The sequence below is a fragment of the Chiroxiphia lanceolata genome, chromosome 6, assembly GCF_009829145.1.
Source record: "Chiroxiphia lanceolata isolate bChiLan1 chromosome 6, bChiLan1.pri, whole genome shotgun sequence".
Lineage (NCBI taxonomy): Eukaryota > Metazoa > Chordata > Aves > Passeriformes > Pipridae > Chiroxiphia > Chiroxiphia lanceolata.
In genome coordinates, this window is record NC_045642.1 from 45,952,997 (window position 1) to 46,097,175 (window position 144,179).

Here is a 144,179-nt window from a genome sequence, read left to right on the forward strand (position 1 = left end):
GACCAGGGAAGTGATTCTTCCCTTGTACTCAGCACTGGTGAGGCCACACCTGGAGTACTGTGTCCAGTTCTGGGCCCCTCAGTTCAGGAAGGATATTGAGGTGCTGGAGCAGGTACAGAGAAGAGCAACAAGGCTGGTGAAGGGACTGGAGCACAAGTCCTATGAGGAGAGGCTGAGGGAGCTGGGTTGTTCGGCCTGGAGAAGAGGAGGCTCAGGGAAGCCTTATCACTCTCTACAACTACCTGAAAGGAGCTCATAGCCAGGTGGGCATCAGTCTCTTCTCCCAGGCAACCAGCAGGAGGACAAGAGGGCATGGTCTTAAGCTCTGCCAGGAGAGAATATTAGTAAAAAATTTTTTACAGAGGGAGTAATCAGACATTGTAATGGTCTACCCAGGGAGGTGGTGGATTCTCCATCCCTGGAGGTTTTTAAGATGAGATTGGATGTGGTACTTAGTGCCATGGTCTAGTAACCACTGCAGTATTGGATCAAGGGTTGGACTTGATGGTCTCAGAGGTCTTTTCCAACCCGGTTGACTTTATAATTCTATAATTCTATGACAATAAAAATTCACTTTCTTTGTTTTATTAAAATATACATCTTGTAAATTGTTCTTTTAGATGACTAGGTGGTGCAAGTTAAGTAAACTGACTGAGGCAAGGAGAGTATAACAAAATATCACAAAAACAATAGGAAAGGATTCTTTCATCTTTTCAATGGAGCTGGTCCAAAAATAATAATAAAATTTTAAACATAATCCAATATAGAATAAGCCTTGCTGTTGTATTATCTGATTCTGCCTGTTTTACTACTTTGTCTACTATATTTTTAGTGTAATTATGTTTAAGTATCCTTACCAGCAGTTATGTTCTTACCTGCAATGACTGCAAGTAGATATGAACAGGTGTGTAAAGAAAATGAGATTTTCTGTCTTGTAAATAGGTAGTTTGCCCTTTTATTGTTTCTTTTTAACCTTAATTCACAGCAACACGGTCAAATTTTTTCTGACAACCAAAATATTTAGTTTTGCTAAATTTTGGATGTTTGTTTAGATATTTTGAATTCCAGAAAAAGAGTAACTTTGTTTGGTAGAACAAAAGATACATGTAATCCTGTTTCTTGCTTTCAGTACTGATCAAGAAAGATCCAAGAAGAGTAGAGTCATCTACAGAGCACTATAGAAACACAGGAAAATCTATTAAAGACCTGCTTTCTTAGTACAATCTAACAGCTTCCTCTGATCCTAAGTTCAAGGCCTTCCTGAGTGGCAGGTTGTATCTTATGTTTATTAAACTTTTATAGATTATTCTTCTCTGAGTCTGCTTAATGAGTTTTTAAATTTATGTAAATTTTTGGCATCAGCAACACACTTTAACAGCAAGCTGCACAGATTAATACTTTTTATGTAGGAAAAAACCAAACCAAAACATGTTGTTTGGTTTGAACCTAGTATATGAAAACTTAATTTGATTTCCATTGCTTCCTGTATTTAGAGAAATAGTCATTGCATATAAACATGCCTTCCCCAGGCAAATAATTCTGCTTTAGATCTCTGTAATTCCCCCTTTATTTATGTCTTTTCTGCCTTGTATAATCTTAATCTATTTGTATGTTCTTAATATAGAAGTCATTTGTTTCCTTAATCAGCTTTCTGTCCTTTCAATGTACCTTGTCTTTTTCACTGTATCCCATTTTAGGATAAGAGGATCAGAAATTAAAGGATGTTTCCCTTTTCATACTTAGTCCTTTTCTTAATACTTCCTAAGCGTCAATTGATTTAAGTATTTCTTTTTTTTTAATATCAGAACTTGACATGGTTAAATATGTAAACACTTGTAAAAGACCTCCTTTGATTTCTAGAGAGGAGACAAGGAGGAATAAAGTTTGACATGAAATATTTAAAATTTAAATCTATAAGATCTTGAAGTAAAAAAAAATATTTTTCAAATTAGAATCTTGCTATAAACAGTGATTTAAACAAATACAAACAATAAATTATATAAGTACTATATTTAATTAATTTATTGAAAACAGTTGAAAACCAACTGCATAAAATGTCCTATGCAGAATTCTTTAATCATACTGGCATTTTCAGACTAACTTTTCCTACCAATGTTGTATTTGGATATATTTTTCAGCAACTGTGATGTCTTTCATTTTTTTGCCTACCATAGGAAAGCCTTCAGCTCTCATAGGAAGTTACTGTAAACAATAAAATAATGCCTTTTGTGCATTCCAAACTCCCATTTTGGAGACTGGAGTTAGATGAATTAGCTCATGCCAGCATTCTCACGTCTTTGCTGGGGAAAATTTATCTGTCTCACTATCTTGCTCTCTGGAGTGCTTGCTTTGCTCCTGGTCTGCCCTTCCCCACCACGGAATTTGCACCACAAGCCTGTGCATGGGGGAGCATCACCCAGGCTGTCAAAGCTGCACACATCACCCCCTGACACACACATCCACCCCCTCTTCCTGGTCATCTGCCTCTCCACACCTGAAAACAAGAATGAAGCATTAGCCCCCTTGACTAACCACAATTTTTGAAATAATTGGTTCTTTTAAAGGGATTTTTTTCCTTCTAAATCTCATTCTGAACACTCTGACTTTGAAACTCCTATTTACACAGATGATATTTGAAAAGAACCACAAATGGCCTTTCCAACTTTATTTGAATCACACATTTAGCTGAAAAGGATAAAAAGATTTTGTGATTAAAAAGAAAGGGAAATTGGTTAGGTGACACTCAAGAGTTTTATCAGGTCTTCAATGATCTGTAGAAAGTTAAATATTTGTTTTGCAAAGCAAATTCCACAGCACATTCATCACCACTGCTCAGCTCTATGAGATAAAATTTAGCTGTGGGAGCATAGGAGAGAAGTCAGAGCTCTGGCACTCGACTGAAAATACAGATGCTGATTCTCTTTCTGACCTAGAAAATGTCACTTAACTTTGAGTCTTTCACCGACCAGATTTAAATAGGTAGAGATTACTTTTACCTATATCAAAAGGAGTTTGTGGAAATCATGTTTTACCTGGCTATTATGAGGGTGTGCAAAGGGAAGGGAGATATACTACTGCTTTTTTTCAGCTTCAGGATGTTTAGTCAAATTTAGTGGTGTGAATGATAGGGACAGCAACTATAGTAAATAGTCACCACACTTTATCTTGCTCATCTGCCAATAATTATTATGATTATTACCTCTGCAACAAGCAAAGAGTACATTTTAATGTAAATTGAAATGGGACCAATTGATTTTTGTTTTAACATAATAGCATAAACTGAAATTGCTGGTAGATTCCAGCAGCTGAGGTGCTGACCTTGAGGTGGACAGTGCTTGCCTGTGCCTTCCACCATATCACAGCCAGCACCCAACCACCTTTTTCTACTGAATGGGCCAGATATACCTGCTTTACTGTCCTCTCATTGGAGAGGGTCTCTGTAGTTGCTGGTCACCTAAAGATATGGGAAGCCAGTAGGTGTCCACACACGTGTGTATACACACACACACACACACACACAGCTGCTGAACTGAAGGCGTGCTTGAGTAACTGGGGAGACTGAGATAAATATTTCTCTTGCACAGTCAGAGTTATCCAGCAAAGTTGTTTTACCTTCATGATCTTTCTGAGATGGGAATCTCTAAAACAGGACAATGAAGGTCTTAATGGAACAAGCTGGCTTTTAGTTTGTGTTTGCCCTAAAGCCTCAGCACACTGTTCCAGCATCATAAAAGACTATAAAAGTCAAATAAATTATAGTTACAGCCACTGTAAGGCCCCTTTATAGTATGAAAGTGACAGAAACAAGAAGTAGGTATGTTTGCAAAGTTCCTTGAAGGGAGACTTGTTTGATAAATTGGAAAGTATTGTAATCTTTCAACTACTAGCTCAAGAAGATTTCTTCAGTCTTTCCTCCTTTTGTTGTGAGGAAAGGTTGGCTTCCAATCACTTTACACTTTTGGCTGACAAGAATGTATGGATGGCACTGCCATCCATATGACAGTATCCCTACTAACCTTATGAGCATGCTGGGGAGGCTTGCTCTCAGCAGACCTTTCACCACCCCAAAGACTGTCAAACCTGTTCTCACTCACATATTTTGGAGTGTGGCATATCCAGCATGGGGGTTGTATATGTGGGAAACTGAAAAGTTACAAGAAATGGGAATAAATTAGGAAAAGAAGGGAAAAAAAGTATAAGAAGGTCTTTCTTAACAGTACCATGCAATAAAATACAAATCATGATCCACAGAGTGCCGAAACTCCCTGATAAAGGAATTGGAAATGCTGTTGTAATGAACACCTATACTTCTATCATATCTTTAACTTCCTTCCTTAGATTTAAAATTCTTTATTCAGTCATTAGTGCAGGTCTTGAAACTGATAGGATTTTTTTTTCTTTACTCCAGATAAAGAATTGTAAATTTGGCCTTTTGTGTCTGTATGATTCATTCCTGCAGTGTCAAACTGAAGTCTTTAATGTTTGGGTTTGATAACCTGCTGCATACAAGCAATTTATCAAATGTGTTATTAAGTTAAAGGCTAGCTGATTACAAAAGATTTTTCTATTTGATTTACCAAAAGTGACACTGTAACCAAACACACATACTCCCTTGTCTGCAATTGATCTATATGACACTTTTATCTCAAAAAAGGAACAAAAAAGGGATAAATAGATCGTACACTATGAGCTCTACTTTCCCAACAAAAGTTAAACCAAAGTGTTGCATATGGAATGAAGAAATGCTCATGCAAATCTCCAGCACAACAGACCTGCATCTCTGCTTGCCAAAATCACTACAAATTAGAGGGCAGCCAGGGAAGCCAGTATGCCAGTATCAAAGGCACAGAAGAAAGCACATCCAGAGTCCTAGTAATGTTAAAAGCAAGGTGCTATGTAGAAACCTCACCCTTAAAGGAAATCTGATATGTAAAATTGCATTTTCTTAAGAAAAGAGAACCTTGATAACTCTGTCAAGGAAAGCTGTAGATCTGGATGTTGGAAATAGGAAGCAAGGGTGGCTAAAACACCACAGTGTAGTGTTTCCTGTTTAACCTGACTTGTTTTACATGCTTACACAAGGACATGCAGTACCCAGAAGATCACATGCCCAAATCATTAGAAAGGCTATGCAACAAACAAACAAACAAAACAGCCAAACAAAACCCAATCTATTAAGAGGAAGCTGAGGTACCTTAATCTATTGAGTCACTAAGGTTCTAAGACTGTATTTATGGTTGTGATATTCAAGCTAAAAAATCAGTAATGAATTCTCATTAATCACCACTGGAACATCTTGTTGATATTTCGTGGGCCCAGACCACTGAAGAATTAAACACTCTCTGCCAGTGGCACACCTATTTAGCACTTAGCAGGAGTTCTGCTCCCCCAGTCTTGATTTTAAAACTCCTGATACATATTTTACTCAAATTTGCAACAAAGTTCAAGGAAAAGAGAGCAAAATAAAAATGAGTGAGATAAGTGAACATACATTTCCTAAAAGTTGTGTGAAGATTATATATACTAAGATAATTTTTACTTCAGAATGTATGAAAGCACTAATCTTGCCCTTGCTGTCATCAAAGTCAACAATCCACCAGACTATGCCATAAAGTGTCCATAACCTTATCTTTCTGTCTCACAAGTTTTGTGCTGCAGTTCATTTCAGGCAAGTTAATCCTTATTTCTGATCATATTTACTTAAGAATTAGGGCCACTGATGGTGAAACCTAATAGATTTTGTATACTAGTCCATTAATGAATTATTACAAGAGAGAGAATTTGAAGGTAAATTAAAGAGAACAGTGACTTGAGACAAGTGCACACAAACAGCTGTCCAGTGAAGCAACTGCCCTGAATATAAACTTACCTGAATTGTAAGCTTGTCAAAATTCCTTGGCTTAGAGGAAAAATGATATTTGCAGCAGGAGATCACATGATCCTCTCTCCGAGTAACAGGTATTTTCCTAGGAAATCTATGACTATATAAAGATAGAACGACAGTGAAAAAGCAGGAAACTTTCAGAAGTCATACCTTTAAAGTAACTGTAAAAAGTTTCTCTGCTGTACTTTTTGTGAGCCATAACTTACCCCATTTTTTAATCCCAATTATGAAATTACAATATCATTAGTTACTAAATAGCTGAGCTAATGTCGAATGAATGCATGGTAGCATAGTCCATGAGGGGGATCCCTAGAAGACCCTTTCCGGGAGATAAGAGTAACTAGAGCTATTTAATAGGAAGGCAGAAGCAAGGAAGTGTAATTATTTATATGAATGCGTTGTATATAAGTAACTCACTCTGCTGAGGTCCTTGACAAGTTGATATTTGCTGTTTATCTCTCTTTATCCATGCCATGTGCCAAAAGGAGCAACATTAGTGTCTAATAGCAATATCCTCAAAGGTGCTTAAGCAATTTTCTTCTCTTTTGCACTTCAGGATACAGCCAGAGATATGTAGATAAGCAGAGTGACTGACTCCTAAGCTTTGTTAAAAGTAATATTCAGATCCTATCTGTTTACTCACGGGCATAAAATAGAAAGTTTTCTCTTGAGAAGAAGACAGTGCAGAGGTGACTCTTTGGATTTTTACTTATAGTTTAGGAGTTCAGCAATGCTAGGAAGAGGATTATCTCTATGGGATCAGATGTTCAGAGCAAAGTTTGACATACAGCTTTTGCTACAAAAATACAGAGCTTATTTCATTTTTGCAGTACTTACTCACTGTCACAAGAATGAGACATGAGAGTACAGCCATTGCCTGTGAAGGGAATAATGACTAGAATCACTATTTCCATCTATCTGTGGTTTATGTCCCTTACAACTGATCCCCTATTTAATTGTCCACAGAAAACAATGTTGCTCTGTTTGTAATTAACACGTATAGTGATGCTAAGCATTACTCAAAGACAAAAGAGCAAAATAAAAATTTGCATTCATAGCCACAGTTTGTCTAAGCAGATTATAAAAATAGTGTACTAAGAAGGCAGAAATAACAACATCAGAAATACACTGAGCAGAGAGATTAACCTTTCAGGAGTTTTATAAATGTGTCAAGCCTTAAAAATTCAGTTACAAGTTCTTCGTGGAATAATTCTAATGAATAAATTTGTAAATATATTTTCTAACTTCTTCCTAGAACTCATGTATTATTTCTCCATTTTTCACAGATGCAAACACTAGTGAAATTATTAATGTAGTTAAGTCTATAAAACATAACTGGAAAAATCCCTGCTGCAACAGTTTAGTATTTCTTTAGTTTCTCTTTCTTCCCTCTCCAAGTTAATCCTCATTAGCTCCACCCCAAAGAGAGAGAGCTTTCAGGGCTCCTGAAGCAGCTGTGGCTGTTCCTGCCACAGCATATGCTTTGTGCTAGCTGTCATCTGGTTTTGTCCTTGATAGGAGAGTTTTGTGCTTATCCTGTCATCTTTCTGAGGCAGCTTGTAACATACCAATAGGCAATAATCAGAGTTCAAATTCAAGCCAAGCTAAAATCTGAACTAATGATTTTCCAAAGTAGGCAAACAATGAAAGATGCTACCGCTGACATTCACTTTACCCTATTTAAGTTTACCTGAATAGTCAAGGAGGGAAAGAGGGAAAGCACTTGTTACCTCTTCACCTGGATGTCCAGGATACACCCTGAAAACAGTGAGAGCATGCTGAACGGATGGTTTCCATGCAATGCTATCAGGGTGAGATACCAGGCTACATCAACAGGTAGGCTGTACTCTCTGATTTCTAAGGTTCTCAATCATGGCTTAAGATCTGATTTACTTGGCTAGTCCACTAATTGTCTTTACAGGGAATTCGAAGGATAAGGAGATGAGTTTTAACAGCAAAATATAAGGCACTTTCTTTATCTTTTGTAGATTGGTATCACCTATTCTTTTTACTGACTGACTCAGTGATTCCTGAGGATGCAAGTTACTAGATTCATTTAAGGAAGTTATTGTTAAGACTACAATTTGACTTTTCTACTGTAGAAACAGCGAGTTCCAAACTTCAGTCTTAAGCCCCATAGCCTGGACCAAAGAAAACCAAAATACAATCTCAGAATCATGCAGTGATTTGGGATAGAAAGGACATCCAGAGGCCACTAGTCTGTGCTGCTGTGAAACCTGTGCCCCAATAGGGAGTCAGTGACTGACATATGGAGAGATTTGCTTGCAGTTCCATACATGCCTAGATCGTGTGTTGAAAGTGCTTTGATCAATCTTGATTGTTTCTTTTCATTCTGTTTAATAAAACAATAAAGATGGAGCTCTCCAAACAAGGAAAAATTGTTTTCCTACGTGCCTAAGTGAAAAATACTCCATGGAGTTTTCAATGGGATTTGCTAATACATATAGAAAATGCGTCCTTCCTAAGAACCATGTCATATCTTTCAAGCAGATATTACAGGCATAAGGGAAAGGGAGCTGGAGAGAATCATGCTCTTCTTAGTAGTGCACGGTCTTCCTTTGTTGCTTGAGAGATCAGATAAAAAAAGGAAGTTTCAGCAAGATCATAAGAGACATGGGCCCAAATCCAAAATACAGCCATCACAATCTTAGACAGGGAAAAAGATGGAGAGGAGGAAACTCAGGATATGACAGACTCATTGACTACTTCCCTTCCTTTGAAATGCAGACACTTCCTGCTTTCCATTAAGGATCTCAATTTCTACTCAGTGTTCACGAGCTTTCTCTTTGTGTGGGAGAGTTGATAACTTCCAACCAATTAGACTAGACCTTAGAAAGACTTCTCTCTTCCTGGCTTGCTGTGACTCTGGTCTAGGCATTTCCTAAGTCATTATTTCAATATACTTCTCTTTTAATAATACAAATAGTGACCTTTACAGCTGAAGCCAAAGTACAGGTGGTGAGGTGTAACATTAATACTGCTGCCATGGATTAACTTTTCGCATTCTATAGTATCAAATGTGAATTTATTTGATGAAAAAAGAAGCAAAATACTTGACCCAACCAAGACCTGTCAGTAACCAGGGAATGTGCTGTTTTAAATGCAGGTAGCAACATAAAATCAGGAATAACTGTGCTTAATATAAAGATCGAGAGGACATAAACTATTCATGAATCAATCAAAGAGGTCATAGAGTGAGTTTTTCACTGATTCATATGCCATTTTTATTTGATTTTGCTCTGCATTAGATATCTTTATCTGCTATTTTTAATTCTTCTTGGTTGAGAAAACTGCTCACTCAAATTTCATATGCTTCCAAAGCCAAATATAGATATGAATTTCTTTGGATTTTAGACATATGTATGGTGTTAAAATTCACAGTGATTCATGTTGGGGAAGGATTCTGTTCTCATTTCACACTCTGACAATCTGGAACACCTCCTTCTACTTCAGTCAAGACACAGTAGTTCAATCATAAGAGAATGTGGGTCCTTGACTTTAGTGTGGCTTTGTACCTATTGAAGTTGCATTTTTCTTCACTCCAGAAATATGCATCCCATAAACAAAAACTTTGCACAACAGTCTGCCCTTTAAAACAGAAGAACAAGAACAAATGCTTGGGATTATGTCAACGTATAAACCTCAGGCATCAGATTTTATAGAATATTTCAAAACCTAAAGGTGTAGAAGTCTCTTAGAAAGGTGAGGTACCTTTGAAAATATCCTGGAAATGTATCTGCTTTTTAAAAACTGTTCCCAAGTAATTCAGGATCATAGTCAATTATCAGCTACACAATAAACAGCTACAAATAGCCATGCATTCCCATTATAAAAAAGAACCGTAGCTTAAACATGCAGATGGAATTGGCTAATGTTGCATGTTTTACACATATATAGGAACTGCTTAAATATAAGGGTAATGTTTTAAGAAAAAGCCTAATTTACCCATGCAAAGGCTATTGAGGCTTCTACAAAGCAGAAAATTAGTTAATGCATTCAAAACCTTGTTGTCTTTAAATTACACAGTAATGCTAACAGCTTAAAGGCAGTTATGCACATTTACATTTCTTCCCATGCCTGATACCACTGGCGATGAATTCAATGAAAAAATGTTGAAGATGTTTACTTAAAGTGTGGAGAGATGAAGGTGGTCACAAATAGCTTTACATTTTATTTGGTAAATTCTGGTATCTTCAAATTTAACTGCTTAAAGTCTGTCAAACAGAAATGAAAAAACCCCCTCATCCTACAATTCAGATATAATTTTAGTCAAAATTTCCCAAGAAAATTGATTAGATGAAACAGGAAAAAGAATTACTAAATCTAGGCAATAAATTCTTTATGAAGTATTTTTAGGGCTTCCTCTTACAAGAGTTTATAGTCTCAATCTACTTCCTGAGCTCCTCTCTTAGTCTGTGCCAAGGTGGATCTATATCTTCAGTGACTGTAGCCAAAAAAATCCATCAATTTGATTTATTGTCTGTCTTTTTTCATGTTAATCGGGAATCTTAGGGGCACAAAGTGGTATCCCCAAATATCCTATAAAAAGCAAAAGTGCAGAAAAACAAAGAAGAATAAAAGCTTCTTGTATACTCAGCAGAACCATGACAAGAGAAGTATCTCCTTGGGCTACTGCCATTATCCTAGCTCTACAGCTGACACCAAAATAGTACAGTAACTAGAGACACATAAATATCACGGATAATTATATTCCCTTTAGTTAATTCCAAAAGCATAGCCACGCTTTTGAAATGTCACAGTGGCCCTGGTAAATCAACACTTCCATGTATTTGACTGTGCTATGACGAGTTCCAGGTCAGCCAGGGCTACCCTGTGGCTGCCCCAGTCTCACCCTGTCCCAAGAGGTCCTGCTGATCACAGCCAGTGAAAGAGCCCCTGCAGAGATAGAGTACTGGTTCCTTTAGCTGCATCTACACATATGAACTCTTTCTAATGCCTTGCTGGTTCATAGAAAATTGTTTCGCTGACATTTGCTATAATTTGGGGAGGGTTTTTTGCTGAGTCAGTTTCCCTTAAAATAAAGATTTGTTCACATGAATATCAGCAGTTAGTCCAAGTGACCTCATATTCGTTATCCTCTTTGGGGATATTCTATGTAAGCTAGCTTGCATATTTTCTCTTTCTTCTAGAATTAGTTCCTTGTACTTCATATTTCTTTTTTAAGAAAGAGTAACATAATAAACCCCTATTTTCTCTTAAGTTACAGGATCTCCCAAACTCCTCTTTTTATTTTTAATCTCAGACTTAGTGCTGTATTTAGTCTCAATTTTATTTTTTTCTTTTAAAACATTTTTGTTTTAAAATATAACGCTTACTATTTTGAAATAGAAATGGGTAGGATGAAATATTTTTTATTTTCAAGGTCAATATTTGTTTATCTGTGGGGCACAGTTTAACAATGAGATGAAAATGGACCATAACTGTGAACATCAATTAGGTAAATTTTTTGATGGCTTCATGTCTTTATTATTGAAGGAAGGACTTCATAGATGAGGTGCTGACACTAACTTACACAATTTTAAAACAAATATTACTATCAGGGAAATGTGTATGCACAAATTCAAGGGTGATTATAAGATTTCATTTAGAAACAAATGAAAAAAAGATGAAAGTTAGCACCTTCAAAATTCTAATCAAGATGAAGCTAGTTGTATAGAAAGTAGGTTAATGTTGGAATATATGATCATCCTAATACGTAACGAAAAGCCACTTGCTTTATCTTGACTACAGCTTCAGAAAGCATTAGTTGTATTCAGTCCTGCACCAAAAAAGCTTTTGGCTGCACTGCAAAGAGAGATTTGAATGCAAACTGACACAGCAATTTAATTCCAGAGTATGTTTTTTTATTGTGGTTAGCTACCTATTTACAGTTTAGCTGTGGGAAAAATAAAAATTAATTAAAAAAACCCACATTGTACATAAAATTATAGTTCACATAACTCTTCCTGCATATAAAATTTAACTGTACCTGGATATCATACCAGTATACTTAGCAAAATCTCATATATAGACCATTCTGATAAGAATACCTTTATCATCTTGTCTAATAAAATATATAAGTACATCACTACAATGAATTGATAAAGGGTTTTTATCAAAATGTGGAATAAAAAAAATGGGAAAAGAAAAAACAAAAAAGTATAAAGAAAAAATGAAAGAAGGAAAAAGAGAAAAGCCAATGTTAGTTCTTTTAGCAACATAAATGATTCTTGCTGGAATATTTCTTGGCCAGAACAATTGCATCTGGTTTTGCCAGCACAGCAAAAGCTGAATAGATTTTTGTTTGTTTTGTTTTTTTCACGCTTTATCTGACATATGTCACAAAACTTACCAGAGGAGCCCACTCTAAAGGCTTCCCACGGTCTTAACTAGGATAGCTTATATCTCCATTATTCCTCTTCCTTTACTCCCTGTATATGTCCCTTATGCTTCAGATTTGTTTTAAACTTGAGTTTTGCTTATGTTATAACCATGATCTTAGGGTATGTATTTTGGTCAGTATTTTTCTTTAATTATTAATTTTTTGTATTAACAAGAGAGTTTTATAAGGTAATAGAAACTGAGATTAGTAGATTTATGGTTCTTTATCCTGCAGGAATTGCCTCTGTACTGGTAGTGTTTCAACAGACATGTTTCAAGTGGTACAATTCTGGGAGCTGACAAGGTTTTACATAGCTCACTTGGCAAAAGAGCAACTTACTGCAGGGTAAGAGTGTGAAATTACAGCAACCTGGTAGCTGCCAGGTGCATGTTCTTATCCCACAGAAAGTATGGTGGAGCTTTCCTCTTACCTGCCAGCTTGTCAAACAAGGCACTGGGGTGCAACATACAGCATGCACTGGATGTAAAAATTTTACCAATAGAAAGAAGAGCAAACACAAAATTGCTGGGTTTGTAGCTAACTACAAAGAGGAATGTGAACCAGAGTCTTTAGTTACTTATTTATAAACCCTATACTCACCTCTCAGCACACAACTTTTATCACACTTCTTATGTTTCATCAGTGCCTTTGGCCCAGAAAGTCTCCTGAATGCACAGCAGCTTAAGCAGTCAAATGCAAACGTTTTTACTCGGGGGTACAGAGGAGTAGCAAGAAAACCAGCTGAAAATTAGAAAATGCTCATACAAAGTCTATTCCCTTCTATAGGTAATACCTTCTCACTCTGCCAGCTCCTCCACGTGTAAATCACATCAATTTACACTCCATTTCACTGACTTATACTCTAGTAAGCGAATGTAAGTAGGCCTTAAGGTGTCTAACTGAGCATAAAGGACTCTAAATTACACATTTTAAGTGTCACCTCTGAACTTAGCTCATAGGTTTTAAACAAAAGCAGAGTAATAAATCGATAGTTTGGAGGAGGGAGGACACAAAATGTATGTCCATTTTGGTTTCTTGAGGTTATCACTGTATTTAATCAAAACTAATAAAAAGGTCCTGAATTTTTACTTGAAACCTTATTGAACTCACTCAAATTGAGACATGCACTAAACTCTTTAAGCAATTATCTAAGCAAGTAACAAAAATAGAAAAACATGAAGACACTAAATAAATCAGATTTTGAGTTGTTTTTTCTGGTTTTTTTTTTTTCCTTTCTCAATTCTGATCTATCCCTGAAAGAAAAAGTTTCAGAGAAATGTATATTATTTTCTGTTTTGGCCCAGGTTCTGAAATCTCTATTGTTAAACTTCATTCTGATTTACTGTCAGTTCTACAATGCAATATGCATTTAAGCAAATTGGTAATGAAATTTGTGGCAAAGCTACAAGTCTATGAATAGCATCTCAGAGTCACTGAAATAGTATTTAGAAAGAGTGGAATCTATTTATTACCAAATTACTTACTCCTGAGGTCAATTATTGCTACAAACATTTAATTACATGGTGATGTAAATTTGATGAGCCTACTCAGTAAAAGCCAGGCCTGTTCTGCACTTTGAAAAGGTGAATAACAGAACTGTTCCTCCATCATTCCAGTTAAAATTAATTGGTCTCTTGGAAGTCTAGTTACAGAAAATATGCAAACGCCTTGGTTCATCTTCCCCAGAATATTATCTCCATTAACTTAAAAATGTACTGCGAATGAGGTTTCTCAAAGCAGAATAAAAAAATAATGTGACTTACTTTACTAATGGGAAAAAAATCCTGAGGGTTATATCTTGTTAAGGAGGGTTTTTGGAGTGTGGTTTTTGTTGCCTTTTTTTTCCCTGAGCTAGGGGGAGAGTTTCTTTAAGGTATGGTGTGGAGCTGAAAGGGAAATAGTATTTAAGCCAAGAAAGCTGTTATTATTAGTTGTCTGCCTCCACAGTTTTAAAAACAGATTCTGGTACTTATAAGAATGGGGAAATGCATTCCTCTGTGACTTCCTCCCTGATAACAAGTTAATTAGATGCCAAGTGCTAAATTCAGGATTCAATGCATTCAAAGGGACACTTACAAAAGCAAAAGAATTTGGCATCTGAATAGCCTGTGTTTACTTCTGGAAACATTTATTTATTTTAGGGCTTCAAAATAATGACAATCTGTAGAATATAGCACTAATATTTTAGAGCACATATAGGTCACAAAGACCTTTTATTTCAGTTTTAATATAATTCATATATTAATTATAATTATATGCCAAGTTCACCCTGCCAGTGCCACCCTGCTAGCTATGAAATCGAAAGACTCACTTTTGTGCATTTGCTGAACCAAGATTTTCTTGAAATCCCTTTGTTGAAAGACTGCCCAGTATTATGAATGACAAAATCTTTTGGTCTTCATATAGGCAACATTTTCAGTAAAATAAAAGACAGCCCATCAATTTACCTTTAGTTCAAATCACTTCAGCCTGTCAGTTAAGAACAATTAGGGGAGAGACTTTGTGAGTGTCAGAACCAGAAAGACCCAATGAATCAACTGCATTCTTGAAACACAAATGTTGCATATGTATCTGTCTTGCTTAGTGCCTGTAACAATAACCTGAAGGTGGTGATGAAGTGCCCTTTCTTCAAGTTTGCAGGTGACACCAAGAAGGGGGGCGAACAGTTGATACGGTTGAGGGTGAAGGGACCCAGACTTGCTGAAAGAATGGGGCCAACAGGAGCCTTATCAAATTCAACAAAGAAAATGTAAAGTCCTGTACATGGGAAATAGAGCCTCTTGCAGTATTATAGGCTGGGAATGTATTGGTTTCAGGCAATTCTGCTGAAAAGTTCATGGAGGTTGTAGTGGCCAACAAGCTGAGCAGGAGTCATCACTCTATACCTGCAACAGCAAGAGCTAACTGCATCCTGACCTGTAGGAACAAGAGGAGAACACATTCAAGAAATCAAGAGAATTGTTTATTCCTATTTACATGCCACTCTTTACAACACTATAAAACTACTTTGTCCAGTTTTAGCCTACTCCACACAGTAAAAACATTGAAGAATGATAGAATCATCAAATCATAGAATCACATGATGACTCACAGAATGGTGACTCACAGAATCACAGACTGGTTGGAAGAGACCCTGGATATCATCTAGTTCCAAGCCCTGCTGCTGTAAGCAGGGATGTCACACACTAAATCAGATTATTCAAGGCCACATTCAGTGATGAACACTGCCAAGGATGTGGCATCTACCCTCACAGTAAAGAATTTATTCCAAACATCTAACCTAAATCTCTCTTCTTTTGTTTAAAACCATTTGCCCTTGTCCTATCACTATCCTCTCTATGTCATAAGCACCCTCTAAGTATCTAAAGCTTGCATTGAGGTCTCCCCAGGAGACTTCTCCAGGGAGAACAACTCCAGCTATCTCAGCCTCTCTTCATAGGAGAGGTGCTCCAGCCCTCTGATCATCTTTGTGGTCCTCCTCTGGACCTGCTTCACCGGGTCCAAGTCTTTTTAACACTGAGGACCCCAGAGCTGGATGCAGTACTCCAGGTGGGGTCTTGAGAGCAGAGGAGGACAATCACCTCCCTCAACCTGTTGGCCACACCTCTTCTGATGCAGCCCAGGATATTGTTGGTTTTCTGAGCTGCAAACATACATTGTTGGCTCATGTCCACCAGAAATTCCAAGTCCTTCTCCACAGGGCTACTCTCCATGACTTCTTCTCCCAGTCTGTACTCAGGTCTGGGATTGCCTTGGCCCAGGTGCAGCACCTTGCATTTGTTCTTGTTTGCCCACATCTCAAGTTTTGTCCAGGTGCCCCTGACTGGCATCGCATCCTTTTGTGTCAATCACACCACTCAGCTTCTTGTTATCTGCAAAATTGCTGAGAGTGCACTCAATCTCACTGTCTATGTTATTGATAAATATATTAAAAAGTATCAATCCCAAGATGAGCCCTGAGGGACACAACTCATTACTCACCTCTCAGGCACAGAGATGAGGCTCCCCAGTTTGTAGTTCCCTGGGTCTTCTTTTCTACACTTTTTAAAATAAGAGTGATAGTTCTCTTTTTCCAGTCACCACAGGCTTCACATTACCACCCTGACTTTTCAAATATCATGCAGAGTGGCTTGGTAACTATATCAACCAATTCCCACAAGACACCAGGATGGATCTCATCAGGCCCCATAGACTTGTGGTTATTCAGCTTCATCAGGTGGGCTCAAACCTGCTTTTCACTTACAGTGGGAGGCACTTCCCTCCCCAGCCTTAACCTAGAAGTTCAGGGACTTGAGAGACATGGGAGGGCTGACTGCCAGTGAAGACTGAGCAGAAGAACTCATTGAGTACCTCAGCCTTCTCTGTATCTGTTGTCTCCAGTTCTCCTTCTCATTTATCGGGGTTGGGGGGGGGGTACGCTCTTCTTGGGCTTTCTTGTCTTACCTATGTATTTATAGAATCTCTTCTTGTTATTCCTCACATTCCTTGTCAAATTCCATTCAATCCATGCCTTAACCTTCCTGATTCCACTCCTATACACCCTAGGGATGGAGATGACTGAGTCTGCAGAGGGGCCCAATGTGATTGGGGACTGGATCCCTTGTCCTGGAAAGAGAGGTTGAGGGACCAGGTCTTGTTCAGTCTGGAGAAAAAGGTGGTCTCAGGGTGATCTAACACCTGCATGGAGGATGTTGAGAAGACAGAACCAACCTCTTCACAGTAGAGCATAAACTGAAAGAGGAGTGATTCTCATAATATAGGGAAAAACTTTCTTCCAACAAACGCAGTCAAGATTAAATAGGTTGCTAAGAGTACAGTCTGCATCCTTGGAAGTTTTCACGTTCTGACAGCATAAAGTCCTGAACAACTTCATCTGACAATTAATTGACCCTATATTCATCAATGTGTTGAACTAGAGGGAAGCAGCACTGTAGTAACAGAGAAAAGAAAATCTCTGGAAGAGAAGAATTATCCTGAGTGTCAAGTTGTCAAGGATTTTGTTCTGAATGTCTCTATCACTTGTTCAAGGTACTACTAGAGTTAATACACATCATTCTGAATAAAATCTACTCTTCCTCTTTCATGCTAATTTCCACCAAGGAAAACAAGCTATTCTCGTCACAGCACATTTTGGAATGGCCATGTCAAAAGCTTTTGTGCCAGCCAAGCTGTACCTAGTGGCCAAGAACTTCATAATATCTTTGTCCATCAGAAACACATTTCACAAATATTTGTGATTTCTGATCTCAGAGATCTGGTTTACTGAATTTATATTAAATGTACCTATTTCCCTTTGGTTTTGTCACATTTGGGTTTTTTAAGTGTGAGTTATCTTAATAAGCAAGCAAATGAAATTAAGGTAAAGCCTTGCTTATGACTTTTCAGCTTATTTCTTTTCCATTAGAATGAAGGAGGAGATTATTTAAGAGGTTAGGTAGTAATTGCTGAAAATTCGTATCAAGCAGCATGAGTCTCCCAGGTAAACATACGCAAGAAACTCATTTAAACGTCCTTAATAGTAATTAGCCTATTTCCCCCTTAATACTATGAAAGTATTATTGGAATGCTTTAAGAAATGCATTTTATTCATCCAATAGGCCAGAAAACTTTCTTTGAAACCATTATTCTACATTGTGTAAATACATATCCAGTCATGTAACGATGTTCTTCTATTTGCTCATATTGTATATTTTACCATTTTTTGAACTCTGTTTACTTTTCAGCTACAAGTCCAGTATACCTATGAAAAGCAATGGTAAACCTGGAGATTGCTGCAAACCTCCAGAAGTGTGCACAAACTTCCAGTAGGTACACAATTAATCACTGGATCTGCTGATATCACTGCAGCAACTTGATCATAGTTCAACTTTTTGCTTACCAGTGCCAAAAATACTGGCATACTGCACCCATATGCATGTTTTTATGAGATCTAAAACTAATGCAGTTGCTACCAATGTAAACCCTTTTCTGAGATGTGGAGGATGCAGAACATCTGCTATCTGCTTTGCAGCAGGTATAACTGAAACTAAGGATTACATCAGTGAGAACAACAGCCTCGTTAAAAGAAATTCAGAATGAAAGGGTGAAGGACCATCCCTGAGAAAATATCAAACCTTTGCAACATCATTTATGTGAGTCTTCTCCAACTTTTAAGAGATGATATCACCAATCACTCTGAAAATAGCTACTGCTCTTAAGTCAGAAAAAAAACACAGGAAAAGCAAGCAGGCAATCAGACTGATGTCATTTTTATGACTTGAGAGTTCAGGACCTTCAAGAAAACTTGAAGTTTTTGGGGTTTCAGCACAGCAAGACATCTACTGCCAGCCATGATGACTTGTGATTTGCATGGAGTCTTGTGAAAGAATGGAGTCCATGAGGGTTTACCTTCAGCTAATCATTGTCTTCTGAGAAGATAGGAGAGGGGGAATTTCCATCCTGATAATACCTAGAGACTCCTTCCCCACTCAACATTTAATGATTAACCACTAAGACATCCACAGTAGATGCTCTGTGATTCACAGTGGCTTAAAAAGGGCATTGCTATTTGAACAATGTCCAGACAGCTTTGGGATTTGTAAAAGGCTGTCATATAATTTGACAATTTCCAATAACCTCAGCAAGAGACAGTCCTGTGGTGAAAGGACCCCTTTACAGAGCACTAACACCAGGTAAGCAATGGAAAAGTCTGTGCTGACATGTTCATCTGGAGTAGGACACGTGTCAGGGAGTGATCTTTTGTCTTCTTAGCACTTCCAGAATCATATCCCAGATGTACGAGCTGTGCAGGGTGGGATGGGAGAGTGTCTGACCTTTTCTTAGTGTGCCAGTTTTGCTTAGTTGGCAGCTAGGGTTAAATCATGACAATTAGAAAGCTGCAGACTTGCTTAATCTAAACATACTACAATAATACGGAGAGACAAGTTGTATAAAAGTTGAATTTTGCTTAAAGATTGTATCAGCACAGGAAAATCCCTGGCTATGCAAATATATTTATTTGTGTATACATGCATTTGTACACTATAGACTATATATGAAGATCCCTGCCTATGTTAGAAAGAACTGAAGAAAAATTATTTTTATGAAATTCATTGCAAAAGGTAATTAAGCAAACAACCTTAATTTCCATTCGACACTGAAATAATAATGGTTTGCCCTGTTGTTTCATGGTTTGATAAATGCATCCAAATGAAAATAAAAAACAAAAAATAAAGAAATGGCGGGCTGCTGGTTAACAACACACCAAATCTAGATTAGTATGAAACAGCATTCAGATACTCACTGCTCCCAAAACTTTCCTTCACCCCTACCTCACACGTTTCAGTTTTCGTAACTTTTATTTTCCTTTCAGCCTTCCTCTCACACTTCCACTGAAGGTTGCACAAATAGTGTAAATTAGAGTATTCCCTGCAGCTTTTTCTTTAGAGGATTCTTTTTGCTAAAGCTTTCAAATTAAGTATGGTGCCATGAGTCATCTTGTCACTCTTTCACTCTGGAGAAAGGAGCTGATGATAAGTGAGGGGGTCACAGAAATGTAGAAAATACAATATAAGGTAGATTAATTATTTGGATTAAAGCAGTGGGAGTTGATTAACTTTAGAGGGGCTTCTGGTGGATGACCAGAAGGTATCTATTGAGTTTCAGAGATAGCATATACCAGAAGATAGGTAAGGACTTAAGATATGCGACCTAAAACACTGCTGGACCTATTCCAGTTAAAAACTCTTTCATCTCAATTTAACTCATGAAGAAGAATCTTGGTGGCAGTTCCATAGAGTGGTAGACCCTCTTCTTCATCACAAATTGTGCCACAAGGTCGCAAATGCAGTCAGTCTGCCTCTCCTTCCATACCTCCTTAGCTTACAGCTGTCTCAGGCCAGTTCCTCTCATAAATTTACCTGGCAGTACTATGGCAGGAGTAGGAGGGCCAAAACCCACTGATTTTCTGCAGTCACAGTCAGGTGGAGAGGCTGAAGCAATAACCAGTCAAGCACACAATAGCTCTGAATGATGCTGTCAGATATACAAACTGGAACAGAGTTTTTTTCTTTCACCTGCCATTACTAAGCAGAACTGCGAATGAAAACTGATGTCGTCCCTGGTATACCGTGGGCTGTGTTTAGATAGAACAAAACCCCAGTGGTAACACAGGAGGAGAAGATTTTAAAAGAAGATACAGTTTGTGAGCAGGGAAAATCAAACAAACAAACAAACGTGAATATGTCATATCTAGAAGATTTCTATAAGGTATTTCATTTTATCTTCCACTTCATATTGTCTTTGCCAATGGGTAGGTTGGGGTGACGTTGGAAGTTGGCAGCTTTTGCTCTCTGTCCTGCAGGGGTAAAAGTGGCTTTATAAAAAGTGGCTTTATAAGAGCAGAGATTAATGGGGGCATTTTCCCTGACCCTTTTTCATTTTCTTTTGTAAGTTATAACAGCATAGCCACTCATGCTTATTACATTCCACTTTGTGATTTAGGGATTGAAATTCTGTGCTAGGATAAGGGGAAGTTAAGAAATGAAAGGGTAGGGGAAAGCAGGAGGGAAAAGGAGCACAAGACGAGAAAATCAGGTAGTATGAGAAGAGTTAGGTCCTTTGAAGCAATAAATAAGTCAAAGTTAAGAACTAATACTAAGAAATAATTAATCCACAGCATACTTCAGCATAGATAAATAAAACAACAACTTCAATTACACAAGTGGTAGCAGGGGAGCAGCCAATCCATTGGCAGAAAGGAGGTATAGGCTAGCAAAGGGGATTAAATGGCAGCAAAGAAGAATCAGTCAATAGGTCTAAGTGTGCTATAGCTTTTAGCATGACAAATTATATGGCAGGAACAAGCAAGCTATTTTGTCCACTTTTTTGGACAAAAAAGTGACAGAATTGTCCACAGAACACTAGAGATGCAGAGAACATGGGAAGTCAGAGGTAAAGACTTGTCTGTAGCTCCGAGGGCCAGGAAAATGGATTCCTTCTGGCTGCAGCAGAAGGAAATCAGTTTTTCACCAGCTGCCTAAGCAAAACTACAAACTTGTTCCATTCAGATTGTGTGACTATCTGCTTCTAGTGGAAGGTCAGAAGTTTCTCAAGAGCCATGTTATGTTTTATGCTGATGAGGATCAAGAAATAGACCAGAACTAGAATTCTTCAATCTTGCAAACATGTATAGGTGACAGGAGTCTTGGCTAAGTACCTATTTCTTGATTGTTTCTTGAGAATGAGTGGCAGCATTGATAACAGGTGATGTATTCTGCTGTTTTGGATGGAAAATGACAGTGGCAGCTGGGATGTGTAGGTGGGTGATGCTGTAGTTGACAAGGAACTGGTAACCAACAAAAGAGTGGAAAAGAGAAAAAAATATTTTGTTACTTAAGGGAGTTAAGGAGATGAATCCATTTTGTTTATGATAAGAAGGTTCATAAGTCATTTGATCAAGTAGCCACATGAAGAAAATAATATATAATCAGTAGTAGGGTTCAATAGTTGAAAATTCAGGATAGACAAACTCAAATGCATAACCGGCTTTGAACATAATTAACCATCATGATGGATTGTCTGGTTATATTTTCAAGCTATATGTTTTCTTTCTCAGTTAAAACTTACTATCATTTTAAAAATATTTTAAAATTAAATTAGGCAATACATGATTGTATTGCTACTTTAAAAATATAACACCTGTTAAAGATTGATTTGCTTAATTTCATGGTACAGAGTGTATAAAGATACAAAGTATTTCTAGTATTTACAAAATTAATTGCAATTAAAAGTATATAAAAAGTTAAGAAGGCTGGTGAAGTATTTTTCACTTTTGACTTGGCTTCTGTTCTACTTAATGCTATTTAATAATTTGCATACACTACCACAAATTTCAGTTTTAGTGAAAGTATGAAAATTAATTACACAGATATGAAAGTAAACTGAGTCTTAGCAGATTTCTTGTGGCTTGATACTATTACTAGTCTAAAGAATACTGAGCACTAAATAGTGCTTTTTTCACCTCAGCTCAAGTAAATAAAGTTCCTAGGCCTCTGAAACCAGCCTGCACTATGTAATGATACTACAGTTAGACCTGCCTGAATCTCTGCTAAATGCATAAACAAATAAAAAGACCATATACATATGTTTTCCTTTTATATAAACCGCTACAGTTTCATTGATTCCAATTAAGCTCACAGAGTTCACAGAATATTTTGAGTAAGAAGGGACCCATGAGGATCACAATGTCCAAACCTTAAGTGAATGGCCCATACAGGGATTAAACCCATAACCTTGGCTTTATTAGCACCATGCTTATACCAATGTCCGCCAGTTAAGAATCTGAACCACAAAGTGTATACTATTTTATCCTTCTACAGGAATCTTCTGTCTGATAGCCTTACCCTGCTCATGAGAAGGATTTCCTTGTGAAGGAAAGCATGCTCTTTTGTCCCATTTTACAGATAAGGAATACAGTATCTGTACAACCCATAATTAATGTTTTGACATTTATTTCTTTCAAAGCAGCCCTCCAAAATTTGGGTTCTTCATCTAATTTACAAAGCACCCTCTGGAACCTGCCTCTGCCAGGTCTTTCAAAATAAGATGTAAGGGATGATGAAACAAGTACCTAGGAGGAAAAAGATCTCAGAGATATGCATAAGCAGTTGTATGATAAAAAAAAAAAAGGACTATTTTAATTAAATAAAAATAAAACATGATGCATAATAAATCCAAGAAGAAACAAAAATCATCAGCAACAGTACTTACCCACTTCCAGCCACCAATCTAGTCATTATCAGCTGTCAATTTTACATCACAGAAGAAATTATTTACAACAAGGGATTTGGAATGCTTTTGAGTTTTAGACTATGTCAAGGACAATGTCCAGAGCATATAAAATAGACTAGGAAAAAGTCTGTAAGCAACTGTGGGGTATAACAGATCCTGAATACTGATATTTATCCTGCCTTGCTCTGGTACTTTGGTCTTATGGATAAACACTAGTGTTGAGTATAAACACTTGCTAAATGTGTTTAAAAAAAATTAAAAGCAGAAAGCAGTTAGCAAGCAGTAATGGATGATCCAGAAAGAGTAAATCATGAATAAAAATGTAGACAAGTGCAGAAAGACATATAGAGCATTCAAAATGCTGATGGATGACAGACAGTTCAATGTAGATAAATGAAATGTAATTATGACTTTGATGAGCCTTCATGGCACAAGACTACTCTTTGTTCAAGGTAAAATATGAGGAACATAGATGAAAACAGATGAAAAAAAGGGGAGACAACTCATTGTGCATCATTAATGACTGATAAGAAAAAGAAAGAAAAAGACAAATCAATGCAATTAATGAGTCTTAGTAGTCCAACTGTATGTGTCTGTGGATTAGTATGTGCATGCTTCATGAAATATAATAATTTAGAAAAATAGTGAGAAACAAAAGGGAGCTTTTTCATATACTGTTAAATAGAAGGTGTCTAACTGAGCACTCGACTACAAAAAGATCATCGGTTTCCCTGACTTCTGCTTCTTCATCCATAACTTTTTTAATCAAGATATGTAACTTGAACAATTGGCCAGGTGGTTTATGGATTTTTTGCACATTTCTCTAACGTGTCAAACAATGTCATGGCCAGAAGTAACAGGGTGTTGGCACAGCTACACAAATTCTTTGAATTATGGCATCAAAATTTGTGCAGTAAGTGTGATCTGACTTGGCTGACTCAATAGAGTTTGCTCTGCAATAGCAAGAGACATTTTTTGTCCAAGTATAGAATTCCAGATTTGTGATACTAACCAAATACATAGGAAGCAATTTCATGCTCTTTCTTTTAGTACAACTACAGAACAGATATACCCAAAGGATCTACTCCCATGTCTCCAAGAACAGATTGCCTAGGAGACAATAAATTTGATCTTATCCCCTGCAAATCTAGAATAAGCCTAGCAAAGTCAAATAATTCAATCAGAGGATAAGGTAAGTGGCAGTAGACCGTGTCCTGAGGATATGGGCAGTGAAGAGCTCACAGCTACTGACTGCAATGCACTCCTTATCTCATATATCACATGGCACAAATATGATACAGCATTTCTAGACATTTTAGAATATGGAAAAAAAGAAAAAAAAAAAGGGGGGGAGGGAAGAATCAAAACAAACAATCCAAAGCAAATAAATGCAACCTTAGAAGTAACAAAAAGTGAAATAAAACCAAAGTGTTGACTCCAATCTTCTCTCAGTCACAAAACTGAAAATCATGAGATTCAAAACCTGCATTTCTAGTGGCAAGTATAATGGCAATCTACAACATGATGTGGAAATCTAACATGATATTGACTAAGAATTTATTTTTTCCAATAATTATCTTGTTTATTTACAAATAAACAATCTATCAGTTGGTTGGTGGGTTTGTTGGCTTTTTTTTTATTATTTTTTCTAGTTTGAGGGTTCTTAAAAGTTAAAGGGTTGGGTTTTTCATTTTGGTTTCTTCTTTTGTTTACTGGGGTTTTTTTGTTTTGTTTTGGGGGTTTTATTGTTTCTTTGTTTTATTTTTTACTTTAAATTAGACCTGTGATTACTCACTCATTTGCAGTGGAGGATCAAGCAGAGCTGGTTAAATTTATTATCTCTCCTAGTTTTCCACTCATCTCTTTCCTCATTTTCCCTCAACAGGAAGAGCTTTCTTAGACTAACAGTGACTCCTGATAGTTAGCAGTTTACAGCCAAGCATAAAAAAGAAAGCTGGAAATTGACCCTGGTCAGTGCTAGTACAGATTTTGCTGTCATCTGCAGAGGTTCAAGAATACATCTCAGTAATAACTTCTGCACAAAAAGTACCTGCAGGAGCACAGAAAAAAACTTTGATCAATAATTGCTTAAACCACCTCAGTTTAAGTGACTGCAAAAGTCTGCATGTCTCAAGCAATCACCTAACTGTAGAAATATCTCTGTCAAATTATCAACAATTATAAGGAAAATTATAAACCAATTGTTTAAAATGGTAATAGTGCATCTCCTCTGTGAGACTGTTCAATCTCATATACAGCAATGAGAACAACTATGAAAGGAGAAGCACTGATATCACCTTCAATGAGCTTGAAACTTTCTCATATGTAGATGAAACATTCTATCTTTCAAATACATAATGCAATAGACGATCCAGTATGGATTGGTAAAATTACCTACTGTCTGAAGAAAGAACTGGAGCTTCTTTGTGAGCTTATGATATAGCCCTTCAGAGAGTTGATGTTATGCATTAATCAAGTATTAGATGTTCTTAGTAAGTCAAGTGTGCAGTTACTGGTGGTTAGTGTCATAAATGTCAGAGTTCTGCGGACACCCATAGGACCTGACTGGGTCCATCCTCCCATGGGAGCTGCCCCCACACCTTCTATGCTGGTGCAGGGGCTCCATGTCATTTTCGGGTTGGCACCCAGACTTAATCTGGCCACTGTTGGATGTGTGCAGGTCTCGAGTCCTGTCTTCTGGATGGACCTTGGACACACATAATAGCCTTCACTCCAGTCCTGTCTCCAGTCCTGAGTGACACCTGAGCCTGCCTTTCCACCCTGATGTGTCTGGGACTGTTAATGGACCCTGTCCCAAGCACCTTTCTCTGCCCACCCTACCTCCCTTCTGCAGGACTGGCTGTGAGCACTGCCTCTTTCTGGGGTCACCCTTGACTTCCAGCTCATCCTCCCTTGTTCTTGATGTTCCCCTCATTAAGTCTAGCAATAAGCTGAAAACTAAAAGAATTCTAAGACTGGCCATAACAGTGTTCAACAGCCAACAATGAGCCAGAGATCAGAGAAATGCAAAAACAACGACAATAGAAGTATATAATTAGCTTATTTTGTTCAATATTGGTTGAGACAAATTGTGTTCAGCAAATGTACAGAACTCCAAAGATGTACTTATAATGAAAACCCAGCTTCTCTGAGCCTGCATAAATCCCTATGATGAACAAACAGTGAAAAACATACCTATGTTTCAAAATTAAAAACGAATGAGCCAAATCCTGAAAACTCTCCTCTCCTTAATTCACTGTGTTTGAATATACTAAAATTCACCAATAAACTATTACACAGTCAAGCTGCTTCATTCTCTTCAGGGAGGATTTCACTGTCTTCTCTAACCCTACCAAAAAGAATAGCTTAACTTCTTAGCATTCTTTTCGCCTGAGGTACAGAAAAGAAGATCATTTTATGATGCAAGTAAAAGGTTCAGTTTATCCTGGAGGTATATTTTTCACTCTTCTTCATAAGTACTCCACCTAAGACATTTTAAGTGTGGTATGTTTAACTAAATAATCTCACAATTGATTGCAAGTGAAATTTGTCACCACCAAGTAAGGAGAATTAACTGAATAGAAAACTCATCATGAATTGAGGAAGGGTGTGTTTGAGTGGAAAGCAAAGAGGAAGAAGACCACAATTACTTACCTATTAATTCTGCAAGACAATTAAATATATAAATATGATCCAGAATAAGAACTTCCCATGTGCTGCTATCTTTGCATATACCTGGGGTTTTTTATGCAAAATATTCAATACTCAGAGGCTGAATGAATATGGTATATATAAAGGTGATATAGGTCATACCTCAGGGACTGTTCAAGCCCTTGAGAATAGCAAAGACTGCAAAATAGAAAACACAAGAATACCTCTAGAGGAGTGGAATTTCCTAGCAATGGCTCCGAGCTCAATCAAACCCACTCTAAATTTGTAATCCTGGTGCAATTCTGCAGGTGGGTTTTCTCACAAGAAGGTTCCCTCAGCATCCCATAAGGGAAAAAAATTTAGAATCTTTCCCAGTTCTGCTACAGATAGTATGAATGAAATTACGAAAAAAATCTGCTAGCACCAACCAATAAATACTCTTCATGGCATCTGTTAGTAAGCAGCCTTACAGCTTTCAGCAATGTATTTCTATTATCCCATAGCACACAACCCTTACATTTGTCTGTCAGCAGGCCATGGTTACCTGGATGGGTGCTGAATCTTTCACTGGTTCAGCACATCTAGCAAGATCCTTGTTCCTTCTGACAACATTTCCATTAAGTGTAGAAGGCAATGCCTTCTTGCTCATAAAGAGATTATTGAAATGACATAAGCTCTCTTCTACTAGATCGTAAGAAAGAGCTTGAGGTCTGAACAAAATTAATCTGGTGCCCTATGTTTTGGAACAGTTGAAGAGTTGTTGACTGCTGTGACAACCTTCCTGTCCCCTTCAGTCCATCAATCTCTGACGTCCAGTGCTTTGCACTGCTGAAGAACAAGATAAATGGTTTCACAAGATATTTTCACTGCCTCAAAATCCTCTCAAAGACCTGAACACTTACTAACAATTTATTAGGATTCAAAACAGATACCATCTGCCTAGTCATTCTACCTGTTCTGTTTTTTTTTTCTTTCCTTTCAGGTAACTAGTCTGTACCACGGTGACATGTTTTTCTGCCCTCTAGTAATAGCCTCTGAAAATGGGACCTCCTGGTGCAGCAGCATGCACAGATTTGCTCATTTATATCTGAGTATGGAGGTGTAATCATGTAACCTCTGCTTCTTAACCCTGATGGTCAGGGTAATGGCTTTATACCTTCTTCTTTAGGTAATTGAAACCAATTTTCCTTTTCACCTACCTTTGACTTTTACAACAATATGTTCTAAAATAAATAAACAGAAAAATTTAGAAAAGGCTTTACAAAATGGTGTTACCAATTTATCAGAATATAGGGATTAATCCAGAAAATTAAAAAAATCAATAAATTTCAATCAAAAATTTACATTCTCTTTTGTATCTTACTACACATAATTAGCTGATACTGAAATTGGAAGAGAGTTAACAACAGGCATCACATAGAGCTCGAAGTATTTTTTTTAAACTGTAGAGTAGAGTTTGTTAGTCTTGTGTAAAGTGTTGCATGGAAATTAAGCAAATATAAATCTATAAAAGCTATGCCATGAGCCTGTGGTCTATATTATAAATTGTAGCATTTTTTTATGTTATCTCTTTAAATAATATTGAGAGACTTTGACCCGGCTAACTGTTTAAAAATAATTTTCTCCTGTCCAAATTTTATGTATTCTCATAATTCTAATGTTCATTCATGTTTATTGAGCTGAAAAAAACCGGCTCCTCTTAGATCATTTAGAGACACTCTCTCAAAATTGTAACCACCCCCTAGCAAATACAAAAAGTTACAGAGATGGACTCAACAGAGACAAAAGTGAAAGAATTATTGGAGACTGCCGAACATGTGGATAGGATTTTTTAATCAGTAGAAAATTAGAATGAGTGAGCTTTTGAGGTCCCTTGGGAGATAGGCTAGATGGCCTTGTGATCAGAAAGTGATGCTTTCTCTAGAGCAGATTGATAGTCTGCCTTCTAGCCTTCTCCACTTAGAAGAAGCACGATCAATGCATAAGGGGCAACTTATTGAATGCTGTGTGACTTTCACTGAGGTGTTTCAGCCCTACATAGTGCAACAGCAGTTGATAGAAGTGTATTTTTTTCTAGAAGCATAACAGTTCACTGATACAACCAGAGATGGAAAATATTGTTTTATTTTCAAAGCTGGCTATGACAATGAAAAGGACCTTAAAGATTTTACTTAAAAAATGTGAAAGAAAAAACTTATGTCATCTCTTTGTATGCTATTCAGAAGATTTTACTTATGCCTTCCACATTCACCATGGTAAGCAGTTAGGTCAATCATAAATTAACTTTTCTTTTCATACTCATGTTGATTTCAGCTTTTCTCATTACTCTATTTTCCCCTTACATTTTGCATACCTGAAAAAAAAAAACACAAACAAACGAAAAACCACCCCAAAGAAACAATGTATAAGAATGTTTAATGACTGCTGGACTCTTATACCAGTTATGATTTAGCCACTTCAATTACCTTATCAAGTTCAATTAACTGTTTATTGGACTAATCTATAGTCGTATAACTGTTGTCTACATGAAAACTAAGTTGAGAAACAGCAATGTAGGTATAGAATTTTATCTTTCCTATAGACTTTTTAATTAAAATAAGATGGCATAATATCTGATGTAATTTTTCATAGTTTGGTCAAAAGACATGGTCAAGAAAGTATAATTTTTATTGTTTAAAATATAATAAAATGTGTCAGTCCAGTCTTCCTGTCTTACCTATTTAACTATTTCTAATATGTCTATTGGCTGTCATCTGGGTAGATCTGTTTTGATTTGAACAAAATTTGACATGAATCTCTTAGGTATTAAGAATGGAAGGGAAAAAAAAAAAGATTTTCAACAGATTTTAAGGAGCTTATTTCCTAGTTTTATTGGAAATCAACTTGATAAATAGGGTCCAAACAGAAAACCTTGGAACATCCTCCTCAGTCTCGACAACAACAACAAAAAAATCTATAAGACTCACAGATTTCTGTGTCTCCTGGGACAAAGCAGTGAAGGATGGCCAAAGGCAAACCACAGAAATAGTTTATCATGACACTGTCAAATGCTAAATGCTAAAATCTCTTGGACTAAGGCAGGGAGAACCTCTACTAGGTCAAGGCTACAACATGCAGCAACCCAAACTATTATGCATACTCTCACAAGGTGACACTTAAGAACATACACGACTCATAAAAAGAAGGTAACAAGGGCGGAATGGAAAGGTAGAGGGAGGAAAGAGCTGATGAGAAACTCTATCAAAGTTTGTTTCAGAACCAGTATGGCATTTTCATGTTAAACTCACCTTAGAAGTGAAAGCTCAGAGAAAGTACATATTGGGTGTGGATACTTTTCAGTCTAAACTAATTCTAGTCAAGTGCTTCATTTCTTCATTGAAGTGCAGAGGAACACATTCAAACCTTCATCCTGTCTAGAATTCAATACAATATAAAAATATCTTAATAACTCACTTGTCTGCTATTCTAAACATCCTCCTTTCCTTTCCTTTCCTTTCCTTTCCTTTCCTTTCCTTTCCTTTCCTTTCCTTTCCTTTCCTTTCCTTTCCTTTCCTTTCCTTTCCTTTCCTTTCCTTTCCTTTCCTTTCCTTTCCTTTCCTTTCCTTTCCTTTCCTTTCCTTTCCTTTCCTTTCCTTTCCTTTCCTTTCCTTTCCTTTCCTTTCCTCCCCTCTCCCCTCTCCCCTCTCCCCTCTCCCCTCTCCCCTCTCCCCTCTCCCCTTTCCTTGCCTCGCCTCACCTTGCCTCCCCTCATCTCCCATTCCCTCCCTTCCCGTCCCCCTTCCCCTTCCCTTTCAGTCCCTTTGCATCCCTTTTCTTCCCTTTTCACCTTTCCCTTTCCCCTTCCCTTCTCCTTCCCTTTCCTTCCTCAAAACCTTTTTTTAAGAAGCTCATTTCACAAAATTTGATGAAGAATGTACATAGTGACTTTTTTCCTTCTGTCAACTGCATGAACTTAAGGCCTGAAGTAAAATTTTACATTACTGACAAAAATTGAGATTATTCAGTATGACTTAGACCAGCCTTCCACTTACAGAATAATTTCCATCTCCTTTTACCCTCTCTCTTGCAAGCTGCAGAAATCATTCTAACAGTATAGCTGGGAGGAAAAAAAAATATGAAAAAGACACTTCCATTTTTATAATATATTTTAATGTTATTCCATTTCACATTCTCTTTAAAATAAGTGAGGTCATATTACAGATCAGCGGACCATCACTCCAGGCTGGCCATCTTGTATGATCACAGGTAATTTACAGAGAGTATATTTCTATACTCTCCTTTCAGTTTACAGCCTTTTTACTACGCAAAGCAGTTTGCTAGCAAATAAATAAATACATGCCTGACACATTCATAGGGTGGCAATGGCGGGGGGGGAGGGACTGTCGAAATTGTTTGAAGTCAAAGTAATCAGACTATAACCACGATTAACGGGGGGTGGGGGAGCGTTTGTAAGGAGTGTGCATCAGTTTAAACAGACAGTGTTGGAAGGAGAGGATGGGGGAAGTTTCCCCCCGCTGGCCGGCCGCCGAGCATCCTACCGCTGTGCTCTGCTGCCACCTTGGCCGCGCCGTGGGACGTGCAGGCGGCCCCGCTCCGCGACTGCGGAGCTCCCGCTGCGCACCTGCGGCAGCGCTTCTTCTCCTGCCCGCGGAACCACACTCGGCCAGGACTAGGAGCGCTCCCCACTCGCGTCACATGCTCTTACAATCAGGACAAGGATATATGCGATGTCTAAATGGTCTGGGGGGTTTTTTTGTGGGTTTTTTTTGAGGTTTTTTTTTTGAGGGGGGCTGGGAGTTACTCTTCAAAGGAAATTTATTTGCCTGCTGTGCTTAAAATCGGAGCTTAGGAATGTGGTTGGGAGGAGAATAACTTTTTTACTGTAGGATTCTTCTCCTCCCGTGTCCAGCCTTATCTTACATATTTGATGAAGAAAGCACTCAAATTCCCATTCATACGGCACCTACCTGCCTCTGTGTCCTTCCTGCTATGTGACCACTCTGCTCTGGAAGGAACTCGCGGCAGCCCAGCCCATGAATGGGCTCTCGGTGGCGTTAAACTGCAGTTAGAGGTCGTGTCCCCACTTTTTTTTTTTTTTTGGTGGGTGGGAGGGGGGGGCAGAGAAGGTGACAGGCACATCATAAAGCACTGAAAACATATATAAATTAATATTAGAAAACCAGTGGAGTTTACTAATTTTGTTTCCTTCTCTACATCTTTGTGTTACAAGTGCTACTTCATTGTCTTGACATCGGGCTCTGAGCTAGTGGTACTGACTTTGAAAAGCTTTCATGCACTTCATTTCATCTTTGAATTGCACATGCTTTTCTCTCATTTATAAGGCTTTCTTGCGCTTTGGAGGAAACATGTTCTGACATGCTGGAGTTTGGTGATGGTAAATATTTCCTTTGACTACAAAGTGCATGTGTGAAAAAAACTTTTTTTTCTCTCTCATGGAAATATGGTTCTCACTCCTGTCTCCGTTGTAGTTAATAACTTGTAAACGAGCTGAATTTGGAGGTCTCAGTGAAATAGCACTTTTGGAACTGTACTTTTTGTCACAACACGCTGAGGAAAGTGCAGAAGCTCTGTATATGCACGTATGAGAGGGATCCATGCCATGCATATGACAATTTGCATACTAGACTCTGGTGACAAAGAGGGACCGCAGGTGAATCCCCAGCGATCTGCTTTGTGGAGAGGATTTTTTCCAGCCCCTAATCACAGAGAAGCATCCGGCTCTCCATCTGCTTCCCAGAGCTGGCGGTTCTGATTTGTTTCAAGTGAAAATAACCAAGAATAGAAAATGGCACGTAATAAAGAGTCCCAAGCCAAGCAGCCGTGTTGTCCTGTTCTTCTCTTTAAACCAGCACTCCCCCCCCGTGCTGAGGGCTCGGTGCCCGAACGACAGAAAGAGCTGCAAAGGGTTAAGCCGCTGATTGCTTGCTAGGCAAAGTTTGAGGAAGAATATGTTTGAGGCTGAGTACGCTGCAGCCCGGCGTTTGAAATCTGTCACCCTCACTTACGAGCGCTGCATCTGTGGTTGTCACCGGTGAATAATGATCGCACGGCGATAAGATCGCTCTGCGGCGGTGCGCCGGGGCCGTCGGGGGAAGAAAAGGAAATTACGAGGCATTTAGCCTCTCCAGCGGGGTGTTCTTCAGTGTCATCGGTGGGTGTCAGGGTCAAATGACCGGCTGGAAAGCAGCTTGGGAAGAAAATTTCCTTCCTCCTTTCTTTGAGAGAAACCTTCGGTGATGGTGATCAGTGACAGCTATGGAAAACAGAGACCTCGGTGGTGAACCTTAGAAACAGTACCATGCCGGAGCCCAGCTGTTCTGCCACTTTCTCCCCTTTCAACCTGCCGGACCCGGTGGGCTTTGGGTGACCTACCAAGGAGGACCCATCTCCACAGGAGCAGGTAATGCCCGATTAACTAATTTTCTGGATTGACATGATCTTGATTTGAAGAAAAAATTACCTGAGTATCATCCACTGACTTGAAGGGTAGACTGGCTGAGGGTCCAGAGGCAGGGAGAGAAACAGGAATGATTCTGTTTAATCCCTCTGAGACTGTGGGGCAGGGAAACTTTCTGCAGTCTTGCAGAACTTTTTAACATTCCCACTTTCTTCCGTGACTGGGGGCACAGAGGGCAGAAATACCTGCAATCGACAGTGGTCTGCTCTGCCTTATATGTTGGCGACAGGTTTATAAATACCGGGAGCATGGAGAACAGAGGGATGGGTGGATAAGAAAGTGGGGTTTTTTTCACTAGGAAATGCACTGGTTGTCCATCAGCTTCAGGAAGGAGATATAAATCATTGTCAAATAAGTGCTCTGAAAAGTATGAAGAGGTTTAAAGGAAGAAAGAGTAGAAAGAAAAAGAACAGATTTTAAAAAGTAAAAAAAAAAACCTAGAGCAGTCTTTGGAAAAGGGTATTCATTTGCCTTTGGACTCTACGGGGTTCTTGGTCCTTTCATCTCTCGGAACCTGCTGGGAGTTACAGGCAGATTCGACTACAGGGCAGCCCCTGCTCCAAGCCAGGGATGCAGGCTCTCCCCGCGGGTCTGACCCGTGCCAGACCTGCTTCTTCCTGTCGGTTAATTCCCGCAGAGGGCCCCCGGCTGCCTCCCCTCCATCCCGGGGGCGCAGAACAGACCCCGGCCCCCAGGAGGGGAGCGGGGTTTCATCCTCAACTCCTTTCCGCTCCCTGAGTCTCCTGAGGAATGTCGGGCTACCTGCGCTCCTCCTTCCACGTCCACCGCCCCCCCCGCCCCCTTCCCGCCCCCCGCCATCACTCCGTGTAGGTGAGGACGCAACTGCTTTTCCGAGCGGGCAGGCAGCGCGGCGCAGCTCAGTTTGGCTCCGGGCTATCCATAGGCGGGGGCACTCCGAAGCCCCCTTGGAGGGCAGGGGGAGGAAGCCAGGGCGGGTGCGGCGGGGCGGGAGGTGCGCCGGCCTGACCCTCGCCGGGGTTCGGCGGCTGGCTCCTCGGTACGGCTTTATTGAGCCTTTGAAGTCGTGAGTAGTTCAGCCCCCCCAAGCGAAGGGTGAAGGAGGTGCGGAGCTAATGGCGAGTGATTCAGCTTTTGAGGTATGGCTGAGCAAATACAAGCCACTGAGCAGCCAGGGGTGAAGGGGAAGCAAACCCCGAGGCATTTCGGTTGCCATTTCTGTTTCCTCGACACATGGCATTGATCAGCTCCCTCTCGTCCATCCAGCCCGTCTCTTAAAGTAACTCGCAGCAAAAGCTATACTGTGAATGTTTTTTACTAATGGAGGAGTTTGAGGCAAATTCTCTTCGCACATTCCACGTCCTGTCTTGACGCTCAAGTATCCTATCGCTCAAATGCTCCTCGGTATTAAATAGTCTCGCCTGTAAGTGGACTTGTCAGGACACGGCAGTAGCCTACTAGGGAGCTGGGCGGCGGGGGAAGGGTTACCCCGAAACAAGCGCAGACAGCCCGGGATGCACTAACACACACACACTCATACGGACACACAGTGAATGTGCGTTGGAGACATGGGCGGAGGGGGAGGTGGGGGTGGTGGGGGAGTTGTTACCGCTTTAGGGCAAAAGGCGGTTTCTCCAGCGGTTTTAAAGTCTTTCTGACTGATGATGGAAATCAGAATACTAAAGGAGGTCCGTCTTTTCCCTGAGGGTTGGAGATTCTTTTATTTTGTGTTACATTTGTTGCGCACTGCTACTACCTACCTAAAAGTTCGCAAGGGAGGGAGGAAGGAGAGGGAAAGAAGAGGGTGGGGGAGGCGGGCTTGTCGGCGGCTGCACATGAAATATCGCCATGTTGGTGGAGAGCACGGCTGTAATTACTGCCAGCGAGGGCATCTCCCAGGACCGCAGATCGGGGAGTTTTTCAGCTCACTTCCCGGTTTCCCTTCCGATACACCCTGAGAGTCCCCGGAGCGGCGGTGCCGGGGCAGTCCCACCGCGAAGGGCGGCGATACCCGCACCTCCCTCTCCCGCAGCGCCGGCCCGGCGCTGAGGCGGGGCGGGGGTCGGGGGTCTGCGCAGCCCACACACACTCTCGGGCAGAGCCGCCCGCTTGGTTCCCCTCACTGAAAGCAGAGGCGGAGGGCGAGTCCAAAGGAACGGAGCTCGCTAAACTGTCCTCAGCAAGCAAGGGGTTAAAAGCGGGCGGGGGGACAAGAGGGGGGAATAAGGAAGAAAAAGAGAAAATCTAGCCTGACTTTGCCTCTTGGAAAGCTTTAGGTTGCAGTCCTGCCTTCCAAGCATTCTTTAAACTAGAAATGTGGGAGGGACTCCAGGAGAGAGAGAGAGAGATGGCTATCAACTGAATTCATTACTGTAAACATCTCCCTGGGGTGTCAGGCAGGGAGGAAAAAAAGGCACGACTTACATTAGCAGGGAATAGTGAGATCTGAGGCATCATTACTGCTAAGATCAGCCTGCAATCCCGGCTGGAGGCAGGCTCAGGACTTGGAGAGAGCCAGACACATACATACACACATACTCACATATATGTGCCCGATGCCTTCTCCGACTTCTGAGGGTCCTGGGTCGCCGTGCCTGCTCCTCATGTGATCCTTTCATCACTTCCAGAGGACAGGAAAAAAAAAAAAAGGGAAAGAAAGAAACCCCAAGACCAAGCGTAGCCGCGGTCTCTTCTGGTTTATTTTTTTACCGGAGAAGGAGGAACGGCAGGGGGAAGAGAGAGCGAGGAGAGGAGAGAAACTGCGTTGGGGATGCCAGAGCCGTGGGCTGCGCGCCGGAGGAGGAGGTGGCGGATCAGGGGGGAGGACGATGCCGCCGCCTCGTAAGGGCGGAGGAAGGCGCGGGAGGCGCGGGGGTCGCTCGGAGCGGCGGCTGCCGGAGGGGCACGGGCCCACGGGGCCGGCCGGGAGCGGCACCGGGCGGAGGGCGGCGAAGGCTACCACCGAGGAACGGCGGCGGCAAAGTTTTGGTGTGGGGGGCCAGAGGCGCAGAGGGGGATTACGATCGGTGCCGGCGAGGGATTCCCAGACGCCGCCAGGTACAGTTGGGGTTTCATTTCTCTCTCTTTTCCTTCCTGGTAATTCTAGCCCCGGGCGATTTAAAGCCGCGGTGCCCTTTGCCTTCTCTGAGATGGCAAAGTTGAGGAGCCAGGATCAGTTTGTGTCAGAAATATCGCCTCCGCCTCGTTAGAGCCCCATATCCGCGGCGCCGGGCACGCACACGCATGGATTTATGAATGGCCGGCGGCAAGTGCTAGGAGGGTCCCCGGGATATTTTACGCCAGCGTGTGGCTCAGGAGCGGGACGCGGAGCTGGCAGCTGCAGCCGGGTCCCGGGTGCCCCCGTTCCCGGTCGCATTTCAGTGTCGAGCGGGAGGGTGCCGAGCCTGGCCCCCACCCCGTGGGGAGGGCAGAGCCGAGCACTACCCCTGCGGCAGGGGGATCGGCAGGGCGCCTGTGTGAGCACCACCAGCAGTACTATTTGGGAGGTGGTTCGGAGAAACGGGATCTTTAGAGGTGAGCGTTGCTCGGAAGAGGCGGTCGGCTTAGCTCGGCGCTGCCAAGTATTAAGGAACCTACGTGGAGAGTCGGGAGCTGCGCCTGGCGGGAGGATCCATCAGATCCCCAACAGCAGTCTTCGGAGCGGGGCTGGCGGTGAGTGGGTGGGGGCGAGGTTAAGAGAATCGGATCAGGACTTCGGAATACAAAGGAGCCACTCAGAGACCTCAGGAGTTTAGATGGTGATCTGACAAAATAAGGACAAATACTGCGGGGATTGGGGGTGTGTGTGTGAGTGGGTGGGTGGGGATGGTGTATGAACAAAAAATAGCAGTTCGCAAAAAGAAGTCAAGCAGCTGAAATGACCTCTCTTGAACATGATATAATACCCCATAAAAGATAAATAAACAATCAGCAAAGTAGGAGAATAATACTCTCCACCTTCTTTTTGGAGTGGGAATCAGTCAACAGGAGCTTTTAATTAATTTTAATGGAGGAAATCTGTTTTAAGGCTTACAGTAAGCTAATAAATCCAAGGCACAAATCCGTGTAAATTCCTGTACTGTGTATGGAAGGTACTGATTAGATTTCTTCATATGCTACTTTTTGCAATGCAGAGCTCAGCTAAATAGAAAGGGAGAGGTTCCTTGCATGAGGAGCAGGAAAAGATACTAAAGCAAGTCAGACCTCTCCCTCTTTCTCCCCCTTGCTTCTCTCTCTCTCTCTTGAAGACACGATGTTAAAGAGGTTTATTTCATGCATCTAACTTTACAGTGCTTACAGGGAAATTAAACCACTTTTGAGGTTGAGATTGATCATTGCTTGGGTTTAAAAAACCAATCTAACCATACAAAAACTCCCACAAATTTCCATGGACTTAATTCCTTGCTTCATTCATTGACACGGTCTTTTACCAAGAGCAATTTTATAAATTTGTAGTTTTAGAGGAAACTAGTGAATCGTTTTCAGATATGTGTATTTTTGGGAGGAGAAAAATCTGTCCTGGCATTTTTTCAAAACATCTAAAACATCTCTATCCACTTTTCTTTCCTTTCTTCCTTTAAAGAGTCGATATATGCAATCTTTGAGACATAAACTTTGCAGAATTAAAAAGATATAACAGGTGTAATTTTAAAGGCACCATTTCTACATGATAAAAGTGATATTAAATGTTAATCTTGTTTCTGAAAATGATGTGAGAGATTTCAAGAGGCCTTCTATTTAAATGGTCATTCTCTATCCTGATACAGTAACAAGGCTGTTGAGTACAGGCCTGGAGTACTGTAGATGAAATAAGTCAGAGCACTGTGTAAATACAGTGTCTGTAAAACTACCTGTGACTAGAACATTCATCAATGTCTTTCAAAGTCCAAGGTTTTAGCAAGAAGTCGTGCTGGAATGCACCCAGTGTTCTTAAGAGTTGCTCCTCAGATACTTATACACTCTATATTTTGTATAAGGTGATGTTGTCTGTGTTTGCTTTTGAGAAGTCTGGATCTAATTTGAGCCACTATTACAAGTCACATTTATATCCTGACCTGCTGGATAGTTTGATTTAGAATGTAGACATATCTCCTTTACGCAACCCTACACCCTCCCAGTTGGAATCTGCATTACATAGGGTATGCTTTCCTTCAAGAATCAAGAATGTGCTTGCATTTAACTCTTAAAATAGCAGTATCTAAAATGTAGGATGTCATTAGGGCTGACTTCCCTACCCTTCCCACAGCAAAGAAGGAGAGAAGACATAGTTTTACCATGTGAAGAAAACAAGTACCAGTATCAGGCTTTTCCTGTACTACACTTTCCATTTAAAGAACTAGAAAGAAGGCACACTTAAGATAATATTGTTTCCAGGAAGGTGAGAGCTTTATTTCTTAATCATTTCTGCTACCTCTTTAATCTCAAAAAGAGTTCATTTTTATGTAGGATACTTTCATGTAACTTTCAGGCTCTAAGCAGACAGATTCAAATCTAGTCCATTAGTGACCTCTATCTGTGAGAAGTGTATAGTCATTTTTTTTCCCTTTTTCTTCACCAGAGTGGATTGGAAACACAGACTATACATTGTTTTGGTGTTTTATACTTGCAAATCACCTAGTTTGTCAGATTATCAATCTCATAACCATTACAGACAATGTGATTTCCTAGTGTTTTAAACAGGAAAATAAGAAAAGCAAACTCCAGTCTAAACATGAATCCAGAACTTTGAAAGAGCTTTGTACCTGTTCCAGCTATTCCAATGATAATATGATGAATATTTGCAAGAATCAGAAAAATACGAAGTGGTACATCTAGTGGTATTGAACATCAATACTAAAGGGATTGCATTTATGTCTGTCTCATGTTTTGATGCTTGCTCTAAAGCAGGCTGAACTTGTGTGACATTTTATTGCCCCTCAGTGCTTACATAATAACTGAAACTTGAGCCAAACACTCAGACCAGATATACTATAAGTAGAGTTTATAGTAGCAGGGTGTTTCAAAAATGTAAAAAAAAAAAAAATAAAAAAAAATCCAGCTGTGTCTACATTAGGAATGCATGTCAGAGATCAAGGAAAAAGGGGTCTTTATAAACAGATGGACTCTTTTAGGGGATTATTAAACCCAGCTTCCCAGTACTAATTTGTCTCTTGTTTATATCCACAGCTATAGTCCATGTTTTTGTTAGTGATTGTAAATGGCAGTTAAGGACTTGATCAGCAAAATCTTTGGGTAGATGAATACCACTGTTTGACATTTACCAAATTGTAGTTGATTACCTCAGCACATGGTAATATGATGTCTTTAGGTGTTTCCTTCGCTCCCTCTTGGGCACTCTTTTTAGGAGTCTTTCTGACAATGCTATTTATTTATTTCCTTAAGAAACCAAAAGAGTTGGAACTTACCCCAGAGGTATAAAAATGTCTTCTTCTTTTCTTCTTGTAAAACAAATATTTATATTTTTCTCTTATTAAAAAAAAAGTAGAAAAGAATAATATATAGTTGTTATTTTTTGTAAAGGTCTAATTTAACATACACTGAAGATATGAACTTTAGTTCTCATACAGTTATATGTAACCTACACTTTCCAAGTAATTGACTTCTTTTAAAGAAAAACAACCACAAAAAGATCATCATTAAAATATGTTTCTTGACAGGTATGTTTTATTCATTTATTTTAAACAAACCTAAACCGTAATCCATAGATGATAGGAAATAATTTTTTGAATCAAAAACTGTTCTCTGTTTAACAAATTACATTCTAGTCACATCAAGCAATATACCTCAGGAAAAGTGCAATTTAATCTGATGTTTTCAGCCACTGGTGAAAGTGTTGGGACCTTCTTATACTTTTTCTTTTTTTTTTTTTTTTTAATTGGTGATTTACCCAGTTCACAGATTTTTGTTTGGTTGACTGGTTTTTTTCCATCTTTGATTCTTTCTTCTGACATGGCCCCTTGAACTGAACCAAAATTAAATACTAGCAACAACTTAAAACCAATCCATCATGCTCTATTCAGCATTCCAGAAAACTTAATGATGCAGAACGAGATCCATAAAGTATCCCTTCTAAAAAGAAATCTTATGTTATCTCTCAGCTCTACCTATAAACTATCTCCTGTATATTTTACTTCAAGCTATAACTGCTTTATTTAGTATTTTTTTTTTAAATAAACTGTTTTCTAACCTAGTTTAATGCAAGGATGTATTTATAAAGCCATATGGTGCAGAAAATTGTTGATCATTCAAAGGTACTGTCATTGAAACTGATTATCAAATCCTTGCAGACAAAACTCAATAGGCTTTTGATGTACAGGATCAGATCATTGCTAGACTTGATCCTGCGAAGTGATGGTTTTACTTTGGCCCCAGCTGAGAGGTGACTTGCTTCCTACAGGTCCTGGTCAGTATTTTGTAGGATCTGCTCCTTACTAAGCAGTATATTAAAGGTCACAGATAATATTCTGGCCTTCAAGTGAACAGACCACTTTCCTAACTCCTAAGCATCAGCTAACTATTCACACTATAAATTATAATTGTAATTTTCTGCAACAGTTGTGGATTAAAGACTGCAAAACATCAGGAAGAAAAAGAATAATTTTGAGAGGTGGTTAGGTCAGTAATCTGTAGATTACTGTAATGTGGTTTTTCAAATCTCAACCCAGGCAGAGATATGTCTTGAGCCACAGAATACAGTATTTACTTCCTTTTATCTTCATTTATTTGTGAATATATCACAGTGAAAATGTTTGGATGAAGGGACAGAAGTCAAACTTCCTTACTTTGTCCAAGTTGTCATTGGTAATGTAATTATCTTAAAATATCTTATAGACATCAAACTGATTCTTTCCTGAAAACATGCTAGATGAGTAAATTAATCTGAAACTTTTCCACAGTCTCCCATCAGACAAAACTGTCAAACCTTTTTTAATGTTGGGAATCTCGAGGGAGAATTACAAGCAAAAGACGTTGGGATTCCATGTCTGATTTATTAGCCATTCACTGTCATGTACTTCTGTGTTCAGGAAGGTCTGGGCAGGCTAGACACTTCTCTTGTAGTAAATACTGTAAACTGTATGGAAGTACTACATGACCTGTTAAGAGCAGGAAAGGTCAGAGCTCTGAATCAAAAGCTTCATCAGCACCTCCAGAGAACTAAAATCAGCGTGTGGCAGCGTCACTTCCAGTTCCCACTGTCAGCTTTTGTCATTCCTCCATCAACACCAACAGGGGAAATTAAAGAGTAGAGCTTTTCCTGACAGTGCTTCCAGTCCTGCCCCACATAGCAACACTAGTAGCTCATACCTCACCAAGCTGTGCCATAAGAGTTAGGCAAGAGACATCATGTTAAAAAGCGTTGCCTTTGTGGGGAAGGGACACAGCGTTGTCCTAGCACTGCTGGGAGACTTTGGTGATGCTCGTGCACAGTCTTCAATCTTCACACAGGTTGCAGAGGATCAAACCATGGTCAAGCTGCAGTCATAGGATCATCAACTGCAGACTTGTAGGTTCAGAGTAACAAACATTTATTTCTCTTAGGATTTCCTGCATAAGAAGGTGACATTCACAATGTCATTGGAGACTAATATAACAAAAAATAATAATTATTTTATATTAATATCCTACTGATAGAACAGAAGATTTAACATGCATTTTTGAAAAAGAAGTGCAGATTTTATACATATATAAATGCATATATACAGTTTGTGTATGTGTTACATATATAGATGACTGTGACTTTGTCTGTAGTCACAAAGGTCTCCCTCAGCCCCTTCAAAGTGTATATAATTAAATTGATTTTTGTTGGTGAACTGCAAATCAAATTAAACAATAGGAAAAACTTACATTTTTCCTCCAGTGTTGAAAGTTTCTGTACTGGGTAAAAAAGCCGAGGTGCTCCCAAGATGTATTGTTCCCAAGGTCAGTGGAAAGAGTCTGTAGCAAACTTACCTGTGCTTGTGAAATAGAACTTCATGGCTGTAATACTGCATTTTAAGTTAATGGATTTGATTCCAGACTCAATCATTCTTTCTTTCACTGGCAAGTTAATTTCACAGGCACTCTTCTCATGATTAGAGATTACTCATGTGAGTAATAATTTGAATACCCAAAAGTGATGTCATGGAACTGTAATTTAAGATGATACAACCCCAAGAGTGTGTCTATGGTTATACTAGTGTATATATGCTTTCATTAGTAGTTTCTTCATGTGTGTATGAGAAAACAAGCTATGTAGGTACAAGTAGTTTAAATTACTAGGATTACATCTCTATTAGGATTATAGCAGTGTATGTGTTTGTCACAGGCACAGCCTGCATAGGTATACTTTTTTAAAAACTATCTGTAGACTAGGCATCAGGTGAGCATATCACTTAATGAATTTTGGTAAGTGAGGTGGTTTTAGTGAGCATGTTGCACGCCTGAAATGCTAATTGAAACCATATGAGGTGTCTCTAAATGAAGGATATTTGTTAGTAGTACATTATAATTTAATTTGTGATCTAGGAATTTTTTCCTAGGTGGTGCTTCTTGTGTCATTGAGAGATTTACATCCAACTGAATGTACTCTATTTAACAGTCTTGTTCGTCTGGTTTCACAGGCCACCTCATTGGCTCATCTGGGTTTAACTTATCTTTAACCACTTATCTTTGGAGTTAGTTGCAAATGCTCCAAGACTAAACATTATTTCTTGAGCCGTATCAGTTGAAAACTTGCTGTCAAGTTTCATAATTTGTTACAATTATGTAAAAAAAAAAATCACTTTGATACCTGAATTGGTGTTATCCTGGATCAGGTGGATCAATTTAATACATTATTGCTCTGTATGCATATTGCATCATGCGTACTGTAAGCCTCCCCATTATTTATTGAAGAGAAATTGGAGGTAGAAAAGACATATAAGGCTAACCAACACACTTTTTTCTCTAGTACACTCATAACATTTTCATTCTTGATTTAAATGTTTTCAATATTTTGTCATTTTGTCCTTTGAACTACCCATAGAAAATTAATCTCCAAAACAAAATAAACTAAACAAACAAAAACTGCCATTATTCAGCCTGTAAATTTCTCCTCTTTTAAAACAAATTTAGGAGTCTAACAACAAATTTCCTCACACTGCAGATGAGTATACAGTTAGGGACTGCTAAAATTTAACAGAACATGATCACATAGACACACAGAGTCATTCCCAACTACATTGCTAAATCCTGTGAATCAAATTGGTATATGCCCAACAGTGATTTTTGAAATAGCTCATTCTGGCCCTGTGCCATGCTGTTCAGTGAAGAGCTCCTTCTTGCAACAGTTCAACAGTAAATTGAAAATGCATTTTCAGTAGAAGTCTCTTTTTCTTTTTTTTTTTTTTTATTTGAGAAATTACTTTTACTGTATGACAAAATCAGTTTTAAAACTTATTCTTTAGAAGTCGTGCAACAAAATAACAGTCTTTACTCAGAGAGAGATGTGTCTACCTCTATAGCTTTGAAAATATTTAGAAATTAATTAGGAAAGAAGCATAATGGATACCTCTCATTCTTTTAACAATGTACACTTTGAATGCCACAGGCAGAACCAAGTCCCTTTTAGTTGCCCACAGATGCCTAAGCATCTGTGGCAGAGCATCTGACAGTAAGGTTACTCCAATTGCTTTATCTATGTTGTGCACAAAAAAATTCTCTTTTTTTAAAATCTCTTTTTTATTCATGTGGTATTACGTATTTATAATGATAAAAATGCACATTGATACAGACAGGGACACCCACAAACAAAATGTAAAAAAAAAAAAAAGATTTCAAGAGAATTAGAATGTCAAAAGGTCGTTTAGCAAAATCTATTTCTTTCTGAAGTTTAGTTAGCATTTTCCTTTTTTTTTATTATTTAACTAGGTAGTAGGGCACTCAGTGGTACCGCAAAACTTTGAAATAGAAATTATATATGAGTTTTTCTAGTTTGTTTGTTGTCTACCCTAGTGCTTTTCTTATGCAGTTGATAGAGAACAGTTTTCACAAGTAGTACTCTGTTCAATGCAGTTTTGAAAGTTTGTGTGATACACCAGAACCTTAATTTTTAATTATTCCAGTAAAATGCAGTGATTGAAAATTAGATAAAGATGAAGAAAATAGCCAACACCTCCCCCCCACAACAAAACAAAACCAAGAGCAAAGTTGAAGGAAACCCAAGCCCACAACTCAGGAACTATGGGAATGTCAATGCCAACAAGACGGTTGTTTTCTGCCCCACAGTGGATAATCTTATCGGTATCTATTTAACTTTATATTTAGTATGGTACACAGGTTTCAACTAGATAGTCTGTTATCACAGAAGTCAAACCCTCAGCTCTATCCTCAGATCAGCACAGTGGACCTTTATAAATCTGGAATAAATGAAAAGTTAGGGGTGCTGCCAGCAGCTCTGGCAACAGAACTGTTGATGTGCCCAGATTCTCTTTCCTGCAAAAATGTCTTATCAGCAGATCCACACATCCTACATGGTATGACTGTGAATTTACAGATAAGAGGATAGAATGACTGAAAGTGTATGGATGGCATGAGCATAAATAGGTCATGAGTTACCAACTGTGGAGCTTGATCCTGAGCACCAAAAGAGGCAGTTATAAATTTCGGAACCCCTCAAAGGATAAGGAGCTCTCTATGTAAAAGGGTTTTGCTTTAATTCTTCAGCCTTTGTCCAAAGTCGAAAGTACATAAATCAGTCTGTACAAGGAGAGATGACTGTGAAATTCATAACCACTCGTCTCTGTGACATTGATGGAAACTCTATTGGATCAAATGCATAGGTATTCTAATTATAAACCTCTGATATTCAGAACTTCCTTTAGGCCATCAATATCTCATATGCAATCATATTTTACAAGCTGCTGAATGATTGTCTGGTTATGCATGTGCTGACCGAGAGAAGTCATCCTACAGTGTAGCCAAACAGCTGCAGAAAGATGATCCTTTTTAAGCACTAAGAGAATAAACACCTTTAAATTTCAGATAACATCAGTGTCAGTTCACAGGTTGCTTAGGTCTTGTGAAGAAATATTTGGCAGTCTTGGGAAGGGGTGTTTAAATATAGTGTTGTAGATTGTTTGTGTTGATCGATAGTCATGTTTGTCAAAAGGCATTCTTTTTAACTCCTTCAATGCTGCACTAAAAGATCATCTCCTGCTTATTACAAGAAGAAATAATGCAAAGATCTGGAGCCTTACTATGAAACTTACACTCCCATTGCCTTTTACTGACATACATTTATATTCTTTCCTGTTTCTCCCTCTCTCACTGTCTCTTTATTTTTCAAATACATGCAGCAGCATAGGCCGAATCAGAATTTTTAGTTAGCTCTTCAGCTAAGAAGGATCTCTCTTTTAAGCTGGAGTTCATCCTCTTATGTCTGTCATGTCAGGTGCATTGAGGACACAAGTATCCTAAAGATACTATCAAAACTGAAATAATAACGCTCATGGAAGCTTTTATTTTCATTTAAATATTTCTCATATCATTTTTGAAGGTCAAGCATTGCAGTATTGTGCAAAGGGATGATAAAAGCAGGAAAGGGAAAGTGACTAGAAAATAACTGTGGGGAAACAGGATGAAAGTGAGTAATCGAAATTGTTCAGACTAAATGAAGTGCAGAGATAAACAACTCTCTGTGCAACAGAACAGGAAATTGGAGCTTCCTAATCATCACAGTTTTAACCTAAGCTGTTATTCATCTGAGAAGAAGACAGCTGACATGAGAGGGAGAGGTAGGACAATGCACCATCTAGGGGAGAAGCTGAGGCAAGAGGAAAGGATTTGTAGCATTCCCCCAGTTGTTTCTCTGGTGCGCATGGCACATTGGAATTATCACAAAGAGCTAATGCTGTCTTAGAGTGTATTACTTCTAGAACAGAAGCCTTACGGGTTTTGTGAGTCTGGGTTGTTGCTCTTCAGCCTATTCCCTCAATATTAGTCCATGTTCTCATTTTTGTAACCTTAGAAACTGTGCATGTTAACCATGGGATGGATAAAGCAATTAGTGAGAAACTAGTCTCAAATTCTCCTCTCAGAAGTAGATTTATACACAGAATGTCTGCTTTACATGGATATATCAAGAGAAAATAATTAATATTATTTGTTATTTAAAATATAATATAGGTCCTAGCAGCTTTCTTTTTTTTTTAGACCTCACATCTGAGAGAGATAGAGAACCTTTATGTGACAAAAAAAAGACCAAGTTAGAGGAACAATGGGGACAATGCTATAGGAGCAAATGACATTGAAGTGGGTCTTTATTATTGTTGCTTATAAGAAAAATGCTGAAGGAAGTGTTCATTGTGCACTGTAACATACAGAATTGTGATGTTTCTTCTGCGTCATCAGCGCATTCATGCTGTCCTGTTGATTAAATCACTGGTTAGGTCAAACTTTGATCAAACTCTACGTTACGGTCTGCAAGTATGCTTTTGCCTCTTGGAGCTGAAGGCAAGGCAGAATTCAGCACTGGATTCTGAAAAGAGAGAGGGAACAAGAAGTGGTACACACTGAGGACTAAACTGGCAATGGCTGCAGAAACTCCCTGTGCATGTACATATGGGAGGGTTGGCATTTCTCTTCCCCCAGGCACACCAAATGCCCACAGTCATCATCAGCAGCACCAAGTCTGAGCACTTAATATGAAGGAAGGAGATAATTTATGGTGAAGGTTATACTAAAGATAGATGTCCTTGCTTTGTTATTGAGGGTGTGCAATTTTTTTTAAAATATCAGCCTTCTCCATGAGTGGTCTGGTAACAATAATACTTGGAACAATAAGTAACTCTAGTTGTTTGATTTCTTGTAATCTTTCAGAAAGTCTAGTAAAGAATCTGACTAGAATTCAGTTACTTTGACTATAAGAGAGAAGAAAAAGCTCAGTGTAAAAATGGCACTGTATGAGTTAACATGTTAGCCCTTAATTCTTTCAAATCAGGCTTCCTGTGAGTAATAAAACACAAGGCAGATGAAGTTGGCTGGTCTCAGTCAAGCCTCTCATGGATAGTTGCCCACACGGGAATAACTACTGCATAGATTAGCTGTGTGAATAGTTCCAGGACAGGTGTGGGACTGAACTGCAGTGGCAGAACTGTACCATGGAACTTGTGTGCAATGCTTCACTCAGTGGTGTCTGTCTTCCTTTTTAATGACCACTAAAATTTAGCTAAACATATTTTTTAAGTAATTGTTTTTAGGGAATTGGAGAAAATTCAAATTTTGTCAGATTTGCAGATATTTTATTAGACAATTCAGAAAAAATGAAGTGCAAGTGAAAATTAAAATACCTTGAATTATTTCTTACTAGTCAACATTTAATTTCTGAGAACAGGAACTATGTTATGGCTTCTGATCCATCTTTCCTAACAGTCTAAAAAAAATAACAAAAAAAGTGCAGTGTTTATAAAGCTTACGAGGGGACAGAAGGACACAGGGTTTGTCCTACTGAATACAAAGCCTTTTTTTACTATTTGAAATCCAGGCATAGTTTCCTGTGATCTATGTGAAATGATATGTGGACCCAGATAAACCTACCACTATTAACAGAGCCTTATTTTTCCAGTTCTGGTCAGAAGTGAAAAGATTAGTTAGGTAAGGAGGACGAACTGCTCTTTTACCTCCACATGCTCTTCTTCCTCTGTTTTTACAAAGTAGAAGTAAGCCTAAGTCACACTGTACAAGTCATTGTAAAAAGCACATTATCAGAAACAAACTGTGCACTGTTTTTCCTGGCATAAAAATAAACAGAAGATAGGAGGAAGAGTTAGTAACAGCATTCAGTCAAGGAATTCTGATGCATAAGCAGATTCTGAAGGCTGCTTGATATTAGATGTGTAGCACTTGCATAAATCAGGGCTCGACCAGTTTACAACAGCTGAATATCCACAACATAAAACAGAAAACTTCTCTGTTGAGCTCCTTGTTGAATCATGACTCTAGGCCAGCCTTCCTTTCTTTAGCAATAAGGGGAAGGGATTGCAGTCTGGGAACCGACACTGCTGTTTGTGCCCTGACTGCCTCAGAATCAATAGAGGACCCTGCTCTTCAAATCTCTCACACAGAGTAAATATTTCTTTTCTTGATTTAACTGGTGATTTAAGGAAATGCTTGGTCATACCACTACCTAAACTCAGGTTTACAACACTGCTCTAGTTATTTGCCACACAGTTTGGAGTTTCAGAGTCATATGTGAACACAGTTTAGTAATTTATTGAGACATCTGTTTATACTGCAGTTATGTTTCTTATATCTGTCTCATAGCAATTGCTATGCCCACTGTGACTGACATGTTTTCCACGACATTTTTCATGCATTCCACCATCACTATATCTAATGAAACTTGATTTTCACATGCATATGACCACTGTAAGCCTGTAATATGGCTCTAAAAATTTACCAGCTTAACCCTCACCTCCTTCTTCTAGAGAACTACAAACATAATAGTTTTATGAATGCAACTCTAGGCTTTTGGTGCTTGCATTAAATTTCAAACCTACCAGTTTTAATGAATTAAATAATTTCTCTTGCTGCAGGAACTCTTTACTGCAGGAGTAGGGAGAATAATGACAGAGGTCCTCTGTTATTTTACCATTTCTAAATTTCAGCTATGCTTACAGTTGTGCATAGTCTGATGATGGTATTGTCTAAGAAAGATAAGAACAGCATGAGAAAATTACTATAATGTTACTGGAGATAATTTAGTACTGCTGCTTTGCAGGGGAATATTTACCTCCTGAATTTAAAGTGAGACTTTACACTCTTGACTCCAAATAGAAATGGGCAGCAAAGTGTGTAGAGCTTTGCTAGCTGGTAACTGATGATATCTTTGCATTCAGGATTTAGCGACCTTTTTCCAGTACAAATTTCCATAGTACCCCAGAGACAGTTAATGTCTAAGAATAAATGTATCCGTTTTGATAGTAGTTTCCTTTATAGAAACTAATATAGTGTTTTACAACTAGATATAAAACAATGTGAATAATAATGAGCCACGTTCTATTCTGTTCTGTGTGATCTTACTCTGCTCATTGCTGTAGTAGCCTGCCACCAATGTGTAAAACTTCAGTGAAAACTGCCATGACAAAAGAATTCTGAAGTGTTTGATAATATCAAATGTCTTTATGTCATGCCGAGAATTATTAATACCCAACATGAGACCTGGTCAGTCAGAATTGCAAAGCTTTAAATTCCTTTCTGATCATGAAATTCAGGGCAGTGGTTTGTACACCTTGTTATTTACAAGTGCATTGATCATATTTATAGCTTCACTGACTTTATACATATGCACAATCTAGATAAGTAATTAGCAAAATGACGTCAGTTGTCCTGCGTATTCCAACTGCAAATGGCAGTGTTGCAAAAGTTACTCCGAAGGGATTGTTCTAGAAATGTAATATACAGCATTTCTCACCCTTGCTCTCTTTCTCTGTGTCTCTGTAACTACCACTGTAACCTCTAATGCTTAAAAGTCTAGATATGTTGAAACCTCGGTCTTCCCACCAAGATTAATGTGTTGCACTTTCATGGTCCTGTGATTCTATCTTATTTAAGATCTTCTATCAGAGAGAGCTACTTTAGGAAGGAGTCTACAGGTTCACTACTAGATATCAGTACAAAGCTGTCATTTTAGACTGTGGGAAAATGAGATTAGAGCTGATCTGACAAGAAGCAAATCTCCCTTTCCTTTCTCCCAGGTAATTAGACAAGTTGAATTCATGAGCCCAGTGCATTGCCTGCTTTTCAGGCAATTTCCAGCAGGAAGATTCTCCTTAGTGTAAATAAGTACCTATACTCTATAATTGCTGACAGTCATATGGGGAAGCTGCATTCTTTCCCTTATATGAATTGCTATGCTGCAAATAAAATAATGTGAACCAGTATTTAAGTAGAGGAGATTCTTTCTGATAATTTTTCAGTGTTTAAGTCTTCTCATGGTGTATCACTTCTGATAAGGGAAAAGGAATTATAAAACCTGAAACAGAAAGAACTAATGCGTGACTCATCACACTTTCACCACAGATTTTTCTCCAGTATAAATATAGGTTTATTCTTCTAAAAATTATTATGAAATTATTTTGCATCTATATAAGTGAAAATGAAGAGACTTACTCTGTTTCAAATCTTCATGCCTAGACTAAAGTATAAAGAAAATGAGCATCCTTGTATCAGACCAGTTGACAGTGTCACTGCAAAACATACTTAAGGCTGTAAATAATGAGAAACACAGTGCATGTGCAGACCTTTGTGAAATGCCTGAAGTAGAGAGTGCTGATGGTTTGAGTCAGTGCTTAGATACCAGTAAATTAACAAATCAAATGGGTAACTACAGTGATCTGCCTATTTGTGCGTGCTACCTATATCCATATTAGTTTAAAAAGCAATTGCAAAAGTCAACAACATTTTTGAAAACAGAATCAAACGTAGTATATGTAGTCCAAAGCATATGTCCAAAAATCCATTTTTTAAAGTGTGTTAGATTTTCATTAAAAACACTAATAGGGAAATGAAAAAGAATCCTCTACTTTTTATTATAAACCATAAAAAAATTACATTCCATAAACTGCAAAATTATCACACTGTTTGAGCAAAGCTTCTTGATTTATTTTGATGATTAACATGCCATCCTGTAGAGAAACTCATACATGTGCTTAGTGTGTGGCCATTTTGCTACTTGAGTATGTGGGGCCCAGGAGAATAATAAAAATAAATCCAGCAAAACAATTGCCTGCTTCCAGCCCGAGTACAAACGTTAAAAATGCTACTATAACCAGATAATTCCTAAGGAAGCTGCAGCTTCAAAAATATCTGATTTTTCCATATACAAACTGAATTTGGACTAAGGATGGGAAGGTCATTTTAAGGCTGTCCATAAAGTACAGTGAAAATCTGAAGAATACTGTAGCAAAGAGACTATGCCTGCTGCAACTTCTGTATATATCAATTTTTACAGAGATCTTCAGACAGCCATGACTGACTTCTAAGGGCCTTGCTCTCCATTGTAGCAATGTAAGTCAGGAATATTTTCTCGTGAGTATCTCTGTGCATATTGCTCCTGAAGACAGTTGACTTCACATTACTTGATTAACAATTACTTAACTACATTACTCACTCAGCAGTACCTAAGATTGTGGGTTTTTTCCCCCAAAGCTTAAAATCATGCAGCTGTACTGCTGTCCTTTCATGCTAAAGCAATAAAAGTTTCTTTGATGTCTTCCCTACCTTCCCACTGTCTCCCAAAAGTGACTAAGATGTTTTTCCTGTGAAATGCAGGCTGCTGTTTTTTGCTACGTATGACATTGGCTTCTTCTGTTTCTAGCTTAATGAAAAATAAATTTGTGAAGCAGTCCCCCTTCCATAGCTGAGGTCAAGTTCTTCAGAATTCTTTATACTTTCAATCCCACTCAAAGTCAATAGGTTTTGAACATGATAACCAATTTGCAGGCTCTCCACATATATTTAAACACATAGAAATTTATTGCAATTATCTCCATTAGAAGGTTCAAGAAGCACCACCAATTACATTTTCATGTTTTTGAGTGAGAAAGATTTAATTTCAAAACATAGTATGACCTAAAATATAAATCTGAGACAGTTTGAAGTAAAAGCCCTTTCTGAAGCTCAAGTTTTCTCGTGGTGACTTTTTTAAATTTTTTTTTTATATTTAAATTGTAGCCATATTGCCTGCAAAGTCCACAAAACAAAAGCAATAAGTAACAAAAGTGATAAGAATGGGCAGCAGGTTGTCTGCCATGCAATGAGAATTAAAACAAAGACCAATCTCCCTTGGTAAATGTTGATATGAATAAATGAATAGTAGTAACATACAGTCTGACAAAACCAGTTTCCTTCAAGAGTCTTGGGAGGAATTAAGATTTATTTCAAAGGAAAGCTTTTATGCACGTCTCCAACATCTTGGTTTCCTTGAATTGCAGAGTTTGTTTCTGTGTTAAAACTTCGTAAGCTAATTTCCCAAATAAAGAATTTTGGAATAATTTTTGCAGTTTCTGAATTTTCTTTCTCAAATGTTTCCTGAAGAAAAAATACTGCAATATTGTAGTGGATGAGATCAGTGGGCTAAAAGAATGGCATCCAGTTATTGATTTGATAATTAGCATATCTGACGATGCTAGAATGTATACTCTGTAATTTGAACATGCAGGTCTGCTCCTCAGTTGGTCTTCATTGTCTTATCATTAGATTAGTTATGCTGGTTCAGGACTTGAATCAAGGAATGAATAGTCTACTAGATGATCTGATCTGATGAGCTTTTCAGGGTAACAAAAAATTAAAGTGAATGTAAGATATCAATTCCTCTTAAATTTAACTCAGTCATAAGTTTTCCTTCCCATATTATGTTCAGAATTAGCTGAAAATTTTAGAAATATTAAAATAAATTTTAAATTAAATAGATTTCAGAAAAAAACATTTTGATTTGGTGGAACGGGATATCTAAAGTGATGCAGAATTACTTATTTGGTGTCCTAAATACTATTTCAAGCTGCATAAAACTCTGAAATTTAATAACAGTCCATTGTTACAGGTAATTGATTAGTTTGAATGTAGTCCATTTTTAGGTACTTCTGTGACTTAATAGCACCAAAATAGCTAAGAATCTGTGTTTTAATATAAGTGACTAAAGTTCCTGAAGTCAAAGACTTAGGTGAGGGTTTGGCCTTCAGCAAAATCAACAGAAATAATTGCCACTGACATCAAAGGAATGGGGTGACTTCTTCTGACTACCCTTTCCATATCCCTTATTAAGACTTCATTCAAGCACATCGAGTAGTTGCTAAAACTTCTAATATGCTTATGAGGTCTATATGCTTCCTCTCTCATGTCAAGGACTATCCATCCAACAAATGGCCACATATAAACACTTTATTTTTTATTTAATTGCTACTCTACTGTAAAGTCCTACAAGCCACCTGGAACAAGATGTATTCCTTTTCTTCCTTCTCAGTGCACCAGTGGAACATGGGAACAGAGACAGAAATGCATCCCAAAGGGAGACAAAAAAATACTATATGGGCACCTGGAATGTAAGCTAATACATAGAAGTTCTGAGTATAATTCAGACTCAGTACTGCATGTTAGCATTTTTTATCAAAACCGTAAAAATTACTTAAATGATCTAAAGAAAGTTTGTAAAACCAGGTTCCAATACATATATATGTATTTTTCAGATATATATTGTAACAGTCAGGCTTGAATTCTTCACAGACCCTTAAAAACTGACTCTCTTTAATGTGTTTGTTTCCAGATAATTAGACAAAAAACCAGTGAGTGATGCTTAGTATCATTTGAGAAACTGAAAATCATGATACTTATCCTACTAGCTGGAATGGAATGCCATCTTTACTCTTTTAGCCTTTGTCTCAGATAAACAGAACATCAGGATATTTTTCTAAAAGCAAACGTTATTAGACAATCTCCAAGAAATTGTGTAAGCCTCATTTCTAGGCACATATGGAATTAGCTTTGATAAAGTACTGATATATTAGTGTTGAAAATATATCTGCAGTGATGGAGTAGGTACAGTTGACATAAGGAAACCTTCTTGTTACTTAAGATAATTTAATTATCTGAGTTTGGTTGTTTGGAATAGCAAAAAAGGATTGACTAGAGTTCAGCTATATTGTAGGCTCTGTCCTTTGACAGAGAATGCACTGACTACAACATCGCTTTCTTCAATTGGAGCTTTGGGTGAGTAATTAAGAAGAACACATGGCACTGAATAACAGTAATAATCTATTGAACACTGGCAGACTTTTTGTCCACACAACTATTCATAAATTCTCTTATGTGTATGCTCCAGGTCTTATATCCATAGACCTTACTTACTAAACCCTTACAAATGTCTAAATTTACGCTCATTTCAGGAAACCACATTTACATAAGAGAAGCGCATATATTGTAGCCAATAGTTAAAATCGTATATTGTAGAAATCTTTAGAAGGATGCTATGATAATTTGTTATTGGACTCTGCATGCATCTGGTTCTTCTTTCTTTTCCTGGTCCTCTGTTACTCCCGTTGTGCATCTCCTCAATCTCCTTTTCCTTCCTGATGGACTTCAGTGCAGTAAATCAGTTTAAAATAAAACATTCCAATAGAAGCAATGCCTTCCTGACATAAACTGCAATGACATAAACTGCTACATTGCACACAAGATAGGGAGGTATATTTTATACTTGATTACTTTAGGTGGATACTTTAGATGGCATTAATAACATCAATATTTATATTGCCATAAGCTTAGCTTGCACTAGAGTGTCATTTATATAGTGTTATGTTTCCTGCAAGTATTCTTCCTGTCATATTAATTTCTGGCTTCTGAAGGTAAACATACAGCAGAACAAAGCCATGTGTATGGAGTTTCCAGTACTTTTAATGTTATAGCTATTAAAATAATGACCTTTATGCAGCCATCTGCGGCTCTATGCAATGCCTTCAAACTCAGAGGTTCTTTGAGATTATTAATAGCAATAACATTATCTGAGTAATGTGAGAACTGTGGCTGTCCAGATTGAATGTCACGGGTAAAATTGCATTGGAAAATATGCCCATCTGAATTGGTTAAAAATATAGGCATTAAATCAAAGAATCACTTCTTCCATTTCAATATTTCTCAAGCATTTTGAGCAAAATTCTGGAGAGTTTCTGTTATCAGAAAATTATTAGGATTATCAAGAAAGTATTGAAGATATCCAGGCTAAGCTTTCACTAATTTTCGAGTGTTGCTGCAAAAACACTAAAAGCAATCAGTGTTTACAAATATTTGTGATAAGTTTATTGAGTAGAGTAATGATTTAAAAAAAAAAGTTATTTTAAACAAATATCTGAATAGCTTTGTCGCTCTTAAAAGAAGGAAGATTTAAATCTGCTGAGCTATTCGAGGTTCTCCAGACTGATCAAAAATAGTTTTATTTCATTTTCTTTGTTTCACAGTTTCCAAAGATTTAGGATAGAAAATGTGATCATTGTTATTAGTAAGAGTCCCATACATGTTAACAAGAGTTGATAAAGTGTTTCCAGATCAAGTACACAAATACTGTACGTCATCATCATGTTCTGTGGTGCAAATAGCCTGAAATAAGATCTGTCTTTTTTCAGGAATTTTATTTATAGTTTACTTGATTCAATTTCCATATTATAATGTCATTTTCATTCTCTATAATAAGTTAATGCTATGCTGGAACTATTTAAAGGGATTATAGTGTCAGTAAATTTTAAATCATGTTGCTTGCCTAAGCTTATATTACTGAAATAATGATTGATAAGCACTTTTGTGAAATCATGTGAAATCGAGTACATGAGAGGGCAAAAACTATCACCAGCACCACCAACATAACATCCTTTAAAAGTTTAGTAACTGAAGAGTTTAAAAATTTAGTAACTGAAGAACCACTTAGAGCTGTTGTGTTTTAGTGATTAGAGGAGGCAGAATCATATTACAGAAACTGAAGTGAAATCCTGGCTATGTAGAAAATGTTGGGAAAATTATGTTGCCTTCAAAAAGATGAGATTTCACTCCTGAGGCTTATTCCTTCTGCATCTCCTGCTGGCTCACTGAGTTTCCTTGGTCAAGTCATTTAACCTTTGGTCTGATTTGGTTAAAAATTCTGACCAATCCCAGAAATTTTGTTCCAAGCTGTGTCATCTTTTGTCTCTAAAACACTTAAAGATGATGCAGTGAAAGATGATCTTTGTATGAAATGTCCCATAAAAATCTAGATATCTCAATTTTTTCAAAATTGTAGTCAACAGCAAGAGAGGTGTTTTTGTTTGGTCTTATTGCTTTTATTTTTTTTTTCCCCCAAAGGAAACATGCATTTTTCCCAACAAAATTTGTTAGTATTGTGGGGAGACACTACAGAAAGGAGACATATTTAGCTCAGAAAGAAGATGTCCAAAAGTAGCTGATATTATATTACAAAACTATTAGATGGATAGGGAGAAATAGAATATTCTAAAGTGTCTTTTTCCTTAGATCAAGGGTCTGGAAGAAACTACATACTAAAGTGATTGTATTCTCCATAGTTAGGCACTATCCTGCTGAACTAAGTGCCACAGAACATCCATAAAGTCAAAAATTTATGGTCAGAACAAGTACCAGCTATTTATACAGATAACAGGACATTCTTGGATATGAAAAAGAAATAAAAATTTATGGTTCTACATGCCCTTGTACAGGAGTGAATAAGACAGCTGTTATTCATTCAGGAGTTAGGCACAAGCTCAGAAACTTGTTTACAAAGGTGAACAATTAAGAGTTTATGATCTCTTTAATGTTTAGGATCTCTTTCCAAAGCATTTGGTGATGGCCACTGCTTTTGACTGGTCTAGTTTGTCCTTTTTCTCCCTTCTGTGACTTGTAGCATTTGTTTTCCATATAAAAAAATTATTTTTTTCCACTCAGAACCTTGCCATTTACCATATTATTAAAGAAGTTACACTATGTTCTTTTTCATGTATTTTTAGCACTAATCCTCTCATTCTGTCTAATACCATGTGGCCTTTCCAGTATTTACTTGCCAGGTTAGTACTGATTAAAACGAATTTATCTAAGATACCAGCCTATGTTACTGAGCTGTATTTTACAGAGATTTTTTGCATGTAACATTACTTATATTTCTGATTTTAATTTCCAGCCTATGCAGCATTTTCTGCTTCTCATTTACTTTAATGAATTACGAAGATATTGTAATAAATCTGTAACAATTTTTACCACTGTAGGATTAGTCTGTAACAATAGTAATGATATAATAACTTATTATCATAGCACAACAGACTGTGATGATTTAATCTAGATGGGCTCCTAGAAAATGCCTAATGTGAGAGTTTTTCATCCAAAAGAATTTGCAAGAGACCCAAAAGGCTTAGCATTTGGACCCTTAGGGTATGATATCTCAGTGTCATTTACTGGAGATACAATAGTGCCGTAAACATTTTTTTTATTTCTAAACCAACATATAAATATAAGCAAAATGAATCTGCTCTGAGTGACATAAATTTCATTATCCCTATTGTAGGGAAACAGATGAGGGAATTTTTTATAACTCATTCCAAGTAAGTTAAATTAGTTTTAGTGTCAGGGTTAGAACTCTCTTATTGAGTTTTCAGTGGAGATGACACTGAAAAACACAAAGGCAGACAGAAGGGCTAGTAGAAGCATGTATGTTAAAACTGATGTTTCTTCATCTGAGAATGCAGCAAGTGTTCATAAATTTCACCCTGGAAACCTGGAAGATTTGAAACAGTAACTCCTGAAGCATCCTTCATTAATCGGAGAGATATGAAAAGGAAGGAGACGAAAAGAAGGAAGTGATCATCTTTGTTAGTGTGGCTGAAGGGTCTTTGTCATAAGTAAGGATTCAAAACTCATTTTGAGGCAAATATTTAAGAACATAAATATCTGTGTAAAATGGGATGCAATACAATCTGCATTAGCCAAAGATAAAGGGTGGAGTCGTACTAGAGTAGCCTGATAGCTGTATTTAATAAGATTACTGGTTTTCTTGAAGAAAATTATAGTGTACCTTTTTAATCTGAACTTCAAGAGAATATCTTGGTGATATGATGAAATTATTTAGCTTGAGGAAGGGACTTAGAGACTTACAAGGCTTGAAACAGTTAGTTTTTTAAGTCTTAAACAACTAAAGGGAAGAAAGCTAAAAAGAGGAGTAATTTGTCTCCAGAGATATTATTATTAGAATTCCTCTAACATTATCTTTGGTACTGACAATTATTAGCATTTTCATTTAGAAATTTATTTTATTAAAATAAAATTAACCATTGACACAAATATGAGATAAATTCTCATTAGAGTACTGCAGTAATATCTGAAAATTCTTTTACTGTTCTAAGACAAGAGTTATGATGAAATTAATTAAAACAAACATTTTAGGTATTGGTGTATTTTTATTGTTACTTAATAAAAGACTTGTAGGCTAGGAGAACAAGAGCTGGGAAGGGACACTTGAATGCGTGAGTCAATCACAAAACACTTGATGGCTTTGGCTATGACAGATAGAGAAAGAGAAAGGAAAGAAAGACAGGGAGGGAGAACGAGAGGAGGAAAACATCTCAGTATATCTGAAGTGAAGTATTTCCAGTAGGTAATGAAACTTTGATGGTTAGTAATAGGAAGGGTTAAAACTATTTGGCGCATTGTAGAGAGTATTAAAAAAAAATGTATTTGAACTGGAACAGGTACACAGACCAGCTGCTATTTTACTTGAGGGGACTGAAAGAACTGGATTTAGCCTAGCAAAATAATAGCTGAGAAAAAGTATGATTGCTTTCTATAAATAAATGGGGGGCATGAGGAGGATGAGTTATCTTTGCTAAAGGACAGGGTTGCATGGGAACAAATGAATATCAACTAGCTACGAATGCATTTATTCTGCAGATTCATAAAAAGGGTTTTAAGATGGAGCTCAAATGAGATGAATGGGATTATATGACATGATTACTTATGATAGCAGGGAATTGGATTCACTGACCCAGGATGCCTCCCCTAGTTTTACAGCATGTGCTCGTACAAATTGCAGTTCTGTTCTCGGACTAGTAGATCACCTGTTTCTGTGATTAGTTGCTTCCTCTGCTGAGATCCTGTTCAGTTTTTGTTTCCAGCAGTGATGCAGTCAGAGAGTTGGGTTTAGATTTTTTCTTTTTTTTTTCTTTTTCTTGCACTGTCTGCCCCCCCCCCCCCTGTTTTTAATGTTTAAGGGGAATAATGCTGTGCTTCTGCATTTCCCAGTATTTTTGAGAGAAAAACAGATCAGGGTGAGTGAAGGCAAAAAAGTACATGAAAGGTAATTGTAAACTTTCTGAGCAGGAATTATGTATGAGTAGGTATGAAAAACAGCCAGTTTTACAGCTACTGTAGCACTATTTCAAATATCAGCACTAATGTATAAATGCATGTTACATTTTAATGTTGGTATAAAAATATTAACAGTTACTTTGATTTAACATTAAAGAAGTATTTTATTTCACAGATATATAGAAAATTCACATAGAGAAATACAACTATTTCTTTGGAGATTTTTTTTGGTATAAGTTCCACTGATTCCACAGAAAGTTCTTGCTCTCTCAGATGACTGAGCTGATTTTGTGAGTGACCTGATGCCTTGAAGTGCCACATTGGCTTAGGTGACCTAATTGGCTCGGGTGACTTAGATGATCAAGGTGCATCTGCTCATGGTGACTCACATTTCTTTTTGGATGGGTGGGGTAGACAATTATCTTTTCAAGAACAGGCACTGTTGATAATTTGCCTAGAAGGACACATGTGTAAGCCTCTATAGTCATTGGCTATGATGTTGCAAGAGCTTGTTAGCCAAAGAAAATGATGAGCAACTGTTAAAGTGCCATATATAAAACAATTTCTTTAGTAGATGGAAGTTTCTCTTTACCTTTCATTTTATTTTGAAAAATAAGTACAGATATCTTTGTAGTACAGCTGAATGGTTTGGGAAAGTGGTAGCAGAAAGAAAGGAAATTTTGGGAAGACTTAAACAAGTGCTCAATTTTTTATTCATCCACTGTGAGTTGTGAGGGCTGATAGTCAGACAAAATGGTTAATCAGTCATAATGTTCAGAATTGCAGCTCCATCTTGCTGAGCATGTGCGGGGTCTGACTGTGGTATTGTCAGGCATGTTAGACAAATATCAAAGGAGTGTGAGAGCAGCAATGCAGAAAAATTCAAACTTGTGCTGCATTATGCACTGTCAGTCACAGTGAATGTGGCCTGACACAGCATGGTATTTGTGCCCAGATGGTCTCAAGGGCTTAACATTCTTAAAAGGAAAGTTTCTTGTGAGCTAGGTTATTAAGAGTTTCATCTGAATAAGGAATGAAGGTTGTGGCCTTTTAGGAACAACAGTGTCCTAAGACATTCCTATGTCTTTAGCAATTTAAAATGATGGCAAGCAGTAGCATCATACTTACTGTATAGCAGTATTTGTATTAATAGCCACCACACAACAGCTGAAAAACATTCCTTTTCTATCTGGGCATGTCGCCTTAGTACATTAGCAAAGGTTCAAGAACAGAAGATGACAGGCTTTCATAGAGAATCATGCTGTTAAAATAACATTCTCTCCTGTACCATAGCTTCTGGCACTAGAACCCACCATCTTGTTATAAATTGCTGATATCAGTGTAGTACAGCATTAATATTATGCCTTTAACCCTTTTGATACCATTTCTCTGAGTAAACCTGTATCATATTTAGAAGGAAGAGAAAAAACTTCAAAGGAAAATGTACCCATATACATACACACATACAGTGTATTATTTACAAACAAACTTCAGAACACAGACTTCATATTTTCTTTAGAACTCTTATCACTTTTACAAAATGATGACATTAATGATGATAGTTCTTTTCATGTATAAGTGAAAGAAAACTTAGATTCTGTATATTTAAAATATCATCTTTCAGAAATTCCTGATAAACTCGGTCCACATGAATGTGTTAACTTCAGTAATAAAAGAGTTTAATGGGGAAGAAGGAGCAGCACTCCTTAGCTGTTCCAGTGGTATTTTCTTTTATTTTGGTTGCTGTAACTCCTTTCACTATACCAATCATAAATCACAGTTCTTCTCTATTTAATGCTATGCAACTTTTAGATTACATCTATTACTGCGAGGCACGGTCTTTATCGTTTTTTGTAAATGTTTTGCTCTGCTTATTCTTTATTCATACAAGAATACATATCACTATAGATATAACTGAATGCAAAGTAAGAAGACAACTAGAATGGACACAGATTTAACCAAAGCTTCTTGATTTACAATGGATTCATACTCTTTGGAATGTCAATTTACAACGTATGGATACATTTCTGAACTTCACTACAGCTGAAAGCAGAGTAAAACCAAGCTGTGGTTAGTGACTTGAATAAGTATAGAAGGGTTTTGAACATTTTTTGGAAACAGGCAACACAGGTAATCTGTCACAAAAATGTTGGCCAAATCTGAGTTTCTTAACCTAGAATGACAGTGCTAATCACAACTCAGAGAGAAGTCTCTAATATGTTAATTTAATACTTTAATTTAATTCTTCCTGTTCAACTTCTTAAGAAGCCGTCCTTTTTCTAATGAAATCTTTATTCATTTTGTCTGCCCTGCATAAGTACGCTGTTCTGCAGCACATCTCTTTCAGGTATAAAACGTTCACACACCACATACTGGAGATCCCTGGCTACACTGGGTCAGACTGTTTTAAATTCAGCTTCTTTTCTGCCTTTCAAATGGTTATTTAATTTAAAATCTATATTTTTGCAGCCCCCCATGGAATGGAAATCATATGTTCTGACTTTCGCTTGTCTATAGTTAAATTCAAAGGTGATAACATAATAAAAAATTTATTAGATTTTCTGTTCCTGTGACCAAATTCACTGGCAGAAATTCTATTATATGCAGTTTGACCCGAAAGTATTCTTGGTATAATTCCATTAAATCTTGCTTTCTGTTTACATCAAATTCTTCTCTTATGTAGGGGGTTCTGATTTGATATGGGATTTAACTTACAACATGTGGGATCAAAGAACAGAAGTTGTTATAAGATACAACAGCTTAGATTGCCAGGACTGACATGTTCACCCCTGAATGTGTCTCATTTTCTTTCGGTGCACATACAGTGTTGAAGGGACAGGAAAACTGCAAGAATGAATTTTTATGCTGCAAATTTGTATTTAATATACAGCCACCTCTAATAAGAACTCATCTGGCTTAAAATATTATTTTGACTTTTGTTTGCTTGGAAAAGCACAGGGTTGTTCATGTATATCTTCTTCCATGTTACCTTTGCTGAAGTAAGGATGGATAAATTTCTTTCCATGAAGCCAATTACCCACTAACAAAACACAGCACACAAACGGAAAGTATCACTTTGATTCATCCCTGGAAAATAATACCATATCTTCCATTCTGCACCATCATGGAGGCATATGTCACTATTTCTGGAGGTGATGATAGGCTACTGGACTTGGACTTCTTTCTCTCCTCCTTGCACCAGCTCTATTTTTATCACTTCAAGATCCTGTTAGAATCCAGCAATCCCACTCCTTTGCAAACTACAAACTTCTGCAGTGTTTTTGCTGTCCCCTATTATCCAGTTACTGGTTTATTTCTGCTGATTTTTTTTCATGTTTGTTAGGTCTTACTCCACAATCTTTTCAGTTCTTCCCTAAATTATAAAGTGTAGGTGTCTGCTGCAGAGCATGTGGGTTTAGCTAAAGGCTGCCATCAATGTTAATGGTAATTGTGCTTAAATCTGTGTTCGGCGTAGAGAAATTTTTCCCTTCTTTCTTTTTTTTGGTGGAGGGTGATGTGAGTGTGATTATTTTTTCTTTGATACCGTATTAAGAAGGTTAAGAATAAAGACATTTAAATGACTTCTCATTTTAATACAGAGTAGAAAATATACCAAGATGCCCATACATTCTGCTCTATTTGCCCATCTTGTCATTTTAATGAGTAGAAAAGATTTAGTTTCAAGTTCTTCAATTAATAATTATTGTAGTGATGATTTATCAGACGGAAAATCTTGAACACTGAAAGTCTCTATTCATAGAATAAATACAGCACAAGCTCTATGGAAGCATCAGCCATGTTTTTATCCTCCTTTCATACATAAATGTTGTTTCACTCTGTCCCTCATCTTAGCCTAGAGGGATCTTCTAGTGAATAACTGGATAGTTTCCTCTCCATTATTATTCGGATTTTTTTTTGGCCTCATAAGGGCCCAGTTACTCCAAATGGGAATTGTGATTTTTGCTGTGTGCAGTGATACCTGCACTGGAATTTGCTTCCTTATTTCACACAGAACTGCCATCGGTTGGTCACGTGCCAACAGCTGTCAGGTCCAGCTGAGATTGATTGGAAATAATATGCCAAAGTTTGGAGTATCTTCTCATCTGTTTTTTGAGTTTTTCAACCAAATATTTTCTCATACTTATATTAATCTAATAACATGTATACAATCTGTGTTCTTTTTGGAACATTATTTCCAATCTGTAGTTTAATAGGATGAAGCTAGGAGCAGGTCATGCAGAAACTCTTATAGATCTGTCTGACTTTGATGTGGAAGGTAGGGCTAACTGCATTTGACCCCTACTGCTTTGGGGCAAATCTGATTGAAATCAGATCTAAATCCTGATAATTTTCTATTTGTACCTCTAAAACAATCTGTGAAAATGAGAATTATGTTCAATTTTATAATTTTTTAATATGCTTTTTGTCTAATAGTAATGACAAATAGAATTCTTGAGATTTTCCAAAACATCTTAGCCTTAATAAAAACTATTTTTTTTCCAGACTTACTAGATACTTAAATCTAGTTCATCTGTCATTGCTAACTATGAGACTTGGACTTGGCTATGTGAATATGACTATGGCAGCTTATTGTCAGAATATATGCCCAGAAGAAATACTGAATCCTCATCTGTGCACATTCAGATCCACCTCTTCTACCTTCCTGGGAGCCAGCATGGGTTATGGGAACCTGGCCAAGAGGAGGTGAAGTGGCTGATTATCTTTTCCCTGTGCAAAAAAGTATGAGATTGGTTGGAATCAACCCTCAGAGTTAACTTGTTTCAGATCAGTAGTAGGAAGATGGTAGTTTGCATGAGCAATGAAAATATCAGCTGCATTCTTAAATCCAATTTACGATTAAAAATCTAATGATAACAGTACAGTACATAACTTTGTAATGTCATTGATTCAGGATTTTTCATCAGAAAATACACGCTGCTGAAAAATCCATACCAGTCAAGTACTAAACATCTAAAATCCTTTTAGAAGTCAAGCTACCTGTGGTTGCTTATAATCTCCAAAATACAACTCTCCATTTTTCTGCCTCAGCTAGTTTGTCTATAGTATTTATCTACCCTACAGAAAATTTTGGTGACTTGTTCATGCTTACAACATGCTTTTAAATGTAAAAAGGCATGTAAATCAAATGTCATTGTGATTCATACACTGCTAACAATACTTAGTCTGAAAAATTTCCTGATCTCACTCCGTGCTTGCCTGCTGTACCTTTAAGCTTCATTAATTTTTGACAGTTCTTCCTGAGTTGAGATCTTATTTTCTTTGTATAATCACAGTCTCTTAAATGGTGGGTATAATAATTTGGCATTTAGAAAATACTCAGGTATTAATATTGTTATGATTATGTGCTTGAAAATGGTGAATGTTATTAAAACACGTTTTCAAATCTAGTCCTAGGATTAGTTATCTCTAACTTTTTATTGAATACAGCTAGAGAATTTTATTTTTTATGTCTATTATTCCCATTTGGATTTTGACTCAATAATTATAGTGGGAGCTAATTGCAAATTTTATACTTAGGTTGACTCCAATTCCTTTACAAACAACTGCAGAGATGTCTTCTTTCAGAAACTTTCATATCTGTCTTAATTACTGCAGACATCTGATATTAGTCAAGAGATAGCCACATGGCTTTTTCCCGAGCTATTCAGTCTCTGATTGGCTTGTAATACAAAGTGTTAAACATTGTAATTGTTGTTCTCCTTCTTATATAATCAGTATTATCAGACAAAGTACAGACTACACATTTTCCAATCTGTCATTGTAAACTCCTGGTAATGGTCTGAGAACATTCTTCATTTTTGACAGTGGCTATAATAGTTGGGGTGGGGAAGAAGGCCAGAGCCTCCACATACATACATCCTTTTCTCCCCATTAGGTCAAGAGGAGGCAGTTGTGCTGAACACCCCATCACTGGGACTGGGGACACACTTGAGCCCTCCCTATAAACTCCACCATCTGACATATGTCTTCATGCTGTTCTGCTGACACTGTCAGTGAAACAAATGAAATAGAAGCTCCTGCATGGCTCTAACAATGGAATAGCTAAACTGACTCAGTGGGCAAGAGCTAAAAGTAAATCTCTCTCAACGAGATTCATGGGCTAGGGAGAAACCAGAAGTAGTGCATTGTCCCTCCTAGGAAACTCATGAGCCAGAGCCTGGGTACTGTCACCACTAGTCCCATCACCTGTTATGTGAAAAAAAGTGGGAAAAAAGAAATCTCTATGGGGAAGCAGTGCATTGTTATCAAGATTAATTTATGGACACCTATGTAGCATCCTTTGAGCAGTTCTTCATATGCAATACATTAAATGCTTCAATGATTTTTGATGCATATGTTGTTTGCCCTGTAGAGAATGTTCTGAATTTGTCTTGCAATCCAGCTTTGCTCTGGCTGAACAAAGTAGTACTAAAAAGTACTCCTTATTCCCACTTGACAATTCCATCACTAACCTGGCTGCAAAAAAATGGATTGCCCTGGGGGTCAGATGGGCCAGAGCCAATGGTTTACCAGAGGCAATCACCTGGCATCTGCTTACAATTGCTCTCAGATGGCAAATAGTTGTATGGATGCTGCTACCAGCCAGAAGGATATAGGGCAATATCAAGTGCCTCTAAATTTTGCAAGTACAGGAGCTCCCTTGAAGCAACAGGTCAGGCATTATCATAGAGCAGAGATCATCAGAGTGTAGGTCATCTGAGAAACTGGGATTTGCAAAGTCTTTGTGGCAGCATTTTGCTTGGTACAGATGTGAGGAGAATATTGGTTCTGAACCAGTATCCTTACCATTGGTAGAGAGATACTGGAAGGAGCCTTGCAATCATTCACATCATTTGCTTTGCCTACTATCATAAGCTACAGGCCAGAAAATATGTGTTAAAGCCCAGTTTAAACTGAAAAGTCAGAACAGTTCTGGCAACAGGAGTAATATGGGAATCAGAAATAAGAGCAATCTCTTACTTATGAATTTGTTAGGAAACCCCCCATGTGATCCCCCATGTGAGCATAAGAAATAGAACACTACCTGCACTAGGAAGGACCACAAATAATGCCCTCTCTTCAAAAATAAGTGGAAGTGAGAAAACGATTGCTTTTAAACCCAAACTTGACAAGAGGTTTAACTGTGAAAGCATTTTTTTCATCTACATCAAATGTGCACTTGAGAGACCATACTGCTGCAAGGAACACAGAACAGTGCCAAGGAAATAAGGGGAGGGTGCATCCACTCCTTCTCCCCTTCACAAGTGTTGTCCAGCAGCCAATAGTAGAAAATGTACCAAAACCTGAATTTTTCACCTTAACAGGTGGATAAATATATACAATACAAGACCATCAGAGCCCTTGAAAAAATACAATGCAATCAAGAAATTGATTTAATCTGTTCAAACCCCTGTGGGTAGTAAATTCTAGATTATTAGATGTATTATCACAAGTTTATGTTGGTTTTATGTAGAATTTGTCTGTTCTGGTTAGAGACCTTATTAAAGTACAGTTTATTTTCTGTTTTACACATTTTTGCATTTATCCTAATTATAGTTTTGCGGGGAAGTCTATTTGTAGATATTTTACTTGTAACCATAACAGATGTTTCATAGTGTGCTGTTCTTTCCACACTTTTTGAGTCCTTGACCACTTGACTCCTAAACTCACCATCTGCAATGTTTTCCCAGTAAATGGTCACTTACCAATGTTTAATAGTAATTTTACTAATGTCTTTGTTCAACTTATTCCAAGCAAATATATTCAGTTATGTGTTACCTACTTGCTGGTATCCAGTCCTCCTTCTTTGATACTTAGCCTCCCCAAACCTAGACATTTAATTATAAAGAAACAAGTGTTTTATTAAAGTCGGTAGGTCAAGAGAACCTTTGCACACTTGGCCCTCAGCAGAGGGTTGTCTGCTAGATATTATTATACTTAGAGCTGAAATCAAGTCAGACCAAATTTAATGAACTGGCCTAACTGCATGTCAGTGGTTTTATAGGTTTTCCAGTGTTAATTTTTTCTTGATTATGCATTTGCTGTTTTTCTGTTGGGCTGGAGTTTCATTACTTAATGTTTCTACTCTACTTGAGAGATGAAAAGTCATTTAGCAGAGAAGTACATTTACTGTAAGTGTTAAATGCTCTTGTTATCTATCTCCTATGGGTAGGGACTAGACATCCTTAAATCCATTTCTTTAGCAGAGAGAACCTCTTGCAAGAAAAATAGATTTATTTCCTATGCTCTTTTCATTGATACTGTTTTGGAAAAATATCAGCACACTAAAGGAAACAAAAAGTTCAGCTCACCAATCTAGGGGGAACTTGGAGCTGCTGAGACCCAATTATTTTGATATTTAAGAGGGAGAAAAAAACACCTTAGAAATTCTGTTTGAACAATTAAGAATCAAAGAAGTATTCACTTTCCAACCAAATACAGGTCTTTCAAAAATCTGAATGCCATTTAATTCATTTAAGTCACGGGAGGGAGAGAACATCAGTCAGAAGCCAGTCCACACTCGCTGAAATCCACAGAAACCTTCTGCAGTGGATTGTGCTTCACCTTGGGGAGTGCAGAGATGAGGGAGGAAGAATGTAGAACAAATGTGCAGTAGAGAAAAAGGAAAAGAAAAGGTGGAAATACAGACGAGTGCATGGGAACTTAGGTCATTGTTACAGAATACAGAAAAAAAATTCCAGTACATGGTTCCATTTCAGTTCTTCCTTAGCATTACACTGGTACCAATGAGATCTTCATTAAGACAGACATACAGGAGTATCCATTGATGTTTTCAGGATAAAAGTAAAAAATAGCAATGACTGTAATGAGTTAAAGTTCTGGCTGGCATTTGTTAGTGAAACTGATGTAACATGCAGTGGTGTTTTTATCTCTGCTTCAAATTAAATCAAACCGTGGCTGCTAGATTTTACACAGTGCATGATGTTGCACTGCATCACCAGATGAAACTTTAGGATAAATTTTCATTTTGGAAAGTGAATTAGACACTTAAATATCCCATGAAACTGATAGAGCCCATTATCTTGTTTGTTATTCAGGTCTTTAAAAAATCCCTTGATGCAGCAGTAATTGCTTGCCTGAATCAACTGAATTTATGTAAAGCAAAGCTTCAGCTACTTTTTTCAAAATATTTCTCTCAAGCTTGTTACACTAAATGTCATTCAGAACAGTCCCAAGAAACTTGGGGAAAATTGCCTTTTTGCTTTTTTTCCCCCTAATGTGCTGAAACTACTCTCTTGCAGTTTTATGTCCTTGTCATTCCACAAAGTATTAACTGTGTCTTTCTGCTGAGCTGCCATTGTTAGCAATGTAACTATTGCATAAGCTGCAGAGCTGCGTATCTTGAATTATAAAGTGGGATGGAGAAATGAAGTGAAGTGATTGGCATTCTGTGTGGTTAAGAGAATATAGCAGTATAAGTGAAAATGTTTGGTCCAGCCCTCCAGGCTCCTTGACTTCAGTAATTCTCTCTATTCATGGGCATAAAAATTCTTTCAGGGACACACCCAAGGTCAAATCACGGGAACTGGAAGATAGGAAACTTTAAAAAATACTTCTGAAGATAAAACAAAGAGCCAACTGAAACTACTGGGAAATTTTCCATTGACTTCAAAAGGCGGTAAAATAGAATCAGAGCCATGAAACTTCATACATGGAAAAGGAATCCATAACTATGATTTTGTATTAGTTTCTCAAAATTGTACTTTTATCATACCAGTTTCTTTTTCATACCATACTTCTTCTACCAGTTTTAAAAATTTCTGGCTTCTTTTGAAATAAAGCACGTAGTCTTGCAACCTAGTGCAAATAAACCTATCTCTACTTCAAAAATATAAAATACGAGAAATAAAGCATTATAGAACTTGAATATTCAAAATCAAGCAATAAAATAGCTATCACTCACAGTAAAGTCTTTTTTATGCTCTACTAATAATACCAATACTAATTTAGTTGAGAAAGCATACAGGGCTAGATGGTATTCTGACATATTAGCATATGATATTGGAAAGAAAGTTACAGTGGAGAGGGTTTTTTTTGTTTGTTTGTTTTTAAGGAAGGAAGAACATTCACATTCTCAAACTTCATTATCAGAGTGTGGCATCAGTTCTAATATATAAATATTTCTCCACAAACCTTAGATGCATTTAGAAACAAACCAGGAAAAAAAGAAAAAGAACCTTTGTAAGGTGCTAAGAATTATGCATCTCATTGCTTAAAATGTCCATGCAATTTCTTAAAATCAGACTTTAGTTTGAAATATCAAAATACTGTACAGAATGTTCTCAGAGAGACAAACACAATAAAATGGTTCATTTTCATCGATGGAAAATTTGGCCCTGGAAGCAGAAATTCCTGAAACTGGGAGATGCATTTGCATTCCTTTTTCCTTGTTTTTTGGGCAGATTTATGTGAGTTTTGAGAAGGCTTTGAAAAGTGAATTGTAAGCTGTTGTGTTGAGTTTGTCTTACATATCTTTCGATGAACATTTCCATCAGAAAAGGAATACTAGGAATTATGAACACTGAACATGAAACCAAACGCCCTCCACGTGACTAGTTTATTGTTCAATTCCAAATAATTAATATATTTTATAAAATCATAATATTTCTATCAAGAGCACCCCAGGAACAGAATAAGAGGTGTTGTTTTCAATTCATTATTACAATTTCTTTTTTTTCAATTTGAGGACTAAGATGCCTCATTCAATCCAATGAACAGTTGAAAGAATTGCAAGTGGTGAAAGACACAAAGATTATTTAAGTTTGGCACAGACTTGTCTGCATAATGTTGTTGAATCAAGAGATTGGGGTAATCTGCTGTCATTAGCAACATGATGTTTCTTTTTTTGCTCCTGTAGTAAAATAATTGCCATGAATTCTACCATATCTCATTCAGGTCACATAAAAACCTGAATGCTGTAAAATATAGGCCCTTCAATTCACGTGCATCTCAATATTCTATGTTTATATTTCTTTTGCTTTCTTCTGTGCATATTTGACATAGTATGTGCAATTATTCTTTCTGTCTTTTGCTCTGCATTGTCATTCAAAAACCAAGAAGACAGACTCCCTCTGCAATTCAGAGAAGGCAGACTTGCAACTTCTCAGCATTTCAAAGGCCTTTTGTCACCCACTGTCAGAGTGAACAAGGTAAAACCAGCATGGTCACTTTAACAGTTGGTATTTAAAACAAAGATGGATTTGAATAGTTGCTGTGGCTTTCTGCAGTGTGTGTTTGTGCTGTTCTGTCACAGAGCACAAGAGTTTCCAAGCTGTCTTAACCACAGCATCAGGGGAGGTTGTGTACTTGTTTCCCTGTAACCTTGTAAATCATACTGTCATTTACATGCTTTCAAGAAACAAAAGAATTTCTGCAAGTGCTTTCCTTAAATCGAGTTCCCCACTGTGACACCAGTTTTCTTCCATCTATTTGCATTGAACGACTCTGTCTGAGGTTGGTAGTAAAGGCTTGAGGGAGAAAACCAAACCAAAATAACAAAGCTGGAACAGTCAAACCTCAGGCCATTAAGGGCCGTGTCTTCAAAGCTGTATGTCTAAGCAGAGAGGACATGTGGTTTCATTGATTGAATGCAGACTGGGAGACAGGAACTTGTAATTTTAATTTTACTTGTGCTTCCGTCTCACTTTGGAGCCCTTAAGCAACTTTATTTAACCCTGCAGAAGACCTAGCATTGTCTTTTGTAGAGTCACAACACCAATCCCAATAGCCAAGGGACGTTTAAGACACACTTTGAGTTGTCCTCATTCTGGTCTGCTCCAAGGGGGCAAGAAGGCATCCTGAAGGAAGCTTATAATAACCTCCAAGCTAGTACACTTATGTGTACTAAACCACACTTACGTATGATCCTAAAACCCTTGACCTTACTCCTTTATATCTCATATGCTGGGTCTTATCCTGCATTTCTTGGAAAAGTCTGAGGTGGTTTTGATATTGTCTGTGCCAGAGCAGATTCCTCTTAGACTAAAGGTTTTCTACAGTACCTATATTCTACCACAAAGTCATATGCAGTCTACAGCTGAACCCAAAACACACAGCCCTTGTGTCTCAATTTCTCAATCTAAACTGAAAAATAGAAGTGCTTTTTGAATTCCAGAAGGAGGCTAATGGTGCTTGTCATTCTGTGACTTTGCAAGGGATCATTAGCTAACCCTGGGAACAAAAGCAACTGAAGCGAGAGACCTTATCTCCCAGGAGAAAACGGGGAGGGCCGTGAAAGGATTCACAGCAGGAAGAACAAGCCATACATTAGCTCCTAGCCAAGGTATTACCTTTCAGTGACAGAGTTGCCTGCAATAGTAGGGGTCTGGACTCCGTGACTCAGGTCAATCCCTGGCCCATGTTCCCATAACATACAAACGAACCAGGGAATTAGCTCAACTCCTGCTGACAGCCATCTGGACAGCAACACAGTCAGTGCTGCTGTTCTAGGATGGAGCTCTCAAACTCCAAACTGACATGAGCAGGGTGAAATAATTAACTGTATCTGGTGTTAACAAAAAATACCTTCACAAAGCCAGCACATGACCATATGACGCTTGAGATTTTGATTCCTTATTTTGAGGATGGAAATCCAAAACCTTAAAAGTTTCAAAAAAAGTATCAGAAAAGGAAAATGTCATCTGTTTCTACTATGGCACTGGCTCAGTGAAGCCTGAGATACTGCTACAAACCCTGTTTCTTTGCCTGTTGAACACAAGGAGCAGAGAACACTTTGTCTTGTTTATTTTCATTACCTTTGTAGTGAGATATAGGGGACAACCTACCCACACAGCTCGGTGGAGAATGCTCGTTTTAGGTGCTTGGCTTTATTTTACCTTCTGTTATGCTCGGAAGAGATAGAGTCATCATAAATATTCAAGTGGGAAGCCAGATAGGATAATTGAATTAATCAGTCATATTTACTTAATGCTCACATTGAGTTTAAGAAACACATCCAGTGGTATTATGCCTGATTATAGGTTTTGACTTGAAACCTGATTTAACTGTGAATCTTAAGATACTTGGCTTTTTCTTTATGGCTCCTTCTCCTGGAACCTGTGGGTCCAGAAATACTTAAGCTTGTCTTTCCTGAGAGACAAGACTTTGTGATTACAGGTACGTGAATAAGGCTTGAAAATATGAATTCTAATAAATGTCCAGGCCACCACAGCATTTCCTTAAAAGTTAATTACTTCATCAATAAACAACACTGTTTAGAGCTTATCAGGGTGCAGGGCTATTCTGCTTGCCATACGTTAGGAAGATGGTCTCATTTTCCATCCTGTCTTCATATATTGCTTCTAACTGTAAGACAGTTTTCATCCAAAGAGCTTGTCACAGAAAAATCAGTGTCTACCAAGAAGAGAGACTGAAAAGTGGAGGCTTTTTTCCTATCAGTGAAGTGACACTAATCTCTCCAAGCTCCCCTTTTAGATGTATGCCTGACTGCTCCTGGATCAGTAATTAATCAAAGATTTGGTGTCAGGAAGAAGAAAACTATCACACATATATTGCCTTCTCTTCACACCATTTCAGACTTTACTTCTGAGGAATAATCTTAAGTTACCACCTCATTTTTCACCATACTCATCACCCACTCTAATGACTGATGGCTGGACACTACTGCTGTAGTCTGGATTGGAAAGGACAATCAGAGGGTGAACAGTGATGTGTATAATGAGAAGTACGACTGTGCTAAACAGATCGCAGGACATAATTATGCTTTGGAAATAAAGCAATGCTTGAACTTTCATGGCTGTGATAACAATGTAAGATCATGTTCACTATGTCCTGCAATAGCTGATGCAAAAGCTGAGCTGACTCTCTCAGAGAGAGGCTGCAAATGCAACATGGAAAGGATGTTCTTTTCTGTGATCATAAATTTGTAACTGCATTTTTTTTTTAGAGAAAAAGAAAATAAACAAGCCTTGTTTGCTGTTACCAAAAATTTACTAACTGCCAATGCCAAAGCTGTCAAGAGACTATCTCTGGATTTCATTTTATTTAGTTTTAGGACATTCAAACAGCAGAAAAATAGTGCTTTCTTAGAAAATAGACTTTAAAAAGTGTGATTGTTATTACTTAGGTTAACAGTGGCAGAGGAGAGTGGAAGTTTTTGAAGTGTTCATCCACCAAAAGGGTAGAAGAATTGATCAGGATGGGTGCTGAGGTATTATGGGTGGTGGTGGAATGAAACTGAGTGCAGAATCTGAAGAAGCAAAGTTGTGGTTATCCTCTGCTTTTGTTTCTCTTTACCACTATATTTATTCTGAAATTTTATTTCTGATAAGTATCTAGTTTAGAAAGGGAGACATTTTGCAAAACTGTTCTTACATTGAAGCACAAATAAAGTTGCAGATTCTATAGCTTAGTGAAAGATGAGGATCTTTCTAAATATCTTAGCTCAAAGGACGTGAAGTGAGCTAGTGATCAAGTCTTTTTTCAAAGGACTGTGTTTGACAATCTTCTCAGCAGTCAAAAAGAAAACGACATAACCTAGAAAGTTCACAGACTTCATAGAGACTTTATATAGCAGCTGGTCTAATGACCTCTTTCACCAAAGTTTGAGTAGGAGACTGAGAAGAAAGATCCCATCTAGATCATACAAAGAATACAAATGGAATTGGAAAAAAAGAAATATTGAAGTTTATGCAAAAATTAGATAAATAAAACTTACAGGTGTGTTCTAACTAGAACACTACATTCAAAACAGTCTGAGCTTCAAGGCAATGCAATTCTATATACAGACATCGTGGCTTGGGCTTTTCTCTCCCGGAAAGGTTCAGAGGTCATTGAAGGAAAGAGCCCAAAACATGATGATATGTTTCTGTTCATTCTGTGGTCACTGCTTCACTTTATAAAGTTTCGAGCCCTTTAAAGCTAAAGCAGAACATTGCTATTTAGGGAACTAGAACTTACTGGAGCCCCCCTGTGCCTGGAAGCACATTTTTGCACAATCATTTTACCATTTTATTTTTGTACTCACCTTAAAAACGCATGACCTCAAAAACAGAATAGACCAGTAAAGTCTCCCTTTTTCTTGCATCTGGAAATCTCAGGAGTAAATAACAATTGCTTGGCAATACATTATTTGGTCAGTTTGTGTTTAATATTATATTTATGATCATTAGCAACTATCCATAGTTTCAAAATGCAGAATATGAGCTGTGTCAATGACTTATAAGCTATCATGTACATTACAGGGTGGCACCATATCTAATTTTCTGACTCAAATACTCTGCAAATGTAATGGACAGGTCCACGCATGATGCATTTCTGTTCTTGTGCTCAGTCCCTAGTTCTGACTGTAAGACGTGACTAACTAAAATATAAGAAATTCTCAGCTGGCATGGATCAATAGTCCATCTAGCTTAGTGTTTTGTCCCCAGCAAAGACAAGAAATTGTTGGAGTTGCTTTTGCCATCCAGGTTCCCACTGTATGCACCCAGCAGTGCCGGAAATGGTGGAACTAGACATATTAGAGGATGCATCCCTTTCTCTTCTCTTTAAGGGAACCTGCTTAAAAATCAATAAATTGTGGAATCCTTTCCACAGAAATTTTCACTTCACTGTCTGCTGTGCAAATTACTTTTTTTATCTCTTTTAAACAGATATCTTACTAATTTTAATGAATCTCAGTGTCTCTTGTTATTAGAAATATGATTTTCATGCAAGAATTTTCCTAATTCAATGCTTCTTGTTGGGCAGTGGGAGCCAGGAGCTTCCCACCTGAAGACTGGTATTTGCAGTTAATTCGCTATGGGTACCTATGCAAATCATTGTAAATTTTCTTTTGTTACAGTGTAGCTCAGTGATATGTGGGAATTGAACTCAGAAAGTGACCAGAACAGCCACAGTGAATGTGTTTAACATTCAGTGCTTAGTCAGTCCTTATCTGTGCTGTAAAAGTAGTTAGTTATTAGTAATAATAATGAACACTATTGGTTTGGCAAGCCTTCCTCTTTCGTATAAGGCCTACGCAGAAAATTTGAATAAATTATTTTTGGTGAAGAGAGTTAATGCTTGAAATATTTTCAGTCGATATAGAAACAATTTTTTTTCTCTTGAATACAAGTTAGTTTTCTGCTTCACTGTAACAGAGGAGGGCAATATCTCCCAAGAGGCTCAAAAGCCTTGAAGATAGTTGCTGCCAGGATGGGTTAGTTTGAGCATGTTTTTGGATAGAGCATGTGGCAGCATCTCTAAGGATGATGGTATTAGGAAATGCAGTTTATTTTGATTGAACTAGCAAGGAAAGAATTTATAAAATAATATTTTATAATTAACAAACTTGACTACTGTGGTCTGAGCTTATTTGAGCTTGTATGAGTCAGTAAGTCTTATCCCTTGGAATAACTGCAACTATTATTTTTTTATCCTTTACTACTTCATACCACTTTTTGAATTAAGATCAGCTATTTACTATAGTGGGTCAGAGATGCCTAGATAGATTTGAAGTGAAATCTTTGATATATTCTTGCCAAATCCAAACTGAGAGTAGGGTGGTCGTGAAGGTGGATGAAGGCTCAGACGCCTTCCTCCCTTCTTATTTATTCTAATCCTCAATGCCACTTTGTTTTCTAATCTGTGTATTCTGCATAACACAACACAGATGCAGTAGCCCAAAGACAGAGGTGGAGTAAAAGGGGATTTGCACTATAAGAAAATTTCCTTTGTGTAATCAAAGCAACATCTGCAGTTACTCAAGTTCACAAAATCCTTTTTCCAGGCTGCTTGTCGAGTCTTCTGCCATTCATTTGTCCATAAAGCAGAGAATTTTGATATTTTTCCACATCTACTCCATAGGGATCTTCCACATCTGCATGTATGTATCCAACATGAAATGAAACAGGATGGTGCAAGCCTATGCCTGCTGTTACGCATATATTCAATAGGAATATTTCCATGGCCATCAAAGCTGATTTGCTTTTTAGCTCCCTTATTTTATAGCCCCCTATACGAAAGGACTATGTTGAGGTCAGAACAGATGAGCAGAGATAAAATTGCTGAAAATAGCATGGACTGCATGTAAAGCTAACACTGTCTTTACACCTTACATCAGTGGGTTACAACAACTACATCTCTTATTAGCAAAAGTATAACCAAAGAACTGTGCTTTTAGTATCTAAATATTTGGTATAGACATATACCAAGATTCAAGATTTCCCATGCTTACAAAGATACTAGTAGTAGGGACCTACCTCAGTTTTTAGTCCAAAGAAAAACCCATCAGCAAACCCCTAAATCCCTTATCAGGTCTTTATATGAGGTTCATTTAAAGTACCCAGAGGTCTACATGGAAAATATGAGTGTCTTCTTATTTGATTCATACAGTGACCTGAATAGATAGAGTGCTTTGCAAAAAGAAGAAAACAATAATTGCATTTTTGCAAATGTGCCTGCATTTTTGAGCAGGCATATTTTGCTACCTGTAGAATAGCTTAAAACTGTCTCACTTTTTTTAAAATATATTTCTCCCTTTGGCCCTCTGTCAGGTTTTGTTGTGCACTTTTGTTGGCCTCTCTGCCTTCCTGAACTCATTTGGGATGTCTAGTTTTGTCTAAGCACTAAATACTGATAAGAATACTGTTGTGATTCTGTGCTGAAAAGTAGCCCAAGGACACATATTGATAAGGACTCTGTTGCCTAAAATTATTTAGCACGTGTTAGCTGGAATTTGCTTTTGGGCTGAAGGCCAACTCAAGGCTTCTGCACCTCTTAGGATGCACTTAAAAGCTATTAAGAGAGTTTAAGTGGTGTATGAGTCTCTTGTTGGCTATCTGCACATGGCTAAAGATCACCTGCTGAGAAGTATTAATGGTAGAGGACTATGTTTTTTGCTTTACTTTAGGTGTCTTTGTGGGCCTCCTGGCAATTTTGATCTCACTGATGCAACCACACACAGGCCTCAAAGGTAAAGGGGAGAAGTGGAAAAACAAAGCAGAATTGCTTTCTGTGCTCTCTTCTGTCTTTGTGAGGATTCATACAAGATGAAAGCTTTTAACTTTGTTAGTGAACTAAGCTTAGGTGAGCTCTTTAAAAAATATTTTAGATCCATTATTGAGAAAATGTAATGGCAGAAACTTTAAGACAGAATACCAGGGTTTATTCTGAGCTGAACTGTTTCTTCATAGACACACAGAGATGGCAGGCTCTTTCCTCTGTAACTACTCTGTACGTTGTGGAGAAAATTAGACCTATTTCTGTTACTGTGTCCTCTTTCCTCTGTTCATGGTCAGAAGACTTGTGAGTCTGTATATTGTGAAACCGTTCACACAGAATGTGCTGTCCTGCAGTCATCAGCATGGGGCAGAAGAAAAATTGGCTAGAGCAGCACTGGAAATTATGTCCATTTGACTCTGCTTTGTCTTTGAGCACTCTCTGTGTTGGCAGCATTGCTGCTCCTTCAAGGAAAGAGTATAGCAGAAGGAAGAGTGAGAAGTGACTTTAATCATAACTGCAGATGTAAACATCATTTCTTTTTCTGCTCTATCTCTTCTACCACAGGGAACTGAGCTGCTGCCAGAAAGGGAAGGTAGCTAGTAGTTTCTTGGTTTATGTAAACTCTTGCAGCCAGTGTTTAAACATATAATCGGTACTCCTTCATCCTGTAGGAACAGTGCTCTTGCTGGCTAACACTGTCTTCATGTATTATTTTGTGATCCCTGAAGACTTCTCATGAGATTCTTGTGGTTTTAATTCTGCAGCTGAGAATCACTGGGTTAGAAATGTCTATTTACTATTTCTAACTTGTTCTTATTTCTACTTGTACCTAAAACTGAAGCTGCCCCGTGTTAAGTTCTGTGCAATCCCATGCAACCTTCTTTCCACAAAGAGCTTTCAAGTTAAATGGAAACTCTGAGTAACTGTTGGGGAAAAGTAGTATTGTACCCTTTCACTAAAGGAGAACCTAACCAGAGTCAAGTGCCAAAAAGTTTGCTCGCTCTCAGAATCAGGACCTGGGGATTCACTATCATATTTTCTTCACACATTTTAATTCTCACGTGTACATTCCTAGGATATGTGCTTGACCATCAATACTGAAAAGGGACAACAGGACCCTCTCATTAAAAAAAGTTATCATACAGAGTTACTGGAATCTCAGATTAAAATCAGAAAAAATAAATGGCAGAATCAAACAAAAATAACTGAGGGAAAAAAATCTGTTAATGGTGTGTATCCTTGATAAACTGTTCTCTGCTACTGCATCTGGTGTTTCTTTCCTCTCTGTACTCTTAAGAAAAATCACTGATTTTACTGGTGCCCAGATAAACCACGGATTTTGAAAGACTGCCTCTACATGATGGATGGTTTTGTATTGCTATAAAATAGTTACAGCTATATCTTTAGTGTTCTATATTGATGATTTTTTTTTTATTCTGATGCTATGTGAGAACACAAGTTGTTTCCTGTATGAAGTGCTCTGTGTCATATCTGCAGTAGTGAGATTATTGCACTTTCTCCACCTGTGCATACAGAAAAGTGTAATTGGATCGCCCAGAAAAGATAACATATCCAGATCCCCAGACTCTTGTCAGGCAGTGTTGATGCTGAGATATTGTACAGTCAATAAATAATGCAGCTATTTAGCTGAATAGGGATTTCGGAGGATTAGCTGTAGTTCTTCATCCATCATTTTAATATCTTTCCCGTTTTCTGTTAACTGGCTATCTGATGACAATTATTTAAAAATTTTGTTTGATAACCTTCTGTTTGCCTGTTACAGGGGCTATGTCATATAAGCAAGATTTGTTCTACAGCTGGGGAACTGGCCCCATAAGTGACTACACCACATATCACAGGTTCTTTGAACCAGTTAAGAGTGCAAACAACTTTATTAATCTTTCTTGATAGCTCCTTAGCAATGTTTATGGAGTTTAGTGCTGTGAGGGAGCAGCATGCTAAGTAATATTAAAAGAGGAAGGAGAGATCTCCATCTGCCTTTGTTGGAAAGATGAAGTATGATGACACTTTCAGTTTTATTTATATCAAAGTGCCTAAGAAGTTGAGGGGCAGGTAGTGTCATATTTTCTCTCTGGGCCATATGCTACAAGTATGGAAGATAAGAACATGGCAGCCCAGGCTTATTTGCCTAATATCCTAAATGAATGATACCGCACAAGGTAATGACACGGTGCAGAATCTCATCGATGATGTAGCACCATGCAACACATTTAAAATGTGTCAAGATTTTGTCTCCACAGAAGCAGTACTTAGTCACTTAGGTCACTAAAAGCATCTTTTTCAAATTCTCCACAGACGTTTTGCCAGGCTGCCCACATATCTCTGGATAAAAGCAAACTGTTTGCTTCACAGTGTAGAATAATTTATAGGTAGGGACCAATTTGCTTGCAAAGAAACAGCAGGTTGTCATCATTTTTTCTTAGTACAAAGTGCATTATGCTAAGTGCAGTACAGAACACATGTGTTCCAAAGGGGGAATTATTTTATATTAGTTTAGTATTATTAGCTTTTCTCAAACAGTCGTGTCCAGTTTTGTCAAGGAAAGCTGTAAGCCCTCTGGAAAAGGGTCAAGAAGGCAAAGAAAGAATATCTTTCTTTTTCTTTCATTGTGCTAAGTGCAGCTGTTCAGAGGCAGATAATTCCACAACAACTTTCATGGTTTTAAAATTTGGAATGTAAACACTATTTAACAAATTCTTTCATGAAATGGAATTGTGTCCAAACTTACCTTTTGGGTAAAAAATTCATTTTTTCTTCCTCTATCCTTTTTCTCTCTCTGTTTCTGGACACAAATGATCAGAAAGCATTGGACCTCAGGCACATTTCCTATTGAAAACATTATCAAAACTGACAAATCTCCATGCAAGGTTTTGGCTTCAGTAAAATCATCTATTTTAATGTAAATGTGTTCTGTTGAAATGTTCCGGATAGCTGCTCATGTGAAATTCTTTTCATCTGCCGTTTCCAACTTTCTCGATCCAACTTTACATCATCACATAGTACATTGCTGAGTTTATGGACTCCTAGATGAGATCCATCAAAACTATTTCACCTAAGATATGAGATCAGTTCTTTGGGGATGAAAGACTAGGGAATTAATTCACTGCCATACTAAATAGATCCTTCTCACTTTTTGACAAATTTGACAAGTTTTGAACACTGCAGCATTAAAACTGGTGAGAAATTAGACTAGGCCTTGGGGGAAGGTTGATAAAGACACCAATAACCTTTTGCTAGAAGGTGCAAAACTCCATTTAATATGAGTCCTCGAGGACATCATCTGTTCCTCTTTGCCCATTGGAGTGAAAATAGCATGATGGTCACCATCTGGAGTAAATTTTTAACAATCAGCAATTTTAAAATGAAAGCAAGGATATTTTCTTATAAACAGATGCTTAGACTATCAATGACTTTGGGTTGCCTTGAAGTCCTACACAACTCAGAAGTTAGTTAAAAACCTGGAGTTCTGCACGTTTTCTTCTCCCATGTGTTCTGTGAGGGAGTCCTGTATGCTTGTGCATAGGCAATTAAAAGATTTTGCTTTTTAATTTGCCATGTGTGTCCTCATTACCTTTTACTCTAACAGCTGCAGTTAGTTGAAATAGTAAGTTTTGATGTTTCCTACACTAGAGTTTAGGACTCAACAGGCAGGATGTCCTTAGTGGCAGTTTTCCATTTCTAGAACTCTCCTTCTGGGTCTGCCAGAAACTGAAATTATAAATTGCATAGGTTGATTTAAGATTAATCCATGCAGACAGTCATTAAGATTGGACTGGATGGTGTGAAAAAAACAAAAGATAAATTTGGATAGATATGTTTTTCATTAGATGTTCTACAGTATATAGTTTTTGCTTTTTATTACTAAAAATAATCTTATTTTTAAGACTGTTTAATGACAAAATTTATATTGACCTCTATGGCATCTGTGTTCATGAGCAAGGATGAATATTTTTTTGCCACTGACTGGAAACACAGATGTTTCTGGGATCAGAGGTTTGTTAATTGTCACAGGTGATGTAGTCTTGATGAAGTTGTGCAACATCAACTTTTAAGAATAACTTCCTTCTGTTAAAAATCAATAACTGTTAAACACAGAAATGAAGATAATGTTAGTCTAGGCAGTCTGTATTCTCCAGACCTGAACTTTGGCACTTCAACGCCCAGTTATGCAGCTGAGCAGGGTGTGTGGCTCATCTCAGTTGCCAGCGCGATGACTGGCAGCCTTGAGTTCATGGCCCCACCTGAGGCATCAGTGTTATTGATCTTGTAGCTATTTCAGCCCTGCTTCCTGGAGTACAGCGGTCAAACTACTGATTACGTCTTGTAGTATGTTCTCTCTTTTGACCTGTTACTGGTTTCTGTTAATCTGTTCAAGGAGAAAAATCTGCCCTACCTGAGCTTTTTCTCCCACAAACCTATCTTTTTTCCATTACTAGCTCTCTTTCTCCCCCTCCCTCTTGCATGCCTACTCATGCCTATGAAATAACTGCACTCTGTAGTAACTCATAAGTAAAAAACTCTGGAACCGTGAAGCACGTAAAATTCAAACTGGGAATAATGCTTTTAAAAGAATACAGAAATATTATTTTTCCCAGTAACAAAGTGCTATATTGCTCAGTTTGTCGTGCACCAAAGAAATCAGCAATCACAGACCTCTGCGAGGAAAGAAAACTGTGTGCATGTGTGTGTGGACAGACAAAGTGCAAAGAAAACGAGTCCCACATTTATTAAATTATTTGTTTATTCAAGGCAAGAAAGTTTCCTGCTGGCTTAGCTCCCCCTCCTGGCAGTCAGGAATTGGTCTCTAGCAGATTCCTGTCGAACCTGTACAATATCGAAAATTCCAAAGACAAAGTTTTTGTTGATTATAATATCATGCCTTTTAAAGAGGGATTTCCTGAAGCCTCCATCCTTCTATGCAATGTGTCTGCATAATAATTTGCAGGAATGTAGCTAGAAAGATACAAAAGGCTTGGAGAAGCAGAAGGATACAGAATAACGAGGAGGAGAAGGATGGCAAATGGTGTCTTCGCACCCATTTTGACAACATGAACCACTCTAAACTTTCTCCTGTCTCCACCAAGTCAGATCTAAATCAATTTCATTTGCCTCCTCAGGCTGCCTGATATAAGCTTTTAAGAATAATTATAAGCACAAATTGAGAGCCAAAACCAGAAACGTCCTGAGAGCAGAAAAAAGCACAACAGTTCACTTTTGTACATTTGCCGAATCATTTTGCTAACAGTATTGCAAAGGCAATAATGTCTTTCTCTGACAAAATCTGTCCTTATAGACTTCATCGTGTCTGTAACAGTGTACAGAGATGCTTTAAGGTTTCCTTCGTATACTAGCTACGATCACTATCCTGTCATCAATATTTGCTTTAGAAGAGGACACCAAAGATGGTTTCTTCTCCTCCTCGTCATCCCTTTTTCTTCACCTCTCCTTCTTCTTCCTTACATTTTTCATACGTAATACACACCCATAACTATGAAGCAGTCAGACCAGCAGGCATTGAAAAGGGCTTCCTGTAAAAGCATTTTGATTCCTTTGGGTCATTTTCCCCATACCTTTGATGCAGAGATTATAGACTCATATTAAAATTTGAACTCAAAGTTCAAACCCAAACAACTCATAGAGAAACATATACAGTAAACCATCATCTAAGGTTCCTAAACAGTTAAAAAAAAAGGCAGGATGTTCATTCATGTGTAGATACAAATTCTACTTCTGTGAAAAAAAGAGATTTGTCAGATATTATTCCATAATGTTTTTTATTACTAGTTCATAGAAAAACGGGGATATTTTTCTGAAGCACTATGAACTCTGTATACTAGCTTTCATAGGAATGGAGTTAGATTTGTTTTCAGTTTGTCATTCAATTCCAGACATAATAGCCTTGTACTTACTGTATATTATAATTATGCAGAGTAAAATTATGACTTGATTATAACCTCTGACTGCAGTATAGCCAAGAAAATTTATGCCAAATGGTTTAGTGCTAAGTAAGAGTCACTGGCTGGTAGCAGGGAAAAGAATGACTGTTTAGGTTTGGTTTTGCTTGCCTTTCAATTTATGTTGCGTGGCACTCAGGTTCAGATAAATGGTGAACTGCTAGGAAAAGCGGTGCTGAGTGGTTAGAATATCAGAGAAAAGAAACAGCTTGGATTCCTATGACTTCTTTTTGATTATTTGCATGATTCCTTGAAGAAAAGAATAGCCAAGCATTGTTCACTTCATGCCTTCTAAAAAATTTATGACCTTAATATAAACCATGGGAAGACTAATGAAGACAGACAGCCTGGCTTTAGGAGCACAACAAAACTGTGCTTATAACATAGGGCTGTAAGTATACGTATGAAGGCTTGGATTCCTATGCTATCTCCTCCCTTTATTCTCTGTTATCTCCCTTGAATATCACTAGGTTCTCAGTTTGCCCTTGACTGCAAGTTTGAAAGACTGCATAATGAAAGGTGGGAAGGATGGCCCTGAGGGCAGCTTTGGAGCTTCTTTAGACACCATAGGCACAGCCACTGAGATAGTATAGTGGTCAGCAAGGTAGGAAAGAGTTCCACAAGTAGCCTGCTAGTGAGTTGATGTTTTCCCCCTGGATACCACAGATTTATAATTGAATGGCATTTTCGGTAATACATTAAGTATTTCATGGCTATGCACAGTAAAATGACTAAAGCTGGAAGTTGTATGGATGATTCTGACCAGTAAAGGTGAGACTACTAAAACTTTCCCCTTCCAACTTGCAGCCAGAAGTTTCAACCTTTAAATATCTTTAATCAAAATACCTTATGTTTTATCAAGTACACAAAGCCAGAATTGTTCTTCTCCAGCTAGCATCACTCATGCCAAAAGGGAATTTTTACAAGGCAGGTTTGAAAAAAGGCAGTGAGATAAAAATGTTGATTAGAAATGCCTCTTAAGATATGAAAAGAAACATTTCTATTGATGTCAGGAGCTCAGGCCACTAAGCCAACTTTTCAGACCTGGCCTCCTAAAACATGTGATATGTTCTCATCTATTTCAATGCACTTTTCTCAACTTCATTGTACCATTCCTTAAATCCTAATGGGATTTAATATCCTGGCTGCAGTAAGGCAGGAAATGTCTTATACACTTGGAAGATGTGACTTGTGCTCTAAGGAGGATATAGTGAGAAATAATAGAAATCAAGTGTACAGGGTAGGAAATAGAAACAAAGATGACCAAGGTGATGATGGACAGATGTGTTATTATTGAGGCATTTGCGTGTTGATTTCTTTAATTTTGAGTTAATCATGACAATTTGCATTCTTCTCTTCCTAGATTGGTTTATAGAACCTTCTGGTTTCACAATAAGCAAAGTTACTGCCATCTATTGTTTGAGTCAACTCGCAAGATATACAGTCACAATAAGTAAGGAATGCCCACAGTTCCTCCACTTCCAAAATTCTGCTTCTGCAAATGATCACTAAATTTGCAGAGACTCAGTTCAGTACTTGCAATCATATTGAAAATAGAGAGCTTGCTTTAGAGAGCCAGAATGCCAGGGATGGGGGAAAGCTCAATGGCTCTACCTGCCTTCAGTTTTGGCAGTTTGCTAAAAACAAACTGTTTAAGTTTTTCCAGCCTTCTAGAATTTGCAGACAATGCTTTTCCTTCACAGAGTTTCTTTTTTTTTTTTTCTTTTTAAATCAAGCAGGCTGTTCAGTTCTTCAGTCTTTTTAATATCTTTGAGGTAGAAATTTCTAACACGGAGACACAATTTACCTTTGCGTTAGGGTCCCTGAGATTTGCTGAAAAATACCGCAGCTATGATCCCTATTATAAGTTACTATTAAACAGTTATGAAAGACTACTGAGCTGAAACTTTTCCCCCAAAAAATATTTAAGTACATTCAGTTGTATCCTTGCTTCCTCTCTCCTTCCCTCTCTCACACCACACTCAACCCTGAAGTCATAAATATCTTGTTAGATATGTCCTTGTGCTCTTGCTTAGTACAATCAAGAGTAGTTCCAATGCATATTATCCTAACTGATTTTTATTGTATTGGTTTATTATAGACTGATATCTAGAGATTAGGATACTGGCATTAATAAAAGGACTCCCTTTCTCATCATCACAAGGGGAGAAAACATTAGGAGATCTGTTTTAACGGATTTCTAAGGTCAAAATCCATGTAACAATAAAAAGATCAACTTCAGAGTCTGCTTAAGTGACTGACCAGTCAGAGCTCTTTTATTTGTACTATCTAATGAGAAGTGCTGTGCATGTGACCCAATTTGCTTGAATCATTACTGAAATCTTTTATTCAGGTTCCATGTTTATTTAGGTAAGAGGTACACTGGGCAGAGTCCTAGAATAAGGTGAATGCATAAATCAGTTTTAATATGACAGTCCCTTCTTAGGACGTTCCCAGCAAACCAGGAACAGCAGCTGCCTGTGGCTGCATGTCCTCAGCTGCGCTTTCTGTTATACCCAGGAGTCAAATAAAACCTAATCAGCAATCAGACTTACTATCAGAAGCGAGCTAGTGCAGGGTATTGGCTCTGTTAGAAGGTACAGACTGTCTCTCTCCAGTGATGGAAAAGGAACAAGAGAACCACTATTAGTACCCTGTGTAGTCCCAAGCATCTCAGAGGGAGGCTCTGCATGTTCATTCGTTTTTTAAAAAGAGAGTGTCATGACAGATCAGAGTGCTATGATCTAGATGGGAGCCAGGCCATGTTAAAGGCAGATAAACTGTCACACTTAGGCTCGTTAGAATGTAATCCTATTAAGAGTTTCTCCACAGTATCACATCATCTGCCATAATTGAAAAGAAATCACTCTTGATTGAAATATACCTGCGAGAGAGAAAACCATGAAGAGTGGGGGAGTGACTATTACTGTTTCTATAAAAGGACAATAAACTGTATAGGCAGCACTACAGTATAATTTGCACTGCCTTTATAATTTGAATTTGTAATGATAAACTACAGGATTTCTTGCTTTTTATTTCCAATTTTTTGAACCTTGAGGCTGATACCTGCTGATGCTCTAAATAAATACAGTAAGCTGCACGTGCAAGGTTGCAGGGTTATAACAGTTTGTCTTCCAAAGAGACTTTCTGCACTGTCAGTCCATAGGATTCCTAAAAGCAGCATTTGGGACATATTATAAACTGCACCGCTGTATCAGAAGAACAGATTTCATGCACTCCTCAATTAAATTTCTTCCCGAATTACCTGGATGATGCTTAAACTGTTTAAATAACTCAAAAGAAAAAACAAACCAAAACAAAACCAAAAACCAACCAACCAACCAAACAAACAAACAAAAGCAAAAGAAACCCACCATTTTTAAGCAGGATTTCTGTTCACTGAAATTCTGTTACCTTGAAATCCTAGCGAATGAATTTTGATCTGGATAAACAAAACCTGGAAAATAACTGTGCTCATGTCACTGCAATCCCAGAGCCTGCTATCTACACATACTTGGTATTTGCCAAGGTTTGTATCCTTCCCTTGGTTCAAGTATGTAAAATGCAGTATTTTTTGCTTATTTTTTCCCAGACATTGGAAACAACATATAATAACATCAAACAGCACATACTTTCATTGCAAACTGTAGAGAATGGGTATGTTTGGTTATAGATCTGAATAATAAATAGTAGCTAGGAACATAAAGGGTATGCTTACAAGCTGAAAATATATGTTAAGGAACTCATCCATACTAAAGCTAGCGAACTTGTTTATGTAGCCATGCACAGACAACTGTATAGCAGAATTGAAAGAAGTGTGTAACCTTTATGGTTTCAAAGAAAGTGTTCTACAAAACTGCTGTAGTTTGAGCTGATCTCCTAAAACAGTAACTTAGCAGATATGAGCCTTTTCATTTAGTGGAAAGCAAGTTCTGAAATCTATTGACGGTACACAGTTCAGATCAGAACCAATATAAAGATGATAGGTTTAGCAAATCCATGTCTTACAGCAGGGTATCTTTCTTGTATTTGTGGATTACCATACTTGTTTAAAAGGCTCTGCTTGTAAGTTTCTGATTCACTCTTCTGAGGTACAATAATATGGCAGTGTGCATCAAATTGGAAAATATACATAATGGCATTACAGAAATAGAAGCAGAACATTCCAGAGTCTGGTAGGAAATAAACATAGAGTGTGATAAAATAATACATACCGGAGTCTACTCTGTCAGGCATCAGTGAATAGCATTCATTGAAGTCAGTGGTTCTGCCAAAAAGAAAAAATAATTACCTAAGCAAAAATTTCCACTTAAACTGTTTAGTTTTAGAATTTTAAACAGACTGTGAGAGGATGAAGACTGGAGTTACGGTACGCAAACACAAGTGATAGATCTAGCCTTCACTGAAGTCAATGAAAGTCCTTCAATCATTGCAATGACTTTGCATCAAATCTATTTCAAGACTATTTAACAGTAATATTAAGCTAATGTTTAATATTAATGTCTTTTTTTCCTTTTTTTTTTTTTCCAGAAATCCATAAAGAGCTCAGCCTTAGAATAGTCTTCCAATGGACTTGATCTTCCCTATTAAACATTTCATGCTATTCAGCTTTTTCTTTTCTCTTTTCTTTTACAGGCAGGCCAGATCTGGCAGATAGCTGATATGAGGACTTTTCTGAGTTCAGAAAGCTGCGTGTGACACCAGCAGACTTCAGTGAAAGGAAATATCCCTGCAAGCACAGAGACTTTTGGTATCTAAATTCATCAGCAAAGTCATGGCTGCTGTTTCTTGCAGCACACATGGAAGAAGGCAACAAACTTTGTAACCCTGGCTAACAAGACTGTGTTTTTCTTATCAAAAGTAGGAGGTAGGCCAGTTATAAAAAGATTATTTTATACTTAGCCTCCAGGACTTGAACTCTGGCCTGAACACTGGACATTAATAGAAGCCAATTTTAATGACCTGAGATTTTGCTACCTGTGCTTTATTATTGTTATCAGTTCTTAAACACTTTGGTACTTTATTTCTTTAGATTAGAAATGGGTTCGTGGACTAAAATGTGGCCCACAGATTGGGCTCTTCTCATGAAATCATGGCTTATCTTTTCCCTGGGGCTCTGCATGCAGGTCTCCAAAACTTTGACCTGCCCGAAAGTGTGCCGCTGTGATCGAAACTTTGTCTACTGTAATGAGCGAAGCTTGACCTCAGTGCCTCTTGGGATACCGGAGGGTGTAACCGTCCTCTACCTCCATAATAACCAAATTAATAATGCTGGATTTCCTGCAGAGTTGCACAATGTCCAGTCTGTGCACACAGTCTACCTGTATGGCAACCAATTGGATGAATTCCCCATGAACCTGCCGAAGAATGTCAGGGTTCTCCACCTGCAGGAAAACAACATTCAGACCATTTCTCGTGCTGCTCTTGCTCAGCTTTTGAAGCTGGAAGAACTGCACCTCGATGACAACTCCATCTCCACTGTTGGCGTTGAGGATGGGGCATTCCAGGAAGCCATCAGTCTCAAGCTTCTGTTCTTGTCCAAGAATCATTTGAGCAGTGTACCAGTAGGCCTTCCGCTGGACTTACAAGAACTTCGAGTAGATGAAAACCGAATTGCTGTCATTTCAGACTTGGCCTTCCAAAATCTTACAAGTCTGGAGCGTCTGATTGTAGATGGCAATCTCCTTACTAATAAAGGCATAGCTGAAGGCACCTTTAGCCACCTCTCCAAGCTCAAGGAATTCTCAATAGTTCGGAATTCACTGACCTACCCTCCTCCCGATCTTCCAGGGACACATCTGCTGAGGCTTTACTTGCAGGACAACCAGATAACCCATATACCACTTACAGCCTTTTCAAACCTCCACAAACTGGAACGTCTTGATATTTCCAACAATCAGCTTCGGATGTTGACAAAGGGAGTATTTGATAATCTCCACAGCCTGAGACAACTCACTGTAAGGAATAATCCCTGGTTATGTGACTGCAGTATTAAGTGGGTCACTGAGTGGCTCAAATTTATTCCTTCTTCCATCAATGTACGGGGTTTTATGTGCCAGGGACCAGAGCAGGTCCGAGGTATGGCAGTCAGGGAGCTCAATATGAATATGTTGTCATGCCCCACCACCACCCCTGGTCTGCCACTTATCATCACCCCAGTCCCAGCTACAACCATGCCAACTACATTAATTCCCACCTCATCGTTTCCCCCCCCAAGTAGCAGATATAATCCTCTCACTCCCATCATAGCCACACTCCCCACTGTGTCTGACAGGGAGGACAGAGAAAGGGTGACACCTCCTTTATCCGAAGGGATTCAACTCTTCATCCATTTTGTTAATGACACTTGCATCCAAGTCAACTGGATGTCACTTTTTACCGTAATGGCATATAAACTCACATGGGTTAAAATGGGCCATAGTCTGGTAGGAGGAATTGTTCATGAGCGAATAGTTAGTGGTGAGAAGCAGCAATCAAGCTTGGTAAATCTGGAGCCCAAATCCACTTATCGGATTTGTTTGGTTCCACTGGATACTTATAACAGTTACCGAACTGGAGAAGACACTGTCTGTTCAGAAGCCACAACCAAGGCTTCCTTTTTGAGCAATGGCAGCAACATCCCTTCCAGTCACGAGCAGACAACTTCTCAGAACCTAGGCTCCCCATTTCTGCTGGCAGGGTTGATTGGGGGTGCAGTGATATTTGTCCTTGTGGTCCTGCTCAGCATTTTTTGCTGGCATATGCACAAAAAAGGTCGTTACACCTCTCAGAAGTGGAAATATAACCGGGGCCGTCGGAAAGATGACTACTGTGAGGCAGGGACCAAGAAGGACAACTCCATCCTGGAGATGACGGAAACCAGCTTCCAGATTGTCTCCTTAAATAATGATCAGCTCCTTAAAGGAGATTTCAGACTGCAGCCCATTTATACCCCAAATGGGGGCATTAACTACACAGACTGCCACATCCCCAACAACATGCGATACTGCAACAGCAACGTCTCAGACCTGGAGCACTGTCATACGTGATGGTGAGGGAAGATGGGGGTGTCTAGGACAAAGAGGAAAAAACTCTAGAAAAAATAAGACCCCCAGAAACAATGAAAAGAATTACATTTGATAAATGTTACAAAGATGCATTTATGCATTTGAATACTCTGTAATTTATACGGTGTACTATATAATGGGATTTAAAAAAAGTGCTATCTTTTCTATTTCAAGTTAATTGCAAATGGTTTTGTAACTCTTTGCTTTTTAAATCTTTAAAAAATATTGCTGAGTACTGTACAGGGTTGTACAATAAGAACCCAATGTCATGGCAAAGGAAAGAATGACTCATTCTTCAAACATTAACCACTTTGCTGTCGAAGCTGTCTGAGGGATGTTAAGTTTCTAAGTGTCCTGAATACAGGCAAGTAAGTGCGTATTAAAACGGTCACTAGGAACAGACAAAAGCAATTCAGATAAAATGGGTACAACCCTTCTGACTACAACAGTAGTTGCTGTTGAGCTTCAAACAATTGGAAATACATGTGTTGCCCTTTGTCAGTTCTGCATTTCCTACCTCCAACTGAAAGCTGGAGTTCTGAGTGCTGCCAAAAAGGCTACTTTCTTGTTTGATTAGTTTTCTCCCAATATACTTGGAATAGGAAAGGTAGACAGAGCTCAGTGTCAAACTCAAAGTGACCTTGATTCCTGTTTGCAAAAGCTACTCTGAAAATATCCCCCAATACTATGTACTTTTATCATAGAAAATGTTTCTGCTTTTCATTATGATTTAAGAAGCTTTAGGCATTCTCTGACCCTTCTCAGTGGGAGGTGAAGGTTATCAGAATGTAACAGAGAGCTGTCATTAAGTTGCACGTCTCTTTAATAGAGCAGCGTTTGTTGACACAGCGTATTCAGGTAAAGCCTGAGTGAGAAAAATTCTGAGTTACTCGCAGTTCTGCAGTATTTATTTACAATTTGGAATCTAAAAGTGTATATTGCTGAAAACATGGTGCAAAATATAATACCAATGGAAAGGTTGCTATTGATTTTTATGGTTCAAGCTATGTTTGACTTAGGAGTCTGAGTTATGTTCAGTATGGAGAAATAGAAGAAAAAAGACAGAAAGAGAAAACAAATAAGAAATGTATTGTAAAAGGTTATTTAGTACTGGAACTCCAGGCATATTATAAACTGAATTACCCCTCTTCTGTCTTAAGTTTTCCATAATGATCTGTGCTTTACAAGCACTAGGTGGGCTTAGAATTTGCTTTTTTATTCTCTCAAATTCTTTAGCTGCAGTACCCTCTGAGTCTTTGAGCTTTACATGCACTATGCAAAATGTCATGTTTCTATTAAAACCGTGATGCAGCTCTCCAAATTATGCAATGTTCCAGCCACTCTACTGACTCAATGACTGCCAGGAACTCCGGATTTCTTGCCAACTCAGTGGTGGAATCTAATTCTTTGGTCTTTTTCAGTTTGTTTGTTTTTTGATGCGGCTCATTTTCTCCTGAGCTTGGGGACAAGCTAAAGTTCACATCAAAATGGAAAAAAAAAAAAATAAATAAAAAGATGGAGGCAGAGCTTCCCTGAGGGAGTAGGGAACCAAAGAGAAAACATTTTACAGTGACCAATTAGGAACAAGGAGAAGTTGTAGCAAGTGGATTGAAGCAAAGGGTGAAGCACTTTCACTGTGGAATGCTTAGACTTTTCACTTTATGAGGCTCCTTATGTTGGGAGAGAGGGTTTTAATCCTTTCCTTTGCTCATTTCCCTCAACCCATTCTTGAAACTCAGCAGTCCATGAGCATGCAGTTTCTGAAGTTCAAATCACATGATAACACTCATTTTCTGCAATGGTGAAATGAACCTAGTTATGATTGATGGCAAAGTACGATCATTTTATAAGGAATCACATCCTCCCACCAACACCTTTTATAATCACAGTTTGAAATTCCACTCTATATTCTATATATTTGCTATTTTCTCCAGATATAGCAGGTATTTTAGACAACCTGTGTGTCTATTGTAATAGTAAAGTCATTTAAATTGTGCTGAGTAAAAGGCTGCCATATGATTTCAAATGGTGTAATTCTAAGTAGAAATGTCTATGCAAAGTGGTTTTTTTTCTGTGATTTCTTTACTGAAGGTGATGATGATAAGGTTGATACTTTTGCTTTTTTTGGTTAATATGGTTTAGGTGCCACAGCTCAAAAGACAAGCAGCAAATAGTTGTGCTTCTGCACACTTCCACTGCATTGGAGTTTGCTTGAAATTAAGTAAAGCATAGATCCCATTGGGTGTGGACGTAGTATTTAATTTCACTGAAATAACTAGTTGTACATTTGATTTCAAAAGGCATCCTTTGAAAGTACATGCTTATTAGTATTTCGTACTTCAATGACTGATGCAGGAGGAATCTTCTGTTCTAGACCTCAGGATATCATAGTTTCAAGATAAGCAAGGCACCTTATTTTTAACAATTGACTTATTCAGGGAGTTTGGCTGTACTGCGGGTGAATGGTCCACAAACCCAAACTAATGACAGCAAATGTTAATGACCTAATAGATCAAAAAATCAAAATTATATTAAAGATAGCATAGTTAATGCTTCTATGTCAGTATGAATAATAATATATATGTTGGTATGGGATACTGGCAAAAGTTTATTTTCTATAAATACTTCTCTGAAAAAACTTAGCAAACCACTTATACAAAAATTTGTGGATAGAACTGGGAGTATTACCTAAAAAAAAATCAGATTTGTAGTCAACTGAAAGATCACGTTTCATTTGAAGAATGTTTCTCCCAATTCCAATTGTTCTTTTGCTGCAAAACAGTTAATGTATTTCAACCTACAGCAGAGTTTGTGACTTCTTAAAGTGCTAGTCGCACAAATATCTGAGACTTCATTTCAGATCGCATCTGGATAAGTACATAATGGGAAAATTTCACTAGGTAAAGTATTTAGAAAAAGAATTCAAAATGGACAATGATCTTTTGGCAATGTAAAGTTTAAGATTAGTAGCTTTTTCCTTAGGCTTTGTAAAAATGGGGTCATCTTCACTTAGTGCAAATATCTGATCACCTATAATAACTAAAGGCTATGGAGCAGAAGTCCCAAGTGTGTGTATGTACAACTCATCCAAAATGTTCACTTCAGAGTCCTAATTTGAACAGGTTCATTGGACCTGGGGAAATTTTTTTTTTTTCAAACGAAATCTCACTCATCTTCCATTGTATACTGCTAGTAGCTGACATAGATGTGCGAAAGATTGGTTAGGGGAAAAAATAAGACTTTAATTGAAATTATGTTAAAGAAGTATCACAACACTGCTGTGCCCAGTTCTTGGGTTCCTTCTGAAGACTCACTTATTTGCAAACAGGTCCTTATTTTCACAGATTCTGTTGCTGGCAGAAACAAACACCTGATTAATGCATGTACTTTGTGTTAACAAGTTCTTATTGGAAAGATTAGTAATGAATTTATTCATAAAAATATTAAGGGATGAAGTTACTTTGGACTGAAAAGATAGCAGTTTTCCGTGTAAGCCAATAAAGGGGCTGTTCTACCTGATGATGAATGCCACGTAAAACAGAGAAAATTAAGTACCACATGCTATTTGCTACTAGAGTAGTTCAACTGCATTTTTCGCTCAATCATTTTCTTTTTTCATGAGAGAAAATTTCTCCCTCTGGGAAAATTATTGATTTCAGTTTTGCAAACAAAAGAACCTTATGCATATTGTATTGTTATTATGGTTTTAAGGGTCTACATAAGGCACTTTATTAATGGTATTAAAATAAAAGTTCAGTCTCAGCTTCTGACAGTAAAGTGGTTAATTCTCATTGAATTCTACATTTATAGTACTTCTTCACCTTAAATTTAACATGGAAATATTAAATCTTTTTTCTTTAGAACATGAGAATAATGGTTTTATGCATGACTTAACTTCACAGCCCAGTGGAAAAACAAAACACAAGTGAGTGCCAAAACCAAAAGTTACTGGCTCTGAGCCTCATCAAATCCTGCCTGATGCTCTCTTCTAAACACAGAGGTAATCCTAGGAAGCTGATGAACACTCCTTCCCTGAACTCTACTGAACAGGGCACTTTGTATCCCAGATGATACTACAGGCAATATTAAAACATTTGGCATTAAATTTTTGTACAGCAGTAGCTCTTTTAAAGGACGCTGGCTAGTAGTCCATATGGAAAACTAGCACAGAAGAGATTTGGCAACCTTTTGTTATACTGGGGCTCTGTGGAAATGTGCCTCATGAGAGCTGAATTCTGATCCTCTCAGAAACAGATAAGCTACTAAACAAATTGTTATCATCAGTTGATCCCAAGTACCTGAAGATGATGTTTCATAAAATTGATTTTAACTGAGACATGCACACTTGATTCTGTTCTGTGTTTGGTATACTTTCTATCTTTAACATGGAAAAATAGATGGTTTGAAGTCTGCATTATCTGTTTTCTGCAATCTGCCATGTTGCACGCATTGTTAACTTCAAAACCTCACTATACACTATATATTATCTTGTTGACATATTCAGTAAAGAGTTATTTAAAAAAATACATCAATCTTGCTGTATTTATATGAGCAAGTTAATTAAAATAAGGATGTGGGTATCTGAAAGGGACAAAAAACATATCAGTCTTCTGTACTTGCATTCCTGGAAATATTTTCAGATGTTCTACTGTCTGTTCACCCTCTGTTCAGTTTCTAAAAGACAAATATCATCTTCTGTCTCTCAAAAAGTTAAATAATTTGTTACCTCAATTTCTCAGATTTAGTCTTAATCTTTATAAGATTATCTCTTTCTGATACACATATAGGAAAGCACTGTAAAACGAGAACAGACTGTATCCCAGTGTTTACAATTATTAGGTACACTTAAGCAGCTACACACGGCTATAACAAATATATATATGTGGAATCTGTGACTCATTATATGCATAGTCATTTGATAAATGCATTTGACATTCATCCTTGACAATCTTGAACCTGTCTTTTAAGTATTATTATCTATTTAATCTGTTTCCTTGACATGAAATGTGATTTTTTTTTTCAATTCTCCCTTCAAAATTGTTCTTGAATTTTCAGAATGCACAACATTCAGACATAAGCCTTAATAAATTTTTGTATAAAACAAATCTTATACATAAGATATATGTTAATATATGCACTATATATAAAGAGACGCTTTAGTTACTTAGAAATGAAAATAATGCCTCTTCTATTTACATGTAATTTTGCTTTGCCAGAAAGTGAAGTATTGAATGTTACAAGTTGTGTCTCTTCAAAGCTTAGAAATGTAATACTGCTGAGTGTCACAATTCCTCAAAAAATTATCTTACTCTCTTTCTTAACCCTGGATATCATGTAAAACTACTGACGGTTCTGTACCATACATCAAGTCCTGCCGCCTTTCCCCCTTAATCGCTTTTCCCTGCATTTGATGCTTCTACTGAACCATATTAGACCCCGGTAAACTAAACCTTCTTGCCTTACTACAAGAAGGTGGACAACAGAGCTAATGTAAATGAGAAACACCATCATTTATGTATTTCCGACAATAATGACATAATAATTTTCAATTGAAATTATTGTTTTCTGTCAAAAAAAAAATTGGCAAACACTGACTTCATAAGATAATCTTTTAATATCCCAATTTTTTTTATTGTAGTACAGATAAAAGTTTATACTTCTTTTTGATACTTTTAAGCCCAGTTACCTGAAGCTGTTCAGACACACATACAAGTGTGTATAAATTTCTGGACTTGTTTATAGAGGATTTAGCTACAAGGATCTCCCAAAACAAACACATGGAGGAGCATTTTTCTCTATTGTTCAGTCAAAATTTTTCAATATTTCACTTTAAAAAGAGTTCTTCCATCTAAGAAGAGTACCATATGGCGAAACAGCATTCCACCATTAAAGTATGAAACCAACATTTTAATGCTGGTTGAAGTGGTACTGTCAGTGAAGGTTCAGTGAAAAATCACTAAAATACTTCCATTACATAGAGAGAGGCTTGATGATTTTTTTAACAATAATTTACATTTCTAAAACAAATTAGTACATTTTAAGGTGAAATCCTGACCCCACTGATTTCAACTATGAATCACAATGTTTATAGGAATAATACATCAGAAGGATTATTAAAAACATGCAGTATGACACACCATATAACATGTCACACCACGTACCCCCAAATGAAATACATCAATTAAGGAGCAGTGTATCTGTCTCTCAGAAAACTAGGGGAGCTGTGAAATAGACTGCAGAAAACAAGGGGTGAGATAAATATGTACTGAGTAACACTGTCCAATATAAAACCATCCAAGATAAGGACATTTAAAGCGACACACATGCCACTGAGCATAGCAAGAATGTTCTTTTACACGAAGACACATACATTTTCTGCTTATAACTCCATATTATGGCTAACATGTGACTGCAAAAATGCATGTATGAATATTTAGAGTTTATAGTATAGTTATGCTTTGGTGGGGACATCTTATACAGAATAAGAAGAACCTGGACATTGTGCACTGGGTCTGTTATTTACCTTCTCTGTATAGAAAGGATTCTATAGAAATTTCTATAGAAAGTGCTATTGATAGCACTATCCTGTTTTTCTAACCATAGAATGCCTCAAAGCGTTAAGACAGTATAGAAACTATTATGCAAACGTCCAGCTCAGATGCCCATGTGTGTTTACAACTTCAGCATGCTCTGTGCAAAAGCAAGAAGTCTCCATGCCAAGTGCTAGCATTGAGCTGAACACAACCACTCTTGAAAAGCACAATTGACAGAAAGATCCTGTATTTCTTGAGAGAAATCAGTATATTCACTTCTGTAAACCTTGAACAGGTGACCACACACATAAATAAAATTCTTTCTGATGAGGATTGAAGTAATGTGTCTAAAGATGGAATACTGTAATTTTCCTACTTTGAAAATACCTGTTTATGATGAAGAAATTTGTTATGTGAAGATGAAATATAATAATAATGATGTAAATACATGTCTTTAATGACATCTTATGGACACGAAAAAAGACACATACATATGCTATATACATATATATTTGTGATATAATTTTAAAATTCCCTGAAAATGATCAAACTCTTCAGATGAGATCCACTTCCAACACATGTGCAATATTACAAAATATTTAAATCTTCATAAATGATTGCAATGGCTTTCAATGAATAGAACAGTGAAATGTGATAAAATTAGTATTTACAGAAATAATGCACAGTATTAGCTCAAAGACTTAGCTGTGGTAGAAAGAGAGAAAGAGAAAAAAGAAAGAAAAGAAAAAAGGAAGGAAGGAAAGAAAATTGAAAAATAAGAAAGAACGAGGAAGGAAGGGAGGGAACAGGAGTTGTCTAACTTACATCTGCACACAAAGTGCGTTCTGTAAAGTGAAGGAAACTGGATCCTATGTACCCAGTGTATAATTCTGACGTCACATAACTCCACAAACAGGTTTAAGTATTTAAAGGTGAGGAGCCAATACATAATTCATTGCTCCCTGACTTACGATGCAAATGTTAAGAATTTTTTAAGAAAATTTGAGAGTTGGTATGAAGTCCAGTTCTGCATTATCTGCTAAAGTGAATATTAATCAAGCAGGGTAGTAGAATGTCGTTGTAAGTGAGGACTGCAGAAACAAGGCGAGCACATTATTAATTTTCACGAAAATACTACTCCTAGCTGGCAAAAAGCACATGTGAGTTATCAAGCATATATGACTTAGGAAAATAAAGATATGGAAACCTGAGAAAGGGGTGATATTCCAAATTATTACAGTTGTTTTAATAGTATTCAGTTGAGTAGGCAATTAAAGAATTAGTTCATAAATGTATTGAAGTTTTTCATATTTCAGGCCCCAAGGAGCATATATTCTATTTCCCATTCACAAGAAATGAGTTCAGGCAGCTTTTTACTTACATCTGCACTGGGGGTTAGTTTTGAAGTCAGTGTTTGCTTTTTTAATTGGTGATGTTGTTCATTGGAATTCTGTGCATGCACCGATTTACTTTGTCATCTGTGAATAATTTGAGGGATAGTCTACTTTATCTGCAACACTTACCTTCTTGAGAAATATATAGTTAACTATATATCCATACCTTTCTGCTTTTGTTTTGGCTTTCCATTTTATGATTTAACTTTACAAAAATGGAGGAAATCTGAAGTAGAGCAAATTTAAATTTTTTTCTGCTATAATTACAGCAAGGGTAAGGTTGTGTCTTTTTAGCAGAAGACAAAAGTTAAGAATACTAAGTTAAGAAAGAAATTATCTTAAAGAATTTTGCTATCAATTTTAAGTTAAATTAATTATTTTTCAACATTTAGTTATAATAGCGATGCTGGGAAATTGAGCTAGGAATATCGAGTAAATTCAGGTTTGTGGTTATAGGACCTTTGTGTCCCTAGGTTCAGTTTTACTAGTAGCTGCACAAAGAGAAGGAAAAAAAATGTTTTTTCTTCCTTACTCATGTATATCAGATTTCTTTTTGTAGTGATCAAAGAGGAACACAGCTACTTCACAGAGATCTCCCTCAAAAAACAAGGTGTCCAGAACAGAAAGAAAATACCTGGAGTCATGGCAGAAGTAGATCTGGATCATGTTATGAGGGAGGCAGCAAATTACAGATGCTCTGCAGCATTATATAGGACCTTTAGTTCATCCAGGGCCCTACTAAGGTACCTTCATTGAGATTCATGCTCTTGGAGATATTCTGTCAAAAGGCACAATCCATGCCTTTAAAAACCGGGAAGGATCTGAGTTCTGTTTCATTTCGTGGGCCTTTAGTTACCATTTCTGGAGGGCCAGGCACACTGCTATTTTCAAGAAGGAGTGTGAAACAAGGCAAGTTTGAAAGGTCACATTTTCAATCACTCTCCTCACTCTCCTTTTATAAATGCAAATATTATTAAGGTCCTTGAAGGCAAATTTCCAAACTATGGCACATGTGATCATTGTGTTAGCCTCAGATCAGACACTCCTGCTTTCAGTTTAGATGCCTATTACATTCCTCCATCATTCCTCAACTAATTAATTGTTTTCTTAATGTCTGAAACTAAGCAGTTTGTACTATTGCTTATTTGTCACAAGATAAGGAAAAAATCTACAAAATAATTTTACCCACAAACTGTGTTCACTACTCAACAAAGCTAAGTTACACAAATGCTAGCAGTACAGTGAACCATTTGTCATGAAGTAATAATCTTCTACTGTTATGAATTCAATTTATATCCAGACTATGAAAAATCCAGAGGCACCAGTGTCACAATTTCCATTGCTTTTGCCTCGTTTCTTCTATGACACATCAACCTTCCATAGCATGATTGGTTTAGAGGACAGATTGCTGTTTTATGCCTCATATGATTATGTCATAAGTGTTTACATTTAAGATGGAAATAAGAAAAACAAAGCTCTTTCTGATTGTCTGCATTTTGGGGCTGCTCTAGTAGTAATTTACTCTCTATCTGTCCACTGCACTATTTGTTTCTCAATATTTTTACACATTAAGACACACACACATAAACATGTGACAATCACACTGTATTTATACATTTTTATGTTTATAGTCAAGTACTCAAACATACATATACACATATATATAGACATATGCTATGTGTATCTGTAGGTGTAAATATGGATTGCTCTACTGAGTCCATTACAGATCTTGCACATCAATTCAGTTCTCCTCTTTCTGAGACATCTCTAATTCAGTTCCACTTAAGCTTGTGAGAGAGAGTGGAGATGTTGAATAGCATGATTTTTTTTAAACAAACTGTGTTGTTAGTATTAGCGAGAGTACCTTTTCAATAATGTATGTGCTTTGGCAGCCTGTGCACTAACACTTGAAAACTACAGAGAAGATTATCATAGCTCCTGGAAGTGGATAGTGTGCACCTTCTGAAACACGCTTCCGAATGCACAAAGTACATCTGAGGAATCAGTTTATAGCAGGACTGTGTAGTCCCTAAATAAACTGCAGACAGAGAAGAATGTGGGAGGAGACTATGTAACTAAAACCCGGTATGAACAAGAAGGGAAAAATTCAAATGTTTCTACATCATTAGCATTACATGACTTTCTATGTAATTTTATTCTCTGTGGCGTATATTTCTTTCATGGTATTTGACAGTCTTTCATTGTCATGTGAACTGTCTTTTAACTCACTCTTCACCTTCTACTTCAAGAAGAACCTGATTTTTTATATAGGATTTTTTGTGGAATGCCTAAAAGTGAGTGCCTCTGTCATACATGAGGGAATGAATTTGTGTGTAGCAGCCGAAATGGACAGTGTTCATTGCCGCTCATCCTCCTCAATTCATTTATCTAACTATTTGAAAAAAGATGAACAACACAACCAGTTCACTATCGCAGGAAGACTTAGAAGTTTGCTATGAAATATTCTTCCAGTGTTTGATTTTGCAGATTCTCTATTTGTAGCAAACATGCAAAGAAATTTGTGTGCTGCACCAGCAGCAGCACTTCTGCCTTGGTTCCCTGCTATTCCACTTACATTTGACTTGAAATAGGAAAAGCTCACAGCTTGTTTCAGTTGCTCATACATAGCTTAGGTATCCTGACTCCATAATTAAAAGGCATGAACAGTCACATATCAAATTCAAGGCCTAGGAGCTGCAGTGCTTGGGACCATGAATGTGTGTCTGAACATGTAGTAGCATACAATTTAAGTCCTCTGTGCTCCATACATGGCTCCTGTCATCTCTGCTGCCCCTTTCTGAGACATCTCTAATGTAGAAAGAAGATAACTTCCTTTTAGATCAAGAAACATATCCCTTCTATACAGTTTATGACTTTTCAGAGATCATGAATTGTAATAGAAGTATTATTTCTCCCAAGGTGAGGAGGAAAGAATGAGATATGTCTCCACCCATTCTTCATGGGTGAAGGGCAAGTCATCTGTCGAATGATCTGACAGACTCCCTCACTGACTATGCTTTCTCCTTGTGCTAACCAGGCTCCATGTTTTGTAGTACTCCCATCTACTCTCTTTCTGTCAAATATCATGGAATCATAGAATCATAGAATATGACGAGTTGGAAGGAACCCATCGGGATCATCAGGTCCAACTTGATATATGTTATGTTAACTACGTAGTAAAATTTATGCCTGTCCATGCTTATGCTGCAGTTCTGGTCATTCAGAACTCTATGCTTTACTGTAATTTCTAGTTGTTAGTTTACATATTCTGGTTTTGATAGGACTCTTATCCTAGTTGTTGCTCAAGATGTAAACAAAGAAGGGCAGGTTATTTCATGCAGATTTGTGAACCTGACATTCCTCTCTTTTAAATACCTATATTTGCAAATTAAAGCATATTTTGCTGTGATTTTGCAGGATTTGTTTTAATACATAATATTACATACATATTGCTTAATATATATATCTCATATTCAGAAATACGAAAGTACACATTATCCTAGAACTTGTCAAAAAACTTATTGTTTTTCAGTTAGAGATCATCTATAATAGTAAATTAACTGATACAAGTAATGAAGTTCCTTCTAGTTTCTGAAGTTCCTGTAACAGACTACTCTGAACTTCAAATCTATTTGGGGCAGGTAGGGAGAAAGAGATAGGGATTTGAAGGACAGAAGTTGTGCCAATACAAAATGTTTTTAAATAAATATGGGCCGAAATAAGAGTTCTGTTCAGATCTGGAGTATAAAGATGCAAACTTTTTTTTTTTTTTTTTTTGAGCAATGTTCTCTATTTCTGGGATTTAATTTTAAGTGAAAGAATTAGAAGATCATTAATTATTTTTTTGTCTGGATTGAGAAAAAAACCTTTGTTTTATGCATTTTGCCAACTACTCTTTTTTAAAAAATTGAATAACTCCTGTTTCTTTTTTCCATTTTTCTCCCGAAGGTCTGCTAAGTTGCAGTGAATTTGGAAAGCTGCATGCTTGTCAGTCAGCACAAAACAAACCAAAAATATCATAGCAGATATTCCTCCATCTTGCTATAGAAGATGAACTGTTTAGAGATAAACTTCTGCAAGCCTCAATAATCCAGCAAACTGTTTGATCAGGGGGAAAAAAATTACCTGTGTTTGAAAGGCTGACGTTAATTTGAAGTTGTAAAGAAATTCACTGTCAGGTGAATGCCCTCTCTGCTTTGATTCTAAAAGATGACATGTATTCCTTTGAATTCAGCTTTAGACAGCTGATGAAGAATGAGTGAAATAACCATAACATAGAGCAAAGTTATGAGTAAAACACTAACAGGATTAGTTTGGTGCAGAGTATTATATGCCTAAAAATACATGAATTTTCTCAAGTTAGGATTTACTGCTTGCTGTAAAACACCAGTGTGTTTTTTAATGAACATTATGGCCTTCAAAGTTAATGATAAGGATATTTCTCATAATTATTCAAAAATTGTATTTCAGAAACCATCCTTCAGAAAGATCTTTCAACCAGGCTAATACACCAGTCTTCTGGTGTATTAATTGCTTCCAGCCCTGACAGATCTTTAGTAATGCTTTTTTGGATTTGCTTGCAGGTTTTTTCCTTTTGTTTTTTTCTGCTTGACTACCCTGGCTGGAGCCAATTGCATGAAGTATATGCCATGTATTTCCACGTGCAGTTTTTTCTCAGGACAGCCAGGCAATAGGGAAGAGGCAAAATAGGACAGATCCTTTCAGTGCTCTGGTGGTGACCCACAAGCAGTTTGCCACACAGTTTCACCTGTACAGCTTAACACAGAGCCCTCAGCGGGTGCTGTGAAGGGGGAGAATTACAAGAGCGTGATGGACCATTGCCACGTCTGTCAGCTCTCAGCATCGCACTGCCTGCTGTGTGTTCCTCCAGCATTCAATCTAACGCACATGTATCAGCAAATGGATCCCTGCTGAATGATCTCTAGTGTGTTTATGGGCCTGTTGAACAACATGACCGGCACAGAGAGGACTTAGACCTGTTTTTTGAGTTTAGCTCCATATTCTTCAGTTTCTTTCACCAACTATATACATTTCTTTCTTGGAAAAATGATAGAATTATAAGTTAAACTGACATAAGCAAAACATTTTGTAACTTACAGAAAATTCTGAGTTAATACTGAAGGCTCTAGTTTTACCTATTATATAAGAATTTATATTAATATTTTTAATAGGATATCCACATCCTTAAAGAGCACTTGGAGTGTCTCTTTATAAAAAAAAGATTAACAAAATGTAAATTTCATGGGAGTTTAAAAGGACTGAAATAATCTGTGGATCCTGTTATACTCTTCTTCACAGGGAATTATTCTAACAGTTTCAAGTTCTGGAACAAATTTGAAAAATATCTTTAGCCAAGAACCTTATAAATTCACCGTCAGATTAGAATAATTTATGTGGAAGGCCATCTAGGTCAGTTATGGTTTCTTCTGTAGATCCACATCTACCATTTCTAACCTTCACTGTCACCTAGTGCATAGAAAATACAAATTCTGACCCCAAAATGCTAATGATCCTGAGTCTGCATACCTGTTGATTCTTGCTTATAATGGGAAAAATGATACCTCCTTTGCTGACCTAATGGAGATAAGCTCTATGTAAAAGCTAGGCATTATTACTATTTTACAATATGCAGCTCTGCTGAAAAACAATAGATTTACCTGTAGGCATTACCATTTTGACAGCTTTCTTTAACTTAACATATGAACTCTACAGGAATTCAATAATATTCAAAATACAATGGAATTACATCATCACAATATCCACACTTCTGCTTAAAAACATTATGGGTAAAAGGGAAACAATGATTAAGCCAGGAGTTCATTATACCTGAAATCTGAACAGTCTAATTAGACTGTTAGAATTAGTCTAATTCTAACAGAAAATGAAGAAAATAAAGAAGAAAAAGAAGAGGATACCACCATAGCAAAAACCCAAAACCAAACCAAAGTAAAAAAATAAAGGCAAACCAACCCTAAATAACAATACAGTTAGAAGTGTATCACATGTCCTAGGTGCTAACAGTTTTGCTGGTAGTGTGCTTGTCTTCCGCTGCCCTTCCATCTGTTAGGGTAGCATATGGTAAATCAGTAGCACCCAAACTACTTAACAGGGAAGACTGTGATGTAATTGTTGGTTTCTTCTTCACTTCAAGATCTGCTGGGATAATTTTTGTTTCTTTGCTAGTAGACTTTCATACCTTGCTTTTTCTTCATTGCTCTGCAAGTCCACAGCACATTAAATTTACTACGTATGATGCATTTATACCCCAAAACCTAATTTTGTTCACATCTGCATTTCTTCAACTAACTGTTGATGAGTTGTTCACAGCTGTGGGATTTCCAGTGTCAGGCTCTGACTTAGCTCTTATCCCCCATCAGGATTCCTCTATACTGCTTCCTGTTCTTCCTTTCCTCAAGGACTCCATCAACATACTGGGCCTGTAATTCTCTACACTGCATCATTCCATTAGAGTCCCAAATATCTTACTTTATACAGAACAGATACTTTTTACAATTATATATAAAACTATGGCTATACCATGAGAAGACAAGCCATATTAAGACCAATTAAACATGGTCATGTGGTTATGAGAGAAAAATACTGTTACAGCTAAACCGGGTCAAAGCAAAGTTCCAGGCAGATAGAAACAAGGTCAGACAAAGTAAGCTGGACAAGCCATAGTCCTGAGGCCTCATAACCTAAGTAGAAATCCTGTGGTCTATTTCTAGGAATGAAAATACATGTTAAAAATGCTGTACTAAAGTTCCTGTACATGCTCTGTAACCTAGTTTAGTACCTGGACTATTGTAGGAAAGAATCTGCTAAAGATTAAAAAGCATTATCTTAGTTGTAGGAGTACCTATAAAGTTGCTTAAAGTGCTTAAAGACATAATTTAGCATGTGGTTTAAAAAAACTGGTTGTTTTTAGCTTTCTACTAATACTGCTCTACAATTTAAGGTCAATGATTTAGTCTAACCAAAATTTCTGAAAGAGAATGTACTATGGGAGCTCATAACAAAGTAAGTAATACTTTCTGCAGTGATTCAGCAACCTTAGCTTAGATAGGGAAAATCTGTTTTTGAGATGTCTTTACAAGCTGTCAATTCCATTTTAGAAGACACTGTCCTTCTCAGTGTGATAATTAGCTTCTCTAATGAACTTACATTTCCCATAAGACTTTCCTAAAGTCTTCTTCTTATGCTCTGGCTTATTTTTTTTTCTGACCAGATTCTGAATCTTTAACCTTACCAACACTTAAAGTAATTGTTTAATTAAGTCTCATAGTGAGATATAGCTCTCTAAGTGAAAAATGTAGGGAATCATTGCTTATTCTTAAGTGGATAGATATTCCAGATCACTCAATACTTCTCTAAGAAGCATAGATTTATGTGGTTGTATTTTACATGTCAATTCCTCACTCATCTAAAGGGATAAGGATCTGAAATCGAGAATAAAGTCAAATGCATTACTAAACAGATATTTAAGGGAGTTATATTCAAATGGGATAACTTAGTGCATATCTGTTGTACAGGACACTTTCCATATTTTTATTACTTAAATACTTTATTACTTAAATAGAATGCTTAGTATACTTTCAGTAGATACAATCTAGTTCTGATTTCTTATTTTCTTCTTTTTTGAAAGGCAATCTTTCCCTTATCTCTTTCTTGTTTTGTGAACATCTAATTATATCTGTCTTACAGAATAATGTGGCTACTTGACGCATTTGTAAATTTATAGTAGGGTTATAGGCTTTTTTTAAAATCTGATTAAGGGTTATCAGATGGTTAAATCAACTTGCCTTTACAACAATTAAAAAACTTCCTTTCTTAAAGGAGGAAAACCCAATTTCAAAAGAAAATATAATTTCATTATTGCTACATATTCACAGACTTTCTGCTGTTAAATAATACTTCACTAAATAGATAGTGCTGAAATGAGTAAACCTTCATAATAACTGTTTTCTGTTGAATTTTCAAACAGCTAATATAACTGAAGGCATATTTGTACTTCAGCTCTAAAATTCCATACATTGATTTTTTTTAAAAAATGCTAACGAAAGAGAATGCCAATATAAATTGATTGAAAAGCCTACCAGTGTTGTTTACATTCCTCAAATGATCAAATGAAATAATTTGAAGTTGTTTTCAAAACAGGCTTTTAATATAGCAAAAACAAGCTCCTGAATATGCTGCTTTGCCTCTGATCATTGCTCAGCTGAATGTCCCCCATATGCCTTTTTTTATTCTTGAATGTCACTCGTTTTTTTAGCACAGATATGATACAAACCCAGGTTTTTTTAAACTGGCAGAATTCTGTTTTTAACTAGTGGAAGAATGCATTTTAGTCACACTTCTGTGCCCTTCCCATCCATCCAAATATGACCATAAACAGCATTAGATAGTTTTGTCAATTTATCTGGCAAGGTTTGTTTTCCAAAGCTTTACTTAATTTTAAGTATTTCTCAACATGTTTCTGTAGCTAAATGTTAGCTATTTTAGCTGTTTTGCTTTTCTTAAAGAAAAAATCTGTTTATTAACAAAGTTTCCCTTTTGATACTTCCATAATTTCCTTTATGCTTAGTGTTCACACAGTTATTTGTGGAAGACGTAGTATTTGAAGTATAGAGAAGTATTACAAGTCTGTATCTGTTTCTCTTTATACTTTTGTTCTTTCCCTTTCCCCATTTATTTATCGCTTCTCTTAATTAATCCTAATTCTGTAGAATCTTTAAGTGAACATATCACAGAATTCTTCCCCAAAATCTGTCACAAGCTGCTGAAAAGCACAAGTTCCCAGACTGGGTTCTCTCTCCATGATAAAGTTGTTGCATGAGCAATTGATGAAGCTGATGTGCTATGAATTTATTTAATATGTCCTGTATCCTTCTCAACTCTTCTCTCTCCTCTTTTTTCATGTCCACTTCAACTTTGTCCTTTCCTTTGATTCATTCAGTTCTCACCTCTAGAGTAAATATCTCTGTTTTGACTGCACAGCACTTTTAGCTCTTTCTGTATTATTTACCACAATTTAAATATGAATCTAGCTGGTTAATAGGCAAAAGATGCTGTAGGTGACTGAGAGTAGTGATGCAGAGTTGTAGTGGTAAGCTAGTGCAGGGATTGACCAGCTGGCTGAGATCTATCTAGCTTTCCCAGAGCAGTTACAGAGTCTTTGCAATCTACCCCACCACCAATTTTCACACATTTTCTAGCATTTGGCTGTCCCCGAGACCCTTTTATTTTACTGCTTGCTAATAACAAGCAAAAAATTAAAACCAAACAAACACAAAACAAAACAACAAAACAACACAAATCTGACAGGCAGAAACAGGACAGAAAATGTTTATGTTCTAAATAAAGAAATCAAAAAATGGTGAAGTGATGCTGCAAGAAAATCACCTAGGGAATTACACTAGACTGACTGAATAGGGAATAACAGGGTATTGCTATGATAAAAGAGTAAAAAAAATTGAACAAGTTGCATTTAGGGTTGTGTTAATAGCAATGTCACATTTAGATAAAACAGGGTGATTGCATAAGCCTCACTTAGGGATAGAGTCTGAAGATTTTAAACCCAGAAAGGATAAGAAGAATAAGGGAAAATAAGAGGATGTAATTCACCTAGTGCCTCACTTTGTTCTTCTGTTAAATCATTAGCGAGTGGACAGCATTCATGAAAGCCCCTTTACGTTTTAAAAGATGTCTTTGCAAAGAAACTTCATAGCCTATACTTTGACATAAGTTAAGCAAAACAGATAAGATTTAAATGTAGATTTTAATTAACTTGGGTGTTGAGGAGCCTCTCAACAGAGGTTTGATTTGAGGCTTTGTTGTAATCTTAGTTATTATACTATATTTCGTAACATATTTTCTAATTTATTTAACCTTCAATCTAATAACAGCATTTCTAAAGAAATGCAAACAAATCATTATGCTATTTTTTTTTACAATTTCTAGGGGAACTAAACTGCATTTTATATCTGCCATAGTGTTTCAGGAGGCTTGGAGCATCTTGATCTGGGATGGAATGAGCTCATTTAGTGAAACATTACTTAGTCTATAGATTAAAAAACTATGAATCAAGCCATCAAATATCAAACTTAAGTATAAAAATAATGAAAATTTGAAAATATACATTTTGCTGGATCCTTCTTTTATTTGTGCTGTGGAGTATTTGGTAATCAGACAGATTTTCAGACCTTTTTGCACAGACAATTTTAAATTTAGGAAAGAAATATTATGTCAATTACATACTTTTACTTGGTTCTGAGTTTTAAAGATGGCAAAATTGTCAGTTATGCCACTGGTGACAAAATCAGAAGATTTATAAAACCAAAAAATTTTCAGAAGAGAATACAATACTGATTTCCTTGTTAATCAGAACTCATTCCATGGAAGGAAAGCCTAGAAATGTGGAGAAAAAGTAAATTCTGGTCTCAAAAGATATATATGAATTTCAGCACTTTGATGCATCTTAAATGAAGATGGGATGCTGAAACGTTTAATTTACATCAATCCACAGAAATATCTAAGAAAGTTAAAAAAAAAAATCAATCCCACAACAACATCTTTTGATTCTGATCTTACTTTACTGTCCTACTTTCACAGCTTTGTTTCTACAGTTACGTAAGGTGAATTTCACATTTATTTTGGCCAAAAATATTCCAGCAAAAGGTCTATAAGAAAATGAGTAACAAGAATATGTTCCTATGTCATGCCTCCAATATCCACACTCCTCAGCATAGTTTCACAGTTCAAAGAAATTTCTTAGTCATTGATTTCTGCCTTTCAAATTTTTGCCCAATCCACTGTGGAAAGTGCCTGGGGACTAGGAAGGCATTTCATCTGGTGGCCCCAGTGGTTAACAGTGAATGCATAAGACACACAGGTTTTCTAATAACAGGTTTTAGTTTTACAAAGGCAACTCCAGCCAGTTCTGGGTATTCTTTGTAACTGCTTCTGTAAATGATTGCCACCAAGATAATCTGTCTGGTTGGTTTCTGAAATGGAAATTCTGCCCTGAACAGACCAGGAAACAGTATCTTGATCTCTCAAATTGTCTATATGAATGCAGATTTGAACATTTTAAGCAGAATCTGACAATATAAACTGGCTGAAACCCAATGGAAGTTTGGTTGGTGAATCAGTTCAAAGTTACCAGCAAGTTTCACTTGAAGCACCTTAAAAAAGGAAGTGAAAAATTGTCATTGTGCTAAACCGTTGCCAAGTCATATGGAAAATGCATTTTCAAAATGTCCTTACTGTGTGTCAAGGGCTACTTAATTTTCCCCAGTCCTTGTTTCCAGTGCCCAAAACTCCCTGACTTCATACTACTGGCTGCAACTTTGTCTGATAGGTTCGTCGTCATAGCCTTCAATTTTATCAGAAACATTTTTCTATTGATTTTGCAAAATGTGACTTTTTAGAAAGAAACACCTCCCAGAGCAGAATGATGTTCTTGAATGAGTTTCCTTTCATTGCTGGTGGGTATATCTGACAGAAGAAGGGTTTTGAATGCCTCCTCTTTCGTATAAACCATGTTTATAACCTCTTTACATCTGTAACAGACTTTCAAACTATTATTGTGCAGTTTGTAGTACAACCTGACTGTGTAATTTCCTGTCATTGTAAGTAGATTCATTAGCCCGTCCCTTTCCCTAAAGGCTTCCCTCCCAAGAATTTTGCATCTTAAAGCAGTTTTCAAGGATTAAGGGTTGCACCAAGTCCTCCACTTCAAAAGAACTCTTGAAACTATTCTGGCTGTACCACATCTTCTAGGCCCTTTGGCCTTTGATCATCTATTGTTGTGTCAAATGTAATGTGGATTTTAAATCATCACATAACACTCTGAATATATGAAGTTCTTCCTTCAATCTGCTTCACAAAAACATATCCATTGAGATCTGAAGATTTATGTTTTATCTCTCTGTACGGGTGTATAAACTGATGAACCACACAAATTCCTGAAGTACCTTGTAGTAGCCAGGAGTAAATGAGGTAATACTATGCTCCCATTGCAGTCTCTTTGGTTGTATATATTTCAATTTAGCCTTAAGCATTTTGATGAAAATGCATATTAAATAATCTATTTCTGCACAATAGGAAACAAATATCATCATTCTGTAATTCTTTAAAAGATCATGAACATTGTTTTTTCCATTGTTACCTGAAAGGGCAAAGAACTTGCTTTAAGATATTAGGTAGTCTTGCCAGGACTAGGGACAGGGTATTTTTCTCCATCTAGCCTGACCATAAGGGTACCCACAATGGTACCCTTTGAATGGAGAGCATTCAAAATGGCTTCTGGACCATCTCAGAGAGTAACTTAGTGGGACTTTTCTGGAAGAAAATATTTTCTTTTCAGATTTTGAGGTCTGGTCACAGAAGCTGCAGCAGTCGTACTTCACTATGCCTTGTAGGATGAAGAAGAATAATTTTTTTAATGAGAATCCTAATGTGATTCCTGAAAAGTATAGTGTGTGTCTAACAATCTGCAGATCTATCTCTGATGAAGCCCCTCATCTTTGTGATACCTCTTTGTATAGAAACATTTTTCCATGAACCATTTCTTTTTTATTTTATGCATGCAATGGCATATTAAGACAGGGTCTTCTACATAGACTTTCTTTTCTGACACATAAATTCTTCTTGTGGTGTGTGATGGTGGATCCCACCCCTCCTATAGGCTACACTGTGATCTGAAGGGCTGATCTCCACACCATAACCCCTCTGACTTCCCAGTATTTGTGTTAGTGAGTGAATGCTTGGCTTGGATGCTCTTAGCTTCCTGGTAGTTGCAGTTCTATCTGTGCTGTCATCCAAAATTTCTCTGGTTTTAGCCATTCAATGTTTATCATGGAAGAAGAGACATAATTTCAATCAGTGTGCTTGCAAGGAAGCAGTAACTCCCACTAGTGAGTCCCCACACTACTCCCACTCAAAGATAAATTTTTGCTTTTCCCCAGCCAATACCTCCAACTGTATTGTCTTAATAACACTCCCCATTCCTCATGATGTATTCTTGGATATAAAAACTTTCGTCTATTCTGTTTTTTTATTCTCCCTCACAGTCCTATATTCTACATCTATGTTCTCAATAGACATATTATGTCTTGCTTAGCTGTCATCAAAGCAACCAGTTGTTTCTCTCTGTGCAGCTGCAGCTCTGGCTGTGACCATTCTCTTGGGTAAAACATTTCCCAGTCAGGCAGAAGATTTTTTATTTTGCAAATTCCCTGAGCTATCTTATCTTTTAATCTCTGGTAAAAATGTACTGATTGAACTTTACTGTTTTTTTCTTACCTGTTCAGTGAAGTGAGCATCTCTCCTTGATAGTACCTTCAAAACAAGTGTTCTTGATTGTTTAATAGACTAAGATTCAAGCGACCAGGCAGTAGAAACAGAAAATACCTTGGCTGCAGCACTCTTGAACAATTCCTTTGGGACCTTCAGGTTTAGTTGTACTGTTCACGTCTTTCTCTCTCAATCTTCTGATATAGACTCTTATCCTTGCAGCTTAAAGAATAGACTTTTACCTTTGGAATTTCTTGCATCAATATTTAGGGAAGCTTTGAAGTTGATAAAACCCCAGTTTTAAGGATCATGACATCTGTTGATTTAAAAAAGCATTCTGCTAACTGAATGTATTTTAATGTCCACAATCTGAACCAGATTATGGGAAAATGCGAAAAAGTATTTAAACCTTTAAATATACAATGTTATAGATACTTGTAAGGGACAGGTAACAAATGAACACCACTTTACTGAATTGTACTAACATGAGATTTTTCTGTCTGTTGCCAGATTCAAGATGGATCTCCATCTTAGAGCATAACTACTTCTTAAGGACTTCTTCACGAACAATAAAATGTTCTCTTTAAGACGCACTGAGCTTTGCCTGTTTGTTTTGTTTTTGTTAGTGTAAATTTTCTCCTAGGAACTCTTCAAGACCATAATTTCTTGGGATTACATGTCTTTCCTTCTGAAATAATTTTCTCTACCCAAAGCTTTATTTTACCTATGAGGATCTAGAGATACTTTTGATATTCTTCTTATTAAATTACAGTCCCTTTTTTTTAATTCTTTGAAAATGAAAAGTCACCTGTTCTAGAATTGCCTATTAACATTTCTTGAATTCTTTTAGTAGTAAAGTGCTCTCTTCTCCATTTGATTACTAAATGTGTACATTCCAATGTAAAACATCTCCATTAAAAAGCCTTAAATACGATACTAACTTGCAAATTGAAAAACATATTTAATGCAGGGTTATAGTTGGAAAAAAATGCCTGTCACTCATTACCAGCTCTTAGCTGAGACTAGGCATGACATTATTCAGCACTTTGAAATAATGATGGCTTGGGATAAATGCTGTCTAAACTAGTTTTGAGGAATACTGTAGTAACTCCCAACAAGCATTGGAGCAGTGTTTTCCCATGAAAAAACAGCAATATTTTGTTGGAAATTTTATAGTTAAAGTCATTACCAAATATTGTAAGTCTATTGAGGTTAGGTACTTAGATTAAAATTCCTGAAACAGAACTCAAAAAGTGAGCATATAATTATTGAATCACAGAAAATTAGTCTGGGAAGGATATTCTAAGCCCTGTAATCCTTCTCTTTCTTCTACCTGATGACATTCCAGGTAGATGTCCATCCAATGCTTTATATTTAGTGATAAATACCATGTCCCAAAGAACTGTATTTGGAGTTTAGTTAAAGTTTTCCAACACCTTGTCTAATACCTTATTACTTATCCTATTAGTCCTGGACACGGAGAATGAAATGACACTTGTTACTTGTTTCTACATGACCTCTTTGATTTTTAGAACTACTAGTTTTTCTAACCTCTGTCATGTCTTGACTAAGCAAGGTCAGATCCTTCAATCATTCTTGTCTGTGTGTCATGAATACAAATACAGATATGAAACTGCTGCATTCATGCAGATTCCCACTGTGCCACTTCACCCCTCTTTAAGCTTTGTAAGTTTGTAAAATTGTAGAATGGTTTGGGTTGGAAAGGGGGCTTGAAGATCTAGTTCCAGCCCCTCTGCTGTGGGCAGGGATACCTTCAACTAGATCAGGTTGCTCACAGCCCCATCCAACCTGGTCTTGAACACTTCCAGGGACGGGGCATCCACAACTTCTCTGGGCAACCTGTTCCAGTGCCTCACCACCCTTGCAGTAAAGAATTTTTTCCTAATATCTGATCTAAACCTACTCTCTTTCAATTTGAACCCATTTCCCCTTCTCCTGTCACTACATGCTCTTGTAAATTGTCTATCCTCTAATTTTTCTGTAATTTTAGTTCAGGTACTGGAAGGTCACAATTAGGTCACCCTGAAGCCTTCTCTTTTCCAGGCTGAACAATCCCAATTCTCTCAGCCTTTCCTCATAAGTGGGGTGCTCCATTTCTCTGATCAGCTCTTTGGCTTCCTCTGGACTTGCTCCAAGAGGTCAATGTCCTTCCTGCTTTGGGAATGCAGCACTTCAGGTGGGAGTCTCACCAGAGTAGAGTACAGGGCCAGAATCCCCTCCCTTGACCTGCTGGCCACACTGCTTTTGATGCAGCCCAGGATACAATTAGCTCTCTGGGCTACAAGTGCACATTGCCAGCTCATGTCCAACCTCTCATCCACCAGCAACCCCAAGTCCTTCTCACCTTGATCTGTTCGTCTCCCAGCCTGTATTGATGCTGAGCATTGCCCCAACCCAGGTGCAGTACCTTGCACTTGTGAAATCTCATGATGTTTCTATGGGCCCACTTCTTGAGCTTGCCCAGGTTCCTCTGGATGGCATCCTGTCCTTCAGTTATTGATGACCCAGCATGGAACTAGTTTTTCTGCTGTACAAGGTTCTGTTATATATCACTAATTTATTAATGAAAATGCCATGTGAGACAAAAGCTTCACAGAAGACAGACTGTATGACTTCTACAGCTTCATATCATAGAAATGAGATTGACTTGTTGCTGTTTGTGCTTTATGGTCAAGGTTGGCCCATATTCATCATAAGTTTTCCCCAAGTGCTTACAAATCTGTTTTGTTTGCTGACCTATTCAAACTAATAGAAACTAAACTGATTGTTCTACTATCCTCAAATTATCCTTTGCCATTTTTCAGTTTAAAGATGTGTGGAAAAGAATAATTTTAATAAGATTTACAGCTTTTACAGCATGTATGTAATAACAAGAGGAATTTTCGTTTATTTTTTCCTACATTAATGTCATTTCACAGATACCTGAGGGTCATGACTTTTGAAATGATTGTAAATATCCCAATCTTTAGTTTTAGGTCTCATCTGAATATTGAGAACTCAACATGAGCACTGCCTCTTAGCATCTGAAGGAACTGGAACCTCATATAATCAGATGATATTGACAACTACATGTTTAGCAAAACTTCATTGCCCTCTTTTATAATCTACCTGCAGTAAACCACATTGTCACCATTGTCTGTGGAGACAGAGATCAGATGGGATGTGAGCACCAAGGGCACCTTCAGCTGCCTCTTTTTAAGTCTTCTAATGACTTAATGGAAAATGGTTTCTTTGTAACACTCTTTAGAAATGGGCATGGGAGACAATTCTCTGTTGCTTGCTCACTGCTTTGCGAAGTAGGTACAATGAAAATTTGCAAGATTCTGAGTAAATTTTTTTCTGTCAGAACTCAACCCTGTATTTTATTTCATTTAGTCCCCTGGCACCTAAAAATAGAAGGGCAAAATCTCCCCCTAGGCAGAGTATAAAACAGACCCTCTATTTATAAGAGATAAGGCCTTTCTGATATTTCTACAGGCCTGGTAGATGAGGTTGTCATTCAAGCTTTACTGATCTGAAGGGGTAAAAGGCATAGTTTTGGGTGTGTGTTGTCTTATTTGTGGTAAGAACTGTAAATCACAGTCTGCATTCAAGCTTCGGTTTCTGGAGCAGTTCCAAACAGGAAGTACGAAAGCAGGCAGCTTATTTTGCACTGCAAAAAAAGGGAAGATAATATGTCTGTCAGATTCTTACACTGTAAAATGTTGGAGTGAAATCCTCATCCCTTGGAAGTCAAAAAGAATTTAATACAGAGATATTTTTTGTTAAGTCCTAACAGACTTTAATAAAACTAAGATTGCATGAAGAAAATATTCTGGAACTGAACTGCTGTGCTAGATTGTATGAATTTATTTTGTCCATTTTAAAGGCAAAGTAACTTTAATAAAGAATAATCTTGAACATAGTTTAATCTAACTCATTCTCTTTTAGACTGAGAGAGGATTCAAGTGGGCACATCGTCTGTTACCACCACTCAGATTTAACTTCCACTAGAGACATAATATCAGATAATCATGTGGGCCATGACTTCAGCATCTAAAACTGTTGTGATTGTAGATGCAGTAGCACATAGGAGTTGTTACTGAGTTTTTATTGATCACGTTAGAGCTTAAATTAAACCCAACAGAGAACTGAATCCATTTGAAAATGCTGATCCATATGTCAAAGTTCTTTGATACAGAAATTAAGGAAGGGCTAATTCTGTTCTTTAAAGTACAGCAGTCTCATAGGAGATTGTGTTCTAACTTACAAAAACACAGACTCCTTCCTGAGAGAGATTTGATTCTTTCAGGGCTAGAAATAGCTTGGTGAATTTTTGGAATCAAAGGTTTGGATGTTGGCAAGTCTCACACCCATTAGGCAGAAAGTAGGCCCACGAAGCTATTTTGTAGCTTTCTTTGAATTATACTAATTAAACTTTATTTTTTGTCTTAAAAAATACAATTTAAAAACCCCTGCATGATCCAAACTGCATACTTAATGCTTATATAGCAACAGAAAATGTTCCTCTAGATAAATGATTAAATTTCAGAAGCTGTTTTTAAACTACATATTTTCATTAATAACATATTTCCATGAAATGCAGATGCTAAATTTCCACAGTGTAGAATTAACACAATAATTGGCTAGAGCTGTGTTAGTTTTGTCTTTCTTAAGATTATATTGGGGGGCAGTTTAGCAGATGTCTGAATGACACATTGTTAATAAAAAAGGCAATGCACTGTTTGAAGAGATGTTTTTAGAATTCATTTTTGGATTAAACCCTATACAAACTAAACACAAGTCTTAGGCAAATCCAAGAAATAAAATGGGAAATAAATTGGATATAAAGGCCCATATGCTGTGTACAAATCAGGTCTATTATCTTTGCTTACCTTATGGCAGAGATAGCATTTATAAGCTATCTTTATGTCTGAGCAGAGATAAAAACTGTATGTTAACAGTACATTGTAGCTTATCTCTCACAAACAGGTGAGGAGTCAGCTCTTTCTTTAGGAAGAAATAACCACCAAACCCCACAAAACTAGGTGTGTATATTTAGCACGTTTATTTAATTGCCACACAGTGCAAACATAACTAACAAGACAGATCAGCTTCTTCTTCCCAGAACAAACTATCCCATCTGCTCAGCCTGAGCAATACCAGCTCAGCACCTCCCATCTCTCCACACATACCTGAGCATTAGAATTCAATCACACCACTTAATTATTAAGTCAAAAAAACAGAAGGGTCAAAAGTAATATTCCTTGAGGTTGAAAAATGTCCAGGCTAGATAAAAGTCTGGTGACTTGAAATATATTTTGATGATTAGGATGAATTTTGGGTTAGTTTTTTTTTTCATTTCTTTGATTGTTTTAAAATAACTTTTCTGTGATTGCAAAAGGCTTCCTACTTTCAGATGTGCTGCTGAATATAGGAAATGTTCCTGCTTATACATATGAGAAAATCAAATTCATCCAAGCTTTGGCGATGGTATTTTAATGTGATACTATTTTCACTGTCATCCTCATTATTTAAAGTTACTCGTGGTTGGTGACTTAGTGATATACATTGGGGGATTATATTTTTTCATTTTTTCATTAGGATAGGTAGACCTTGTGGTTAAAAAAGCATAAAATGTAAAAAAAAAAAAAAAAGTTAAAAATGCTGGAACATCATCCTGTTTCTCTTACATATTTCCCATGTTGGTTTAGCCAAGTCATTCAAACCATTACTGTAGTATAAAATCTAGAATTAGTGCACATAATGTATTGAAGTGATAATGTTTAATGTTCTTTATTATTGTCTTTGACTCAATTCTTTGTAAAATAGGGACAAGACAGTGATATGCAGCAAAAAAGAGCTACAAAGCTAAATCTATTAGCATCTAAATTATAACATAAAAGGATTCTAGGAAAAGCAATGAAGGATATACCTTTATTGCATCATCTGTCTGTGTATACCTTACTACACAAGTACTCCCACCATCTGCTGCTCACAACATAATGCAATACTAACCCTGTAAAAGAAACTGTTCTCATTTGGATTAATGCATCTTTCACTTGGAGCTTTGAAAAAATGCCCATCTTAATCTAAGCACACCATTATACTGAATAACTAACAGTAATATTTATCAACCATATCTAACAGTCAGCACACACAGCAGTGATGGAAGGTATCTGATTTATTTGTTTTTCTCCTGCAGTACACTATTTATACTGTGATCCATTAAAAAACATGACTGAAACACAGATTACTCGTTTGAATTCTCTCTGCTGCAAAATTCTGTCTCACTTTTGGAGATGCAGGGTGAGCTGATGTCTTTTTATGAGCAGGAGTGTCTGTGGAAGTAAGAGATGCCACAGAGAATGTGACGGGTTAGCAGGGACAGAGGAAAAGGGCAAACTGGGAGCATCCAGCAGGAGCAGAAAGGAGGACACTCCTGAGAGAAGTAGGGAGCAAATACATAGCCAAGCCAAACAAAACACTAAATGTGGAGTGTGTTATAGCTCGGAGGCCCTAAACATTGCTGGGATAAGAGAAAGAAAGGAAGAAAAATCCACTCTGCATAAGTATGTGTGTGTGTAGTTTTAAAAGTCTCTTATTTTAATCTGTCTCTCCTGTGCATATCATATTTTCTTCACATTCTTTAAAAAAATATGCATTAGGTCTTGTCTGTGGAATCCAGTGAGAGAACAAGAAGCAATTGGAACTAACTGAAATACAAAAAATTCCATTTAAACATTAAAAAAAGAGAAGATTTTTTTCCTATGAGTGTGACTGAACGGTGGAACAGATTGTATGGAGAGGCTGTGGAGTTTCCATCCTTTGAGATATTCAAAACCCAGCTGCACACAAACCTGAACAACCCACCCTAGGTGACTCTGCTTTGAACAGGAGTTGGACTAGGCCAACTGTGATTGCATCCTGGGAGAGGTTCTTTGGTGGGGAAGGGGAAGTTGACATGTTTATTTCAATCAAAAATATTTTTTCTCTTTGTTTATTTAAGTAAATGTGTGGACATATCTATCCCTATCCCGTGGCTGACTTGTACTTCCAGAACAGTACCCTAGAAGTAGCTAGCATCTATGTGAATACGCTGCTGCATCAGTAGGTCCAGGTGGCTTCCACAAATTGAAGGTACAGGGACACAGCAGGCAGCAAAGGCCACTAGAGGTCACACGAACTATTTAAAAGAACATGAACAAGGTAATTTATACTCCAGTTAGGAGCCTTTTCCCCTTTCACCTGTTCCTTTTTCTTGGCAGTCTCAGGTCTTCCTGATACAAGGCTGTGGTCAAGTATGTTTAGCTTGTTTTCTTCCTAAGCCTGATTTTCAGCTTTGGTTTAGTCATGTGGAGATATCACTTTATGGAGAAAATTCCACTATGATCACAGGCCATGAAAATGTCAAATAGTGGTAAAAACTATAATGTAATGCTAGCTGAAAAATGTTTTTCATGCATTCCAAATACAGATTCAGTGAGTGTGCAAGACAGAAAATGGGAGAGCAAGAGTGAGCAGCAACAGCAAAACAGTATTCATCCTCCCCAAATCAATTAAGTTTTACCAATCAACTTCACAATTTCCAAGATCCATGTCATTGGGTTTTATAGCAGGACCTGAGATGAAAGAGAAATGACAGTCTTTAATGATAGGACTGCCCCATCCAAATCTTTATCAGTACTTTCACTCTAATATCCAGTCTCCTGACTTATAAATTTGCAGTTTATTTTCTCACTACTGTCCCTTCTTTATATTTGCCTTACTGTTTGTCAAATATACATGAAGAGAAATAAGGTTTGAAATACTCTTATATTTAGGTTGTTTTTTTATTTATTATTGTTTCCCCTCCTCCCTTCTCATATTTGTCTATTTTGCCTAGAAAGACTATGTATGGATTTTTATGGATTCGGTATGTCAAACTGATTCTTCAAACAGAGTAAAGACACATATGTGAGGAAGCAAGAAGACAGACCACTGCAGACTTGCCAAGAGCTGCAGTGTCCATTCCTTGTGTTCAGTGCACAAAATAGCGAAACATTCCATTTATAAATGAATGAACAAAAAAATAGAATTATTTTAATCCTCTACTTTGTTTTAGCTGGAGTTATCATTTGTCAAGAATGTCCCTGATAATTAGTTCTCCAGACATCAATTCAAGATGCTTTTAATTCCTGTTCCTTCCTGAATATTTTTAGTCATTACACCAGCTAGCCCCATGTCTGGTGTGTTAAACACGGTATTTCTGTACCTCACTTCAATTATGACAATGACTCAATGTGATGGTACTAATGATGAGGGTCATATAGGTTGTGGTGGATGAGATAAGGCTTTACTGTTTTATGGAGATAACTCTTTTGGAATTTTGCAAGTTAGTCAATAGGGCAGTCCATTTTTATTTGCTGAGTTTTTAAAAAACAGGGAGAAAGAAGGAAAACATCCACAAAAAACAGAAGACAATTACTGTAGAACACCTGGTAGCCAGAGGGGATCCTAAGTCACTTTTATGGCTAAAATTAAGACTGCAACTTGAGATTCCTGCTGTCCTTGACCAAGGCAAAATCTCTAAAGTTAGTCCCTTTCTAGCTTATCAGTTTAATGTTCTCTGCATTGGATTTTGTAGAAGTGCAGAATAATTTGGATATAAAAACATGTGTCATATTCCTTAATATCTTTTAAGCTCACCAATGACCACAGCAAAATATTTCCTTTGCTGAAGCCTCCAATAAGACAGCTAATGGTCCATTAAAACATCTCTACTTTAATGCATGCTTTGTACTGCACCACAGGAATTCCCAAAGGAGGGAGGAAGAAACAGAGGATTTAGTTTTATGTAGCAAGAAACATGAATTAAATTCCTTTCCCCTTATAGCAAGGGTCTTTTGGATATCATAACAAGTAATTTGAAATGGAAGTCTGAAGAATGAGCTGATTGCATATGGCAGGATACCAGATGCTTTTTAGTTAAATAGTTAATTAATGGAAAAGGAGCTGTATCAGTCATGAGTTGCAGATTTGTAGTTTTCTTCATAACCAAAATAAACAGTTTATGAAAACACAGAGTGGGATGAAACTTTTACTTTAACATAAATCATTTCATACACTGGGTTTGTAGGATCCAGTTTCCTTCACTTTACAGAGTGCATTTTGTGTGCAGACGCAAGTTAGACAACTCCTGTTCCCTCCCTTCCTTCTTTACTCTTTCTTATTCTTCAATTTCCCTTCCTTCCCCTTCTCTCCCTCCTCCTTGTCTCTCTTTCTCTCCATTTATTCTGCAAAACCTTGTTTTATTGCCAAAGTAGAAATTATGTTTTGTATCATTTTTCAAAAAAAAAAAAAAAGGAAGTCAAAAAGGAAATAATTTTGGAAATCTAGTCCATTTAGAGTAATTATTTTGTTGATCTGTTGTGGCTTACTGAAGAGCATGTTTTAATGGGTTACCAGGAAAGCTTAATTTGTACATTTGCATGAGTTTTAGGATAACAAGGCTCAGGAAAGTGACCCTGCACGACCTGTAATATGAGACAGTGTTGTGTGAAGCAGATCTAATGTCATTTCTGTAGAGGTCGTGATGAGGGAATGAATACTATTTGCATGAGGGATGCCTGTGGATAATCTCCTTAATCTTTCATTTTATGGACTCTGGTTTCAAAGACAGACAGAAGGGTCTCAGAAAGTACAAATGCCATAAAGGCTAGTGTTTGGTCATTCAGGGTACAAGCAAGCGTGCTACAAAGTCTGCTTAAACGTTACATTGAGCAATTATAGCTGGCTCTGAAGGGCTTTGCAACTCTATTGGAGCCTGGAAATAAGGCTCACACAATTACAAAGCAAGATGCTCACTTTTAAGTACAGGTGAGAAATACTATTAGTATTCTCCCTTAGTATATAATACTAGGATTTCTACATTACAGGAGGATGTGAACAGACGCATTGCTACCTGAGACACACCATAGATAGGGGTCCAGGAACAGGATAATGTGGACCCTTATGCATTAGTGACAGCATTCTACTGCTGATGCTCAATTACTTCTGCATATTGCCCACAGAATAGTCCAGGAATTGTCATATTGTTCTCTTGTAATCCTTCTCATGTGCTAGTGATGAGAGCTTTAATTTTACTTTTATTCTGACCCTCTGCTTTTTTAAACCTTTGATACTTTGATTCTGTCTCTCACAGTATCTTTCTGGGCAAAATGTCCAGCACACAGCTGGAAAAACACATAATGCAGTGGGTGAGCAATTGGGTCGAGCACAGAGGGTCATAGTGAGTGGTGGAACATCAGACTGGCAACCTGTCACTAATGGGGTTCCACAGGGCTCTGTCTTAGGCCCTGTGCTCTTCAACATTTTCATAAAGGACTTGGACACAGGACTGAAAGGGATACTAAGCAAGTTTGCAGATGACAACAAACTGGGAGGAGCTTTTGACTCTCTCAAAGCCAGGGAGACCCTGCAGAGAGACCTTGACCTTTGACATATGGTTGGCAATCCCCAACCATATGAAGTTCAACAAAGGGTAGTGCTGGATTCTGCACCTGGGATTGGGTACCCCTGGATGTTCGTACAGACTGGGAAATGAGATGCTGGAAAGCAGTGCTGCAGAAAGCGACCTTAAGGTCCTTGTCAACAGCAAGTTGAGTATGAATCAGCAGTGTCCTGGCAGCCAGGAGGACCTGGGGGGGATTCAGGCAAAACATCACCAACCTGTCAAGGGAGGGGATTGTCCTGCTCTGCTCTGCGCTGGTGTGGCCTCACGTTGAAGGTTGTGTGCAATTTTGGGCACCACAATATAAGAAAGATAATTAAGCTATTAGAGAGTGTCCAAAGGAGGGCAATGGAGATGGTGAAGGGCCTTGATGGGAAGCCATATGAGGAGTGGCTGAGGTCACTTCGGCCTGGAGGAGACTGAGGGGAGACCTTATTTCAGTTTACAACTTCCTTGTGAGGGGAAAACAGAGGGGCAGGTACTGACGTCTTCACTCTCATGACCAATGACAGGACTAGAGAAAACTGGATGAAACTGAGTTGGAGGAGGTTTGGGTTAGACATCAGGTAAAAATTTTTCACCTAGAGAGTGGTTGAGCCCTGGAATAGGCTCCCCAGAGAAGTGTTCATGGTACTGAGCCTATGTGAGTTCAAGAAGTGTTTGGACAATTTACATGATGTGATTCTTGTGATGTTGTGCCAAGAGTTGGACTCAATGATCCTAATGGCTCCCTTCCAACTCATCATATTCTATGATTGTATAAAACCTGAAAATGAGCTTGTGCTTCAGCCTAGTATCCCCCTATCCTCCCCTCAACCCTGTACCATTAAGGAGTAATGATACAAGCACCAGAGCACCTCTCGAGATAGTCTGCTTTGCTGAGATGAAAGCTCAGTGACTTTTATGAAAAGCATAAAAGTCCTATGTTCAGTAAGCAGCCCACTCTCCTAAGGACCTACTTTAAAGCATCACCAAGGTTTCTAGTAGGATTTTAACTGACCTTTATCTAAACAACTTCTTTGCAAAGCAGCACATCTTCTGGTTCTCCAGGGTAGGACTTAAGACAAATTTCACTGTCTACCTATCTGTGTAAACAGCCCAACTTTATCACTTCATATACAGCTCAGAGTGGGCTATGCAAATCAACTGGAAGCTCATAATTAAAAAAAAAAAAAAACAGTTATGAATGAAGAAGAGAATTTAAGGGAACATCACAGTTACTCAACTTAGTACTCAACAAGGACAGAGTGAGATTTGCCACAGTATGTCAGGGCAGACTTTTCTGTTCTATCCTGTTCTGGACACTCTGGGAGGTCCCTCTGAGTGCTTGGCATGACAAAAACACTCTGTCTACACTTGCCTAAAGACGAATATGTCCAGAAAGAAAAATGTGTTTTCTCTGTGTATTTTAATATGTCTTCTGAATTTGTACCTGGCACCTGAAAAATAAAAATATCTCTAAGATTTAGTCTCCTAAATGTCTTAATCTCATTTTAACCTTTAGGACTTTTTTACTGAATAATAATATTGTTACACGTTTTCCAGTTGTTACATAGGACAAACTTTGCAAAGATTTGAATTGAGGTTGTCAGAGGAGATACAGCATATTGAAGACCTCAGTGAGAATTACATTTTCTCTGTGTCACTACAACCTGAGCATTAAAAAAGCTGTGCTAAGTAAAGTGCCACCCCAAAACCCATTAGTTGGGAGTTTTTCCCCCACAGCAGAAGACCAACTACCCCATTCAGACTGGTGTAATGTGTTTACATATGCCATTCACAAAGAATCTCCTATTTGCATTGTAAAGGGACCAGCCCGGTAGTATTTTTCTGATAGATGAACACAAGAGAACACACTTTTAATTTTATTTTTTTTAATATTATTTTCTATTTTCCCTATTTTTAAAAGCACAGTACTTACCTGTACTTACTACGAGGTAGTAGCAGTTCTTTGCGTGTGCATGCAGCTTGGGAGGAGCACACAGGGAATTTTTTTTACTCTGTTACAAGCTTGTACAAGTCTGTATGGAGTGGCTATTCTAAATTAAAGGAAAGTTTCCACATCTAAGATCTTTGAAACTCAAAGTGGTCAGAGCAGAAAAAAATTGGGATTATGACCTGTCAGAAATCAGCCAGGAATATGTGATTTTCTAGGAAATTCTAGTTCTAGGAAGCAGACAGGCTTTTGTAAATGTCTGTAGAACCACTTTTAGCTCATATTTAGTAATTGGCTAGATATCAGGTTGACCGTGTCCCTTTACTTTCATTCAGTACAATTACATTCTATGTACTTTTAAGGAGCTGCATCATTTCTACAGCCAGATAAGAAATTGCAGATTTATGAACTACTTTATTAACCATTGGCTTGCATCCCTAATACAATAGTCATCATACTCAGTAGGACTCTTCAAAAATTTCTTCAAAGCTATCTTGGCATGACTTATTTACAGCAGGGCTTGAGAAACCAGACTCTGCACTCTTCTCTAAAACATAATTCTTTTCATCTTTATGATAGGTAGGCAATAGCTTATTATGAACCCAATGAGGCTGTGAGCTTTAATCATCATTTGTAAAATATTGAGAAAGTACTGGTTTAAAGGAAGTAAAATGACACTAGCTGCTATTATGAGTTGCATCTCCCTGATGATACATATACCAAATCCTGCTAACATAAAATCTAGCACACAGTGAAGCAAGAAGATCCTTCAAAGAATTATTGTCTATTTCATGATTTACTCAAAAAAAAAAAAAAACAGCCTATATAATGTTGAGGTGCTCAGCATTTTTTATTTTTAAATATTTTAAATTGCTTTATGAAAATCCCATTGACTGATTTTTCCTTGGATGGAACTAAATGTCCTAAGTTATTAAGGCTTTGATTATGTCAATGAAATTCACATCAACAAAACTTTGTCAGTATGAATACTTTGGTTCAAATCCCTTCTGCAGGTGTGTTATCAAAACAGAAAGGGGCACTTTTATGAGAACTTGGGGTTGAAAATGTGGTAAAAACAGGATCATCAACTTAGTTTGTCCCTCTGAAGAGTATCAAACAATAGAAAATTGTGCAGTGAGTAAATTACACAATTAATTTGTACACAAATTAATGAACAAAGATAGAGCTTTTGTAACTACATTTAACAGCCTTTTTACCATGAATAGAGGGTGTAGTCTTGTCTTCTGTATACATCAATTGTCTTGAGTCACACTGCATGTGTAGATACTGTGGATATTACCTATACCATTTTCATCTGCTTGGCTGTCAGGTGGGACAATGAATATGTGAACAAACGGCTCAGCTGCTTACCCATATGCACACAGAAATCAGTCCCATCCCTCCTTCCCCAAGGAACCATATGTAACATTGTTTATAAAGTTAATAAAATAGACATACTTTTTGTGCAACTAAAAAGGGGAAGTATTTTTATCCCTTAAAGTCAGTGTAACCCTTAAGGATCATTAGATAATAAATCCTTTTTTTTTTTTTTTCTGAGAGACATTGAAGATGGAACTTTATTTTAGCATATAGCATCAGCCAGAATCTGAGTTCTTCCACTCTCACTGTAGAGTTGTTCACTCACTGGGGTGCCACAGAAGGTCCATTAATGTCAGTTGCTTCTGTAGCATGAACTTTTAGCACTGGTACGAGGATTTTTGGCCTCTGTCTCTTTGCTCTCTTGAGAATTATCAATACACAGAGTTGAATGCAGTAGCAGCAGCTACAGGTATATATAAAAATATATATAGGATTGTGCCTAGTACTTGTTCAGTGCCTTATGATTTTCAGACATGATCATTGTTTTCCTGTAAAGCTGTAAAGTGCAAATAAGCTGAATGAAATGTGGGAGAGAAAAGAATCTACGGATAATCAAACAAATTCATAGGAATTTTCTCTCTCTCTTTCTTCCCTCATTTTTTTCAAATGCACACACCGACACATACAGGGGGTTTTATATACCATATGGTCTGAAAGCAAACTTTTTTTTTTCTTTCTGTCTTTTACTGTGATAAGAAAACGTCTAGCAAAATGAATTGGGAACTTTGTGGATATTTATATAAATTTATGCATGGCACTAATAATAGATTAGCATAGCACACTACCTGTCAAAATAATGCCAATGTCCTTTGAATATTATATAGAGACATCCTATTTTTACTGAGAAGATGTTTTTTGCAATACCACTGGATTTTACAGCCAAGTGAATGACCTGCAGAGAAGCTTGTGTACCCAATTAACCCCTTTTAACTCTATGCAATTACTGTTCACATCCATTATGCTTTTGGTGAAGAACGAGCATTAACAATCACACCATGATCTAGTACAAAATTTAAACTTTAGCAGTAGTAATGCAACAGCTGCCAGGATATAAGAAAATCATAAGAATAAGATATTGAGTTATCATACTATACAGCATAGAATTTTTATGAAATGAAGAGGTTATGCACTACTGGGCTGATTGCTCAGGCAAGTGAAGAGAAGATGCAAGGAAAACGACTTTCAGTCTGTAGCTCAGGCCTAGGCTAGATCGCTTGCTCTCATAAATTCAACTATATTAAATCTAACTACTAATTTATATTCGTGCACCGTTAGGTAAGTGTTGCATTGTCCTTATCAGAGCCCCAAACATAAAATGCCCACAGCACATAGCTTCTTGGTCATTCTCTTTGTGTGATGAGTTGAGCTGCTGATAATAGAATATATTGGAAAAGCATCCTAAAAAATCCATGTCTTGTTTATTCTTTCCAACAGAGTTCTCAATTTCTGAGGGGAATCTAACTAAAATCCAATATTTATCTAAATGCAAGATGAACTTATTAATCCTCTCAAGAAAGAAAATGTTAGAAAGGAAAACTGCAGTAGTATATGTTTAGGAGCATGAGGGGGTTTTGAATTTTTTTTTCTGCAAATTCTTAGATATTGTATCAAACTAAATAAAATTAACATCTTAGAAACAAACAAACAAATGAAAGTCCCACTAAGTGAGAAGTCCTAGCACTAGCAGTTAACAAAAAATACTCTGTAAAGCAGAAAAACTTCAACCATTCTACAACAAATAAAACAAAAAAGTAAAGGCCTAAAAACAGTGAGATCAACTTGGTGCAGAAAGCTTCACTTGAATCCAGAAAATTGGTATCATCTAAGCAGAATTATGCTTAAAAAAGACATGCATTATTTGCATGACATTTTCTGGTTATCAGAAAAAGAACTGCTTGGTTTTTAGAAACTGTAGTTGCCACTGTTTGCACATTCCAGAGAACATTCTTGGTAAACCACAGCTTCTGCTCAGCTAAAGCAACATAGAAGAGACAGAAAGACTTTAAGAAAGCCACACATAGAAGTGGAATATGAGCCTGGAAAACAAAGTCAAACTTCACTCGTCTCATATAAATTTACAGAAAACAGCAATTGCAGAGAAAAAAATAAAGAAAAGGAAGCTTGGAGGAAAAGGTAGCAGAAGTAAAAAATGTTGCATGTTAGTTTTTAAAAAGAAAGAATAAATAGATGGCTTACCGGCTTATTCAAAACCAGTTTCTGTTGACTTTTGAAGGTAGATTGCCAACTGCTGAATGAGATTGGCTTATAGTGAAGAATATAAATGCAGAGTCTCAGTGAAAGGGCATCCGGAGAAAAAGATGTTTGATCAGAAGTAGCTTATTTCACAGCTGTACAGAAGACAGAAAATATTTAAGCTGAAGTAGAAGTTACACTTCAAGCTTTCACATATTAGGCTTTTCAGGGAGATTTGGAGCCTGACCTGAATTTGTTGTAGCCGTAGGATAGGTGCATCTTAAGATAGTCATCGTACAGACTTGAACAGTTGAGAGCAGTGTATTTTTGAAATTTTTTATTGATAAAACCTAGTTAATTCATCTTATCCCAAGTGGTCCACACTTCTGTGGAAAATCAAAACAACAGGAAAAATAGGATTCTTTTTCCAAGAAAAGTGAAAAAAACCCCCAACCATGGATAATAAGCAGACAATAATTTTGTGTTAATTATAAACTTTCTTTCTTTTTTATTTCCTTTATTTTATTTTATTTTTAATGTAACAGAGAAGCTGTCATTCAGATAAAATAAAGTTCATATCATGCAGTTACTATACAAATAAAATCTTAGTAGCTAATGCATATAAGTAACCAGTTAGTTCAAAACTAAAATAAAATTTTTAAATCTGCATATACCCTGTCAGGTAACCTTCACTTAATCACCTCTTTCATAACTGCGTCTTCATTAGGATGTAAGAACCACACGGATCATATTATTTTTTGGATACGTTTAATGAACCTGGCCTGCATATTAAGACGATTTTCAGTATAGTACTGTCAGTTGTTTTAGCAAGTGACACCGGTATTAACTACCATAATAAATGGAAGCTTTTCTCCAATTATATTTTAGAGCCTGACAAACCTGAAAAAACCAGGCAGATCAAGATAGTATCAATGACATGGAAATGCGGACATTTTCACTCCCACTGAAATCAGCCTACCTCTGCAGGCAGGAACCTGTGTTCCTTAGAAGTTACCGCAATGTAGTAGCCACAGCCTGACAACGCTCCCTTTTTCTTAGACATTCACTTTGTTTGAGTGTTGTCACTTGACAAAAAAGGTTATTCTGACAGATCAGTATCACCAGAGTATTTTCAGCTCTAAGCTAAGCTGGTATTCAGGGAGCTCGTGATTCACAAGGCCAGCACAAAGTTACCTTGATAGTCACAGGAACAAGACTTACTTCAGTGTAAGAGAGACCACAGGAAAGTGAAGAGACTGTGACTCTTCCTCAGAGAACTGGACAGCAAATAGATTGCTCAGAGTACAGTGCTAGTCCTTTGATAGCTTCATTGTCTTGCAACTGCCACAAGAACTGCAAGGGTGGCATGTGCTCAAAGTTACACTCTTGGCTTCTTTGCAGCTGCAGTTCCATTTCTTTACATAATTTGTACTTTGGCACTAGAGAAAGATTATAAATGAAGTGTTGCTTTCAAAGTTTCAGACACCAAAATTTTTTATTATTATTATTATTATTATTCTGTTTGGCAAAGGTGGCTTTAATTTGATGTTCACAAGTGCAAAAACCTGTCTCCTCAGAAGTTGGTCAAACTATTAATTTTATAGCAAGGACAACAGAGTACAGTAAAACCTTTTCACAAAGCCAGACAGCTTAACCTAATTAAATGGCTGTTTTGACAGGTGGTTTAAAGTGGAATGAATGCTATTGAGAATGGGTACAGAGTCGTATATGATGAGTGTCTGTGTGTTTATGTGTGCAGGCGAAAATGTGACTGTGCAGGGGGTGACAATAGATCTGTTTCCATAAAGCATTTTTTTCTTCAAAAGCTGCAGCTGTTCAAGATTTATAGATTTATTTCAATTAATTGTGTTAGATATATTGACTCAGGTGAATAACTACACCTGGACTACAGTAAAAGAAAGATGTTTATGAAGGTCTGTTATGTCATACATCAGGGAAAATGAGATATATGTTTTACAAGGGGAAACAAGCCTTGTAGGAAATATATAAACATTGTCATAAGGGATCTGATTTCTGGTTCTGCTCAACATCACAAAAGATCTTTGCCCCAGTAAAATGGTGCATTTGTAGTAGGAGGTAATGAGCATTCAGTTCTCTAAAAGCATGCTTAAAGGGCCTCTGAATCCTTCAGAGTTTTAGCAGTTTGGACAGCGAGCCAGATTAGCATCCTTGATCCTCCATGCGGAAGACCCCTCCTCATCCACCTCCTGTCTGCATGAATTCTCAGGCCCTCCCCCCTGCAGCTGCCATCTAAATATGCACGATTGACATGCAGAAACCTAGCCAGATGTAGTTGCCAAAAAAATAGGGGACTTAGGGCCTAAACTTCTATGTCATCTCTCTATCTGATTCTGTTTAGTTCAGGTAACATCCTTATTATTTTACCTTTGCAAGTCAAGTTTTGTGTGCTCAAGTATTTTCATACTCTCTTTATTGTTTTCTAATGACAAGGAAGAAATTTTGCTTTACTGTCCCCTATGCACACTTTCAAGGAATATTAACTGTTGCCTTAAAGTGACAACAGTTTAAGTTTAGTATCAGAACAAACACACTCTAACAAGGTAACCTGACAAAACTGTGGTATGATTTTGGCTGAGTTCACCTATCATGCTAAGAAAGGTGAAACTGTTATACCACTTATCTCTGGGCCTTTGAAGATTTTGTGTGGGTTTGGTGTGTTTTGTTTGTTTGCCTACTTTCTATAGTGCTTGCAGTCCTGAGGTTATGCAGTGGATACAGCACAATAAGATTTAAGCTCTATTTTTTAATATCTTCCAAATTATTAATGATAAGTAATTATGAAGATATGCAGTCTGCTTTAGGTTCATATTCGGTTTTTGCTACTCTGATTCTCACTCTGCTGATATTTTCAGAGTTCCATAGCTCATTCTCTATTAGCTGTGGCACCTATTATGTCACCAAAACAGAAGAAATAATTAATCACCTAAACATTGCTCTGGCAGGTCTGTTGGTTATTTCTGTTTTCTTGTATGAATGTCAAGGGAGAGTACCGCAATGTGACCTGATGGTTTTGAAGCATGGAGAGAATCCGCAGACCAGACCCTCTCTGGATTTTGCAACTATCTCCCAGGTGACCTTGGGTTCACATTCAATGTTCTCTTTTCACATTTCATTTAGTTTCTTTTATCTTTTCTTCATATTTAAAAAGTATTCTCTATAAAGATTCACAAAATTTCTTCAGTATGTTCCCACTTAAAGCTCACTTGAAAATATTTTGCACAGTGATGCCTATAAGAAACTTCAAAACTCTTGCTGCTGCTATCAGTGAAAACCACCCACCATGTTAATCAATAGCCTCACCATTTCTTCGCGTTTCTTAGTCTGACTGAATCTATGAGTTGTCTCTGTGGCTATCTCTCTCAATTCTGCTCTGAAGTGTGTTTGGCCCAATAGTGTGTCAATGAGCAGATGTCTGAAGATCTGAAGGGACTGAGAGACCAATTAATTAAATGAATATGTGCCTCAAATCAGTCCAGCAGTTTAATTACTTAGGTAGCCTCATCTCCTCGGATGGTAAGATTGACGGGGAGATAGACAACAGGTTGGCAAAGGCATACAGTGCTTTCGGAAAACTCCACAAAAGAGTATGGCGTAATAAACACTTGAAGAAAAGCACAAAGATCAGTGTTTACAAAGCCATAGTGTTGTCTACTCTCTTGTATGGTTCCGAATCATGGGTCATCTACCGCCACCACCTGCGTCTCCTAGAACGCTTCCATCAGCGCTGCCTCCGTACAATCTTAAACATCCACTGGTCAGATTTTGTGACCAATACATCTGTTCTTGAGCAAGCAGCAGTCACAAGTGTAGAGGCCATGCTGATGAGAACACAGCTGCGATGGGCAGGGCACGTCTCCAGGATGAAGGACCACCGCCTCCCTAAGATCTTGCTCTATGGTGAACTTGCCACTGGCTGCCGCAAGAGAGGAGCCCCGAAGAAAAGATTCAAGGACTCCCTGAAACAACATCTCAGCCTTGGCCTTATTGATCACCATAATTGGTCCACTCTGGCCTCAAATCGGGAGGCCTGGAGACACAGCATCTATAACGCTGCGGAAGCCTTTGAGAACACACGCAGGATCACTCTCGAGGAGAAAAGGCAACGCAGGAAGAACCGTGTCTTGCGGAATACACCATCTAAGGAGTCTTTCTGTTGTGCCTTTTGCAACCGGATATGTCTGTCACGTATTGGCCTCATAAGTCACCAACGTGCCTGTAACAAATGTGGATAAAGCCTTCCCAAATCTTCGTTCACGAAGCTCAGCCATGTATGTATGTATGTATGTATGTGCCTCAGTTTTGTCCATGCAAAAGTGAGAATAATATGAGATTATTCGAACAAGCATTCTGGAGTGCAATGAAAAAAGGATTATGTATCCTAAGGATAATTTTTCATCTGATCAATGGTAAAAAAACTTTTTCCACCCATCAGTCATAATTTTATGTACACAGCCCCTACTTATGTAATATTTAATAAGCTAGACATGTTTTGCTAAATGATTTCAAACAAAGTAAACCTAAAGTGTTAGGAAGTTTATCAGGACATTGTACTTCTAAAAAAATGTTTAATAAGAGCAGTACCAGCTTACCTAAAACATTCACTAAGCTTCAGAGACTTTGTAAACCACATTTAAACAGCATAGGAAGCCAAGGACCTCAGCCACTGCATCTCAGGTCTTTATCAGTTATGTCAGATAATGGGAAAATTGCAATGGTGGATACAGCTTGTGAACTTTTAGACAACATCTGAGAACTATTCCCTCATTCATGACAAATGCATTACATGTCAAATGTCTTTTAAGTTATTATCAAATTGGTAATTAAAATGGAATATGGTCCAAGGAAACTAGAGAAATACGTAGAGGGTAAGCAGAGTAAAAAAAATATTTTGTACAAATGACCAAAGGGAGCAGGAAAAAAAAATAGACTCATATTAAGCAAAGCATAGTAAAATCTTATTTGGTAGAGGACGAGGATTCTATATTTTAGATATTTCTGATTTACATGTTCATCTAAAGCTACCTCATTTTTACAACTCTATCTGAATATTTTACTCTTGGTCTGACTATTAATCATTTTGTTCCGCCTCACACGGCCATTTGGCTTTCCTCCAAGACATTTCAGCATTTTTTCTCTCTGAGTCTACATCTGTAAAGATAAAAATCATTTATATAAAGAGGCAAAATTTCCATGTTCATTTCATGATAACTGGCAGCCCCTATTTTTCACTCAGTGTTGTGAGACCTCTAATAATAACATCAGAAGAAAATCCAAGTAGGACAATGGATTTAAAGATCTAAGTTTTATTGCATCCCCGATTAATCAAATAGATGAACACAAATCAAGAAGTTAAAAAGCCCAGGTACTTGCTTTCATTATACCTGAATCCAGGAAAGTATGTTGTCCACTTTAGTGACTGGAGAAAACTTTAATTTTTGTCCAAATTTGACTGATGTTCATGGGCAACTAGTTGTCCCAAAAGAATTTTTGCCAGAATAGATTGTCTGTTAGTTATGTAGTGCATTAATGGGGTCTTAGGAATAATGAGTGATAAGGGGAAAGCAAAAATTAAGACAGGAAGAGTGGATAAAAACAGAGAGAGGGTAGAGTCAGGGTTTTGAGTTCTTTCCAAGAGGGGTACAAATCAAGGTTACCAACAGAACCCCCTGTTTTATTGCCAGTGTTTGGGGAGTTGACTGAAGTAATCCCAAAGTATGAGAATGCTGCCAAGGAGTACTAAAAACCTGCAGTTCCTATAGATTTCAAACAATAACAGGGAAATTTCAGGACAATATGGACTTGGAACCTAATGCATTTAGTGACAAATTAATTCAGAAGAAAAAAATATTTCTCCTTAAAGATGTAAGCTGTCTGGTGTTTTCTATGGCTTCAGGTTCCACTGGGAATGAAAACAAGAGGGTTTTACTGCAGAGGGAAAGGCTGTAATCCATTGGAATCTTGGCATAAAAGTAAGGAAAAACAAATTTAAGATGGAGCAAGGCCAAGGCCAGAACTGCAGGTAAGAGGTCTAGAGAGAGGACGTTCAAGGAGACAACACAAATGCTTGAACTTGGGTTATGTGCAACTTGCCCAGGAACTGGGTTGTAATCAAACAGAAATGTCATCATTTGTCTGCAATTAAATATAAAAAACAGAGTTTGAAAGATTTTCACTTGATGTCTCCCTTCAGCACAGTTTCAAACATGTCTTTTCACAGCAAATCTAAAGGAGTTCTTAAAAGTTTGCCTCCATAACATATTTTCTTCAAGGGAAATGAACAGTCATTCTTCACATGGTAATTAACAGGATTCTGATTTTCGTTTAATCATTGTGAAACAGCTATAATTGCTTTATGGTGAAGAATGGTCACAGGTTTGGTTTCCTACCAGCTGTCTTTCAGTTGATCCATTTTACAACCCCATCTAAAATCAACCTTTCTGATATTTAGCATGCCCCATCACAACTTCTCAGAATAATAAAGGAAAAAATGAGAAAGGAATTTTAATTAATTACTTTTCATAAAATGCACCTATTTTTTACTTTATTTAAACAGAATAATCCTAACTTTCTTTCCTTGTTTGACTCGACAAATTAGTTTCCTTTTTAAACCTAGATTTGTGTCATTGGCATTGATCAATGTCTTTGGACAGGGCAATGTAGAAGTTACAAAAATACAAAGAAATGGCTTTTCATATAAACAGTGCAACAGTTGAAAGAAAAAAAATCACCTCAGATGTAATGGACCTGATTTTCTTTTACATAGTTCTGGCAGCATAAAAAAATCTTAGAGTGGGCATAAATTTTATTTAAATACACTTTAGGGTTCCTTTCTGCTGCCAGAATGTGTAAAGGGGCCTTTATGTAAATAAGAATCAGGGCCAATATATTTCAGGATAAAGTTTCTTTGGAAATCTTTTCTATACCTACAGTCATCATATTTTGAGTTCTGGGACTACTCATAGATTAAGTGTATCAGATTCTTACTCTGAATCAACAATAAGTGAAGTCATCCATATACAGCCAACAGCTTATTTCCATTACAGTGTAAAAGAAATGGTGAAAAATTGGACAAGTTGACCTGAAATTTCCAAGACAGTAGGAAAAGAAGGAGTTTAATTGTAACAAAGGTAATAATTAGCAATTCTGAGTTCCTTGATAGACAAGTTAGGTACTAAAGATGCTTATTCCATTTCCCACACTATTACCATATTGATGTCTTCTAGGGACACTTTCATGATGGCAAGCTGGAAAAAAGATCAATGGAAAGAATTGAAAAGTTTCCCAAAACTCATAATTCTTTCTGGGAATAATAGAAACTTCATAATAGCCCTGGAAAAAAGTATTATTTTCATGTATTGTTGAAGGATTCATAGTGAGCAACTACGATAACTAAAATTTATGAAGTAACTTTTCCTTATCACCTCATAATTCAAACTGTGAGGCAGCCACGTTAAGTTCTGAAGGCCTTTCTTCTGTCATAAGGTACAAGGAATCTGGTGTATCTTTTAGATAAAATTAGATAATTAGAAAATAATTAGATAATTATTTTTCTCTGTGGGCTTAATAATGTACATATTGATTTTTATTAATGTTGACCTTTATGGTGCGCAATTCATTACTTTTTTATAAATTTTTTTTTCCAGGCACGTCTAAGTAATAGAATGAGTGAGTATGTTTCTCGTGTAATAGCAACACTAAACTACCCAGTCAGAGTTTTTATTTCATAATTGTTAAATGAATCATATTTAAAAGACTTGTATAAGTATATACTAACTTTTTTGCAAGGAATAATTTTGTCATAACTTTGGAATAATTATGATTAAAGAGAAATGTGCTTTTATATTGAAGAAAAAAAAAAAAAGGAAGAAATGTAGCTTAAAATGATGCCTGAGAGAGTTAAGGACTAACTACATAAAAGAACTTGTTAGTAAGTGGGTGCCTGGGAGTACATAATGAAACTGGGAATATTTCTTTTCTAAAGCCACACTTCTGAATCTCAGCCATGGTTTTCAATGTGAGGGATGCCAGTAGTGTTGCAAGAAGGTAATTCAGGTGACTTATCTGAAATGAATTGTGCAGTCTCATCAGAGAGTGAATTCACAAGGGCCCTGGATACCTGCATTCCAATAACAGGCTTATCTACCTGCAAACTACTCAGACATCCAGGAGTTAAGCCCCTGAAACAGGATCCCAAATTCTGGGTGATGGACCTTGGCTTCCTTTGTGGGGCATGGGGAGAGACAACTGTCACCAAATCACAGTGAGACCTGTCCTCTACATTTACGCTCTCCCCTCCAGTCCAAAGTGGGAAAAGCCTGGAATAGCCAGTAAAAACAGCTATACCTTTAGCCCTAGAGTTAAAGTTTGAGTTAGAGTTACAGTTGAGAACAGAAAATGTAGAACTCCAGCTGGATCAGAGTTGGAAAGGGAATGACAAAGGTTCGAATTGACTAGAAAAGGAAATGCCCTTTGGAAGCCTCTTTTGTACTCTACCGCTCCTCCAATTGTAGCTATTGGCTTTCTGTCTCTCAACCCAAATTCTAATCCTAAACCTAAACCTAACTGGAGGCAGAGCCAATATTTTCACACACAAAAACATTAGGGTTGGATTAGGAGAGGGATTGAGACCCATGGATAGAATGCGGTTGAGAAGAGATTTGTCAAAGTGAGGGCTTCTGTGTGTTAATCTTGTCTGTTTGGATGCCTTTAAGTCATTGTAGAAAAATCTCAATTCATGTGTGGAAATAGTATAAGCTGCATGCCATTTCTATAGCCTCTCAGTTGGTCTTATTAGAGTAGGCTTACCAATATACTCATATCAAATGGCTTCTGGACTGATAACGGCTTATGGCAGCTGGCTTAATGTTTGTGGAGTTGACATATGATGGCTTTCTCTGATCCTTCTATACATATCTTCTTCACTACCTCATAAAGTGGAGGTCAACTCCAACATTTCATAAAAACTTGAAGAATAATCTCACTTTATTGCACAATTAACGTGAAGTAGCTTTTGTAATGGAGTATTTTACCTAGGGCAGGTCTGCTATAATGGAAATAGTTTTCGTGCTGATTGATGTTCTTCAGGAACATGACGGACATGAAGAATGGAATGAAAGACTGCAATAAGCTGGAGATATACAGAACACAGAAATTTGCAGAATATCCTTCAGGCAACTATAGAACAGTGAAGAGTACTTTCTACCGTCCAGGATAATGTAATTGCTGACAAATTTACCTGTGGTGGCTAAAACTTGGACCACGCTCAGATGTCTCACGGAGGTCACTCCTTCACAGAAAATATATCTGATTTTGTACTTACCACAGTTTTGTATCTCCTATGGATGAAGAAAAAGTACAAACAGTTTAACCAAATGGGCAAGTCTTAAACTATGACCACTTGCTTATTTGTACATGGTATATCAACATCAGGTAGAAGTGTGGGGAAGATAGTTTTGTTATGCACAGATGCAAAGTTCATTATGACAACTCATACTTAGTCTTTTTTGTTTGCTAGTGCAAATGTATCTGTCCTGGTGTATTTGTTTATATTTTATATATATGTGTAGACATACACACAGCATCACCCCAGCTTTCTACTTTTTTTCCTGAAATCTTGCATTTATGAACTATTTTGGTGCAAAAGAATAGAAGATATTTCAAAGTGGAATTGAGCTTATCTGTTTAATCACTATGGGTTTTTTTAGTCATAATAGCACGTAACAAGGAATCACTAAACATCTTATTAATACTAATTCCTTTTGATTTCTCAGGTCTCAGCTTGTTACGTAACTATACTTACTTGACAATAGACAGGTACATATAGCTTATGCAGAATGCATGAAGTTACAGGTCAAATAAACATATGCACCTATCAATAGAATGACCAATACTAAAATTCAGAAATAATTATTCCAAAAATTTTTATTCCGCTTTTGGAACAAGTGCAGTTTCTTGGGCTTGTTTCATTTGTTTTGTTTTTACTGACACTTTTGTTTCTATTCTAATCACAAAATTTCCTTCCTTACGTTCCCTCATATCTTTATTTCTTCTCCCCAAAATTTATGAACTGACAAATAACTGATCTCTACCTGACAATGTCTCTGGATCCTCGGAGTTTGCACATTATTTTAACATGCAGACAAGATACCAAAGGTTACATGTAGACTTCTTTAAGTGAACGTCTGTATGGTACTTGTAACCCACTGAAATAAGTGAAAAATTATTTTAATGAAGGTAACTTTCAGTACCTGCAAGACATTGAGGATTGGGGTGCATTGGTCATTCCAATGCCCTGTGGATGCTTGCTTACATATGATAAATTTTTTAATATGTCAGTTGAAGATAGAAGATTTCTTCTTTTTCACTCTCTTAGGCACTGCTGAATGACGAAATAATTTCTGTCAGCCAGGGTAAAAAAGGACCAAGTTCCCTATGTATGTAACAGAGATAGATAAGATCATCTGAGAATTTCAGGAATATGTGTGTCTTGAAAAAGATCTTTGACTTCATTTCTTCATAAAGCCTCATTTCTGTATAGGCACTACAGGCAGTAGTGTGGATTTATCTGTACCTCTTTCTTCTCAACAGATTTAACAAATACATAATTAATGTTTGGCTAAATGCTTAAGTGAAGTAATCATTATTATACATATTTTAAACTGAGGCATGCAATGTGCAATTGTCTAGTCAAAGGTGAAGCTCAGTGTCAGACCTGGGAGCAAAATCCAGTGCCCTGGATGTAAGCCCTTTATTCCAACTGTAGAAAATATTTCTACAATAATTTATATTCAATCCATTTTGCATTGATATTGAAGGAAATGAAGACAAAAGTATTTTTACTGAAAATAGGCCAGAAATTTATATTCAATCCGTTTTGCATTGATATTGAAGGAAATGAAGACAAAAGTATTTTTACTGAAAATAGGCCAGAAGGTGATTGTACATCTATTTCAGGAGATGAAATTTGTCATATCTGTCCAAAACAGGGCCAAGAGACCACGAAGCCTCCCAGTGTTGTACTTGAATTGATAAAAGAGGGAATGTAATTAACTTGTCAGAGGTTAGAGAAACCCAAGGTTATTTCCCTTTGCTGATACAGCAACAAACGAAAAGAGGGAATGTTCTTTTCATCTCTTTAGTTCTTAAATAAATACTCCATTCTGAGGAGCAAATGATATCCATTTTGTATTGAAAATATAACCACTAGAGGGTATCTGTTCAAAGTCACTACACACAATTTCCAGGGATTTGAGCAATGCTAAATGATACAGACCAATCTTGCATGTAGATACACTAGGTTTGGTGAAGGAGGAAAATAATAAAGCATCGTTGCATCAACTGGTTTTCCTCTTCATATATTCTTCTGCAGATTCTTGGCTGTCTTGTCAAAATGAAATTGTCCCTGTTAGAAGAAAAATAAATTATTTCACTAAAAAAATGTATTATAATATCTTGATATGTATTGATTCTATTCTGCTGTACTATTTAACATCATAATGAAGGATTGATTTTTCAACAGGAAGATTGTAAACTGGTAACCTAAGTCATCTGAGCTGCACTACAACTTGATAAGTACTGCCCCACTATGCTACACAAGATGTTAGGATAATTATTTTTATCATTTTGAAAGTGAAAAAACTTTGAATTAAGCAGGTGAACCATGAAAAATTACACTGAATTTCCACCCCCAATTATAGACTTGGAGAATCTGTCCTGGACAAATACAATTCTGAAGAATCTGGATCTGTAAACACAGTTTTCTTCCTGACCTGTTCCCCAGAACAACCCTGTTTTGACCTCTGTTGCAGAGAGGATTTGGTAGACAACAAATACCAAGTGGGTCTGTGGGACCCCTGCGCATTTTGATTTGAGGTTTAGGAAAGAAACCAACATTCCTCATAAGTACTTAGTGGTATTTAAGTCATGAAGTTGCTGTGCTCTGTTGCAGTGTAACATCACAGCAAATCTTTGGATTCATTGAGGCTGAACTATCTGAATTCAAGCCCTTTCATTATCCAAACCTGATAAGGGTTGTTTAGTTTTTTGTTTCTTTGTTTCCTAAAATCATTTGGCTTAAGGAAAAGTCTGTAGAATCATATATTGACAGGTCAGCACAAAGTTCATAGTGAGCAGACACTGAAATTTAACAGCCTAAAAGCTGTTTTAAACCTGAAAGCAACTGCCTCTGTTTTCTAATTTATACTTAGCCACAATTAGTTTGTAAAAAGAAACATTGTGCAAATAATCATGTGAAACAAATGAAATATGTCAGGATCTGGATCCAGTCTTATCAAATTCCTTTATTTGATACAAAATAACATCATTAGGAGCAGGTGCATCCTGGGATGTATTTTTTTTCTTCCAGGTCTTGATGCTTCCTTTTGGGTGACTGTTATAAATATTAATTTAAGACATGCCCAGCATTATGGGGAAAAAGGATATTTAGGAAACTGTAATAGTTTAGATTCACTGAAGTTAAAAAGGGCTTGCAGCCAACTACACCAAGCTATTTTAGCCTTGGATTGAACATGAGCCACAACACTATAATAAAAAATAAAGTATACATAGTAGTGCTTAAAATTAAGAAAGACTAAAGACTCAATTTAGAGTCAGATTTTGGTTAGTACACTAATATCGTAATTGAAAAAAGGAATAAAAGACAGAGTTCAAGACTAATTTTGTGATGTTGCACACATATATATAAACACAAAAACTTAGGAAACAGAAAATACTCTGAATAGTTAGTGTATAGAACGAAGTGTTTCAAAAATTGTGGTTAAGACATGGCTACCAAAAACATTGAGTTCCACTGAAGATCATTGCAAACTTTGTCTCTATGAGTACCTCAAAAAGCCTAGAGAATTCATATCGATGCCTATGAGACCTGAGCTCTTTTCAAAATATGACCATTGACCCCAAGGACACTACATAACTGAATTAAGTTAAGTAAGAAGTTAAGCAAAAGTTAAGTTAGAAAATCACGATAATTTACCCAAGAGGCATGGGAAAATTCTTTAGATGCAAGTAGACTTGTTAAACAATGATAGGAGAATAGAAAAAAAAGGGAGAACTTTTCATTCCTCATATTCTAACTTATTCACAGTTGACTTCTGGAAATACAGATCAAGGTCTAGAAGTCAGTGACATGTTGACGAAGGACAGTTAGGTGGAAGTATATTTGCCCTTCAGATTGCTGTCACTGACTCAACAAAATTTAACTGTAATCCCTTGCTTTTAATGTTGCCTAACTGCAGTCTCTTTGCTCAGTGCTTCATGATAGTTTATTGCCTCTTTTCAAAACAGTTGCTGAGGTCTTTGGAGCACTGCTTATATCTCTTTCTCTTCATTTTTCATCCTTGCTAAGAAGGGCTCAGATCTTACCCTTGTCTTTCTGTAATAAAAAGAAAACCAATAATTAAGGGTTTATTATTTTATAAAAGGATATTAGCAACCTTGGTTAGGCCTGAAAACATGAGAGGGGAGAGTGAAGTGAAATTGAGTGAAGGAAAATTTAGTTTGAGTATCAGGATACAATTTTTATAATTGAAATTTATGTCTGCAGAAAAATTTCCCAGAGGGTCTGGTACAAATAATGCAAAACTCATTTGAGTTATTTGTGGCTGAACTAAACCAGATGACCTAAGAGCTATTCACCTCAGATTTATATGACTTTATGAAGCTGCATTACATGGCCTTTCGAACTAAGTATATCAATAGTATCTTTATCAACACCCTTTTTCTCAAAATGCTTACCAAATTGATAAACAGGAATTACCTCATCTATCAATGAAACACAACAGCCACACAATGATAAACAATTGTATGGTTAATGCATGGTCTACATAAATTTTGAACAAGACTTTAGAAAGTAGTCTCATATAAAAAAAATGTGATTATGATTCAATTTGAAACATGTAGAATATAAAACCATTTTATTTTTAAAAATGTTACCTAATTTTGTAAAAATAATACATGGAATGAAAGTTTTCTTGCCTTATCATTGCACCATAGTAACAAGACAGTACAGTACTAAAATACTTAGTCCACTATTAATATAAAAATAAGCTACTAAATATCAAATCATTTGATGTGGTTCCAGTTGAACATAGATGCTCTTGGTTTTCTCATTTTCAATATTTTATGGATATAAAGTTTCATTAATTAAAGAAATCTGTGAAAATAGAAGGGTAAGTTGGTATGATTACATGTCAAATTTTATACTGATGTGATTAAGTTCAATTAAATCTGCTGAACGTGAGTTTATATGTGGTGGGTTTTTTAAAATTTATATATATATTATTTAATTGTAAAATAAAATCCATGCTTTTGATATAGTTGTAGTGGATTTATACAAGTGGAAACTCTTTTTAGTGTGCCACCATGTTGAGAAAAAAGTCCTTTATGAGAATGTACAGAGATATTAAAATTATTCTTCTAACTGAATTATTTCATTCAAAAGTAGGACTGAGACGAAAAAGTAATGTCGATTGTTCTGTCAAGGGGAGTTGTATTCCTGTATCATGACACAGAGCAAGACAATAAACTCGAACATCCTTTGATATTAGATTACAGCAGCAGCAGTTTCTTTGCTGATACCTTGTAAGAGACTCCTACAGATGACACCACTCTTCAGTAGAAGCTGATTACTTTGTAGGGTATTGACCAAACTGCATGCCTAACTAGTCCTAAAGCTTTACCTGTGCACTTTTGCACTGACTTTTAATGTCCTCATTTTCTGTGTGGTGTTGGTCTTCTGCACACCAAAATTAGATCTGAGAAAAAAAAAGTTAGCCTATCCATTCTTTAGGGACTGGATAGTATACAGATGCAATGTTAGTCTATACCAATATAATAATTCTTTTGTTCTATTTTAATTTCTGTCATTCTTTTATTCTTTCTATTAAATTTCTCCTTGTTTGCTCTCTAACTTCCCAATCAGAAAAAAGTTTCAAAAGGTAATTATAGTTGATACTTTGTGTTTAATATTTTTTACACTGTAGTTAATCAGATTCATATTCCCATTAAAGCCTTATAATTAGATCCTGTCTAATTCTGACTGCAGTTTTCTGTTGAAATTTCACCCTGTTTTTGTTCAAACTCAATTAGTCTATTGACGTTCTCTGAGACTTTCATATTTCCTGAGTGAGGGGCATTGAACGGATTATTATTTATGATTGTAATTTTCTCTGCCCAGGATGTGATTGGTTTTGTGACCCATATTCCACAGGCATAAACCAGTGTTACAATGGTTTGTCCTCTTGCTAATTTATTTCTGTCTTTCAACTGATAATATAAATTATTCTCACAAGTGATTAATTAACTTGATATAATGTAAATTTATTACACGAGCATCTTGGATAGTATGTGCAATATATTTTTCCATCAGTTCTGTTGCATGAAGGCAGAAGGCATCACCTACATCATTCACTTTTCTTCCTGAAAAGCAAACTGATTCTTCTGGTGGAACCTCCCAGTCACCTCACATCAAATCTAAACTACATATTGTCCTATTTTGTGCTGTTAAATCTCAGATTGCCATACAATATAATGAAAACTAAATTCTCAGGTTGTGTCTCATGTTCATATCATATATAAGTATCACATTTTGAACAATAAAACTGTAGAAGGTATTATTATTAATGCTGATCTGCCAGCTATGTCAATAAGCATCCTTTAGACAGTTGTCTACGCTGCAGGTGATGCAGTTGAAAATATACAGATCTACATGGCCTCATCTGTAGTGTTCGATTATTTATTTTATGGTAGTTCTTTTATAATTGCTGCTTTGAGTGTGTTTTTTGCACTTGAAAATTCGTTATAGTGTTGTCAGGGACGATATGAAAGCATATCTGTCTGCCTGTCTGCATTAGAAAATGACTGTGTAGTTCAACCATATTTACTCCTGAAAGACTTTAAAGCATGTTTAAACTAGAAATATTTTATTAAAAATGCATTGTTCAAGTAGAACAGAAATCTATTAAAAACCATATCAGCAATTTCAAAAGCTCTAGTTATCTATTTGGCCACCAGTTCAATTAGGAACTGGTGTTATGAAGCACCAGGCAAATAGGTTGGATGCAGCAGACATTTTTGTAGTGAAATGTACTCATATACTTTTCAAATGAGAGTTAAGAAAATTCTGAAGTAAATGAATATTCATTACCATATAATGTTTCTATATTCTCATATATATAAAAATTACTTATGAGTAGGAGTTTAAAATGTGAACAGCATAGTACCTGATCCGCTCCTGTAGAAGTCACTGCATGTTTCAGTATTGATTTCAGGGCAATTAGAGACCTATACTTCATGCTTTTGAAAATCCCACCTCAATCATAAGATTTTTTTCTCTGCTTTCAAATATCCTGGCACTTGATGCAGGACATGTTCAGTAAGAGTCATTAAAATAGATATATATACTTCAATTAAAACCCCTTTGGTATCAGATGCAGATTTAAGCTATTTTAGCCTAGCCCAGTGTCAGGTAGTTCCTATTACTGACCTCATGCAGGGCAGTTCTGTCTTAAAAGCAGTAGAGTTATGTGCATCTGGCATAGGGCTTATGACACTGAGCTTCACAACACATGAAAAAATTGGTAATCCTGATTTTGAACTTGTGCAAATTATTTTTCAGAGTAGTGTTTGGTTCCACTGTCCTTCATTACTTGTATTTACTGGATTTAGATGCTAACAAATCTCAGGATACACAAGATATATGTCTGTGGATAGAGCTCATCGATCCTTCTGAAAAATTATATGCATGCATAATTTCTGTTGTTCCTAGATGTCTAAATATTTGGTAGGTATATTTTGAATCTCTGCATAATACAATCAAGAGCTTCATCTCCAGAGCAACTGCAGGATACAGAAATAATAGAAAAAGGAAAGGAGATACCTT

At 37.2% G+C, this 144,179-nt stretch overlaps 1 protein-coding gene and 1 long non-coding RNA gene across 6 annotated transcripts; one reads left to right on the forward strand and one right to left on the reverse strand.

Annotated features, from left to right (window-relative positions):
• Nucleotides 1–29,944: 29,944 nt before the first annotated feature.
• LOC116788206 lies at nucleotides 29,945–32,756 on the reverse strand. The gene is made up of 3 exons (XR_004357575.1): nucleotides 31,676–32,756; nucleotides 30,740–30,804; nucleotides 29,945–30,121 (listed from the first exon to the last, which is right to left on the reverse strand). It is a non-coding gene; the product is annotated as an uncharacterized LOC116788206 (long non-coding RNA).
• On the forward strand, nucleotides 31,766–98,079 carry FLRT2 (fibronectin leucine rich transmembrane protein 2). Of its 5 annotated transcripts, XM_032690794.1 has the most exons (4): nucleotides 31,766–31,779; nucleotides 32,051–32,103; nucleotides 32,198–33,129; nucleotides 87,585–98,079. In XM_032690794.1, exon 4 carries the CDS (start codon nucleotides 87,989–87,991, stop codon nucleotides 89,975–89,977), a length of 1,989 nt encoding a protein of 662 aa, XP_032546685.1. In that variant the 5' UTR covers nucleotides 31,766–31,779; nucleotides 32,051–32,103; nucleotides 32,198–33,129; nucleotides 87,585–87,988; the 3' UTR covers nucleotides 89,978–98,079. The 5 variants fall into 5 exon arrangements, with proteins under 5 accessions (XP_032546685.1, XP_032546684.1, XP_032546687.1 ...); XM_032690793.1 differs by lacking the exons at nucleotides 31,766–31,779; nucleotides 32,051–32,103; nucleotides 32,198–33,129 and adding an exon at nucleotides 35,389–36,222; XM_032690796.1 differs by lacking the exons at nucleotides 31,766–31,779; nucleotides 32,051–32,103; nucleotides 32,198–33,129 and adding an exon at nucleotides 36,534–36,699.
• Nucleotides 98,080–144,179: the final 46,100 nt, after the last annotated feature.

Bases quoted from the DNA above. Each gene is read 5' to 3' on its own strand.
- FLRT2 (XM_032690794.1), top strand. From the start codon at position 87,989: ATGGGTTCGTGGACTAAAATGTGGCCCACAGATTGGGCTCTTCTCATG.